This window comes from Microcaecilia unicolor, chromosome 2 (assembly GCF_901765095.1).
Source record: "Microcaecilia unicolor chromosome 2, aMicUni1.1, whole genome shotgun sequence".
NCBI classification, from domain to species: domain Eukaryota; kingdom Metazoa; phylum Chordata; class Amphibia; order Gymnophiona; family Siphonopidae; genus Microcaecilia; species Microcaecilia unicolor.
This window is the reverse complement of record NC_044032.1, coordinates 257,165,872-257,273,404: the sequence shown is the minus strand read 5'-3', so window position 1 is coordinate 257,273,404 and position 107,533 is coordinate 257,165,872. Positions and strand designations below refer to the sequence as shown.

At 45.2% G+C, this 107,533-nt stretch overlaps 1 protein-coding gene across 3 annotated transcripts; it reads right to left on the bottom strand.

Annotated features, from left to right (window-relative positions):
* Nucleotides 1–13,403: 13,403 nt before the first annotated feature.
* TFE3 (transcription factor binding to IGHM enhancer 3) lies at nucleotides 13,404–106,537 on the bottom strand. 3 transcript variants are annotated; one of them, XM_030194002.1, is made up of 11 exons: nucleotides 71,897–72,345; nucleotides 36,578–36,691; nucleotides 36,053–36,135; nucleotides 28,333–28,582; nucleotides 27,756–27,989; nucleotides 26,237–26,335; nucleotides 22,508–22,625; nucleotides 19,415–19,471; nucleotides 19,098–19,173; nucleotides 17,783–17,930; nucleotides 13,404–17,658 (listed from the first exon to the last, which is right to left on the bottom strand). In XM_030194002.1, exons 4-11 carry the CDS (start codon nucleotides 28,522–28,524, stop codon nucleotides 17,278–17,280), a joined length of 1,305 nt encoding a protein of 434 aa, XP_030049862.1. In that variant the 5' UTR covers nucleotides 28,525–28,582; nucleotides 36,053–36,135; nucleotides 36,578–36,691; nucleotides 71,897–72,345; the 3' UTR covers nucleotides 13,404–17,277. The 3 variants fall into 3 exon arrangements, with proteins under 3 accessions (XP_030049862.1, XP_030049860.1, XP_030049861.1); XM_030194000.1 differs by lacking the exons at nucleotides 36,053–36,135; nucleotides 71,897–72,345 and adding an exon at nucleotides 106,310–106,537; XM_030194001.1 differs by lacking the exon at nucleotides 36,053–36,135.
* Between the last annotated feature and the right edge of the window lie 996 nt (nucleotides 106,538–107,533).

Below are 107,533 nucleotides of genomic sequence, written 5' to 3'. Positions count from 1 at the left end.
AATCTCAAAGAATAAATCTAATACTTGTTGTTTGCCCCAGAAATACACAGTGGCAAAGTAAGGATGGGAGCAAGCAAGTGACTTTCCTTGCATAGCCTTCTCCGATTTCCGCATCCTAGTGCTGGCCCAACTACTTGACAACTGCCTAGGCAGCTCAATTTGGAGCACAACACTAGCGTGGCAGAACTGCACTAAGCAAGAGTTAAGGGAGCCAGCACAGGGCTTTGAGGACCCACATGGGTCATGCCCACCACATCCCACCAGTACAGGGCTTTGAGGATCCACATAGGTCATGCTCACCACGTCCCACTCCCTGGAAAACAAGAAGTTTTGAGAACATGGGACATTGGCATCTATGCTTGCTCAAGGCCCCATATCATTATCACAGTTGGAACCACAGGGCAGGTGATACAACAGCAGCAAGAGAATGCTAAGAAGGGTGAGGTGCTGGACACGGCCCAGAAAAATACTGATGGGTTGTACACTGTGCACTGCTTCCAGGAGGTGGAGACTGAGAATTCTGACTCCCATACCACAAAAGATGGTGGCGATGCCAGTATTTGGAGAATAAAACCAGTGCAGGGCGAACTTCTATGGTCTGTGCCATGAGAAAGGCAGGGACAAATCAAACTCGGATATACATATAAAGTATTACATACCATGTAAATGAGTTTATATTGTTGGGTAGACTGGATGGACCATTCAGGTCTTTATCTGCCGTCATTTACTAGTTACTATGTTACAAAAACTGAAATGGAAACCCCCAAGGTAGCCAGACTCTATAAGCAGTGCAATACTGGTAAAGGAGAGACAGAAATGCATAGAAAATATATACACTTACCAAAGCAGAACATCCCAATCCTTAAAAACTATTAAGTAATATTTTTCTTTTCTACCTTTGTTGTCTGGGCATTTTATTTTTCTAATTGGGTCTATTTTCTAAATTATTTTCTAGGTTGACCTTTCCATTTTTTCTCATCTTTTTTTTCTTTTCCTGCTCTACATCTGTCTGCCACTAGAAGTCTACTGACTTCTCATCTTCTCTCAGTACTCCTATTGCCCCGTCTCTCGGTCAACACTTTCCCAATCTCCTTGTCCCCTTCATATCTTTTACCCACTCCCTAGCCCCATTCCATTCTCTCTACTTACCCTCTCAGCCCTCACTTATCCTCTACTGCTTCTCATCCCCTCACCATCCCCATCACTGTCCCTCCTTCCTTCCTTTGCCTTCATGCCATTCTTCTATTTTTCACCCTCTACCCCATGTCCTATTGCCTCTCTTTCATCTTTTAACCCCATTTCCACCATCACAACCCCTTCAAAGACCAATCCTCTTCCTCTCATATCCATCCCCAATACCCCCATTCCTTTTCAGTTCCTCTCTCCAGTCTTTCAGGTCACTCACATTATATCACAACCTTTCTCTTACCCCCCTCCAATTTCACACCCTCATTCTCCCAAACCAAAACACCCCACGCATACCTACCAATTGACAGGTCTTCACTATTCCCTCAAAATTCCCTCTTCACCTCTCCCATTTATAATGTCCTGCTCTGCCCCCCCCCCCCCAACATGCTCTCACTCAAGTCACCAAAGTCCCAGTCATCTTCTGCTCTGTTCCCCCATTCCCCGAGTCCCATCCATCTTCTGCTTTTTTGTCCAGGGTCTCCAGTCCATTTGCCATTTCTTCTCTCTCCATGTCCACCATCATTCCACCTGTGTCCCTAAATGCCCTAACATCTCTCTGTGTATGTGGCTCTGTCCCTATCCCTTCCCTCATTGTCAGCACCTGGCCTCTTTGTCCCCGTAGCCCCACTCCCCTGTGTCCAGCATTACTCCTCTGTATTGTGGCCCTTCTCCCCTGAATCCCTATCCCAGGGCCAGCATCTGTCCCTCTCTCTCCTCTGCCCCCTCCCTGCAGTCTATCTCCCTCTGGTGATCTTTGCCCACCCCCCCAACATCTCTCTCCTTTCCTGAGCTCCACTACCTCTCCCTCTCTCTTCCCTCATCCAATATTTCTCTTCTTTCCTCTCCTCACTACTCTCAACTCCACTCCCCAGTCACGCACACCCTCAGCTAGCACCTCTTTCCCTCCTGGACCCCGCCTAATTAGGCATTTTTTTGCCTTCCTCCACTGGCAGATAAGTAATATTCCTCCCCCCCTGCCTGTCTGGTATCTCACGATTCCCTTCTTTCTCCCTCCCCCCACCTCTGCATCTCCCTCTAGTGATCTTTAGGCTCCCTGGGCCCTAGCATCTCTCTCTCTCCTTCCTTTGGTAGCTCCAATACCTCTTCCCTCATCCAATCTCTCTCTTCATCACTCACCCCCTGTTCACAGCTTCCTCCCTTCCCCACTCCCCCTGGCTAGCACCTCTCTCCCTCACAACTACCCGCCTAATTAGGCATTTCTGTTCCTGTTCCTCCACCAGTGGATAAGGAATCTTCTCCCATGGAGTCTGGTATCTTGCAATTCCCTTCCTCCCCTCTCCCCGCCCTTGGTTCTCCAACCTCCCAGTACATTGAAGGCAGTGCCAGTGATTGAGGAATAGCCCCACTGGCCAGCTTCAGAAGCTTACTCTGTAGTGCATCCCACCCACACGAGAACAGGAAATTACATCACAGAAAGCGGGACGCGTTAGAGAGAGAGCTTTTGAAGCCGACCAACAGTGATCTGCCTCAATCGCTGATACTGCCTCCAATGTACCGGAACATTGGAGGTGGGGGGGAGGGGGAGAGGAGATACCGGACCATGGTGCAGATGTGGGGTGGAGATACCAGAGCACAGTGTGGGGAGTAGGTGGTGATACCGAACCGCAGTGTGGGGGGGATTGGGAAGAGGTGCCAACCCTCTTCAACCTAATGATGATACCTTTAGCTAAACTTCTAGCTAATCAGAACCTCAACCCTTACATATATGCAGACGATGTCACGATCTATATCCCGTTTAAACACGATCTGAGTGAAATCACCGAGATCAACCAAAGCCTCCAAATCATGCACTCCTGGGCAGATGCCTTCCAGTTAAAACTTTATGCAGAAAAAACACAATGTCTTGTACTCACCTCACAATATAACACAAACAACTTCACCACCATAACCACACCATATTGTTCTCTTCCTGTCTCACAAAATCTGAAAATCCTTGGAGTTACCATTGACAGAAACCTCACACTTGATACCCACGTGAAGAATATGATGAAAAAAATGTTCTCCATGTGGAAACTCAAAAGAGTAAAAGCTTTCTTCCCGAGATACATCTTCCATACCCTAGTACAATCAATGGTAATAAGTCACTTGGACTACTGCAACGCACTATACGCTGGATGCAAAGAACAGACTATCAAAAAACTCCAAACAGCCCAGAATATCGCTGCCAGACTCATATTCGGAAAAACCAAATATGAAAGTGCAAGACCCCTAAGAGAGAAACTACACTGGTTCCCCCTTAAAGAACACATCACATTCAAGATATGCATGATTGTACACAAAATCATCCATGCAGAAGCCCCAGCCTACATGCTAAATCTTGTAGACTTACCTCCCAGAAATGCTAAAAGATCAGCCCGCAGATTCCTCAATCTGCACTTCCCCAGCTGTAAAGGACTAAAATACATGCTGTTACATGCCACTACCTTCTCCTACATGAGCACGCAACTGTGGAATGCGCTACCTAAGGATTTGAAAACAATTGATGAAATAACCAACTTTCGTAAATCTCTGAAGACATATCTCTTCAACAAGGCCTACAAAGAAAACCTATAATCCATTGAATACTTTGCTAACCCAACCAGTTAAGACAATTTACCTTCTATTCTCACCCACCTTACTCTCCTCTACACCCTCACATTTCTTTACCCTCACTTAATCTTAATGCATCACTAATGATATTTAATATTCTGTAATGTTAATGTCATAACAAGACTATGTAAGCCACATTGAGCCTGCAAATAGATGGGAAAATGTGGGATACAAATGCAATAAATAATAATAAGATATGTCAGATCTCTGGAGGAGGGCAGGTAAAAAAAAATGCTCAACTACATAGCTGGTAAAAACTGAGGTGGCTCTTCCCACCCTGTAGCAACACCTATGTACAAAGTGTGGTAAAACAGGGGACTTTCATGCTTGTGATTTGTAATGTTGCCTTATGACACTTTTTCCCTTTTATGGTATTTTCCCTGTTTGGCCAGCAGGTGCTGGCTGTCCTCTGCACTAAAGCTGTAACAAAGGTCTGTTAGCTTACCTTCCCCAAGGAAAAGAGGAAAACCTACAAGGGAAAGAGTAACCAGCAGTGCCATTGGTCAAATACCCTTAGGGCTAATGCTCTTACCCTAATTGGCCCTGAAGCCCAAGATCTAGCCCAGAAGGCACTGGAATTCTCCAGTCTCAGAGTGGAAGTGTGGAAGGGATAGACCTCTGCACTGAGACACTGTTCATATCCTATGAGCAGTTATTTTTCCTGATCTCCCCAGGTACTATTAAAAGTGTTTAGTTAGCTTTAATACTGAGTTCTTGTTATTTTACCTGTTTCTATTCGCTGTTTACTTCTTTTACAGTTCACTTAACCACTTTTTTTTAATAATAAACCTATTAGTTTATTAGCTCTGTTTTCCTGGATTAAGAATCCTGGCAGTTTGTGTTCTGGGTTTGTGAGTGTTTTCTAGGAACTGTGGTGCCCCAGGATTGTGGCTCCCAGTGTCCCTAGAAACCACCTGGAAATAACTTGAGGGTGGGAGATTCGCCCAGAAGCAAGCACAACCCAGCAGGCAGGTTGAGGGTATGCCAGTGTAGGTGCAGGTGCAAGCAGTGCTGGGAAGGTGGGCACAGGTAGGTATTAGGGGAACTAGAGACTTCTTGGACATAAGTATGGAGAGGGAGGGAGAGATGTTGCATAGAGAGGGGTGAGAGAGGGAGAAGTGTTGGTCACAGATGTGAGGGGAGGCCAAAGGCTGCAAAAGCAGCAAATTCTGGGCCCTGCTGATGCTGGAGGGTGAGGAACAGCCCAAGTGCAGGCAGAAGGCTACAAAAGCAGCGTCCTGGGCTTTGTGCTGCTGGAGGATGAGGAGCAGTCCCGAGTGCAGGCAGACAGCTGAAAAGCAGCGAATCCTGGGCCTTGCAGCTACTGGAACGTGAGGAGCAGCCCTAAGTGCATGGAAAGATTTTTGAACAAGAAATGTAGACCTGAAGAAAAGGAAGACAAACCACAGACCAGTGCACGATTCCAAGTAAATCACTTAGAGACCAAACATCCTGTGATTATTTTACAAGAAAGTTAAAAGAATTGAAAGAACAAAAGTGTACATTTTTTAAACAAGCATCAATACAAAGCAATGCTCTGGTAGCGTCATACTACTACTATTAATCATTTCTATAGTGCTACTAGATGTATGCAGCGCTGCTCACAATCTAAGGGTTAAGTGACTTGCCCAAGGTCACAAGGAGCTGCAGTGGCAATTGAACCCAGGTTGCTAGGATCAAAGCCTGCTGCACTAACCATTAGGCCACTCTTCCCACTGCTATGGGAAAAGGGAGGATAGAAAGATGGAGTTGGCTGGCCAGACCTGGAGGGAGGGAGGGAGTCAGCTGAGCTGCCTGACCCGGGGGGGGGGGAGTCTGAGGAAGCAAAACAAAACAAAAAACCCAGCTTTTGTCTGCCAGTTTTAAGAGTCAGCCAACAGCCTAGCTAGCCGCCATTGTGGTGGGGGAGGGGGGAATCTCAGGATACTAAAATAGCAGGATCCACACCCTGTTCCACAGCAGTAATGCAATGTAAAGCCCTCTTAGTGTTATCAAAGTCTGTCTGCCCTGAATAAATCCTGCTTCCATGGCGTCCCACAGATCAAGCCAGAGACTTGTGGGTTGTGTCACTCTACCAGCAGGTGGAGATAGAGAGAACCTCTGAGGTTTGCTATATGTGGACCTGTGCAGCCAGCTGAACCTCAGTATGTATTCTCTCTATCTAGCAGGTGGAGGGCCATCTCTGTGCAGCTCTGGTTTGATCTGGCTACTGGTGTCCTTTGGGCCTAGTTTAGCACAGACAGGGGTTGAGTGGCAGTTTGTAGCGTCTGGTGTACACATGGTGGTGCCAGGTCCCTCCCGGTCTCCCCCCTACCTTTCCTCCATCGCCCGGGGCTGTGGGCCTGATTGGGTGTTTCCTTTCTCTCCTGACTAAAAAAAAAAAAGATAAAAGACTTTTTTTGTTTAATCATATGGAGGAACTAAATGTTGTGCCGAGTCAGTTTTGGGGCAGGCGTGTGTGGAGCATGTCAGTGCCTTCTGAGGCAGCTAAGCGCTGCTCCCGGTGTGGGGGCCAGAGAGCAGCATCGGAGGAGAGTCCTGCCGCCGTCAGCCCGCAGCGGGTGTTCAGCGCGACGGGGGTTCCCCTCAGGCATCCAGTGAGTCGGAAGCACAGGGGATAGTTTCATCGGTTTCCTCAGGGCAGTTAGTGCAGCGCGCATTGGCGGGCGCCATTTTTTCCTCTCAGGCGCGACCCACTCCGCACATGGTGGTTGATAGACAAGAGGCGCAGCGCGCTTCTGTGGCACAGGCTCCGATTGAGGGAAGCAATGTACAAGGAGCAGGGGAGTCCCTTGCAGTTCCTTTTTCCCCGGATTTTGTTTTATTAATGCACAATGCCTTTCTTTTGAAGAAGTCAGGAGCTTCTCTTCAGGCAGCCCCGTCTCTTCGTCAGCAAACTTCGGTTGCTGCAGCCTCTCAGTCTTTCCTGCCAAAACGTCTCCGGGTGGAGATTTTGGATCCCAAGGAGCTATCTGACACAGATGGCACGGTTTTGTCTCCGGGCTCTCCCTTAGAATCGTTGGATTTGGCAGATGAGGAGGGGGATGATCCGACAGCTGCCCGCCTTTTTCACAAGGAAGAGCTTCCCTCCCTGATTGTTAGGGCTTTTGAGGTTTTGGCCATTTCCCTCCTGAATCGTCAGGGGGAACAGGTCCAGTGCCCTCTATTATGTCTGGCACCAAATACCCACCTCATTCTTTTCATGTGCATGAGGCCATGAAGATCCTTATTTCGGCACAGTGGGATGCACCGGACAGTGGGCTTAAAGTTGGAGTTGCTTAGAGCTATGTCACGTCTTTACGCGCTACCTGATCCTGACTTAGACTTGCTGAAGGTCCCTACAGTGGATTCCTTAATCACAGCGGTCACTAAGAAAACCACTCTCCCTGTGGAGGGTGGCACGGCGCTCAAGGACCCTCAGGATCGTAAGTTGGAGGCTTGCTTGATGCTGGCCTTTGAAGTAGCAGCCCTTTCCCTGCGGGACCTAGACCTAAGTTTAGGGATACACGGCGTTACCGTCCAGGTCGCGGGGCCTCTTTTCAGACAGCAAGGTCTTCTCAGAGGCCTCAGCCCTTTCAAGGTGACAGGCGGGCCCCAGCTAACTGGTCTAGCAACTCGTCCATCCTAGGTATCAGATAGGTGGCAGATACAGTACATTCATCAAGTCTTCTGTAATCCACCCTGAAGTGGGTTGTGCCATCTTGGGACTATGGTACTTCTTTAGAACACCTAGGGCATCTCATCAATCTCCTGCTTCATTTGCTTCTCCACCTCAGCAGATACTTGATAAGCACTCTGCTTCAGTGGTTTATGGTCACCAGTCAGGCTTATTTTCGAAAGAGAAAGATGCCCATTTTTCGCCAGAAACCAGAAGATGGACGTCTTTCTCTCAGGGTCGCCCAAATCTGCATAATCGAAAGCTGATTTCGGGCGTCCCCAAATGCTTTCCGTCGCAGGGATGACCAAAGTTCACGGGGGCGTAGCGAAGGAAGGACTTGGGCGTGCCTAACACATGGGCATCCTCGACCCATAATGGAAAAAAAAGGGCGTCCCTGATGAGCATTTGGACACGACCAAGGCACAAAAAGGTGCCCAAACTGACCAGATGATCACCAGAGAGAATCAGGAATCACCTCCCCTTACTCCCCCCAGTGGTCACTAACCCCCTCCCACCCTCAAAAAAACTTTAAAAATGTCGTGCCAGCCTCAAATGTCATACTCAGGTCCATCGCAGCAGTTTTAGTGGGTGCAGTGCACTTCAGGCAGGCAGACCCAGGCCCATCCTCCCCTACCTGTTACACTTATGGTGGTAAATGTGAGCCGTCCAAAACCCACCAGAAACCCACTGTACCCACATCTAGGTGTCCCCCTTCACCCATAAGGGCTATGGTAGTGGGTAGTGGGTTGGGGGGGGGTGTTGGGGGGCTCAGCACACACGGTAAGGGAGCTATGTACCTGGGAGCAATTTCTGAAGTCCACTGCAGTGCCCCCTAGGGTGCCCGGTTGCTGTCCTGGCATGTCAGGGGGACCAGTGCACTGCGAATGCTAGCTCCTCCCATGACCAAAGGGCTTGCATTTGGTCGTTTCTGAGATGGACATCCTTAGTTTCCATTATTGCCGAAAATCAGAAACGACCAAGTCTAGGGATGACCTAAATGTCAAGATTTGGGTGTCCCCGACCGTATTATCAAAACGAAAGATGGACGCCCATCTTGTTTCGATAATACGGGTTTCCCCGCCCCTTCTCCGGGACGTTTTGCGAGGATGTCCTCAGCAAAACTTGGGCATCCCTTTCGATTATGCCCCTCAGTATCTACATTATGAATAGCCAAATGAGTAATTCCTGGTTTAGTAGAATACATCGGCATACTTTTGCAGTACTGCTTCTAGCTGCTGTTTCTGGGTAGGGGTTAGCTCTCCCACAATAACTTATTGGGTAAATCTCTCTGGTAATGTTTCCACTAGGAGATCAGGTATGGATTCACTATCCTGACACTCCTCTGGTGGGCTACATATAGCTAGCACTATGGCTCTGCAATATGCATAGACATTTAACATATTTACATGAAAAGTACACTGCTTTCTATCTTGAGAGTCCATAGATATAACATAGTTTGTGTCATTTAGGCTTTGTATGACCTTGTAAGATCTCGCCTTGTTAGCTTGAAATTTATTCTGACACACTACGATTAAAACAAGAACCTACTGTGTGTTTCGAGCTTTACGATCATACTAGGTCTTTTACTTAGTCTGGCCTGCCTGCAAGTTATTTCTGACAAAGCCCATAAGGTCTTCTCATCTCTGCCGCATATTCAGTCACAAGGGTGTCAGAAGCGTCAACTTTCCCTTCCCAATTTTCTCTTATTAGGTCAAGGGGGCCTCTCACCCTCCAGCAATAAAGCAGCTCAAATGGGGAGAACATGGCAGACTCCTGGCATACTTCTCTGTACATAAACAGTAGGTAGGGCAAGTACTTTTCCCTGTCCTGGTCTCCCAACTCCACAAAAGTCTTTAGCATATGCTTTAATGTCCATTAAATTTCTCTACCAACCCATTATTTTGGGGGTGATATGGTGTGGTACAGACAGATTTTACTCCACAATGTGCTGTGGCTACGATGTAGGCTTCCTCCATGGGACTGGAACTGCACATGATAGCTGCCAGCTTCGGTTCAAGAACTGGAACACTTTAGTGCAAGCTTGGGGTTATCTCTCTGAGCAATCCGCTTTGAAATGTCCTCTACGCCCACACTGATAACAAGGACGTTCGTGCCTAAAGTCTTTAGGTTTGGGGGGAACACTGGAGGGTCTGCTGACTGTCTCTGAGGTTGCAGGAATATTCAACTTAGGGCCCTGGCTGCCCTTAGTTCCTGGCTGCTGCGGATACAGACAGCTTCTTCTCGACAACCAGGGACGGTTAGCCAGAATGATGTTAGCCAACTCAGCCACCTTCTTCGGAGTACGGGGCTGGTGATCTTGAACAGTTTCCTTCACCTCTAGACGACAATGTTGTAAAAACTGCTCCAGGACCATCAGGTTTTGGCAGTCCTCCAGGGTTTTAACCTCAGCTCCACTGAGCTACCGATAGTGCTGGAATCTTAGCTGGATTACAAACTCGCTGTATCAACTGCCCCTTTGTGCGAAGTCCGAAACTTTAGTCTGAAGGTCTCAGGGGCAATGGCATAATGATTCAACAAAGCTTTGTGCACCTCCTCAAACTTGGAGCACATCTCAATGGACAGTCTTGGAATGCCTCAAGTGTTCTACCAGTGAGCTTTCCTCCCAGATAACGCACCCAGTCTTTCTCAGGAATCTCATTGAGGCAGCAAATTTTCTCAAAGGCAGTTATATATCCATCGTTGTCATCTTAGGTATCATCAAACTGCATAAACAAGTTAGGACCGATCCGGGTTATGAGTCCTGCCACTGGCCTCAGCACAAAGGTTGTGCTGGAACTTTGGATACACGCCTTTCGATCTCCAACTTCATTTTCTGCAGCTGGAATTCACGTTCGTCACCGGTGGTCTTCTCGCTCCTCTTGCCTCTGTCGCTCTACCATGTACATCTGCCAGATTTCAGCTGGTAAGGTATCCAGCCCTGCCACAAGGAGTCTGGTCTCCCCCCCCCCCCCCCAGGAGAACTCCAAACCAGCAGGTCCTGCAGCTCCTCGCTGAGGTCAGTTGCTATCATGTCAGATCAGGCATATTCAGTGTCTGACAGCTGCTGTCAGTCGCCATCAGCACGCTGCTAATCTAACTACCAAAAAAAACTGACCAGGGAAGGGACCCTGTTACTGCTGTACTCATTCACTGTGCTTTGTGTCTGGAGGTTACAGATTAAAAAAAAAAAATCTGAACCACTAACCCCAAACACTGAGCCACCAAAAAAGAAAGAAAGGTCTGTCATGAAATGGCTGATTGCTACCCCTAGCACCCACCTACAAGTTAATTCTCCCAATGGTTTCTAAGGACACTGGGGCCACAATTCCAGGAGTCCCACATCACAGTTTCTAGAAAACACCCACAGACCGAGAACACAAACCACCAGGATTTCTTAGTCCAGTACAACTAGGTTTATTATTAGAAAAGCTAGAACAATGAACGGTAAAAAAGGTGTAAACATCAAACAGTAACAAGTCAAAATAATAGGAAACAGCATTAAAACTAACTAAATACTGTCTTACTACCTAAGTAGTACCTGGGGAGTTCAGGAAGAATAATTGCTCATAGGTTTAGAACAGGATCTCAGTGCAGAGGTCTTCACTCTCTACACTCCTACTCTGAGACTGGAGAAATTGCAGCACATTCTGGCTAGATCTTAGGCTTCAGGGCCACTCAGGGCCCAAAGCATTAGCACTAAGGGGTCTCTGGCCAATGGCACAGCAGGTTACTCTCCCCCAGGAGTTTTCCTAAAGGTCTGTTTTCTTTTCAGCCTGTTACAGCTATAAAGCAGGAGACAGACATCACCTGCTAGCCAAACAAGGGAAATGCATTGAAAGAAAAGTGTCATTAAAGCAACAATACAAAATCATAAGCATGAAGTTGGGTGACAGGAGAATTGAATCAGGGACGAGCTATGGACATAATCTACTTAGATTTCAGCAAAGCTTTTGACACGGTTCCCCACAGGAGGCTCTTAAATAAACTGGATGGGCTGAAGATAGGACCCGAAGTGGTGAACTGGATTAGGAACTGGTTGACGGACAGACGCCAGAGGGTGGTGGTGAATGGAATTCTCTCGGAGGAGCGAAAGGTGAGTAGTGGAGTGCCTCAAGGATCGGTGCTGGGGCCGATTCTGTTCAATATATTTGTGAGTGACATTGCCGAAGAGTTAGAAGGTAAAGTTTGTCTATTTGCGGATGATACTAAGATCTATAACAGAGTGGACACCCCGGAGGGAGTGAAAAATATGAAAAAGGACCTATGGAAGCTAGAAGAATGGTCTAAGGTTTGGCAATTAAAATTCAATGCGAAGAAATGCAAAGTGATGCACTTAGGGAGTAGAAATCCACGGGAGACGTATGTGTTAGGCGGGGAGAGTCTGATAGGTATGGATGGGGAGAGGGATCTTGGGGTGATAGTATCTGAGGATTTGAAGGTGACGAAACAGTGTGACAAGGCGGTGGCCATAGCTAGAAGGTTGTTAGGCTGTATAGAGAGAGGTGTGACCAGCAGAAGAAAGGGGGTGTTGATGCCCCTGTATAAGTTGTTGGTGAGGCCCCACCTGGAGTATTGTGTTCAGTTCTGGAGGCCTTATCTTGTTAAGGATGTAAAAAGAATTGAAGCGGTCAGGGGTGTGCTGGTAAATTTTTAACAACAGGCTCTTTCTCTGGACGTAGCCAGCTCTGCATTTGGAAGGGCCAGGGTTGGCTGGGGGTGGGGGGGAGCAACACTTGCCTCTCTCTCCTCCCTCCCTTTGTGCGGGCACGCTAGGCATACCTTTGCTGGCAGCCAGTAAATGGACTGCCACCACTCCCAACGTCTTGCTCTGAGCAGCATGCTGGAACTTCTCTCACATGCTCGAGAAGTCCCAGCCTGCTGCTCAGAGCTGGAAACAAGGAGCAGCAGCAGTCTATTTACTTGGCTGGCAGGGCTCAGCATCCCCACCAGCAAAGTAAAAGAGAATTCAGCAGGGGGCCCAAGCCCACATTTTGGGAGCCAGTTGTTAAAGTAGCCATGGAGGGCCCTACTTAACAACCGGCTCCCAAAATTCTCAAAAAATTAACAACTGGCTCTTGCGAGCCTGTGAGAGCCTGCTCCAGCACACCACTGGAAGCGGTGCAAAGAAAAGCTACGAGAATGGTATGGGATTTGCGTTACAAGACGTATGAGGAGAGACTTGCGGACCTGAACATGTATACTCTGGAGGAAAGGAGAAACAGGGGTGATATGATACAGACGTTCAAATATTTGAAAGGTATTAATCTGCAAACTAACCTTTTCCGGAGATGCGAAGGCAGTAGAACGAGAGGAGAGGACATGAAATGAGATTGAAGGGGGGCAGACACAAGAAAAACGTCAGGAAGTATTTTTTCACGGAGAGAGTAGTGGATGCTTGGAATGCCCTCCCGTGGGAGGTGGTGGAAACGAAAACGGTAACGGAATTCAAACATGCGTGGGATAAACATAAAGGAATCCTGCTCAGAAGGAATGGATCCTAAAGAGCTTAGACGAGATTGGGTGGCAAAGTCGGTGGCGGGAGACGGAGATGGTGCAGGGCAGACTTATACAGTCTGTGCCAGAGCCGGTGGTGGGAGGCGGGGATAGTGCTGGGCAGACTTATACGGTCTGTGCCAGAACCGGTGGTGGGAGGCGGGGCTGGTGGTTGGGAGGCGGGGATAGTGCTGGGCAGACTTATACGGTCTGTTCCCTGAAAAGGACAGGTACAAATCAAGGTAAGGTATACACAAAAAGTAGTACATGTGAGTTTATCTTGTTGGGCAGACTGGATGGACCGTGCAGGTCTTTTTCTGCCGTCATCTACTATGTTACTATGTTTTACTATGTCTCTCTACAGTTACGTGGGTGCTATTTTTTGTCTTCAGCTCTTGTAAATACGCACATTTCAAATGTGTCTCCTTTCATATATATGTCTTTTAAAATAAATGAGCCCTTATGTACCTCCGTATGCTTTTTTTTTTCTCCTTTTCCATTAGTTTTTTTTTTTTTTAACCTTAAATGAGTTCTGGTTTGTTCCAGATTTAGTTATGTTCTAGTTGCTTTATGCAACTTGTAATGACGGTACTTAAGAATGCTTAGTGTTTATTTGGGCAAATTATTCTGCAGTAGAGTGACATTTGTCCCTTGTGATATAATTTTGTTTTTGGTACCTTACATTTGACATTGCGTTTCTCTAGTGTTTGCGCTCTTGTTTTTTTTTTTTCTTTAGTTTCTAGTTCATTTTTGGGGGGAACACATCCATTTTTATTGTTACCACATGTGGGACCACTTTCAATATATCATTGTTTTAGCAGTAAAGCTACACATCACTGTGTCATTATATGTTTTGTATAATTATCAATGGGTGTTACCACTCGCCAAGTGTGTTCACAAGTATGATCACATGATATACCTTTGCACTCATGTGTGCTCATATAATTATTTTGAGTTCATTACTCCATTATTTCATTTCTTTTTTATTTTTCATTTTGCTATTCTTTTTCTAATTTTTACAGTGCTTGTAGTGGACAATTAGTTCATAGTCACCATGTTCTTACTGTTCACTGATACTTATCCTTGTCTTCAATAGCTGTTGTATTATTGCATTTACTATCTTGTGTATTTATATTTAGTTTTTTGTTATCAGCTGTTTACTGTCCAGTGACTTATCATTGTCTTTAATGGATGCTGTACTATTGGATTTTCTAGCCTATATGTTCACAATTACCATCAGTGGTTGGTATGTTTTATTTGTGACCACTCTGGTCTTATATTCCTTTGGGTTTTGATTATAATTCACTAATTGTGCTTTATTAGTGCTTATTTTTTGTCAGCCTTATATATTTTTTTATTTTAGAATTAAAGTTTTATGTTTGTATTTATATTTATATACTTTGTTTACTAGATGTATGTATTTGATAGATTTTTCATAACTTATTTTATCTTCTGCAGTCACTGTTTTTCATTATTTGAACTATTTTGTTTTATATATATATATTTTTTTTAATTTATTCTTGTATTTATGTAATTGTGCTACAATGTGTACATTTATGTTGTCTCTTGCAGAGATAATCTGTTTGACTCCAGAAGGAGACACTCCTGGCGCCGAAACGCAGGACTGTGTCGAGTCTGTTGTTAATAAACTTACTATTTTAGAAAAAACAAAGAAGAGAGTCTTTTTTTATAAACTCGCTGTTTTGGAAACATTGGTCTACCCCCTTTTATATTTTTATTGTTAGTGGTACACTTCTGCTTTTTGTGTTTTATAAAATAGGTGCCATATTGTATCACACGCCCATGTTGAAGAGCACTCCATATGGCCCAGCAGCTGCCACTCCTCCCTTCCTAGAACATTTCTGTCCAAGTACAATATCCTTTTGAAAACTGCTATCCCAATCATCAAAATTTTGCCACCATGATCTTTGTTGGTATTTTATATTTCTGGTGGGCAGGAAGAGCTATCAGACTACAGAATGGAACCCTGGACTATTTATCCATGGCAGAAATTCAGCCTGGTGTATCCTTACTCCCCTTCTGAAATAGAAAACCAACAGCTACAAAGATTTTCCAAAACACATATCTTTTTTATGTGGATTAACTGAAACTGCTGCCCCCATCTTAGCCTCTTTGTTTAAAAAAAGCACCCCTCACACAACAGTTAATACATGTTATTGCTCACTTTTCTAGAATGGCTTCAGAAACCCCCAAATGAAACAAGGCATCAAGCTGTTTTGTATTGTTCTTTTTATAAAGAAAGTTAGTGTACAAACAGTGACTGGTATAAAATCAGAGCTGAATGACAACAGAAGAAACAAATGTAGCAAAAACAAGATTAAGAGAGACCCAAACACACAAAATGTCTCCAATTTTGATCTCCCCCATTGACTCTATATGCAAGGTACAGATGGGACATGGCCAGCAGTTCATCTTCTCCATGGGAGCACCTAACCGACTGGGGGAGGCCAAAGCCAGAGAGAGTGAAAAAATAAACATTAAGTGTGAAATACTGACCTGTGGCCTTTCTGGGACCTTCTGAAGTCAACAATTTCAGAAGAGAAATTGGCCTAACAACCACATTTCCTCCTAAATGATTCTGAAATTGTCGGTCTGTGGATGGCAGGGACATGCGACAGCATATGGCACCTACACTGAGGACATCCTTTAAGCAAGGGAAATAAATAGTCTCGCACTGGGTCTGATGTACCAATAAAGTTTCACAATTTCACATCTTTGACAAAAATGGTCCAGTGCATCTCTCTCTCTCCGTCTCCCTTTTTGTCATCCAACTAAACCACACATTAAAAAAAAAAAATCATTAAAACCCACACAAACCTCTGTTTCTAATCATTTTTTACTTTACCAAAAAAAAAAAAAAGGTACAGAATTAAAAGAAGACCAGCTCTCAATAAAACAAATCCACAGTTGGACAGGTGGCAGAGATGGTGTACTTAGACCAGGAGAGGGAGGAAAGATGTCTGCCTCTGGCTCACAAGCTAGTCTGAATGGGCATCTTGAAGGAGGCGTCCTTTCAACTTTTGGGCAGCAGTACTGTTCTTTGGGACTCCTTGGGGTGGGGGGGGGGGGGGCTGAATATGCGGAGAAAAGTGAGGAAAACTTAGGACAAAATATTGCAGTGAAGAACCAGAGACCCACCTAGCACATAATTCTGCACAGTGCAGCATATGGAGGGGAAAAGATTAACAGGATCAGGACCAACCTGGAGGCAAGTACTGAAGAGAAGACCTGGATTTCATTCACAGATCTTATCTTGTGTTCTAAGTCAGCTGGGGCTGGAGGTGATACAGAAGAGCTTTGTACACAAACCTGAAGAGGGGGAGAACAAAGGAGTCCCAATTGTCACAACAACAAAAATGTTTTGTTACTGGATTTAGGGTAGCCGCAGGGAGCCAAGGATTGTGGCCTTGGCCTAGGACTGTCAAGATTTGGGGATGGATTTATAAAAATATGGGGAAACCCCCCAACTAATTGTGAATGGAGGCTCATTGTATTGTAACCCAACACAGGCCAGTTCCAGCTGAGCCAGAATCCAAAAGGAACACAAAACTGCTGGGCCAAAATACCTTCCTGACAAAAAAAAAACAACAAAAAAACTTTAGCATCAGAATAGGATGAGTTGCGGAACTACCCACCTTCACCACACTCTCAAACTCTCCAAATATCTCTCCTCGAGTACCTTGAATAACCCCACAAGACTCTGGGAGCAAAGGGCAAAGAGATCCTAGGTCCTGTAGCCCAGTGCTACCAAACTGTGCAACCAAATCAATGAACTGAGCACTTGCCCATCTGCATAGTCAAAACAGCCCCTAACACAAAGCTGCTAACAGTCGTAAGTTTCAGAGAAAGGGAGTTAAGGAGGAGACCAGCTTCTACCAGGGATATGGCTTAGACTTGGTTTCCAGCAGTAAATCAAATCACAGGCCACTGTGCACCTTCTTTCTACAGAGAGCTTCACTGCACTCACTCCAGTGGCTAACCACAATCACAACCGATCCAGCAATCAGTCTTTTGTTTAGCTACTAAGTTTCCAGTGGGCACTTCAGCTGGAGACTATAGGTGGGGGAGGGAGACTAGACTGACTAGCCTCCTGTCGCCGACTAATAGCCCAGTGGACCCAGAGAGCTTTCTGCTTCAGCTAGCTTGGGAGACCTGCAAGGGTAGAGGAAGCTGCTGGATTGCAGTGGCTGGGTATACACAGACAGCAATGCTTAAGAACAATCCATAGCTTTCAGTGTCTGCATTTTAGGGGGACTTTATAGTCCTTCTGCAGTCCCTTGTTGCCTGCCCTGGTAGAGAAGCCTTCATCACAAGTCCTCTTCCATGCTGAAGCTGCTGCGCCGGCTGCTACTTTTGGAGCGCCCATCAGGGGACAGGGAGCACAGAAGAGGGTCTGTAGCCCCAACTGGTGACAGGGCCTCATCCATCAGGATGTCTGCAATGGCTGAATCGCCGGTCAACCCTAGCTGGTAGGTCATTTCAGGATCCAGAAGGTCACCCAGGGCCTCAGCAAAGTTCAGGTCCAAGGCAGAGGAGGAGTCATTGACCTCACCAGTATGGGCCAGGGGGCGCAGGAAGGACATATCTGCCCCTTGTATGTCAGGTCCTGCAGAATCCTGCTTCATTAGATCAGCAGCAGGCAGGGATGGAACAGGGATGCCATGGATCTGGGCCTGCATCTCCAGCTCCTGAAGTCCAAAAGAGACAGACAGACTATAGTTAGTATATAGCAGCCTCCATCTATTCCTACACATGCAAGTGCAGCCTGTTGTCACAGCGAGTCCTTACTCCCATTCATCCCACACCATATACCTGCACACGTAGAAGCAGACTGCGGTTGGCCTGCTCCAGCTTTTTCTGCCTGGTCTCCATGTCCTTGGCCCGCTGCTGCTCCTTCTGCAGCTTCCGGATATAGTCTACTGATGCCTTAAGGATTGTACCCTTGTTCCACCGCATCTCCCTGCAAGACAACAGCTAAGCCATCAGCTGGATCCCACACAAAGTCCACCCTCCTCCCTACTTCTTAGGTTTTTCCTCTGCAAGTGCCTGAGAAAGCAACAAAGCAAACCTCCCATTTCCTTCACACCCAATCCGACAAATACAGAAATACTGCTGTTCGCCACTAGATGTTGCAAGAACACAATGAGCGGTGATGACCCGAGAGGGAAGTAGTGACGCTGGAGTCCGATGTAGTGTAAAAGTATTTTATTGATGTATCTGAAGATATATCACATCCAACAGCTCAAGCTGACAAACAAAGCAACCTGACACAGCCATGTTTCAACAAAATATGGCTGTGTCGGGGGTCCACAACCTGTGTAGATGCAGTATTTATATATACAGTGTCACTATACTACTGCCTGATAACAGTCCCACTGCTCAGGCATATGTCTCAGCTCCAAGCATCAGAGCTAACAAAAGTGTTAGTCACATTCACTGGATGGAGCCGAGACATATGCCTAAGCTGTTGAACAGTTATTAGGCAGTACAGTGACACTGTATATATAAGGACTGCATTTACATAGGATGTGGGCCCCCTGACGCAAGCATATTTTGCTGAAATGCAGCTGTGTCAGGTCACCGTGTCAACTTGAGCTACTGGATGCAATAGATCTTCGGATACTTCAATCAAGTACTTTTCTACCAGGCTGAACTCCAGATTCACTGCTTCTCCACTTGGGCCAACAGCGTTTGTTGTTTGGTCTATGAGTCCAATTCTTTATTTATTTGCTGGCTCCACTAGGTATCACCATTGCAGCAGTACTGAAAACGCCCCATCACTCCTCTCTGCCAAACCTTAAAACTTTATAACCTTTTAAGCTATAAAAAGACTAAAGAGGGAACACTAGTTAGCGTTCCCTGCATACAAGGTTCAATATTACTACAGTGCATCACTAACTCCATTCAAGATGGATGGTGAGAGCAGCTTCCCCTGCCCTGAGGACAGCAGTTAGGCCTAGCAGTGACCCTCAAGTATCCTGTCCTCTGCAACCCTCAGGACTGAGAATGGGGTAACTTGTTTTAGCCAAGGATGGAACAGTGCAGGTGAGGAGGCAAACCCCAATCAGAAGAAAGGGAGATCTAGGCCGCATCCTAAGCTCACTTTCTGTGCCTGCGTTTCACTTACGGGTCACTAGACTTGGGAATGAGGGTGCCCAATTCCTTAATACGATCGTTGATGTTAAACCGCCGACGCCTCTCAACTGCAGGAGAAAAAGACAAGAAAGAAAGAATTAACAAGGTGCCTACAGTATGCCAAGCAAAGAACTAAAGCCCTCTCGATCCAGGGCTGCAACTCCTCTGCTCTCCCTCTATAGCGTACAGGACCATGCCAGGACTGACTGGCGGGGGGGGGGGGGGGGGGGGGGGGGGGGGGGGGGGGGGGGGGAGGTGTGTGAAACATATGGCAAATGTGGCAGAGTCAAGGACCCCATGGCAACTCACTGAGATTGTGATTGTCTTTCTTCTGCCGCTCTTTCATCAGGGCCTTTGCTTCATGTTCTGTAAGAGACAGAGATGAGAAGGGTGAGAGATCAGGAGTAGAAGGAACAGAGCATGTTTCCTGGGGTAGTGAGGCCACCAGGTGCACCCTTCACACTCTCAACACTCTCCACCCTTACTCAGAGAATGTTTAACAAGACAAAGCCGGCTCAGGTGAATCCTCAGACTGGTGGCTACCCATGAATAACCAGTTCCTTCCATTTTACCCACTCTTCCTTGTAAAAGTTAAAATTAGAAAGGGAGGGAGAATCAGACACACCCTTAAACATTGTGACAACAAGCTGCAAAGTAGATGGAAATCCTCCAGTGTGAAGCGATGGCTGAGATCTTTAGGCCACGATCTTGAGGATAAGAAGAACAGAAGAATAAGGAACATGCTGGTACAAGATAAGACTCGGGGATGTGAACAGCAAGACTCCTCTGGTTAGAGTCACTGATGGCCAGATGCACTAAACTTAACGAGCAAGTAGTAAACCCTGGCATGCACTAAAGACTTTTTTCCCCGAGGACAGTAGCAGCTAACGAAAATGGAATGCAGATAAGCAAATTGTGTAGAAACCCTATTGTAATGAGATGCACTAACTTTTCCGATTGCCTTAACGCTGGAAAATCTAACGAGAGGTCTGTACCTCTCGTTGAGGCTGCGCAGGATTGAAGAACTGCAACAAAAGCAACAACAACAAAAAAAATAGCACTCAGCTTTAAAAAAAACATCCATTTTGGCCATCATTCCTCCCCCCCCCTCCGAAGACGCCGCGCTGCTCACCCCCTCCGATGCGGCTCGATCCAGAGGACAGTGCAGTTGAACACGCCCATCCAAAAAAAACATCCATTTTGGCCGTCATCCCCCCCCCCCCCCCCCAATAATAAAAACATCTTTTTTGGCAGTGCTTCACTCAGCTGAGAGACCTGGAAGTCTCTAAGCCAATCACAGCACGTTTAGCTTGGCTAAACGCATTCTGATTGGCTCAGGGACTTCCAGGTCTCTCCGCTGAGTGAAGCACTGCCAAAAAAGACGTTTTTATTATTGCGGGGGGAGGGGAAATGATGGCCAAAATGGACATTTTTTTTGGATGGGCGTCAACTGCACTGTCCTCTGGATCGAACCGCATCGGAGGGGGTGAGCAGCGTGGCGTCTTCGGGCAGCGTATTTGGCATGCGCAGAGCAGCCAGCATAACGCTTGGCTGCTCTGCGCATGCTCGACCGGCTGTTTGGCCGATTGTTTAACGATGGAATAGAGAATGCAAGTGAACTACAATGAGCAGCTCATTTGCATTCCCTTTCCTTAATGCATGCCTGTTCCTTACCGATTCGCTAAGGGAATCAGTAAGGGAAGGATTGTTGAGTGCATCTGGCCCTGAAAAAGGATAATGGAGAGAGGAAGCCTAGGCACTGAAGTCCATATTGCCCTGCAATGGTAGAAGGAAGTCCACATGCTCAAAATTAAGTTAAGTGCCTCTCTGTAATCTAGGAAGTATTTAACATCATAATAAATGCTGCTTCAAAGCCCCTTCAGGATCCACAATATTTCAGAGGTAAAAGGTTGTAAGTTTACTGCAGAGATACCAAGTAAAACACGTTTGGGGTTTTGTTTTTCCATTTTCCTACAAATCAGCCAAAATGGACTTACTTCCTTCTGCCACTGCAGGGCAGCATAGGTCTATTATGTCCTTAAGAGTGATTCACTATTTCAACATTCATGACTGCTCTAAAAGTTAAAAGAATTTCTTTATGCTTGTCTGCTACCACAGACTGAAAAACTGAAGAGTAGCCTAATGGTTAGAGCAGGGAGCTGAGAACCAGATAAGACAGGGTTCAAATCCTGCTGCTTCCCCTGGTCATCTTGGGCAAATCCAATGCCACTGTACCTCAATCTAACTTGCATTAGCCTGCTACTGTAAATCCAGATTACAACAATTATCAACTCAGTGCAGTGATGTCACAGGCTATAGGCACACCTACTTTGCTAACTTGTTACCATATATGGAAGCTTTACGATAGTGGGGTCAATAATTAATGCTATTTAAAAAAAAGCTCCTATACTGACCAGGTCTAATATGGATCATGTTACTGAAAATCCAGACAGACTACCTCAGCGCTATCCAGGCAGTGCAGAGATGGAGTCAGGGTAGAGTTGAGAGTCCTGTGCTTTGCCAACATTCAGCTGCAGCACCCGGATAGATAACTGGTTAATTTAGGACAAAAGGCTGTCCTAGCTATCTGGTTGCCATCATAGATTATTGGCTGTACTCTGGTAACTGCCAGCAACTACCTAATACCTGGATATTCAGCAGTGGTAGATGAATATGGCCCAGTGCTGAATGTCTGAGTACAGAAAAGCCCATGGCAGCCAGCATTTTAAAAAAGAAATGGTGACTGCCACAGGCTCAATATTGACTTGAATATGTGTTTACGATTTATCCCTATACAGAAGCACATAAAATGTGCCATGCTAGGCCAGATCAAAGGTCCATTGAGCCCAACATCCTGCCTCTGACAATGGGCAAATCTGTATCTGTAGAAAATGCCCAACAGATCCCACAACAGTTATGCTGATAATTTTTATTGTGAATGTTTTTATGTACTTTGTCTTGGTAAGGGCAGAATATAAATAAACAATAATGACAATAACCACCATTCCTTGTTGCTCTGCAGGGGATAAATAGTGGTGTTCTCAAGTCCACCTGGCTAAACTGCTTATGGACTTTTCCTCCAAGAACTTTCCCCAACCCCCAGACATCTTGGCCATAATGTGAAACATGGAAGAACACCATCTCTGCTTTAGTTCTCACTTTTCTTCCTGCAAATATTCGCTGTTAACTGACAAGTTCTTAATAAAAAGGGAACAATAATTTTCCAAGGAGACCATCTCCTCCTCATGATCTCAGAAAAGGAACCTTGCAAATAGAGCCACAGAGTCTGGGATTTACAACTCCCTCCCCCCAACCCCCAGTGTTCGGGGGGGGGGGGGGGGGGGAGTTACAGTCAGATCTCTCCTCCCCCACCTGCTGTTCCCGCTGCCCGTCCCCTCATACCTAAGTACTCTTTCTTGATCTTGGGCAGCTCAGCCGGACAGGAGTTGCTGACAGTGATGGCTGGTGTGCTCACACCCTGGGTGCTGTAGATGTCCAGAATGTTCCCCGAGACTGGTAACTAAGGACGAGGGACAGAGACATCACAGTTACACCCACAGTCTCTGTGACCTTGATGTTGCCACGTTCTCTATGCTTGTCTCTGCTATAATCCTCTGCTCTCTCACCATCAGTGTAATGCTGCAATATGGCCTACTTTTGAACAAAATGACAAACTACAATACACTGTGGCAGAAAAAAAAAACTGAAAAATAATCACCAGCTGATTTTACTGAACACCAGCTTCAGCCTAACGGTTAATGCAGTGGACTGAGAACCAAGGGAACTGGGTTTGATTTCCACTGCAGTTCCCTGTGACTCTGGGCAAGTAACTTAACCCTCCTCTGCCCCAGGTACAAAATAAGTACCTGTACATAATATGTAAACTGCATTGATTGTACCACAGAAAGGCAATATATCAAATCTCATCCCCTTTCCTAATACTATGTAGTACTCCCCTGCTCCCACCCGGCTACTCCTTCATACCACCCAGTTGACAAAAATTTCTAGGGAGAACACTGTAAACAGGGGCGTAGCCAGACCTTGGCGGGAGGGGGGGTCCAGAGCCCGAGGTGAGGGGGTACAGTTTAGCCCGTCTCCCACCAGCCGCTGCCGCCAAGTACCTTTGCTGGTAGGGGTCCCCAACCCCCACCAGCCAGTCTTCTTCAGCGCCGGTCTCCAGCGCCTTCACTGATCTGTTTCTGTGAGTCCCGACTCCTGACGTCCTGCATGCACATCCTGCACGTTAAAAGTCACTCAGAAACAGATCAGTGAAGGTGCTGGAGACCGGCACTGAAGAAGACTTCGGCTGGCAGGGGTTGGGGACCTCTGCCAGCAAAGGTACCTGGCGGCGGTGGGGGAGGGTCGGCGGTGGTGGGAGTGGGGATCGAAAGTGGCGGGGGAGGGTCGGCGGCGGGGGAGGGTCGAAAGTAGAGGGGACCAGGGCTAAATCTGTGGGGGCCCATGCCCCCGTGGCCCCACCTAGCTACACCCCTGACTGTAAATCATATTTAAAGACCTCAGTAAAAAAAAAAACCACACCTTGACAGACTACCATGAGGGAAAAATCACCACCACCGGTCTGAAAAAAACTCCATATTTAATTTATTTATTACATTTGTATCCCACATTTTCCCACCTATTTGCAGGCTCAATGTGGCTTACATAGTAACATAAAAGTGTTCGCCAATTCTGGTTATGAACAAATACAGTAATGTTGTGGTACTACTACTTATCATTTCTATAGTAGAATAAGGTTCGTGTGTACAAACACATTAGGGAATCGTAGAGGGGAAGAGTTATTATATGTCCATTACGAGCTTTGGTTTCATTGTGTTGCAGGGTACAGGCATTTAAGTTGGGTCGGTAGGGTATGCCTATTTGAACAGGTTAGTTTTTAATGATTTCCGGAAGTTTAGGTGATCATAAGTTTTTTTTTCAACAAAACAACATCCATAACAATTTTGAAACAAAAGAAATTCACTAACTATAAGTCAAAATATCCAGTGTATCATCTTATCACAAGAAATACAAGCCATTAACGCATTCCATGTCAAGGTAAGCTGGGTATGATTTCAGCCTCTTGACTTCACTGCTAGTGTCAAGGAGCACCTCCTTCTGGCATTCACAAGGTACAAACACATCAAAGCACACTGGAAGCTTTTTTTAAATCAGGCCGGTGGCACCCAATGCACAGACTGTTCCACTGTACCTTTCGCCCACATTTTCTTGATCCCCAACTGCACTTTCTGGTATTTGAGAGCCTTCTTTCTCCATTCGTTACTCAGGGCTGACACTTATTAGCAATTCAATATTTGTGTTTTACTGTCGTGTTTTCTTGCTTCAAGCTTTTTATCAGTAGGAATGGGAATACCCCAGGTCATAGCATTGTCAAGGTCTTGATCTGAGTGTTGTTCTGACACAATGACACAGAGTTTCATTACCCTTTCAGTACCCTTCTCCACCACCGCCAACTCTAGGCTTCGCCCTTTCTGCCTCGCTTCACCCCATGCTTGGAACAAACTCCCTGAGCCCATACGCCGGGCCCCCACCCTACCCATCTTCAAATCATTGCTCAAAGCCCACCTCTTCAATGTCGCCTTCGGCACCTAATCACTACACCTTTTCTCAGGAAATCTAAACTACCCCAACTTGACATTTCGTCCTGTAGATTGTAAGCTCTTTTTACAGCGCTGCGTAACCCTAGTAGCGCTCTAGAAATGTTAAGTAGTAGTAGTTTCCAGCGGATGAAACTCAAACACTGCCTTACTGGGCTTTCTGACATTGGCAGCGAGAGGTGTAACCAATTTCAACTCTGTACTACACAATCTGAAATTGCCGGTTCTATCACATTCTTTTTTTCTGGCAGCGGTACACTATTCTCTCTGTAGTACATTGTCTTGTGTTGCAATTGACTATCTTTATGGCTAAGTTCACCTCTCTCCAACTATTTCCGTATCAGAGTTTGATCTACTTGTGACTGCTGATATTTATTTCCTGCTGTATTTGTTCCTTAGCTACTTTATTTCTCTGTTTGCTGATTTAATTTTATACATTTACCCCAGTGAGGAATAGTTCCTTCTTTTCATGTGGCCTTTTGTTCTTGGTGAAAAGAAACTCCCTGTAATAACTTTTGTTGCACAATACAGTATCAGATTTATATTGTATTTATTACTGTCCCTGTTAGGACTTGGCTGACCTTATATTTTTGGTGGCATGTTTACTTAGGTAGCCTTTCTTTCCTTCTTCTTGACCTCAGCATATATATCCATCACCACACAGATAAGGAACGTATGGGCCGATGATCAGAAGCAAACGCAGGCGCTAGAGGCTGTTAGCACCATACTAGCACCTGCGTTTGCTACCACCCCCATATGGTGTGAAGCCCCACCCAGCACACCCCAAGATGCACTAGGCAGGGTTGGGCACCGCCATTTTCCAGACGGCACCGATGGAAAAGGAGGGAGGCCACCTCTTTCCTCCAACTGCAGGTAGGGGGGTGGGGAAGGGCCGCTAGACCACCGGGGGGGGGGGGGGATATCCCCACAGCCCACAGCCCACCATGGACATCAGTGGGATGCTTGGGGAGAGTTAGGGGGGCTGGAGACCCACTGGATCTCCAGCCCCCCCCCCCCCCAAACCTGTGTCGGAGGGGGCGTCAGGGGGACCGGAGGTCGGTCTGCTGGACCTCCAGCCCGTTTCGCTTGGCTCGGGTGGGGGTACTTGGTGTCTGGTGGTCCCATGGACCTCCAGTCCCTGTGTTTGACAGGTCTGGGCTTTTGGCAGCCCAGACCTGTCAAACAAGTGCGGGAGGATTGTCAAGTGCGCAGGCACAATCCTCCCACACTTCTACCCTACGATCAGAGAGAACTGCGTGCTTAAATTTGCATGCAATTATCTCTGATCGTAGGTGTGGTAAACCTGTTTGGAACAGTGCGGGGCTTTTGATCATGTGCCCATTAATTGCCAGCTACTGACCACTTGGGAGTTTCAGTTTATCTTACTGTGCCTCAGCTCTAACCTCCGGTTCCGTCATTGATATCACCTAAGGCACTCCCATTCCCTCTGTGTACTAGCGCTGCAATTTTCACCACCTGCAGCAGCAGATCCCCAGCACTTTCTGCTTCCTCTTACCGTGCTGGGCAGCTGCAGCCCTCCAGCATCCATGAAGCCTAGCATGTCATCGTTGATGCTCGACTCCAGACTAATGATCTCATCAATTACATCATCAATCTGTGCCAGCAAGGAAGAGAGGGGGAGAAAGAAAGAGTCAGACCAGGAAGTAGTTGCACCTGGAGACAAAGAAATCCTTGATCACAGTCTTATCCCCTATGGGAGAGACATGCCAGCATAGGCGTAGACTGGGGGGGTGAGGGGGGGCAATGCCCCCCCAAACAACGCGAGGCGCCGCCGCGCCATTAGTTAAAAAAAAAAAAAAAAACACATGCAGGCACGCGCTCCTCTCCATCCGCTTGGCTTCCCTGCCCTCTCTATCTGCGTCCCACCTTCCTCTGACGTCATTTCCTTTCGGGCGGGACGCAGACAGAGAGGGCAGGGAAGCCAAGCGGACGGAGAGGAGCGTGTCCGTCTACCTCTCTCTCTTCCTCCCTCCCTCCGGCGCAGGCAGCAGTCTTTTCCAGCGTTCCTGGCAGCGGTAGCGTTGTACACGCTGCCTTTGGCTCTGCCCCGAAGCCTTCTCTTCAAGTTCCTGTTCCCGCATAGGTGGGAACAGGAACTTGAAGAGAAAGCTTCCGGGGCAGACCGAAGGCAGCGTGTACATCGCTACCGCTGCCAGGAACGCTGGAAAAGACTGCTGCCTGCGCCGGAGGGAGGGAGGGAGGGAGGAAGAGAGGGGGGTAAACGGAGTCACCATCTTGGACCTCGCGGGGGGGTGGGGAGCAGAGGGAAGATGGATGGGACGGAGAGATGGTGAGCAGAGGGAAGGAACAGAAGATGGATGGGACTGGGAGGGGTGGTGAGCAGAGGGAAGGAGCAAGAGGTGGATGGGACTGGGAGGGGTGGGGAGCAGAGGGAAGGAGCAAGAGATGGATGGGACTGCGAGGGGTGGGGAGCAGAGGGAAGGAGCAAGAGATGGATGGGACTGCGAGGGGTGGGGAGCACAGGGAAGCCTACTGGAAAGAAGACACTGCATAAAACAGAAGACACTGGGATCAAAGCGAATAGAAAAACTAAATGATCAAACAACAAAGGTAAATAAAAGTATTTTATTCATAATTTATTAATTGAAATGTGTCAGCTTTTTGAAATGTGCATCTGTGATATTTTGCCTGTAAATTTCATTTCCTTCCTCCATATTAGCATATTCATTTGCATATGTATATATGCAAATGATATGCTAATATGCTCCACCCATTCTTTGCCCCCCCAAATGAAACAGTCAAACTACGCCTATGCATGCCAGTATTGGAAAGACACCAAAATAAGAAGGCTGCTCTCTTAGAAGTTATCTAGAGTATACTTGAAATTTGATGCGCAATGTTTGCTTATTGCTGTAAGTGGCATGTTTAAGTTTTTCCCACTTGTTTGAACTGACAATAAAGACTTCTGACAAATTTATTTGTTACTTAAAAAAAAAAAAAGAAGAAGAAGTTATCTAGAGTACAAGAAAAAACCTCACGCTCATGGGCCTTACCTCCTTCTCTGAGCTGGAGCCAATGTTCAGCATGGCCATAGGACTGTTGAGGCCACTGCCAGAACCCTGGGGCACAGCTGGTTCGGGAGCGGAGGCTGCCTGTGGCGAATGGGCCCCAGCCAGGGCCTGGGTGGCCCGTTTGTTACCCATGGTGGTAGACAGGTACTCTTTCACCTGCTGCCTCTGGGCCTGCTGGATGTGATACTTGGTTGGATTCTCCAGGTGCGTCTGGACCTACAAGAAAGTGTGAGGCAAGCCCAAGAATGAAAGAGCCGGTCTGGCGATTTATACACAGTTGAATAACACTATTATAATCCTACTACATTCATCCTTAGCATAAATGTAAAGTATGATTTCTTGCAGATAAGAGATGTTTTTATAACAGGAACCTCTCCCAGAAGATAGAATGCCTTTTCATTGGGGGTGATGCACTCAGGACTGTAAGGGCATTATCTGGTGCTGCACTAGCACAATCTCACTGGCAGACATCTTTTGTGATACTACTCCCATGCTATCAATGCCCCACAATACTCAATTCCCTTAAAACAGGAAAGGATTTGGCACACCCCTTCCTCACCTTCAGAACTTCTACCGGCACTTGCGCAGCAGCTGGACGAACGCCGGGAGTCACGCTAATGGCTGCTGTGGCGGGGCTTGCAGCTGCAGCCTTTTCAGCCAGAAATTGGGCGGCCTGCTGCTGCTCCCTTCGCTCCTGTTCCTGGGCCTGGGCGCGCATAAGCTGCTGGCGCAGCAACACCCGCGAAGACATGGCCGAGTGAGGCGCCTGCACTGCGGGGAGTGCCAGAGTAACCTTGTCTGAGGGCAGGCTGTGGAACAAGCACAGAACAAGAATATTAAGACACACAGCTGTCCCTTTAAGGGCACGGCATTCATAATTAGAATCTGTAGGGCCTTCAGGGTCCAGGATTTCACTATTAATATTTTTCCCCACCTCAACGCACCCTTCCAGCCCTATCTTTCTAGAATTCTAGATGATCTCCTGGGGTCCCACCTGGCCTTATCTTTATGTGTATTAATGTAATGCCTGCATGGAGCTCAGATACATATCTTCTCTAGAGCTGACCCTGCTGTGTTACTGTTTAATCATAAAACAGGGCTTTTTTGTGGTCTCCTGGTCCTCTCTAAGACTCTTAAAACATCCATGCCAATTTCCTTACAGAGAAACTTCAGAAATGTACAGGAGTTGGTAGAGGGTGCTCTCTGGAGAGAGAGCCACACTGGATTCTTATATAAGACATATATACACCTAAAATGGGTGCGGAGGACAAAAGGTGACTGAATCCAATTCCTGTGTAAAACATGAGATCAAAGCAGCATCATTTTTTCAAGATAAACTTTTTGAAAACAGAGGGAGAGCGCACATGTGAACAGAAATGCCTTCTACATATAGCAAGAGATGTATCCTTCAACGGTTCCAGCTCTGTAATTTATCCCCCCCCCCCTCATTCTATAATCAGCATCTAAATGTAAGCACCATTTGCGAGTTGATTATATAAGTTATACGCATGAATATAATGTTCACAGGCATAAGTGCAAAGCACACACACAGCATTATTCTATGAGCGCTCAAGTTGCAAATGCAAGACGGCATGAACAGGGGGAAGCACCCACAGCGTGGACGTGTCAAACATTTATATGTGTAGGTTATATAATACTTGCATTTATGCCTGCCATTGACATGGCATAAGTGGGTGTGCTTAAATGTTCTTGCATAAATGCTGCGTTATGTCAATATTCTATAATGGAATTTGAGTACCAGATTCTGTTATAGAATTTGCGTTCAGGGAACTGCATTTTGGCACATTTTACAGAATTGACCCAATTCTGGAAGGGGGGGGGGGGCATTCTTTTCAGCACCTCGATGCTGTCAAGTAAGAGATCTGGGCACTCGGATTCTGGTACCCAATGCTAGTGTAGCCCAATTATCAGGACGCCCGCAGTTCACCAGCAACAGACTTGGCATAACTGCGGTCATGTAAATGTGGCAAGGGTACACATAATTTACTGCATTCTGTAAGTTGCAACCATATGTGAAAGCCCTGCCTGTGCCCCTCCCATGCGTTGAACACCCCCCTTGCATTTCTGTGCTATGCGACTTACACTCGCCTTCACAGAATACTGCTTAGTCGCTCTGCTGTTGTGTGTGTAAATGTTCACTGCAGGGGTGTAGCTATGGGTGGGCCCAGGCCCGCCCAATCTCAGTTCAGGCCCACCCACTTTGTCCTAATCCTCCAATCAAGAGGATCTTCTAGGTGCTAGAAGTCATTGTCAGTTCTGCCGCTGCGCAGCTACATAAATTTAGGCAGCCGCCAGCCGGCACTGGCAGCAAAAACAGACAGCAGCTCTCCCACCTGCGGTAACTGCCTTAATTTTTTTTTTGTGAGAATCCGGGTCGGAATGGAAGTCGGCAGTTCTAGCGCCACTGCTGCAGTTCTGTGTTCTCACTCCGAGCTGGCCTGCAGTCTATTATACCTTCTAAAGCTAAGGATTGTGGACAGTTTATAAGTAACATTTGTGCATGCACACCGTCACCGCTTACATGTTGGTACACAGGCTGTTCCAACCATTGGTCTCAGGGCGCCTGGCTTGCTTCCCCCCTCCCCCGTACTCCCATGGTATGCTCAGAAAAAATCTGACGCCGCCAGTGCTGCAGCTTGGCTGGCCGGGTGTCCTCCACCATGCCAGCAGTGGCTGGAGAAGTTATTGGGTCCTCGCTGGCTCGCTCGATCAGCCTTGAGTTGAGCTCCCCACCTTCACCTATACTGGCGCTACAACGGATCCGATTTGAAATGCGTCCCCGATAAGGACTCAATAACGGCTTCCGGTTTCATGAAGGATTTCAGTGAGCATGGCTGCACTGTAGATTATAGACTGCAAAAAAAAGAAAAAGGTGCAACTCCAGGTAACTTATTTTGTGAAGACCTGTTTTCGGTGGTGAAATCGTCAATTCCTTTAATTTCGTCAGCAAAAGATCTATCTTGTATAGGTATTTTGATATTTAACTTAAATTTATCATGAACAACACGATCTCCATACCCCTCCCCCAATAAAAGTAATCAAATATTTAGGGGTCCTTAAACTCCATTAGGCGCTGAAGCCTCAAGCTTTAGTTCTGGCACCTGCACATAATAACCGCAAGTTATTTTCTGGGATTTTTTGAGGGAGGCAAGGGCAGGAATAGGCGTTCCTGCCAACTGGTTAGGACAGGAGACCTTAGGTGGCAAGTGCTCACATGGTAAATGTTTTAAATGGCAACCCACCAACAATAAAGTTTAATATTGTTGGGTTTCTGGGTCGGGGTGGGCTCAGTGCCCAGTTAAAAAAAAGGTTTTATAATTAATAAAGGTGAGTTTCTGGGTTGTGGTGGGCTCTACAGTGCCCAGGTTAAAGTTAAAAAAAAAGGTTTATATTTATTAATTTTTTTTTTTAATTTATGAATTTACATTTCACATTCATGTATATACATAAATTCGGAAATTTAAGAAAAACAATTTGTTGTGATTAATACATTACAAGAAAAATGATAAAGGTTTTATATTTAATGTAGCAGGCAAGTTTCTGGGTAGGGGTGCAATCGCCACCGCCCAGGACCTTAAAAAGCAAAATGTTTTTTTATTTAATGCTGTTGTGCTTCAGGATGGGGATGGGGATGGGGATGGGGGAGGGGAGACTGGGAAGGGCAGGGAATGGGTAGAGGTAGGACAGGGCTATAGGGAGGGGTGGGGGGTAGGATAGGGCTAATGCCTAGCTATGGGAAGGATGGTGGAGAAGAGAAGGGCTGATGCTGGGCAACGGGGATGGATGCGAGGGGGGTAGGGAAAGGAAGGACTACAGGACAAATTTTAATTTTTGGTCCTTTATTTTGTAATTGTTAAGGTTGGTCTGTGTTCTGCCTGTGACTGAGCAGGTCAGAGATTCTGCTGGCATGTGCTTTGTGTCAGGATCTATGAGTCTGACTTGTCTGCCTATTCCAATGGGATGTATATTGCTGTTGTGCATATTGACTGCTGCCTTTTTAAAGGTACTATTACTGGTATTCGTGTTCAGAACTGGTGTTAAGGTTTGCAGCATAGGCTCTAAGAAGCTTATTTGCAGGATATAGTGTTACTTCACAAGGTACCTGGCAGTAAAGGGATTCTGTGTTGCTATTATTGAGGTGCTACCAGAATTTGAATACATTTCCTATGGAAAGCTGTTAGAGGAAACATTCTAGCTGTGTTCTGTATGTGTCCCGAGACATGCTACTTATACGTATATACATAGTGCCCACCCATATTAGCTCTGGGCGCACCCAAAATGTCAGGTCTGGCTACACCACTGGTTCACTGACCCACAAAAGGGAAAGAGAAAGGGGATGGGATTGTGGTTACAATCAAAGCGGGTTACATCTCTGGGATTCTGTGCATTTATGCATACAAGTGGCATGTGAATGTGGGTTTCCAGTTAGAGACCCCCCCCCCCCCCCCCCGTACACAAATCATGCTTAGGAGCAGAGAACTGTCTATGAATTCAATGGCTAGAGAAAACCTTCTGTCTAGAGACTTGGAGGAAAGAAATGCACAAGCTCCTAAGAAAGAAACAGCTTTCACCCATTTGGGGGGGGGGGGGGGGGGAGTTTTACAAAGAGGAAAAAGATCTACAAATTCTTTCTGTCCTTGGCAAGCAGGCTACTTATTGTAAACCGCCCTGACCTGCTTGTTCAATTAGGGCTGTATATCAAATTGTAATAAACATAAGGAGTTACATGGAATGCTGAACTCCCCAAAGGTGCTGGCCTATTAGCCTGCTCATATTATGCCCTAAATAACATTTTCTACAATTTGGGAAGTAACTGAATAAGGGAAGATCAACGTGAACATGGACGCAGACATGTCAGGTTTTATTCGTGTGACAGGATTCAGTGAACATTTACAAGTACAACGGGACTTCTATGTTTCCTTCTCTGTTCATTTTAAATTTACTATGGGTTGCCTAGGCTTTATTTCCAGCAGATTCACTCTCTCCCCTTCCGTTCCTGGCTTCTCTCCAGCAGGCACCTCAAGGCCTGCCTGTCCCCTTCCAGTGCCCTATTTCTGAGGATAAGACAGCAGAATCTCGATGGGCAAGTGACAGGGAGGGGCAGAAATGGCCTCCCTACTTCTGTGCCTGTTCCCATTTACCCTCCCAAAAACTTCCTGACACTGTGGCCAAGCTGGGTCCCCCCCCCCCCCCCCCCACCACATCAAATTTCTGTTCTGTGCTTCTGCTTCTGGAATAAAAGCAAACCATTGTAGCCCCTTCCTGGGTATCTTCTACTTCCTTTCATACAAACTGTTCCTTCTCCCTCCATGAAACAAAAACAAAACAAAAACAAAAACAAAGAGAAATAAAGAATTAGCGCCAAGAAAGCAACAGCCTGGGGGCTTTTAAACAAGATGGGTATGCAGCTATAATAAAAAGGTGCTGTTTACCGCCTTTTCACAAAATAAGGCATAGTTCTTGTAAAAGTTTTTCACAGTTCTGTATTTTCGACATTCTGCTGTCTGAAAAATACAATTCAGAATGTATTGAAGACTTTGTTTCACTGATCTACACAACATACTCTACATGTCTAACGTGAAAACACAATTACAGAAATATTCAAAGAGTTAAATAATAACAAACCAAAAGATCTCAGTTGCATAAGTCCTCACACCCCTTGACTCAATACTTGGTGAAAGCCCCTTCTGCTGCAATAACAGCCATGAATCGTTTAGAATAAATATCTGCCACCTTTGCACAGTGGGATGGGGCAGGTTTTGCCCAGCTTTCTTGGCAGAATAGCTCAGGCTCCTTCAGGTTGGTTGGGGTTCGTCAGTTTTGCTATCAGACTCAGGTCTGAGTTTTAACTGGGCATAACACTATGCAGCACATCATGTGGCTTTTCTTTAGCAGTGGCTTTCTTGTAGTCAGCCTCCCACATAGGCCATGTCTGTGGAGTAACCCTGACATTGAGCAACACTCAGCATCTCCCCAGTCTGAGCTAGAGACAACTGCAGTTTAAAACAATGGACCTGACAGTGCCCCAAGGGATATTCAAGCACACTGAAATTTTCCCCCACTTTGAACTTTTGAATAACTTTTATCCTGGAATTCTGTTGGAAGCTGTGTTCAGCATGTGCATGTCGCACAACAGCTCAATTCTTGCTTCTGGAGTATTTGAATCAGCTCGGTTACTGTGATTGGACTTCAGAGCTCTATTTAACTAATTAGGGACCTTGTTCAGACAGTTTTTAGAAACAGAACTAATATGAGATTTATATGACAATGAGGCTTATTTTCAAAGCACTTAGCCTCCCAAAGTTCCATAGAAACCTATGGAACTTAGCCTCCCAAAGTGCTTTGAAAATATGCCTCAAAGGGTGTGAAGCCTTATGCAATCAAGACTTTTTGGTTCCTTCTTATTTTCTGAATATTTCTGTAATTGTTCTTTCATGTTGAAAGTGTAGACTCCCACTTTAAAGGTGCATTCTGAATATTTTCTAGACAGCAGAATGTGAAAAATATAAAAGGATGTGAAGACTTTTGCAAGACACTGCTAAGCAGGCCTTCTTGTTTTGATTAATCTGGCTGCAACTGCTGCTACCAGCTCTAAAAAGCAGTTCCACCTGTACCAAAGTGTTCAGGCAGGTGCTATTAGCTCAGCGCTCAAGAGTAATGTCACCCCATTGAGGATTCTTCCTACATCACACTAAGAATTATCAAGAGTTGGGTTAAGGAGGTACTGGTTTACAAGGGAGGCAAGTTATACAATTCACCCTTTCCCCCTCTCATTACTCCCCACACTCATGGTAGGATGGGTAAGCTAAGTTGTGCTGCTGCTGCTGGGGCAGTGGGACTAAGGAAGTATTCTTGTTGCAGCTTTGAGGAAGGCAAGTACCCAAAACAGTAAACTTCAAGGAAGAGAAGAGTTAAAAGTGACAATGCTTAACAACGCAATGAAACACAGAGGCCCTCATGATCAAAAGCAAACTCCGGCGCTAGAGGCTGCTAACGCCATACTAGCGCCGGAGTTTGCTGCCGACCCATGATCAGAGCCCTTGAGCGCCTGAAACAACGCACTGGAGGTCTACCCCCAACTCCTCCCCCCCCCCAGCGTTCTCCTTTCAATCCCTGGTGGTCCGTGGTGACAACCCCCCTCCCGGCCCTCCCTACCTTTCGTTGGAGGACGCAGCCTGCCTCCCCTCCTCTTACAGTCGACGCCACCGCAAAATGGCAGCGCCCAGCCCCGCCCATTGCATTCTGGGATAGCCCCGCCCAACGCATCCCAGGATGCAATGGGCGGGGCTGGGCACCGCCATTTTGCAGCGGCGTCGACTGGAAGAGGAGGGAGGCAGGCTGCGTCCCTCCTCCAACAAATGGTAGGGGATCCGAGAGGGGGGTTGTCACCATGGACAACCAGGGATTGAAAGAAGAACGCTGGGGGGGGGGGGAGGAGTTGGGGTGGGCTGGAGGTCCACCGGACATCCAAGCCCCCACCCCCGTCGTTGGGTGGGAGGGTGGCAGAGCGCTTGGCCGGAGGCGGCCTCTTCACAATTTCTGGGGGTTTGGGGGGGGGCTGGAGACCCACCGGATCTCCAGCCCTCCCTGAACATGGAGGGGGTGGGATCGTCGGGGGGACCGGAGGTCCTCTGGACCTCCGCCCCCCCCCCCCGGTTGCTGGGTGGGAGAGGCTTTGGCCGCTGCCGGCCACAATGTTTTCTGGGGGTTTGGGGGGGGGGGGGGCTGGAGACCCACCAGACCTCCAGCCCCCGTTGTTCGGGCCTCGGGGCAGGCTGTTTGACAGGCTTGGGCTTTTGACAGCCCAGACCTGTCAAACAAGTGCGGGAGGACGCTCAGCACAATTCGCCCCGCACTTCTTCATGATAATCAAAGATAACTGCGCTGCTTAGATTTGCATGCATTATCTTTCATCATCTATGCAGTAAAGCCTTGCGCTGTTCCAGCGCTATTTTTAGAGCGCTGTTCGGAACAGCGCAGGGCTTTGGATCATGAGGGCCAGAGGCTGGGCTGTCCCTAGAGAGCGGCACCTGCCACTCTCTTAGCCCAAGGGTACCAGATGGCATGCTGGAGGCAGTGCAGGGAGAGAGACTGGGTCTAGGACATCACAGGTTATACTACCAGTTACACTGCAGCCCTGCAAAATTTGGGAAGAGAGCTCAGAAAGAGGGATGGGTGACGAGTGAACAGTTAAGTGTATTGCTGCCCAAGTTAGTCAGATGGTGAGAGCTGGGTAAGTTTCAATGGCAGTTAATTACCTCTTTTTCTCTGACACTTTCAGCCTCCCAAATCAGCTGCTTCTTCCCTTCCCTTTCACACATTCCTTCTATCTCCCTTCTCCCTTTGGCCAAGAACAAAAAAAAAAAAAACCTAAACAAAGTTTCTAGGAACAAGTGCAACAATTTCAGCCTCTGGAAAATTACTTAAAAATATTCCAGTCTCCAACCAGGAACGGCCCACTACACTGGATCCCTAAAAATGTCCAGACTCACCAAAATTGTTCCTTCCTGGCCATGCCAAGAGGTTATGACTAATCCTTTTCCTCAGCTCTGGCCCCCAGGCTGCCACCAATCATTGACTAGCCAGGACTGCAGAGCGATGCTTACTTGGCACCGATTGGCCGGGACTGCAGAATGATGTTTACTTAGCATTGATTGGCCGGGACTGCAAAGTGATGGCATACCTGGCACTGACTGGCCATGACTGCAGAAAGATGGCTTACCTGGCACCAACTGGCCAGGACTGTGGCACTGATTGGCTGAAACTGTGTAACAGAAGCTTACCTGGCACTGATTGGTTGGCTCTTTAGCTCGTAGAATGTGTCACTCGTCTGTGCCAATATGTTTTCCACCTCAATGTCAGCAACAATGCCTGACTCAGGGAGAAGAGAGTTCAGACTGAGAGTGAGAGAAAGAGAGAGAGAATTCAACACTTGGACATTAATACCAGTGACAATAAGTATACAAAGCCTAATCCGAGATTCTACCATGGAGCTCCGCAGAATTATTTAAAAGAGCTGAGGAATACAAGCAGGAATCCCTTGGTTTTAATCTCTGGTTTTACCACTTAGTTGCTATGGGAGTTTCCATCTCCCTGTACCTCAGTTCTAATCCCTGCTCTGTCACTGATTCCATGTGTGACCTTGGGGGAGTCAATTTATCTCCTTACACATAGATAATATTATAATATTAACATTATTCGCACAGAAATTTGGAGGTTTCCATGTTCATGCTTTCAGGTAAATGCATACCAGGGGTGGCTGCATGCCTCTAACTACTAAGCTGTAAGCCACATAAGGTCTTTTAAAATCTATGGCCCTTTAAATCACAACGGAGATAATTGAACGAGGGGAATGGGTGACAAGCCTTAATGAATCAGACCAGGAATGATAAAAGGAAGGAATTACTGGTGCCCCTTCATCTTGTTTCTGGCCTGCTGATGGGATACTACAGATTTTACTGTTTCAGCTTCCCCCCCCCCCCCTTTCTTTCCTACACCAGGCTCTTTGCTCATTTCCTGGGAAGAACTGCTTGTATGTTTTTCATGATGCACTGTTGTGTTTTCACTGTGAACCCTCTGTGAAAGGGAGAAAGAAGAGCTGAGGGGGGTTTGCGCTATATGTTAAAGAGGGAATGGAGTCAAATAAAATAAACTTCTCACATGAACTCATTATGGATAGAAATTCCATGTGTGAAGAGAAGGAGTATTCCCGTAGGGCTATACTAGCATCCGCAAGGACAGAACGGACAGATGAAGAAAAGTTTACAGAAAATTAGGAAAGATGGCAAATTGGGCAACACTATTATAATGGGTGATTTCAATTACCCCAATATTGACTGGATAAATGTTATATCAGGGAGTGCCAGGAAGATAACATTTCTAGATGTAATAAATGACTGCTTCTTGGAGCAACTAATCCAGTAACCGACAAGAGAAGGAGCCATTTTGGATCTAGTCCTTGGTGGCATGCAGGGAATAGTGCGAGAAGTGGCGGTGTTGGGTCCCCTGGGAACAGTGATCATAACATGATCAAGTATGAACTACTATCTAGAATGAACCCACAAAGGAAATCTATTGTAGCTACATTTAATTTTCAACAGGGTGACTATAATAAAATGAGAAAAATGGTTAAAAAGAAGCTAAAAGGATCAGCTGCAAAGGTTAGGACACTAAATCAGGCGTGGATGTTATTCGAAAATACCATCTTGGAAGCCCAGACCAGATGTATTCCAATGCAAAGGTGGAAACAAGAGAAAAACGTCAGCCAACATGGTTAAAAAGTGAAGTGGAAGAGGCTATTACAGACAAAAGAATGTCCTTCAAAGAATGGAAAAAGGACCCAAATGAAGAAAATAAGAAGCACCAGAAGCACCGGCAAGTCAGATGCAAAGGATTAATAAAGAAGGCTAAAACTGAATATGAAGAGAAACTTGCCACACAGGCTAAAACTCACAGTAACAACCTTTTCAGGTACATCAGAAGCAGAAAGTCTGCGAGGGAATCCGTGAGACCGTTAGATCACGAAGGAGCAAAAGGGGCAGTCAGGGAGGACAAGGCCATAGCGGAGAAACTGAATTCTTTGCTTCGGTCTTTAAGGAAGAAGATGTAAGAGATCTGCCTGTCCCGGAAATGGTTTTCAAGAATGTTGATGCAGAGGAACTGAAAGAAATCTTTGTGAACCTGGAAGATATACTGAGCCAAATCAACAAAGAGTAGTAAATCACCTGGACTAGATGGTATACATCTAAGAATACTCAAAGAACTCAAGCATGAAATTGCTAACTGCTGTTAGTAATATATAACCTGTCGTTAAAATCGTCAGTAGTGCCTGAAGATTGGAGGGTGGCCAATGTGACGGTGGCCTATTTTTTAAAAAGGGTTCCAGGGTGATCTGGGAAATTACAGACCAGTAAAGCCTGACGTCAGTGCCGGGAAAAATAGTGGAAACTATTATGAAGAATAAAATTATGGAACACACAGACAAATATGGTTTAATGGGACAGAGAAAGCATGGATTCAGCAAAGGAAAGTCTTGCTTCACCAATTTGCTTCATTTCTTTGAAGGCATGAATAAACATGTGGATAAAGGTAAGCCGGATGATGCAGTGTATCTAGATTTTCAGAAAGCTTTTGATAAAAGATCCTCGTGAGAGACTCTTGAGGAAATTAAAGAGTCATGGGATAGGGGGCAATGTGCTGGTGTGGATTAGGAATTGATTATTCGACAGAAAACAGAGGGTAGGGTTAAATGGTCATTTCTCTCAATGGAGGAGGGTGAACAGCGGAGTGCCGCAGGGATCAGTACTGGGACCGGTACTATTTAACATATTTATATATGATATGGAAATCAGATTGACGAGGTGATTAAATTTGCAGACGACACAAAACTATTCAAGGTTGTTTAAACACATGCGGACTATGAAATATTGCAGGAAGACCTTAGGAAATTGGAAGACTGGGCATCCAAATGGCAGATGAAATTTCATGTGGACAAATGCAAGGTGATACACATTGGAAAAAATAATCCGGATCATAGTTACCTGATGCTAGGGTCCACCTTGGGGGTCAGCAACCAAGAAAAAGATCTAGGTATCGTTGTAGATAATACACTGAAATCTTCTGTTCAGTGTGCGGTGGCGGCCAAAAAAGCAAACAGGATGCTAGGAATTATTAGGAAAGGGATGGTGAATAAGACAAAAAATACTAGAATGCCTCTTTATTGCTTCATGGTGAGACCTCACCTTGAGTACTGCATTCAGTTCCGGTCGCCGTATCTCAAAAAAGATATAGCAGAATTAGAAAAGGTTCAAAGAAGAGCGACCAAATTGATAAAGGGGATAGAACTCCTCTCATATGAGGAAAGGCTAAAGAGGTTAGGGCTCTTCAGCTTGGAAAAGAGATAGATGAGAGGAGACATGGGAAGCAACTGCTTACCCTGGGATTTGTAGTATGGAGTGTTGCCACGATTTGGGTTTCTGCCAGGTACTTGTGACCTGGCTTGGCCACTGCTTGGAAAAGAGGATACTGGGCTAGATGGACCATTGGTCTGACCCAGTATGGCTACTCTTATGTTCTCTTATTTTAGCTCAGTCTGTAGCGGACTTTAATGGTTGGGTGGTGGAATTAGAAATCCGCATCACTAAAGTAGAGGATACTTTGAAAGAAACAATGGATGAATTAAAGTGCATACAGAAACTGGTTACCAGCTGTGAATCGAAACTAGATGACTTTAAAAACAGGTCACATAGACACCATCTTCATTTCGTAGGGCTCTGAAGGATGGAGAAATTTTCAGGTTCCTTGAGAAGTGGTTTACCATGGAACTTTAGAATCGAGCGTGTGCACTGCCTTGGCAGACAGAGTAGACAGCAAAAGGCCCAGGATGGTTATTGGAACATATACTAAACTTTACCAATAAGGAGTATATACTCAGACAATATAAACAAAAAAGGAACTTGCACATGCTTTTTCAAGACTATTCTATGGTAGTTGTGGAACAGAAGTAGAAATCAGAAACTCAAATAACTCAAGATTTAAATATACAAGCAGTGAAAAAAAATAAAAAACTTTTTATGATATGTGCTCAGTTTTAGGTGTATACACTTAAACTCAGGAACTGAGATATTATAGCACCTTTCCATACATCATAGCACACCCTGCCTCCTCCTGATAAGTTATGGCTCAATCAAATCTTCAAAGTAAACCAAAAAATTGCTAATGCAAATGGTGCTATTGTTTAGCGCTGTTACTTAGCTTAATCAGTGGGTTTTGATGCAGTCAGTGGTGTGTATAAGTCGTTTCATGCAGATTCCTGGTTAGTGTATAACTTTTTTTATATAGTGCAAAACCTCTTCATTCAAAACATCCAATAAAGACAACACAACTTCCCAAGTTCCCTACATGGGCCATGTTTCGCCAATCAAACGGCGTCTTCAGGGGAACTGTGAAAAAAACAAAAACGTTTCAAAATTCTAAAAACAAAAATGTTTTTGTTATTTTCACAGTTGAGTTCCCCTGAAGACGCCGTTTGATTGGCGAAACATGGCCCATGTAGGGAACTTGGGAAGTTGTGGAACAGAGACAGGCGTTTAATGCTCTTTGCAAACAGTTAGCGGACAACCAATTCATTTCACTTTTGAGTATCCAGTACCTTTCTCAAAAGATATGTTATATGGAACTCTGTCAAACTGCCTTGCTCCAGATATTCCCTTGGATGCTTTATTTAATTATTGTCACACAGTATTTTACTATGGAGTATGACCAGGAGTGGCTGTATGTGTTTAGATCTATGTTGGGAAACAATTGGAGCGGGTGGGTTTTGTTGCTGTATTACCATGTATTAGGTAATAGCAAGAAACAGAGCAGTGGTTTAGGTATGGTTATTGCTCTTAATAGATTTCTTATTCATTTTAACTTGGCTTTTCTAGGGGGATTGGTCTTGAGAGAAGTGTGAGTACAGACCAGTATATGATAGATGTGACCCAAGAAGATTGTGTATAGTGAGTGTGTTCAGTATGGGATTGAGGGTACTTATTGGACACAGGGATGAGGGTTGGGGGATTGACTACATCGGATGGTTGAGGAATGGGAATGTTGAATATTGTAATGCACCTCGTTGATTTTTTTGGTTGCAACATTTATGACTGTTCGAGTGAAGGCTGGGCTGTGATGAATTTTTGGTTTGGTTTGAAATGAGGCTCTTGTTTCTGCATGAGAATGGCCAAATTATCCCTAAACTTATACTCATGGAATGTTGCAGATATAAATTCTCCCGTGAAGAGAACTAAAATTTTGCAAACCTTGAAACACTATAAAGCAGATGTAGCATATTTGTAAGATACGATGCTCTCATCTACTGATCAGAAGTTGAGAGTTTCCTAGGTGATGCATTGCTTTTTTCGCTTCCTTTACCAAGAGGAAAATGGGTGCAGCCACACTCATTGGGAAATCTGTGGATTTTGAAGAGCTCTGACAGTGAAGGTAGATTTGTTATGGTACATGGCTTCTTTAATGGCACCTTGGCAACAACTGCTTCTATTTATGTCCCTAATTCTGCGCAGAAATTATTTTTTCAGTCACTGCTACCAGCCCTTGCACCTTTTGCCGGAGGCCCCTTGATTATGGCTGGGGACTTCAATGCTATGATAAGGCCTGATTTAGACACGAATGTAATGCCAGACTTACACCTAGGATGGATAATGGTTTGAGGGCATTAACTCAGTCTAAACATGGTAGATCCCTGGATGCTTCTTCGCCCCCAGAAGAAAGATTATACCCATATTTCTAAGGTACATAGATCTATGGTCCAAATCCTATATAATAATTCTCACCTCCAACGTTCTATGCTTGGGACCGTGGCTCCCTGGCTGCAAGTGGTCTGCGAGGCAGACACGCACGGACGTCACTGACGTCAACACAGCTGATTCCAAGGTAAGGGGAGGAGTAGGGAAACACGCACAGCGTGTTTCCCTACTCCTCCTACTGCCTCGGAATCAGCTGTCACCCCCCCCCCCCCCGCGCTATGGCCCCCTCGAAACCCACCCCCTCCCGCGAACCTGTCGATCCCCCCCCCCCCCCGGAACGCTGAAAACTGCACCCCCCCTCCCGCCGCTGTTGTGCGCTACCTTCGGGTGGGTTCCTCAGTCATCTTCTTAGAAAGTTTAACTCCGTGCGTCTGACGTCAGACGCACGGAGTTAAACTTTCTAAGAAGATGATTGAGGAACCTACGAGAAGGGAAGGTAGCACAACAACGGCAGCGGCGGCAGTTTTCGCTGGCACGGGGGGGGGGGGGGGGAACGACAGGTTCACGGAAGGGGGGGGTCGAGGGGGCCGTAGCACGGGGGGGGGGGGGGGGAAATTGCCTGCCTAAGGCCCGTTTCCTTGCCTACAGAAACGGGCCTTTTTTACTAGTATATTATATTTTCATCTCTAAACGACTGTTTCCTGTGATATTGGCTGCAGACATTGGCTCATTGATCATATAGGATCACATATTAATATCTATAGAGCTAGAGGGTCTGGGTCCTAGAAGGGGAGTTAACTCTATGTGGTAGTTTCCAGCTTTCTTGCTAAAGATTTGGATTTCTGTTTGTACTTAGAAAAGAGATGGCAAGAATTCAGAGACAATAAAGATCATACTGAGAACCCACTATTGTTCTGGGATACAGTGAAGGTGGTCCTTCGAGGAGATATAATAGCGTATGTCAGCAAACAAAAGCAACAAGTGGAGCAGCAGATTGTGCATTTGGAAAGTTTGTGTAGACATTTAAAGGATGCATATCTAAACACTCCCATTCCAGGCAATAAGAACTCTTGGCTTAGGGCTCAAACAGCATTAAACAATTTAATCCATGAGAAAACGATGAAGGATACTGCATTCCAGAAATACAAATTATATAAATTTGGCAATAAGCCAGGCAAATTGCTCATTAATTTAACTAAGGTTTGGGGTGGCCCCACAATTATAATAGGCAAAATCACTTCCTGTCAGAAGGAACTTGAAAATATGTTTAGATCATTTTACACTCGGATATATTCTTCAGAGGCTGACTGTGACAATTGGCTAAGTTCTATAACATTACCCACTGTCTCAGTATCAAATAGAAAGCAACTTAATGCCTCAATCTCTGGGATGGAAATCCAGCAGGCCATCCTACATCTCAAGCCTCGTAAGTCCCCAGGCCCGGATGGGTATAGTGGAGAATTCTTTAAAATATTGAAGGCTCACCTGATAGGTCCATAGGAGGCATATTTTACATGTGCAATACAGAAGGGACCATTTCTTTCTCAAGCAAATCATGTTCTAATTACAGTGGTGCCAAAGCCTGGTAAAGATCATATGCTGCCCAAGTTGTATAGACCTATCCTATACAATAAAAAGCACCTCCAATGTTCTGAAGCTGACTCCGTGGCACTGTGGCAGTGTAGGGTTCGTAAGTCTGTAGTTCACCGTTTCATTGGCTTTCACTGTCCCGCAACGTCACAGACAAAGGAGCCAATGAACGGTCTGAAACAAACCTCCAACCCGCCTGCCTAGACCGTCGTTGCCATACAATTCTCCTCTGTCCCCTGCCCCCCCCCCCCCGTAGCCACCCAGCGATTCTACTCTCTCCCCTGCCCCCCCCCCTCCAAGCACCCACCGATTCTCCGTTGCTCCTTTGAAAGCCCTGCCCGTCTGTAGCCTTCCCTTCCAGTTTGTTCCCTCAGAGTCCTGCCCTCGCGGAAAGAGGAAATGACGTCAGAAGGCGGCACTCACCGGGAACGAACTCGAAGGGAAGGCTACAGACGGCCAAGGCTTTCAAAGGAGCGACGGAGGATCGGTGGGTGCCTGGAGGGGGGTAGGGGAGAGAGGAAAATCGCTGGGTGGCTACGGGGGGCAGGGGACAGAGAAGAATTGCTGGGTGGGTGGCTGGAGAGGGGGGGCAGGGGAGAGAGGAGAATCGCTGGGAGGGTGGCTGGAGAGGGGGGGCAGGGGAGAGAGGAGAATCGCTGGGTGGCTACAGGGGGGGCAGGGGACAGAGAAGAATCGCTGGGTGGCTACAGGGGAGGCAGGGGAGAGAGGACAATCGCTGGGTGGGTGGCTGGAGAGGGGGGGCAGGGGAGAGAGGACAATCGCTGGGTGGGTGGCTGGAGAGGGGGGGCAGGGGAGAGAGGACAATCGCTGGGTGGCTACAGGGGAGGCAGGGGACAGAGAAGAATCGCTGAGTGCCTGGGGGGGGGCAGGGGAGATAGGTGAATCACTGGGTGGCTGGAGGGGGGCAGGGGAGAGGACAATCACAAAGTGGCTGGAGGGGGGCAGGAGAGAGAGGAGACTCGCTGGGTGGTTAGAGAGGGAGGCAGGGGAGAGAGGAGAATCGATGGGTGGGTGATTGGAGAGGGGGCAGGGGAGAGGAAAATCGCTGGGTGGCTATGGGGGGCAGGGGACAGAGAAGAATCGCTGGGTGGCTGGCTGGAGAGGGGGGGCAGGGGAGAGAGGAGAATCGCTGGGAGGGTGGCTGGAGAGGGGGGGCAGGGGAGAGAGGAGAATCGCTGGGTGGCTACAGGGGGGGCAGGGGACAGAGAAGAATCGCTGAGTGCCTGGAGGGGGGCAGGGGAGAGAGGAGACTCGCTGGGTGGTTAGAGAGGGAGGCAGGGGAGAGAGGAGAATCGGTGGGTGGGTGGTTGGAGAGGGGGCAGGGGAGAGAGGAGAATCGGTGGGTGGGTGGCTGGAGAGGGGGCAGGGGAGAGAGGAGAATCGGTGGGTGGCTGGAGGGGGGCAAGGGACAGAGGAGAATCGCTAGGTGCCTGGAGGGGGAGCAGGGGACAGAGAAGAATCGCTGAGTGGCTGGAGGGGGGGCAGGGGACAGAGAAGACAGTCTCACTCTCTGTCTCTCTCACACACACACTCGCACATTCACTCTCTCTCTCTCTCTCTCTCTCTCTCTCTCTCTCACACACACAGTCACTATCAAACACACTCTGTCAAACATACACACTCCGAGGAAAACCTTGCTAGCGCCCGTTTCATCTCTGTCAGAAATGGGCCTTTTTTTACTAGTTTCACTTATAAATGTAGATTTAAAAATCTTGGCCCATATTATAGCAGAAGGTTTGGCCAGAGTGATGCTTAGATTAATAGGGGAGGAACAGATTGGATTTGTGTTGGGTAGGCACAAATATAAATAATAGAAAGTTGATTTTGACTTTAGAGCAGCGTTGTGTGAAGAACATTCCAGCACTCGCTGTCAGCTTTGATTTAGAGCAAGCATTCAACCGGGTTGAATGGTCCTACCTGTTTTCTTTACTGTAAAGATGTTTTTTTGAGGATTCTTCATAGATGCTATCAAAACCTTATACACATATCCAACAGCAGTGGTCCTGGTTAATGGTTCTTCTTCTATCTTGTTTCCACTCTGTAGAGGGACTACTACTACTACTATTACTACTACTTATCATTTCTATAGCGCTACAAGGCATACGCAATGCTGTACACCATACACAAAAGACAGTCCCTGCTCAAAGAGCTTACAATCTAGATAGGATACCCCATGTCTCCCTTATTATTTTTATTGTTTTTGAACCGTTATTGGTTAAGGGTGATAGAGAAATTATGGGTCTGGCATTAAAGCAACATGGTGTGAAATGTTTAGTTTTCACAGACAACATCATGCTAGTGCTTACGCAACTTGTTAACAGTCTTTCCAAAGTCCCAGGAACCTTTGAGTCCTTTCGGGCTATATCTAGGCTCAAGAATGTGCCAAAGTCTGAAGCCTTACCATTGAAAGAGGCAGTAGGTTCAGTTCGATATCTAGCAGAGGCATAGTTGAGGGTGGGGGTGCAAGGGGAGCAGCAGCTCCCCCCAAAACAGATTTCAAATTTAAATGGCACCTACCTCTCTTGCTGCTGGGCCCACTCCCCTCACAGGTCTCTTTCCCCTCTTCTTCTGATCATCCTCTTACAGCATTTCTCAAGTTCGTTGGCAGGCAGCAGCACTTCCAGCTCTAAAAACAACTTGACGGCATGCGGGACCATTTTCCTACGTGCACCACTGCTGCTCTGCCAGTCACGCCCCCTCTGATAAAAACTTCCTGCGTTGGAGGGGGCGTGACCGGCAGAGCAGAAGTGGTGCGCACAGGAAAATGGTCCTGCATGATTTCAGTTTGTTTTTAGAGCCGATAGCGCTGCCACCTGCTGACAAACTTGAGAAATGCTGTAAGAGGATGAAGAGGAAGGAAGAAGAAGAAAGGGAGTGATGCTGGATGAGGGGGGAGGGATAAGAGAAATTGAGAGATGTGGTGATGCCAGATGGGGGAAAGAGGTAGTAAGACAGAGATGAGCTCATGCTTGATTGGGGGTGGGGGGGGGAAGAGAGGCAGAGATGGCATGATTCTGGATGGGTTACCATAGAGAGAGGGAGACGGGGTAATGCTGGATGGGAAGGACATATAGACTGATGCTGGTTTGGGGGGGAGAGAGATAAGAGAAACTGATAGGGTGATGCCAGATGGGGGAAGAGAGATAGCAAGAGAGAGATGGGGTCATGCTTGATTGGAGGGGAAGAGAGACAAAAACAGCAAGATGCTGGATGAGTTAACATAGAGAAAAAGGGAAAGAGTGATACTGAATGGGGAGAAAGAGATAAGAGTGATGCTGGATGGGGGGGAGAAAGAGTGATGATGGATGGGGGTGAGAGATGCTAGACGGGGGAGAGAAGAGATAGTGATGCTGGATGGGGGAGAGAGATATAGAGTGATGCTGGATAGGGGGCGAGATATAGAGTGATGCTGGATAGGGGGCGAGATATAGAGTGATGCTGGATAGGGGAAGAGGTATAGAGAGATGCTAGATGGGAGAAGAGGTATAGAGAGATGCTGGATGGGGGAGATAGAGATGCTGGATAGGGAGAAATATATAGAGTGATGTTGGATGGTGGAGATATAGAGTGAAGCTGGATGGGGGGAGAGAGACAGGGCGATACTGGGTAAGAAAAAAGATAAATGGGGTGATACTGGATTGGAGTGAAAAAGATAGGCAAGGTGATACTGGATGGGGGAAGAGAGAGGGGATGATGCTGGATTAGGTGGTAGAAGAGAGAGTACGATGCTGGATAGGGGAGAAAAAATGAGAGAAATGGTGGGAGATGGAAAAAGGGAAGTTAATAAAAGAATGGGGAATAAGAGAAAGGGGACTGGATGGGCCTGGGTGAAAGAAAGACATGGAATGCTGTAGATAGATTTGGTGAAAAAAAGGGAGCTTAAAGACTGGATAGTAAAAACGAATGAAATCTAAACATATAGAAAAACAGAAAAAAGCTGAACGAAAAAGATGAGTGTCAGAGATGGATGTAGTGGATGAAGTGAAGCAGACAGAAAAAAGAGAAACTGAGAGAAAACCCTGGCAAGACAGTTAAGAGAAGACAGAAGAAAGCAGAAACCAGAGACTAGGACCAACATGGTTAGAAAAATTAAATGGCCAGTCAAAAAAGGTAGAAAAAGAATTGTATTTTAAATTCAGGATAAAGTAGTGTGGTTAGCATTGTTAATCCAATCTAAAAGTTAATAAAAATAAAGCAAAAAATGGAAACTTAGGTGATACTTTTTTTATTGTACCAACTTAACACATTTTTTGACCAACCTTTACAGGCCAAAATCACCTTCCTCAGGTCAGGGCAGTATATCATGAAAGCATTGTACTACCCTGATCTGAGGAAAGAGGTTTTGGTCTTTGAAAGCTAATCAAAAAATGTATTAAGTTAGTCCAATCAAAAAATGTATTGTTAGTCCAATCAAAAAATATTACCTTATTTTCTGGCTTTTGTTTTTACTTGTATTTGTTAATTTATATTGTACTGACTGGAACATGTCAGTTTTTGAAATTTGCAGTTTTGCACAGTACAAGGGGGCATGCGTCATTGTTTCTACTTCTCTGGTGTGGCAATGTATACAGAGTCTGGCTTCTTGGGGGTTCAAATTAAGTTTTGTCTACATATTTCTATTTTTAGGTTATAGTTACTTATTTTGTATTTGGTGAGGTTCTGTGTGCATGAAAGAGGCCAGGTATTTTGTTAAGCACCAAATTTCTATGAAGGATCAATCTGTACTAATACAGCTTGTTTTTCCGATAGGTGTATTGATTTTTCTAGTGCCCACTACAATATTTATGGTGCTGCCTTTTCCTAGGTAAGCCCTTATTGTGTGGTTCCTGGGAGGTAGTGCTATTATGGTATGCTAGAGTTGCTCTGTATGTCCCGAGTGACTTTTGTAGGGTTTTGTATTACTTCACAGTATACCTGGTACTGAATTTTGGATTTGTATTTAGCTCATACCTCATAGTAGTAGCTGACGATGAATTAAATTCAGGTACCTACCGTGTTTCCCCGAATATAAAACACTGTCTTATATTAATTTTTGCTCCCAAAACGGCGCTAGGTCTTATTTTCAGGGGATGTCTTATTTCGGGGAAACACGGTTGGCCCGCCCACCCTCCCTCCATCACTCCTGCAACTAACCCCCCCACCCGAGATGGCTCCCCCACCCGAAGTCGCCGGGCCCCCCCTCTGTCGCTCCGGAACTAACCTGAAGCCTCCTTTCACTTGCCTTCCAGTTCGCATCGCAGCAAGCAGCAGGGCAGGCCTCTCCTTCCTTCCGTGCCCCGCCCTCGCCTGACGTTACGTTACGTCAGGCGAGGGCGGGACACGGAAGGAAGGAGTGGCCTGCCCTGCTGCTTGCTGCGATGCGAACTGGAAGGCATGTGAAAGGAGGCTTCAGGTTAGTTTCGGAGCGACGGAGGGGGGGGGGCCGCGATCTCGGGTGGGGGGGCCATCTCGGGTCGGGGGCAACCTCGGGTAGGGGGTTAGTTGCAGGAGCAACGGAGGTAGGGTGGGCGGACCAACCGTGTTTCCCCGAAATAAGACATCCCTGAAAATAAGACTTTGCTAGGTCTTACTTTCGGGGGAGGCCTTATATTTACTAAGGGCACCAAAACCTGGGTAGGTCTTATTTTCGGGGGATGTCCTATTTTCGGGGAAACACGGTAACAGGTATTTTCCTATCTTTGGAGGCTTACAGTCTAAGTTTGCACCGGATATAATGAGAAATTATGTCTTACCTGATAATTTTCTTTCCTTTAGACGCAGCAGATGAATCCAGAGACTAATGAGTTGTGACCATCTACCATCAGGTGGAGATAGAGAATGCTGAAGTGCCTTATGGGACAGAATGCTCCTTGGTCAATTAGTATTCAAGTAACAAAAAAAGAAAAGAAACAGAAGAATAAAACACACCAAAAAAACACATGGAAAGGAGGGGACGAGACCCTCCTCAGAGAGGGAATCACAACGAGGGCATTTGGGTGCAGGATCTAAAAGGGAGAGACCGGTTCTAGAGAGGAACTGGTTCCCTGCCCCACTGCTTTTAAGAGATAAGCCCTGTGCAGCAGCAAAAGAATAAACTCCGGGGAGTAAACGCCTCCCACTCCCTGCGAATGCAAGGAACCGGGATCAGAAGAAACCTCTGAGCTGGACCCTAGCAGTGCGGAATCAAGACTTGCGCTGTAAAATGGCCGCCAGCTGTTGAGGAAGAGAAGGGGAAGGTACGCTCGTGTCAGAGGCTTGAGAAACTCCCGCCGTTTCACTAACATCGGTTCCCTCCAACATCGGGGAGCTGACACAGTCGCCCAGACACTGGACGGATGCTGCTCTCTGTTTTCCACAGTGGGACCAGTGCTTAACTAACTCTGGGGCCATGCTGCAGTAAAAATAAAAGGAGAAAACGTCCCGACAAAGTAAATGGAACACACTCACCCTACCGCTGGAAACTGCGGGTCCTTCCCGTTGATCCTTGGAAGTGCTGCACTGCGCCCACACTACTCTCCTGCCTCCCCAAACAAAAACCTGTTAGCGCCAGCTGACAAAAGAGTGCTGCAGGTCTGCCTACACTGACGGAGAACCGGCACTCTGAAAAAATTAACTCGGCTCCTCTGGGTTGTTTTTTTTTTTCACAATGAAGAAGGAAAAAGGAGCTCGGGCAGGAGAGTGAGACAGGGTTGGGGAGAGACCTGGGGTGACCAAGTGTACCCCCCTAAAGGTGACACTGCTCAGCCGCACACCCCAAAGCTACACAGACCCAAATTAGGCCAGGAGCTAGCAGCAGAAGCCAAGAGCATGGGAGACCATCCATCCGCCTGCTGGAGACAGAGAATATTAACTGGCCAAGGAGCATTCTGTCCCATAAGGCACTTCAGAAGGAGCATTCCATCCCATAAGGCACTTCAGATTAGCGTTCTCTATCTCCACCTGCTGGTACATGGTCACTACTCATTAGTCTATGGATTCATCTGCTCCTGTCGCTAAGGAATGAAAGTTAAGTGACTTGCCCAAGCTGTCAAGGAACAGCAGTGGGATTTGAACCCTGGCTTCCCTGGTTCTCAGCCCACTACTCTAACCATTAGATACAGCTAATACCTATTCCAAACATGTTCTGTTACTCTACAGTAAAGACCAGAATATCTAAAGACTGGTGGCCATTTGGCAACTTACCAAAAAAATTTGATAGGCAAATAATTTTATGGTTGCCAGTAACCACGGGATTTCAATTACAGTGCTACTGAACATCACTGTTCACATGGCCAACAGCAAGATGCTGGACTGGGAAGCTAGGGCTGACAAAAAGCTAAGTGTTGAAGTACCTGCATATATTTCCAGAATACTGCAAATACTATTGTTTAATAATTTAGTTGGATGTTTTCAGTACATAATTCCCTGGAATTTATTCAGTGTGCATAATACCAACAGAAATAGATATTCTAGGGGGAAATTGCTGGTGCAGTTGCTTGCACCAGAGACACAGTGAAGGGGGGGTCCTTCACTGTTGTGTTCAAAGGTGCCCCCACTGTCACTTTACTGCTGACATGGGTATTGCCCTCACCCTAAGGATTTTAATTTGCCCCAAACCCACCCTAGGCCCACCTCAACCCTCTTAGCCTTCCCAAACAGCTGAGTCACTGACCGCATATGCCTATGCAGATTTTAACCCTCCCCTATCTCCTGTCCCTTCAGCTTCTCACTGGCACCTATTTTACAAAAGACTGCTCCCCTGATGTCAAAACCTGGGTATGCCTCCGATATCTAGGGGTTAATATTCAGGCAGATACTGAATTACTGTATGCTACTTTGGGAAACACTACCACTCTCTTTGGTAAGATCTTTTTGTATAATATGCTCATTATTCCACGTTAGCTTTACTTTCTACAGGCATTGCCTGTGTATGTGAGATACAGAGAATGCAAGCAGCTTCACAGAGCTTTTGCAAAGATTCGGGGGGGGGGGGGGGGAGAGCGCCCTAGGATCGTTTTACAGACCAATGCTGCCACAAGAAAAAGGAGGCTGGACCTAATATTATATGGCTTGTGGAATACATTCTATTAGGGACTGGCTCATGGATACAGTTGGTAACTTAGAGAATTTATTTTACTGTCGCTACTCTCTGGCTTTTAGATTGGAACTGAAAAGACCAAGTTTCTTTGGATAGGTCCCTTACATTTGTTCTAGGAGTAGAATTGTCAGCTTTCTCTAGCTACTCAGGTAAATAAGGTAGTTAGTAAATCCTTCTGTCTACTCAAAAAGCTTCAGGTCATTTGTAAATATTTTGAGTTATTGTTTTTTTGCTTAATAGTGCAGTCTTTAATATTATATTTATTGGATTATTACAACTCCATTTATATTGGTTGTTCAAAATCTGTAATTATGAATTTGCAAAAAGTACAGAATACTGCAGTTAGGGTCATTTTTTCAGCAAACAAATATGATGCTCTCTCCTTACATGTTACAGCTACATTGGTTGCCAGTGGAGGCCAGATTACAATTTAAGGTCTTGGTGCTGACTTTTAAGGCTTTTCATGGGAATTCTCCAGGTTATTTGATTAATCATTTTGTATCTTTAATAGAATCATGGCAGAGCTACTAAGAAACGTATTTCTGTTAGATTTTCCTTCTGTTTAAAAATTAAAGGCTTTGCGCCCTCACCAATCTTCGATAACATATCAGGCAGCTTCTACCTGGAACTCTCTTCCTTCTTTGTTGAGGTGACATTCTGGACAGAAACAGAATTAGCGCATCACGCACCTCCCTAAATCTCCACTACCAGAGCTGCAAAGGTCTCAGATACAAATTAACCTGTGCATCAAACTTCTCCTACATAAGCACACAATTATGGAATATACTCCCAAAATCAATTTACGACCATCTAGACTTCAGGAGATCATTAAAGACCTACCTATTCAGAAAAGCATTTCCCACCAATCTAACCTAGAAGCCTCCAATCTGCAACACAGCAAACCACAAGCTGTACTAGAAGAATGGTCTAAGGTTTGGCAATTAAAATTCAATGCGAAGAAATGCAAAGTGATGCACTTAGGGAGTAGAAATCCACAGGAGACGTATGTGTTAGGCAGGGAGAGTCTAATAGGTACGGATGGGGAGAGGGATCTTGGGGTGATAGTATCTGAGGATTTGAAGGCGACGAAAAGTGTGACAAGGCGGTGGCCGTAGCTAGAAGGTTGTTAGGCTGTATAGAGAGAGGTGTGACCAGCAGAAGAAAGGGGGTGTTGATGCCCCTGTATAAGTCGTTGGTGAGGCCCCACCTGGAGTATTGTGTTCAGTTCTGGAGGCCGTATCTTGTTAAGGATGTAAAAAGAATTGAAGTGGTGCAAAGAAAAGCTACGAGAATGGTATGGGATTTGCGTTACAAGACGTATGAGGAGAGACTTGCGGACCTGAACATGTACACTCTGGAGGAAAGGAGAAACAGGGGTGATATGATACAGACGTTCAAATATTTGAAAGGTATTAATCTGCAAACTAACCTTTTCCGGAGATGCGAAGGCAGTAGAACGAGAGGACATGAAATGAGATTGAAGGGGGGCGGACTCAAGAAAAATGTCAGGAAGTATTTTTTCACGGAGAGAGTAGTGGATGCTTGGAATGCCCTCCCGCGGGAGGTGGTGGAAACGAAAACGGTAACGGAATTCAAACATGCGTGGGATAAACATAAAGGAATCCTGCTCAGAAGGAATGGATCCTAAGGAGCTTAGACGAGATTGGGTGGCAAAGCCGGTGGCGGGAGACGGAGATGGTGGTTTGGAGGCGGGGATAGTGCTGGGCAGACTTATACGGTCTGTGCCCGGAAAAGGACAGGTACAAATCAAGGTAAGGTATACACAAAAAGTAGCACATGTGAGTTTATCTTGTTGGGCAGACTGGATGGACCGCGCAGGTCGTTTTCTGCCGTCATCTACTATGTTACTGGACACTACATATTACTTCCTATCCTGGATCCCTAGGCACCCGAATATACTAGTTTTCCCTGACCTTATCATCAAATTGTATTTGTTTCCATACCGGTCTAAGCGATCGCCTTGACCAGTAAGATGTAAGTCACATTGAGCCTGCAAATAGGTGGGAAAATATGGGATATAAATGCAACAAATAAATATAGAACATTATACTGAGTTCAAGAAACTGTTGAAAAATTTCCTTTGTAGAAAATATGTTTCTAATTCATAGACGTTTATTTCTAATTCAGATTGGGATTATTCTGGTGATTATCTGGAGCATGCTCTTTTTCTTCATGTTATCCGCTTAGAAGTTGTTGGTTGTAGTGGGTTATAAGACCTTACTGTAACATAATGTAATGAATGCTAAATCCATGTGTTTGGGAGAAGGTGTAGCTAGCCATCTGATTTAGTCTTATACAGGACTGTGAGACTGAACCGGGCCCAGGTCATCGCCACCGCCAGCGGGCCAGGTCTGCTGCCCCCCCCCAGATCTCTGCCATAACTGCAGTTAAAATACCCTGGCTGGCAGGGATACCGAGACCCTGCCAGCAGAAGAGGTCTTCCTCCAGCCCCTGTGGCTGCTTCTTCTTTCAGAGCATGCTCAGTTTGAAAACCAAGCAGGCACACCTGAGAGGAAAAGCAGCCGCTTAGCAAGCAATAGGCAGAGTGAAGAGCAGAACTGGAGGAAGACCTGCAGTGTCCGCTCCTCTGGGTCTTCCCCAGCCTTGAAGGAGGGCCCGGCGCTGAGGTTTTCTCTCTTCTGCTCCTATCTGAGACACGATCACCCAGGTCTCGTCAGGAGCAAGAGAGAAAGAGACCCCAGCACCGGGCCCCCCCTTGGAGGCCCGGGGAATTTTGCTCCCGCCCCCTCTTGGCGACCCTGGTCTTATATGAGGGGCAGCTGGAAAAGACTATGCTACACGCCTCACATCAACTCATTTGCCTTTCCTGGGAAACAAAGATTTTCCTACAGGACTGGTTGGTGGGACATTTAAAAGGTGGAAAGTCAGAGGTTTGAGATGGGTGGGGGACATGATGGATGGACAAAAAAAAAAAACTGTTCCACTTTTGAGCTCCCTTCTAAGGACCTTTTCTGCATATATACAAGCACATCATTATATATCGGGTCTTCAGGGGCAGCAGTAGAATCAGCAGAGATATTGAGTAAATGTTTAGATCTAGGGGAAGAAGGTAAAACATCTTTGACTTACACAGTCCTCTACTTGGTCTGAGGATTTGGAGAGCAAGGTAGAGGAAGCTCTTCTGAGACGCAGTCTACAAAATATTTCCTGTATATTTATCAATATGATCTTCCAAGAGGTTGAATATAAATTTATATTTCAGACCTATGTATCCCCTTGGAGGGCATGTCAAGCTTGGCATGGCAACAAATGGAAGTTGCCCTAAATGTGGGGCCCCAAAGCCACTTTTAAGTCATATGTTCTGGGCCTGTATTGCGGTTAAAAGATTCTTGACCTAGATATAGGGCCATCTTTGTCGCCTGCTCTCTGGAAATTTAGTTTTTCATATTGTGGCAGTGTTGTTTCGGGGGGGGGGGGGGGGCTGTATTGAATTTCTCACAGAGCGGCAATGTTTTTTCTTATGGGAGGCTTCGGGTTTGGGGAAGAAGGTTAGCTTGTTATACTGAAGGGATTCTTTGCCCCGAACTTTTGAGAAATGGCAACACTTGCTATACGTTATGTTAGAAAGAACATTTAGGGTGTTTTATAGTTCCACTTTAGTGTGTTGGATATTTATACAGTATTGGTTGAAGTTTTTCTCCATTTTGAAATTTACATTAATGGGAAGAAAGAATACGGGTCACGGGGATGGTTCTAGCTGGAAAAGATTCCAGGATATCTGGGAACCATACTAGAATGCTCTTTCACATAGAGAGCATATTTTGCTACTTAATAGATAAGATCCTTATTTGGTAACAGTTCTACTTTCGATATTTAGTTTATATGCCCTTTCTATCTTTAGTTAATTATTTCTATTTCCTTTGCCTATGAAATTCCACTTACTGTATAACATATATGCTGTTTCACTCCATCTAATGTAGGGAGGAAGGAAGGGTATCAATATTATTGCTGTTATAAGAAAACTCTAAGGGATGTACTCTTTATTTGGTGTTGCCTTTCATTCACATATTGGGGCCCTAATTTATTTATGACATTTTGATAAATTTTAGTTATTGGGGATGCATGCAAGTAAGAGTCCATCACATACTCCCCATTTTGGCAGTGTTAGCTGGAAGAAGAAAACAAAAGTTCAGATTTAGATGTGTATATATATATATATATATATATATATATATATATATATATATATACACACACACTAGCCGTTAAGCCCGTTAAAACGGGCGAGATTTGTGTTTTGCAAAATGTAATAATTCTCACCTCCATCCATCCATGTGCAGCAAACCTCCTCTCTCCCCTGCCCTCCCCTCCCCCGATCCATGTCAAGCAACCCTGCTCTCTCCCCATGTCCAGCAGCCATCCTGTATCCCCTGGCCTCCCCCCCCCCCGTCCAGCAACCATCCTCTCTCCCCAGCCCTCCCCCCATGTCTAGCAGCCCTCCTCTCTCCCCTGGCCTCACCCCGTCCACAGATCCTCCCCCCCCCCCATATCCAGCAACCCTCCTTTTTCCCTTGGCCTCCCCCCTCCCCCGTCCAGCAACCCTCCTCTCTGCCCTGCTCTCACCCCATGTCCAGCTACCCTCCCTCCCCTCTCCGTGCCGGGCCCCCTGCACTGACCTGACAGCGCCTCTCACCTCCGTGTGAAAGCGCTGCTGCTTCCACACAGAGGTGAGAGGTGCTGTCAGGTCAGTGCAGGGGGCCCGTTACGGAGGGGGGCGGGAGTGGCGGCGGGGATGGGGGGGAGGGTGGAGGTTGGTGCGCACGATGTTCGTTTCCAGGCTTCAACGTCAGCGTCCGACAGTCCGTCTCCGTTTCCGTCTCTGTTCCGTCCTCTGACATCATCACGTCTTGACGCGAAGGCGGGACAGAGAGGGAAGTCTCTACTGCGCATTTGCAGGTGAGTCGGTCACTTGAGATTTATATGTTTGATATATATGGCAGTGGAGGAGTGGCCTAGTGGTTAGGGTGGTGGACTTTGGTCCTGGGGAACTGAGGAACTGAGTTCGATTCCCAGCACAGGCAGCTCCTTGTGACTCTGGGCAAGTCACTTAACTACTACTATTTAACATTTCTAGAGTGCTACAAAGTGTACGCAGCGCTGTACAAACACAGAAGAAAGACACTTAACCCTCCATTGCCCGCCGCATTGAGCCTGCCATGAGTGGGAAAGCGCGGGTTACAAATGTAACAAAAATAAAATAAATAAATAAATATATATATATATATATATATTGTTCACGTGAATATTCTGTATGATTGCTACAGTGTTCAGACTTTGCTTTCAGGTTACCCTGTTTTGTACTTTGAGTATGCCTAATAAACAGATATTAAAAAAAACAAACAAACATACGGTACAAGCAGTGGCTCCCAGGAAATGAGCAAAGAGCCTGGTGTGGGAAAGGAAAGAAAGAGAGGTGGTGGGGGGAAAGCTAAAACAGCAAAATCTGCAGTATCCCAACAGCAGGGAACAGAAATAGGACTAAGCAGCACCAGTACCCAGACATTGTCCTCGGTAGTTCTCTTCTCGAACTCGTAATTACTTCCTTTTATCATTTCTGTTATGATTCTTTAAGGCTTGTCACCCGGTCCTGTGTCTGTAGTTCAAGCCTTTCACATAGCACTTCAGCATCACGTTTACAGATTCTCATTTCACTAGTTACTTGAGTCTCAGGGCCAGATAGACAAAGCTTACAATGCTATTAAAGTTTGCTCTAGACTGGTTCTAACCAGTATAAAGCAAGCAATTATGTAGCTAGTAATGCACAAAGATGTAGCTAGTAATGCACAAAGGCCCCCCCCCCCCCCCCCCCCCCGTGGCTCTAACGTGTGCCATCAGTGGCCACTGAGAACCCCATGCAAATGTATTACAATGAGTTCATTAGTATTCTAATGTGTATTCTGGGGTTTGCTCCAGAGCAGCCTTAATTTAACAAGCAAAATTTACGCTGCTCTGGAGCTGTCAGAGAGGAGGGAAGCACAAGGCAGCTGTAAAGTGTAAAGATTTCCTACATCTCACCTCCCATAACCACCGCCCCCCCCCCCCAAAAAAAAAAAAAAAAATTCCTTGGTGGTCCAATGGACCCTGACAAACCCCACCCCTACGAATCTTTTCTTTTTTTTTTCCCTGGTGGTCCAGTGGACCCTGACCTCCCTCCCTGAATCTTTTTTCAAAGCTTTTCCTGGTGGTCCAATGAACTTGGACCCCTTCCCCCCCAAGCATGCACACACACACCCCTCCTGATCTCGACCCCACCCACACCCCTCCCTGTACCTTTACAAGGTAGAGGCAGGAGGGCAAGAGCAACAGCTTCTCCCTCCTGCCTGCCTGCTCAGTACATTCTGGGATGTACTGAGCAGGCCTAAGAAACATATAAGGAAATATATGGTGTTTAGCCCCACCCAGTGCATTCCCAGAATGCACTGGGCAGGGTCTGGGTGCTGCCATTTTGTTCCGGGCAGGCCTGAGGCAGGAGGGAGGAACTATTGCTCCTGCCCTCCTGCCTCTATCACGCAAAGGTACAGAGAGGGATGCAGGTGTGACCGGGAGGGGGGGTGTGCACATGCGGGGGAAGGGGTTTGGTTCACTGGACCACCATGGAAAATTTAAAAAAAAGATTGGGGGGTGGGGTCAGGGACTCTAGACCACCAGGGAAATTAAAAAACAAAAACAGATTTGGGGAGGGAGAGGGGTCCACTGGACCACCAGAGAAAATTTTTTTTTTTTAAGTGTAGGGTCAGGGGGGGCCAGTGCATCAAAGCTGTCAAATGCATTTGACAGCTCGGACTTGCAATTAGCGAGCGATGCACAAAGGGGAATCCGTGCAGCTCATTTGCATGTAATCCCCTTTGTGCATCACTGATTGCGAGTTGCTAAATTTTACCAAGGCAGACATATTTTATGGCTGCCTTTGTGCAATGGGCCCTCAGTATTCACACTTAAGTGCATGAATATATTACATAGAGACAGTTTTATTTTAGTTAGAAAAACTTGTACACTGCCTCAATCAACCTGTGGAATGAGAAGGTGGTCTATAAACATAAAACAGCTGCATTCAAATGTAATTAACTTATAATTCAAAACAGATATGACCCATTCCTATCTTCACCAAAGGGAAAGAGGAAATTGTATATCCACCATCACTAACTCAATATCTGGAAACTGAAAGCTCAGCTTTTACTTCCTCTTGCCTCAACCATGTTACTCCATTCCTGTGACACTCCAGCTTCCTGTCTGATTTTGAATACAACTGAAAATATTAACATTTGCTCTATTTCACAATAAGCTCTCCTACCTTGTGCCCCTCATAATTTTAAACCCTTGCTATCCTTTCAGCTGTTAGGCCCAGACAAGAATCCACATGACAGCACGCTCTCTCTCTCATACTGCTGCATCACTCTGGAACACCCTTCTACTTTTTTTTTTTTAAGGTTCAACAATTTTTTATTAATGGTTCAGCATGTTACACTTGGACATACTTTGTGATATATAATTGTTTGAAGAACATAACATACTTATAAATATAGATCGTACTTTCTGCTATCCAAGTTTTTCCCCTCCCCCCTCCCCTCCCACCTTTGTTACTATGGACAAAATGTTTATATCTATACGGTTAAATGAACTTCCAAATAAAATACTAACTTCAAACAATACTCTGTTGTCGTTGCTTACTATTACACTGCTCTGCTTTACATTCGTTCCCCCCCCCCCCCCTTTTTACTTATGATTCAGCATTTCATTGGTGGCAGAACAATAGAAGCACATCTAATATTACTAAATTACACATTCTCTATCCCACCCCATTACTCCACCACCCCCCATGCATCTCTTAACCTCCCCTCCCCGACAGAGGTGCCTTTCAGAGTCTTTACCTACATGTAATCTACCCCATCCTACCCAAACTCAAAGGGAATTAAGTACCATACTTCTACCCTTTGTATGTAACGACTGAATATATGGGCCCCAAATGTCTAAAAGAAACCCTCCTCCTCTTAGGGGATCCTCATACCGCCCGTCGCTCAAAGAGCATCAGCTCGTGAAGTCTATATCTCCAGTGCCAGAAATCCAGGAGAGAGCTGCCCACCCACTAACTGAGAAGTAACCTTTTACCAACCAGACAAGCCTTGCGAACCAAAACTTTCTCTGATTTGCCCTGCAAGACAAAGGTCTCATATTTATCCAACAGTATCCCAATCGGGGAGCGTACAATTTTAGAGCCCAACAAAAAGGACAAATAGTGCAGGACAGCGGTCCAAAAGCGTTGTACCTGATAACACTCCCATAAACAATGAACCAAAGACCCCGGTAGCTTCCCACACTTCTCACACAGAGGACTTTGAACCCCGCCCATCTGAAAGATCTGAGTCTTTGTGAGGTATGCTCTATGTAGAATTCGGTATTGACATTCCCGAAGACCTGCATTCCCAGTCATCTCCGGAATCCGAGAAGTCAACAGATCAAAGTCCAAAGTCCTTTGATCTCTGGATGGGATTGTATCGCATGAACCAGGGGATCCAGAGACAACACAAACAATAAAGGAGAAAGCAGGCAACCCTGTCTTGTGCCTCTAAAGATATTAAATGAACAGGAACATACCCCATTTACCCAAACATACGCCAAAGGTTCCAAGTACAGCACCTGAAGTGCATCAAGAAAAAACCCTTGAAAACCATATTGCTGCAGAGTGTCAAACAAATAAGGCCATCGCACCAGGTCAAAAGCTTTCTCTGCATCAAAACTAATTAACAGAGAAGATAAACGCTTATATTTCACAGTCTCTAAGGATGTCAATATAGCACGCACATTCCGAACCGCTGTCCTCCCCCTCACAAAACCTACTTGAGCCTCTTCTACCAAGTCTGGGATCACCTGAGCCAGCCTATTTGCCAGAATTTTCGCATACAGCTTGACATCCATATTAAGAAGAGAGATGGGCCTATATGACCCGGGTCCACTATGTTCTTTCCCGCCTTAGGGATTACTACAATCTGAGCTACCTTCATTGTCTCTGGAATAGTCTGCTCCAACACCAAGGACAGAAGCAACCCTTTAAGATGTTCATAGAACTGTTTATAAAATTCTATACGATAGCCATCCGGACCTGCCGTTTTATGAGAAGCACTTTGCTGCAGTGCCAACATAAGATCCCCTTCTATAATTGGGCTATTTAGCATCTTCAATTGTCGAGGAGAGAGCCTAGGTAAATCTACAGAATCTACAAACAAGTCGGTACTCAACCCCTCATCTTCTGGTCTGGCATATTAGGCTTCATAAAACTGACCAAAACGATTCGCTATTTCCTGATCTGATCTCAACATCTTCCCATCCAAAGCCTTCAACTGTAAAACTTTAGAGGATCCTCCTCTTTTCCTCACCATATTTGCCAACAACTGTCTAGCCTTATTACCATACCGGAATAGTTTATACTTATAAGACTGAGTTTTGGCTGCTCGCTGGTGCAACAACTCATTTAGTTCTTTTTGCGCTACCAATAACATTGCCCTATTCTCAGAAGTAGCACTGCACCCATATTGCCTCCTATATCTCCGAATCTGCAACTCCAAACGTAAAATCTCCTTATCTCGAAGTTTCCGAGATCGAGCACAATAAGAAATAATACCACTTTCTCCGTTTCCCAAAAAAGGACCGGCTGCTTTCTGTCAATGCCATTATGAAATTCATAATCTGCCATTCTCTCCTCCAAGAATGCCTGAAATTTCTGGTCCCTCACCAATTCCAGAGGATATCTCCAAAAACGTGTTCTATCCCCCTTTATTTGACCTACCAACATCAGCCACACCAGGGCATGGTCCGAGACAGCGTAAGGGCCAATCTCAGCCTGAGCCACCTGAGAAAAGAGAGCTCGAAACAAACAAGTAGTCTATACGAGACTGGGACGCATGGGCTCTTGAAAGATGGGTACAGTCTCTTTCCGATGAGTGCAAGATACGCCACGCCACACATCCACTAAGTCTAACGCTTCACAAAGCAATTGACAGAGCCCAACTACTCCCCCCCCCCCCCCCCCCCCCCCCCCGAACTCCCAGCACCGGAGCCAGATCTATCAAGCAGAGGGTCAAACACCAAATTAAAATCTCCTCCCATAATGATGTTCCCCCCTTTGAACATAGCCAATTTAGAAATTAACCCCTGAAAGAACTCCCTATCAAACATATTTGGGGCATATACATTATAGATCACCAGACTCTGACCTTCAACTTCCATCGAGGCCAAAATATATCGGCCCTCCGGGCTCACTATTGTGGATATTGTCTTAATTTGTAAACCCTTCCTAAAAAGGATTAGCACCCCAGCCTTCCGCCCTACCGCTGAGGCCTCTAACAAAGATCCCACCCATCCCATCTTAAACTTAAGGTGTTCCCCCGATGAGAGATGTGTCTCCTGCAATAGAGCAATATCTACTTTTTGTCTCTTCAGAGACTGGATCACTTTTGTCCGTTTTATCGGAGAAGAAACTCCCCCTATATTCCAAGAAACAATTTTAAGTGACCCCAGAGCACCAGAAGTCCCATATTAACACAATAAAGCTTATGTATTTGAACAAGAAGAGAGGACACCCCCCAGCCCTTAGGTCTCCTCCCCATAATCCCCAAAGATTCTGCCCATTTAGACTCAACCCTTTCGGACACCTCCTTCCCACCCCTACCCTTTCGGACACCTCCTTCCCACCCCTACCCTCCCTCCCCCCCCATAGAAGCTCCCCACAGTAGTACCATGGTCTAAGATCAGACGAGCTCCCCCTCCCATCTCCACCCTCCTCCAATTATTTTGCACTCCCTCCTAAAGCCCAATATAACATAGAACATGGCCAACTGATGGCCCCCTTCATATGTTTAATCCAGCACTTATAGTGCAATATCCCACTAGAATAACTATCACAACAAACCTTCCCTTTTATTGTCCCCCACCCTTACCTATGAAACTAGCCCCATCATCCAGGCTACAAAAATATATAGTAAGGCCTAAACAATGGTAAATGAGGCTCATGTCCCCAAAACACAATTTAAACAGTGCAAACATTCAAGTCGTAACCCTCCCGCCAACTCCCCGGTTCCTTAGGAAGCTACACCTCTCCGAACAATTAATTGTACAAGTCCCTTTCTAAAACCTCCTGGGTAACTTGCTCCACTGCAGCATTCAGAAACCGCCATCATCAGCGCACCGTCATTAGCCCTTCATACACCAACTCACGCTGGTCCCTCAGCAACCAAGTCTCGATTCACAAATTGCATCGCCTCTGCAGCCGAGGAAAACATGGTCTGCTTCCCATTGTGCCAGATCTTTAAACGGGCCGGATATAACAAGGCAAACTGTATTTTCTTGGTAAATAACAGCTGACAAACTTCACGAAACGCTCGCCGCTGCATGGATACTCCAGCCGAAAAGTCCTGGAAGCAACGCACTGTAGCATTCTCGTATTGTACAGTCCCAGCCTTCCGAAAAGCTCGAAAAATGTCTTGCATGTGAGCAAAATTGAGGACTTTGAACATTACAACTCGGGGGCGCGGGTATTTCGGGTTCCCAGGCCCCAACCTATGAGCGAGCTCCACTCTTAAGGGCCCAGCCACTGATTACAATTTTAAAATTTTGGGTAGCCAGCTTTCCAAAAAATCCCTCAGTTCTGAATCTTTAATCTTTTCAGGCAGGCCTACCATTCTGATGTTACTTCTCCGGGCCCGGTTCTCCAGGTCTTCAAGCTTGCTCTCCAACTTTTCCACTTTGCTTTGCAAAGATTGTTGCATTTTCTCTTGTTGTTGAACCCGGTCCTCCACATCTGAAAGGCGCTGCTTATAAAGGGAAAACTCCGAGTGGATATTTTCCAGCTTTTCATCAATGCCCACTAATTGATCCACGATCTTTTGCAGCTTGGTGTCCACCGAAGCCTCCAAAATAGCAGAAACCTCCGCCGCCCACGCGGAACTCACTGATTTCGGGCTCTCTCCTTCTCCGTCCGCCACCTTGGCTTCAGTAGCGCAACCCCGGGTCCCATCTTTTTTTGCCGATTTAGCGGCCATCGCTCGCAACTCCAGCTCCGCAACTTTGCCCAGTGATTCACCAATCTGCCTGGTCTCTTGCGATGTGCTTTCCATTCCCCAAAGCGATGAAGGTAAAATATTTGGGCGAAAAAGGCGGGAGGCGGGAGCTCAGCACAACGACAACCGCTCTCTAGCCGTGCATCACGTGATCTCCCAACACCCTTCTACTTAATCTATGCTCTGAATGAGCCTGGCCCAAATTTAGGGTGGCTGTTCTTGCTTTGTACTAAGACCTTCAGTGAACAGACGGGTTGCGGCATGTACATGATCCCTGAGAACACAGCATTAACTGCACTGCCTACCCTCACTTTTCCCACACTCTTTTCTTTCCTATCAATTCTTTGGCATTCTTTTATTTTTCACTGAAATGCTATTATTGTAAACTGCTTTGAGTGTGAGTCTTGAAAGGTGGTATTTTAAGACTAATAAAAGACAAATAGGTAAAAATCGTCCCACACTGAAAATGCTTGTCTCTCCTTCCTTCTTCCTGAGTCACCTGCCTAGTGGGAACCATCAGCAGACAGCACTGACTGGATCATAAGGGCCAGATTCAGTAAATAATGGTCAAATTTGGGCAGCAGAACGAACCACGCTAAACTCGTATTCTATAAAGGGCATTCCACACCAAGCGCCCTTTACAGAACAGTGTTTAGTGCAGATTTCCACAACCAATTTTGGGTGCGAGGACTTAAGCCTGCTGAAACCTGGTATAACCTGGTACATAAGTTGGGTGTGCAACCTACGAATTCTAACACAATACGCCTAAATTTTTGGAATGCCCCTGACTCACCCAAGCCCCTCCCATGGCCACACCCCTTTTGGGGTTACTGTGAGACACTTTGAGCACACAGCATTTAGCATATAGGCAGATGCACATGTAAGTCCAAATTAGTGCCAAGGTGTCCTTTTACTAAGGCGTGCCTACAGATTTAGGGCATGCTAAATGAGAAGATGTCCATTAGCATGCCTTAGTAAAAAAAAAACCCTTATTTTTATATTTTAAAAAATTATAGCCCACCTAGGCGGGGTCCATACTGAGACATGTGTAACATTTAACATACAATTAACACCAATTGCCTGTTAATGGCTCTAATTTGTGCCCAAATTTGGGTGATCTATATAGAATCCTGGGGAAACGTATTATTATGGTAAAGCTGGGGAAAGCCACTGCTCATCTCTGGGATCGGCAGCATGGAATCCTGCTAATTTTTTGGACTCTGCCAGGTACTTGTGACCTGGACTGGCCACTGCTGGAAACGGGATACTTGGCTAGATGGATCTCTGATCTGACTCAGTGTGGTAATTCTTATGATCAATTTCTGAGCCAACTATGTTGGCCTATTATATTTAGGGCTTCTTTTCACAGATGTTTATACATTATGGGGTCAATATTCAAAGCGATTTAAGCGGGCAGGAAAGCAGGAGCGTAGCCAGACCTCAGCAGGAGGGGGGGGCCAGAGCCTGAGGTGGGAGGGCACTGTTTAGCTGCCTCCCCCCCCACACTGCATCAGGTACTTTGTTTGCTGGCAGGGGTCCCCAATCCCCACCAGTGGAAGAGTCTTCTTCAGCACTGGTTGACTGGGTGCCTTCGGTGCCTTCTTTGTGGGATCATCTGTTTCTGACACCTTATTGTCCTGCACTGGGCTACATGCAGGGAGGAGAGCCAGGGCAAGGCAAGTTTCAGTTGAATTTATGCAATTATTTGCTTAACTGCCTTTTGTAACAAAGAGGTATCCAGGTTCTATTGTACTACAACAGTGCTCAACAGAATTAGCATAATTAGCACCCACAAGCTTAGCTGACAGCAGGACAGAAACCCTGAGACAACCCGGCCCTAACATCAGAACATAACATAGAAACTACAGACAAGACTTATGAGATAGGTCCTTTCTTTCCATGCTACACACCTTGAAAATACTGGCAAGATCCACTGCCATACATATATGGGATCATTTTATAAAGGGTTTTCCACACAAAAAGCCCATCTGACACGTAGAAAAAGCCTTTTGTAAAACTGCATGGTGGTATGCACACATATAAGTACAAGCAGCTACAGGACGGTGTGTGTACTTACACACACACCTTATATAGGCATTCATGGGGACAGAGTTGTGTGTATATCCCACATGTACTCTATACATTCCTCTGAAGCTTGTATAAAAATCTGTGTCTCAACTATTGGGGTGCTTCTGGGAGTTATGCTGCCTTTTTAAAATAGGAGCCTTTTGGCCTTCTCGCATAGATAACTTATTAAATCACGAGATTCTTGTATGTATGCTCTCTGATCTACAAGAACAATCAAGTGGGAAGGCCTTCAATGTACTACACTATGTTTAAAAAACAAACTATACAAAACCTTTCTTCTGCATAACTCTGTTAAAACTTGGCCAATTTCAATACAATTTGGGATATGTCATCCTGAATAAATTTGCAATAAGTTTACACTCCTGCTGGCCACCTCAATTAAATGACATCGCCACCACTTAGCGATTATCATCATGATATGCAAAGACGCCATTTCTTTAACCATAATTAGTTACTGTGGTCTGCAAAATCATGAGTGGTGTAGAACGAGCAGAAGTGCATCGATTTTTTTACTCATTCCAAAAGTACAAAGACTATGGGTCACTGAAGGAAGTTACATGGAAATACTTTTAAAACAAATAGGAGGAAATATTTTTTCACTCAAAAAATAGTTAAGCTCTGGAATTCTTTGCTGGAGGATGTGGTAACAGCGGTTAGTGTATCTGGGTTTTAAAAGGTTTTGGACAAGTTCCTGGAGGAAATGTCCATAGACTTCTATTGAGACAGGCATGGGAAAGCCACAGTTTGCCCTGGGATTGGTAGTATGAAATGTTGCTATTTGGGTTTCTGCCAGGTACTTGTGATCTGACTTGGCCACTGTTGCAAACAGGATACTGGGCTAGATGGACCATTGGTCACACCCAGTATGGCTATTCTTATTTTCTTATGTGCTTTTCAATCAGGAGGATCTGATCCTTATTAAACATTTTTATCTGGAGAAAGGCTATGGTTCTCATAAATTGGTACAAGAGTTTTCAGAAAAGAGGTGGAAGAGGATAAATGTAGAATATATTTTGAAGAAATTGCGAGAAATGGGCTCAACTGATTGTCAGTCAGGAAGCAACAGGGCCCGATCAGTTCGCACTGAAGAAAACATTGCAACAGCTGAAGAACCAGGTAGTGAAGTGACTTCATTTATGTGAGCTGGCCAGCATGAGTGTAGGCTTATTCCAAATTTATTCAGGATGATATATCCCAAATTTTATTGAAATTTAACAAGTTATGCAGAAAACAAGCTTTGTATAGTTGGGGTTTTTGTAAAGTTGATCTTGAGTAATTTATAGGAAACCCAATGACACTATCATCATTTGAAGAAAATGTCTGGGCCTCTGGGGGAAAACCCCTTTACCAGTCAGTCATCCAGTTATGGAAAAATTAAGGCATTTAAGATGAAATTAAAGAGGTTCCTATTTGCAGAGGTAGATGGAATTAATTGAGGACTCCTGTTCTTCTATAAGGCAGGCAGCCTACAAAAGTAAGCTGTACTGGTAATAAATGATGTTAAGGTCTCTCAGAACTAATACCGACCCAAAATGTCTCAGTATCTTTGGAACTGAGAAATATCTGGAGTAGAAATCCTTTTTGATGACCAATTCTGGGACTTGGTCCATTGCTTTCTGTCAGAGATTCCTGCAGCTGAATGGAGAGTTGAATGGGAAGATCTGAAAATACAAACTCAGAAAAACAGACAACCCAATAGTTCACAGTTTAAGTCCTCATTCGTTTTTCATTATTGGCTGCCAAGACTTGGTAAAGACAGGATTCTGCTTCCTACTGGAATGGATGTCAGAATAAAAGGTGTGTTTGTGTTGGTTGTCTTCAGAAGCTCAGAGCAGATTTAGGCTATACTGTAGCCCAAGTCAGCCTGCCTCCCGAGTCCCAGCTCTCTTGCAATTAGTTTAGAAGCTGTTTTTGCTTTTGCCTCTGCCTGTGGTGTGAGCAGTGTCTTCTCCTTTGGTATAAAAAAAAAAGTCTTCTGCATGGACTGGATTGATCTGTTATGTCAGAGACAAGAACTTGAGAGGTGGAGCAGGGGTCCTTTATTAACCCATTTCCTTTACTTTGCTCCTGAACAATAAAACAGTAACAAACTCTAAATGACAGCAGATAAAGACCTGCACAGTCCATCCAATCTGCCCAACAAGGTGGCTATGCATGTTTTTGCTGCTATGTCAACAGCCTCATAGGCTGGGCTGATCAGTTATTTCCCATTCCTCAACATAAGTAAATTAATATTTTTTTAAAAAGTCACTTTCACACTGAGGAAGAGCTTCCAGAAAGGCTTTTATTTTTGTAGACACTTGTGCACATATGCATCATGCACGCCTTAGCATAGGACCCTGAAACACTTTCTTCCCGGTGAGATCCAAGGTTTTTCCTTCTTAGGCAGGGCGTTTGTTATGTGGAACTATTTGCTTTTTAATTTGAAGTAGATTCTACCACCAATGAATGAATGGTGTGATAGCTGGACCCCATCCTACTATCAGGACTGAACTGTGCTCTGTATTTCAGGTTCGGTTTCCTTGCTGCTTGCAAACAGGAGATGTGATTTTGCCACATTCTCAAAGGAGCTCTCTGAGAAGCCTGTGTATTGGTTCTGCATTTTGCAAATGAAAGGGGAGGTGGTTCTCAAAGAAAATTGCAGGAGGATTTTCAATTGTTTTATTAAATTTTAGATTCATGTAACTAGGTGTGTTAAATGGATTCTATCAAAACACTGGAGTTCATTTTCTTTGATTTTTTTTATTATAAGTCTGTAAACCGTCTAGACCTGTTTTCATGGGTGGCAATATAGCAAATTTTAATAAACTATAACCATATCTGCCTTTGGTTTTTCACCTTTCTAGAGAGTGAAGGGTATCACGCTTGACATTTTGTGTATGAATTTGGAACAATTAGATCTTCAAGTGATGATGCACTCCTGAGCAATCCCACACCCTATCCAACCACTGAGGGTCCTCCTCCCAGGAACTGCCATGTACTGCAAAGTCTTGAAGTGAAGGATGGATTCCAAGAATATCGCTGTGCGTTTTGAGTTGTCATTGGATGATTTAGGAAAGGTAGCTTTCCAACTACAAGACTGCACAACTGAAAATATATCCACAACTGACACAGATACATTGACTCCTGAGGCAGGCATACCATTTGCAGAAACACTGAACCGTGTCTTTTATGTTTGGTCATTGACAATAAAGATTTTATCTACTCAGCTTTTGGTGTCCCGCCTGGAATGGTTGCCCCACATCCCTTCCCTACTCCTTGAATAACATCAAGTAGACCCATCTTTTTGATGGGTAACAAGGAAGGACCAGGCAAGGAGTCATCAACTTCTACACCCAAGATGGGCACTACTTGCTCATATATTTTCAGTGATAATATTGCTTGAAAATGATGTCTGCGGTACCTGCAGTTCCACCATTAAGTGACTGAAGAGTATGTGTCAATGAGACGTTCATGATTTTCAGAATCAAGCATGGATGGAGGAATTTCTCTCATGCTGACAGTTCCTACATCACAGCTGTTATCACCCACGTTGAGCCTGTGGCAGAGTGGGATCTAGCCTTCTTTTCCTGGCAACACCTTTGTGATGCCTTCTTCTTTGAGTGGAGGAGTGGCCTAGTGGTTAGAGCACCAGTCTTGCAATCCAGAGGTGGCCAGTTCAAATCCCGCTGCTGCTCCTTGAGATCTTGGGCAAGTCACTTAACCCTCCACTGCCTCAGGTACAAACTTAGATTGTGAGCCCTCCTGGGACAGAGAAATATCCAGAGTACCTGAATGTAACTCACCTTGAGCTACTACTGAAAAAGGTGTGTGCAAAATCTAAATAAAATAATAAATAAAACACATCCTCCTTTGGAAGAGATTGACTCCTAGGAGTAGAAAGACCTCCGGCTCTTACTATCAATTGGAGAGGAACAGGCCTGCAAGCCCATTGGAACTGCTCCTCTCACCTCTCTCTGATTTCTGCTGCCTCACAATTAGAGGGGAGGTCCAACAAAGGCTTCGGGCTCTAGGTGATATCCAATCACAATGGGAGAAACTGAGGACTTCATGGTCTCATCCCATAACAAGTAGCATGTAGACATTTTTCAACCACAAGTGCATCTTTTGAAGCTGCTCACTGTCTGATTGCTAGTGCAAAATCTGTCAACCAAGCCAAGTTCAATTTTCAAGAAAAATAGTCTAAGGAAAAAAAATGGGAGAAAACATCAAGATTTTTTTTCTGGAGTTCTTTTATAAAGAACACTTAGGGAAAAAAACAGAAAGTTAAAATAAATAAGAATGAGAACACACACACACTTTCTCTCTGGCTGCAACTGAAAAAATATTGTGAAATCAGAAACGTGTCCATACTGCAGCTTAAGGAGAGTAGTTAAGTAACAGCTGTGCAGGAACTCCACAACAGCAGCAGCATTCATATCAGTGACATCAGTCAAAAACACCCTCTTCTATAATCAATTCATCCCCAATTGTCGACGGAGAACTTGGCAGACAGCTAAATGCCCTTTCACCTAAGGAAAACAGAGAGCATATTCCTGGGCAAGGAAGAAAAGGAACTTACTTTTCACAGGGTGATGCCATTTCTCCTGTCATAGAGGTTTTAGCAACCTATACTTTAAGCCAGTGGCATAGCCATGGAGGGCCTTGGGGATCTAGGCCGCCTCACTTTCGGCTCGGAACCCCTCTGCTTTCCTAGCTGATGGGAGATCCCAAGCCCTGCTGGCCTACAGAAATACCTATTCAGCAGACGCACTTCGCTGCTAATGCTGGGGTCTAACTGAGCATGCACAGGAGAGCCAGCATTAGCGACAAAGCATGCCTTCTGAATAAGTGCCGCTGCAGGCATGACTCAGGCTGGAAAGGTCTTTGGCTGGTGGGGCTTGGCATCCCTGCCAGCTCAGGTATTTACATTTTGAGGAAACAAGGACAAGAGACGGAGGGTGGGGGGGAGAGAATTGCATGCCCACCCACTTTGGGTAAGGCCCACCCAGAATTGGCCTTCTGGCTACGCCACTGCTTTAAGCAGAGCAGTGAGTATCAGTGGCATGGGCGGGATTAAGTAAGCAGGATCTCAGTCTTATATTACAAGTCACAAAAGCACCATCTTCCCCTCTCCTTGCAGCAAATGTTTCCTTTCTGGGGGGGGGGGGGATCTTACATTTCCAAAAATAAATATAGAGACCCCCCTCCCTCCCGAAAAACCCACCAAACGTTTGGGGCACAGCCATGATTTATGTGTACAGCTCATACTATTAATAAAAGAGTTCTCTCAAAAGGCAAATGTTACAGACATCAGGATAACCTATTGATTAGTGCTGCAGGCCAAGAACAAGAGAAGCCAGAGTTTAAAAAATCCTGTTTCTCCCACTAACACTCCTTAGGCCACTCACTTCATCTTCCTCAGGTACAAACGGTAGGTCCCTCCCCCAAAGGGTTTATGATCTAGCTATTATACCTGAATCTGCAGCTTGCCTTGAGATTAAGATCTAGAAAGGTGAAGAATTAAATCAAATACAAAGTAATTTTACCATTTAATAGCCATATGGGCTGCCCTGGAAGCAAGAATCCCAGTTCAGCCGTTCTCAAAAAAAAAAAAAAAAAAAAAATACACACATACAAAACCCTCTCTTAATCCTCACCAAACAGAAAAAAATAGGATTTTTTTTTTTTTTTTATTTCTCCCTACTCAAAACACTAACTGAAAAATACATCCTATATAATAATACCAGAGATACCAAGCACCACAAATCACATAAAGAATAACAAACAGCATTCAGGGAAGGTGGGCGACTAGGCAGGCTACAGGGTCCCAATTTACAGGCATCTATTACTACAGAGGTACAAAACCGCTGCAAGATGCTGTGTTACTGTTACAGGGCCACATCAAAACATACAATGACGAAACCCAAAACTCAGAGAAGGAAAAGCGCCAAAAATAATAACGTTAAGCTTAGTTTGGAGGGCAAGGAAAAAGCAACGCAAGTCCAAAAGGCTTATGTAATATTTACTTACACTGCAGGAAGAAGGAAGAGGCGAGACACAGACTCTCCCGTCACTCTATTTAGAAAGATTTCTCTTTAGTTTGGACTTTTACTGTTGCGTTTCACTGTCCCCGTTAGTGAGGAAGGGCTCTCACACCAGTTCCCTGGCCGTGATCATAGTAGCAGAACCAGCTGCCCTCATTTCCTGGTTGTAGATGTCTTTCCACTCCCCATATTGCCATTTTGAGGAAGCTGACAACACACAGGCAAGCAAGAAACACCTCCTAGGGAGGCACACAAACCAAAGCTGTACAAGCTCCCCTGAGCAGTGGAGAACAGATCAGTTCAAATCATCACCAGCCCTACTGCAAATCCTGGCCCTTCTCCATGTTAAAAATCCAGATTTTCGGGAAATACGACTGCCCCTTCTGTTTCAGGTCAGCGCAGTAAGTGCGTGCAAAGCACTCGCTGCTCTCCATGTCTGTGGCTAAGAATAGAAACGTAGACTCGAGAGGGGAAAATGACACCTGCAATATGAGTTGCGGCCACCAGGGGGTGCAGCTGAAACCCAAACGTCTTTAAAAGGCAAAGCTCGCGTTATTCTTATGGTTTGTGAAGTACATATACCAGAGGCAAGCAGGGAGGGTGGTAAGATTAGAAGCTTATAACCTAATCAAGACAAATAATAGCAAAAGGAATATTCAGAACCCCGTGCAGATTTTGTACGGGTCCGCCAGCATTGACACCTAAAAAGAAGGGATCATTATGTCCAGCACCCACCAGGGGCTAATGTTTACATTTGTGCATCTCTCCCCGGCTCCTACTCTTCCTCCAGGCAGCCCAATCCCAGCTGAGAGCAGAATGCAGATGCCAGTGCAGCAGGTCTAGTGCTTCTGTAACCTGCTCCTCTCCTGCCCATGGGTTCAAAGCTCACATCAGCTGTCTAACCTCCCCGGTGCTTTGCAAATTTCTGCTACCCACTGGTGTGATAAGAAGGATGGACTGGTAGTGTGACAGGGACCATAAACATGTGAATGGCTCAAAGACCCCTGTCTACTTGTGTTTTCACTGCCACCTGGTGCTCTCTAATGCCCCTCCTGATTCCCTCCTTTCTGGTAGCCACTGGCTCTAAACAGGCACCAGGCATTTGTACTGGAGGCTTCGGTACAGCATGCACAAAAAACGCTTTTACTCCTGGACAGCAGGGATACAGCTGCTGTGGACCTCTAAGAAAACTGGGACATGGGTTAATCCAAAAGTTCAGTGAGCAAAAGGAGGTCGAAGTGCTGATAAATCTTCATCTTTTAGGATGCAAGTCAGAATGAAGTTGGCATGCTTTTAGATTACAGAACAAGTGGAGACAGCGTGCCAATGTGAAGGGTGTAATATAGCTGTACGCATACAGAATGGAAGGGGATGAAAGAAATCCTGTTAGATGGCGCTCTGGGACTGATTGTTTGCAGAGCAAGACATCGTTTAGCAAGTAATGTATTTTTTTATTTATGTGTTTGGTATATTTTATAATGTGTGTTTTTATCCTGTAATCTACTTTGGTTTAAAGCAGAATAGAAATTAACAAATCTAAACCTAAAACCTGAGGTTACCTGCCAGACTAGGTGCTGGAGGCCATCAAGGGAATAGATTAGAGCATGCTGGGGAGGATATGGAGTGGTGGGAAACATATTTATTTCAAATATTTATCAACTGCAAATATCCACAGTTCTAGGCAGTGAACACTGAAAACATATATAATAAGATACTTACAACATTACGTAATGCAAAACATATTGTATTAGTACAATATTCAAATTATTCCTCAGCAAGGTACAACCCTCAGTCACCAAATGTCTGCCTAAAAAATAGTCTTGACTTGTTTCCTAAAGGTACAGTAGTCTTCTAACATTCTGATTTCATCTGGCAATTTGTTCCATTCCAAAGGCCCAGAGGGCAAAAGACTTTTTAAGTGCCTGCCAATTGAAATGACGTAGCACTGGGCGTAGCACTGGGTGCAGAAGCCTAGCACCTTCAGAACTTAGGGACTGATCCTCAAAGGCAGTCATAAAGTACGGCTGCCTTGGTAAAATTTAGCAACTCACAAAGAAAGAGGGATGCACAAAGGGGATCACATGCAAATGAGCTACACGGATCCCCCTTTGTGCATTGCTCGCTGTTTGGGAATCTGAACTATCAAATGCATTTGACAGCTCTGATGCACTGGATTCCTTCCCCCCCCCCCCCCCAACACAATTTTTTAAAAAGTATTTTTACTGGTGGTCCAGTGGATCCTGACACCCCCCCCCCCCCCCCGAATCTTTTTAAAAAAATTTCCCTGGTGGTCCAGTGAACCGGACTCCTTCCCCACAACACGTGCATACACACCCCCCTCCCTGTACCTTTACAAAGTGGAGGCAGGAGCAATAGCTCCACCCTTCTGCCTCAGGCCCACCCAGCTCAAAATGGTAATGCCCAGGCCCTGCCCAGTGCATTCTGGGATGCACTGGGTGGGGGCTAAGCACTTAATATTTAAATCATATTTATTAGCACAAATAAGCCACAAATAACAAGCTAGGAACATTGTTGGCAGAGACCAGGTAAACATATAATAACAATTTTGAATTACCTCCATTTATCTTCCCCCCCCCCCCCCCCCCAAGGCTAAGCACTTAATAGCACGGTAAGCTTTGTGCATCTGGCCCTTAGAGTTCTATTAGGCAAATGTGGCTTCACAGATGTTGTCATATAAGAGGATGCTTCTCCGGAGCATATTTTGAAAATCATACATAATTTAAATTTAACATACCAATGCACTGAAGAAAGAATCAGATTAATATGCTCAAACTGAGAGGCTCCAGTTAACAAAGGACGAAGGTCTAAGGACAAAGAATTACAATAATCCAAACAGGACAAGAAGTCAGGTAAGAGGTGTGGAGAGAAGAAACTGGGTTTGCCTTCATGGGGAAAATTCATGTGCACATGGGCCGGTTTGGCCTTTATGCACAAATTCAGAATAGACAGCATGAGAGAGGATCATCAGAGCATCCTGCAGGTATCTCATTCATACACATACAGCTGCCAAAGCAGAGGGAATCAAGGAAAGGTGATTTAAAAAACACATGGATAAATGGAATGACCTTTTTTATTTTTTTAAGAAGACAAAAAATCCATCTGGATGATCCAATATGAAAGGAAACCTAGAAGCAAGTCCGCAGAGAAAGAGTTAAATTGATGTTCTCAGTGTAAGTGGAAACACCCTGTTTTTCTCATCATCACTTCTTCCATGTTTCCTAATCGAAAAAATACCCAAAGCCCCACTTGTTTATAACAGAATGAAAAAGGAGTAAATGTTTTATAAGAGGGGGAGTCCATGGCAGAGCCGGGGATTAGAACTGAAGCCGAGGGGAGATAAAGGGACTCTGTGTGAGGGGTGTACAAATGTCAGCCTCCCTCCTGTGCCAAAAGCAGCACAAAGCCTCTCTCTCTCTCTGTCATGCACTGCAGACTCCGGGAAGCTGGCCGACCTACATAAACTGGGACTTCTTGTTCAGATTTCACAATTCCAGGACTTGTAGGGGAGGGAAAAGAGCTGAGATCAGCTGCAGAGGCCAAAGCAAAGAAAAAAATATATATAATCACAGCTGACTCACTTCCTGAGCATTTGCAAACTGGTGTAAAAACAAGAGAAATCTCGAATACCCCAAGAAATGTAGCATTAACATCACATCTTCCTGCAGCCAGGAAACAGTACAGGGACTGGGGGGAGGGGGGGGAGGAGGGGTTCTGTTTCCAATATCTATGTCAGACATTTCTAAACATATTTTTCTTAGAGAACGCTTTGGCTGGAGGCCAAAGTTTACTGCTTTCACGTTCACAGCAAGGCCACCAGCCCTGAGCCAAAGAGCAATCAGTAATGTGAATTACCCTGCAGTGGATGGAACTGGTCTCTATCTTCCTGACACCACCTCCCATCTACAGTATGCTGTCACTACTGACCCAGTGTACACAGAGCCACAACTGTACCCACCAAGCCAATCTACATGGAGCCACAAATGTACCCACCGAGCCAGTACACACACCAAGCCACACATAGAGCCAGAACTGTACACAGGAGCCAAACTGTACCCACAGAGCCAATACACAAACATCCACATCTGTACCCACACAGCCACAACTGTACCCACCGAGCCAGTACACACAGAGCCACAACTGTACCCACTGAGCCAATGCACACGGGAGCCACATCTGTCCCTACCAAGCAAGTGTACACGGAGCCAGAACTGTACCCACTGAGCCAGTACACACAAGAGCCACATCTGTACCTACTGAGTCAGTGCACATGAGAGCCACATCTGTACCTACTGAGCCTATGTACACGCAGCCACAACTGTACCCACCAAGCCAGTGCACACAGGAGCCATAATGGGAGTCACATCTGTACCACTGAGCCAGTGCACATGGGAGCCACAGCTGTACCCACCGAGCCAGTGAACATGGGAGCCAGTGTTCACAAAACCACAACTGCACCCACAGGAGCCATAACTGTACCCGAACCAGTACTCACAGCCACAACTGTACCCACCGAGCCTGTACACACACAGCCACAATTGTACTCACCAAACCAGAGTACACAGAGCCACAACTGTACCCACTGAGCCAGTGTACATGGGAGCCACATCTGTACCCGAGCCAGTGCACACAGAGCCACAACTGTGTTCACCAAGCCAGCGTACACAGAGCCACAACTGCACCCACTGAACCAGCAAATAGTTTTTGAATAACCCTAATTAAAAAAAAAAAAGGCATGCCCACTCACATCATGACTATAAATATTCACAAGAATCAATTGTTGCCCTTACCATTTCAGAACAAAACACATATCTGCCATTTAGCTGAGCTACCACTTTATTCATTATACATTGTAAGGCTTTGCCAATCAAACTAGCTACCCCAGCTTGCCTTTTGCCAGAGGAAGCAAAAATTACTTTCTATTTCCATTTCTATTTATTTAGTCTTATATCCCAAATTTTCCAAATCAAGTTTGGTTCTATGTAACTTACAGAATAACAGGATACATGAAACGTTGTTTACATTGTGCTGATGAGCTGTAAGCAAGCAGCAGGCTTACAGTGTAACGAAGGACTTGCTGTGGTAGCTAGTAAACAGAGAACAGCAAGACTTCATAATTACAGGGGTAACCGGGGGGCCTATTCTAATGGCGCATCTACCATGTAACAAGTAGATAGGGAGCTACAAACATCATGTTTAGAGGGTAACAGGGAAGCTAACTATAACATCGAGTCTGCAGTGTAGCAGCTTTGTGTTACAGCAAAATGAAGAATTTTTGTGTTAGAGAGTCAAGTAACAGTGTAGTGTTCCGGGGAGGGGGGAAGCAGGAATCTGGATCTGGTAAGCAGGGAGGTGTTCGTTTTAATTTAGTAGAGGAGTAGATAGGACCCTTGGTCAGAGATGAACACTCGAACTTCAGAGGCTTGTCCTTTGTCAGTAGAATTTTGAGAAGAGGTGTGATTTTAGCATTTTGCGACATATAAGGTACTCGGTTATGTTCCTGATATTTGAGGGTAGGGTGTTCCAGGATTGGGTTGCAAGGTAAGAGAACTTTGTGTCGTGGAGGGATTTGTAGATTACTCATTTGCAGTTCGGGAAATGGAGCTGGAGGTAGTTTTGTGGGTCCGCCATGGCATTTCTGAGTGGGAGGTTGATTAATGCGATCACGTAGTTAGTCCCTGGAGGACTGTGAAGGCAAGTGTAAGAATCCTGACGCTTATTCTAGCTTTTATGGGAAGCCAATGGAGTGCTTGTAGTAGGGGAGAGGCTCTTTGCAACCACACCTCGAATACTGTGTCCAGTTCTGGTCACCACATCTCAAAAAAGATATAGTGGAATTAGAAAAGGTACAGAGAAGGGCAATGAAAATGATAAAAGGGATGGGACGACTTCCCTATAAGAAAAAGCTAAAGCGGCTAGGGCTTTTCAGCTTGGAGACAAGATGGCTGAGGGGAGATATGATAGAGGTTTATAAATTACTGAGTGAGAGATCACGTGATGGCCACTTGAACGCAGATGTGCTTTTCCTGCTCTCTCTCGGAACTTTCAAATACTGCTAATAAACTGTTTATCCAGAGCTGCATTAGTATTTCTACAGATATGAGTGGGGGTTCCAGATGTGGAAAGATACCCAGAGATTCACAAGATCTACTCAACCACTGCCTAAATCTCAAAAATCAACCAGGCCACAGACCATGGACGGAGTGCATGCAGCCGCAAGATAGCAGCACATGCGGGCCTCCCTTCTCTATCCTGCTCAAATTGTTCCTCTCTGAGGACTCTGGAAAGTATTGAAGCACCACAACCCTCAGCTGGTATGGAGGTGATTTTAGCCACAATCAAAGAAGGTCTGCAGTTCTTAAGACAAGAATCAGGGGCACACGATCTTATTATTCAAAAGTTACTTAATAAAACTGATGATGTGGAGAACAGGTCCAGGCAGTCCAATTTGAGAATACTGGGAATCCCTGAAGGGCAGGAGGGTAATAATGCATTGGAATTCATCCATAAACTTCTGCAGGTCTTGCCTCCCCAGCCCTCCCGGGGGATATAGTAATGGAACATGCACACAGAGTACCCAGACAACCACCTCTGCCAGGAGCAAGGCCGAGATCTTTGTTGCCCAACTTGCTAAACTTCAGACACAAGGAGCTAATTCTGCAGCGGGCTCGGAGGGAAGGTCCACTAAAATATAAAGACACTCCTATTTCAGGATTATAGTGTGGAGTTGGACAAAAAAAAACCATATGATGTTTCAAGAATTGAAGCACCAACTACAATCACATGCTATTCAAATGGCAATGCTGTACCCAAGTTCCTCAAGATCTGGTGGAAGGAAGAACAAATTACTTTTTCTGATGTAAAGGAAGTACAGCGATTTTTGAGGATACATTTTCCAGATGATCCACCCTTTGACTATAACAATCTTAAAAGACCAGACCATCATTGGGAGAGACTGTGCGCTCGAAGGGCTTTGGCAAAAAGCAGGACTCTTGAACCCAAATTCCGAGACCCTATAACATCTACCGAAGGTGATAATGGCCCCTCCGCTACTGGATGAAACTACTGAGGTTACTGTTGGCAGATGACTAATTGAAGTGGGGTGGAGGAGTGGCCTAGTGGTTAGGGTGGTGGACTTTGGTCCTGGGGAACTGAGGAACTGAGTTCAATTCCCGGCACAGGCAGCTCCTTGTGACTCTGGGCAAGTCACTTAACCCTCCATTGCCTACCGCATTGAGCCTGCCATGAGTGGGAAAGCGCGGGGTACAAATGTAACAAAAAAAAAAAAAGAACTTGGAATTGGGTGCAGCTTTAGCAGCACCTTTATACTGTAATATTTTTCTTTTTCACTTATCTTCAGATTACTGTTTTACACTCCGCAGAAGGTGGCATAGCAGAAATGGGGACGTGACTACTTGTTCCCTAGCTGCTGTGCTGTTTGGTGGACTTCAGATTTTTTTGAGGGCTCTGACCTCACACACGGAGATAGCCTCATCAGAGAGAGCAGACGTGAGAGCCTTTTACATCTTCAGTGCCAACTATTTTATAAGCACTCCCTCTGGGGCCCTAAATGAGGAATCTCATTTGTGTGGTGAGGCTGAGATGCAGGGTCCTCTTTTTGGCATGCTTAGGTGTATCTTCTTCAAGAAACTCACCTAGGTAGAGGTGATATCCGGAAACTTAAAGCACCATGGGTTGGGGAGGTTTTTCAATCTGGGGGAGTTATCCAATAGTGCAGGGGTGGTGAATTTACTCCGGAAGGATAAGGTGGGAGGGGTTCAACAGAAGTGGAGGGATCGGGACAGGAAGGCAGTAGCAATAGAATTATTCCTAAGTAATGCCTTGATCTGTTTGGTTAACCTTTATGCCCCAAATAAAGGACAACTGCAATTTATACAGAACACACTTACAGTTTTGAGAAGTTGCACCAGTCTACCTATCCTTCTAGGTGGAGGCCTGAACTGGGTTATCAATGACTGTCTTGACTGGTCTGTGCCTCCAGTGGTATCTAGACCCTCCTCACCATCCCTGCAGGATATCAATCAGGCATTTGACCTCCTTGACATTTGGAGGGACTAGTTACATCCATATGATCAGGATTACACCTGCTATTCAGCGAGTCATAATCCTTACTCTCGCATAGACCTGTTTTTAGTGGCGGATCAGGTGCGCTCTTTGTGCGATCATGCGCCATATGTTAGTTCTGTTCATACTCCTCTCCAGCTGGCCCTGTCTAGACGAGATAAGGGAGGGAGGGATGAAACTGTATGAAGGATGGATACCTCTCTTCTAAGTAATTCAGGAGTAAGTTAAGGACTTAGAAGGATGTTTACAGGATTACTTTTCCTTGAATGATAATGGGGAAGTTCCTCTTGGCATCCTATGGGATGCGATGAAGGCGGTGTTTAGAGGAAAATATATTGAACTAGGAACAAGAACGAAAAGGGAGAAGATTAGGAGGCAAGAGGATGCATTACGGGAGTTGAGGGAGGTGTAGCCTAAGCACAAATCTGATCCCTCTGCGTTCTGGACGAATACAGTAGCTGAATTGAGGCAGGAACTTAATTTCATAGCCAGGAGGAAGTAGATCTAATATAATATAATTACGGGAGGTAGAATAAATAAACTGCTGGCTTCACAACTTAAGAAACGTACTGCACAAAGTACTATTTAGAAGATGAGCAAGGTACATCTCATAGAAAGAGGGGAGGATCGCCAGCTACTTTATTGATTACTACGCTGTGTATACTTCTGAGGTGTCAGGCACAGGGCAGCATCTAGAGTTCTTTCTGTCCTTAGAACATAAAAAGCTTGGGGAAGATCTTAAGGCGGAGCTTGATGCTCCCATTCAAGGGAAAGAGCTGTGGGCGGCAATTAAATCCTCACCTCCTGGTAAGGGAGTGGGACCAGATGGTTTGCCCATAGAATTTTATAAAATATTTTGGCATATCATTGGGGGACCGCTGTTGAAGGTATTCAATCTTGATTTGGAAGATGGGGTGATCTCGGATTTGTTTTCTGATGCCAACATCACGATACTGTACAAACCAGGGAAAGACAAAACACTTTGTAGCTCATACCAGCCCATATCCTTATTGAATGTAGATGCCAAGCTTCTCACAAAAGTGATGGCCACCCATCTAAACAGGGTGATAGGCCGGATTGTACATAAGGATCAGATGGGCTTTATAACAGGGAAGAATGCCTCGAATAATGTTTGCTGTGTTTTTAATGTGATACAATGGGTGGAAGAGGACCCTCGCTTACCAACGATGCTATTAGCGCTAGATGCAGAAAATGCCTTTGACAGGGTGGAGTGACCTTTTCTTTTTGCCTGTTGGAGGCCTTAAATTTTGGACCCGGCTATTTGGGCGCTGTCGTTATCGTCTACAGGGTCCCCAGAGCCAAATTAAAGATTAATTGGCACCTAATTCTTTTTCTCTGCGCTGGGGGACAAGACAGGGATGTCCGTTATTCCCTCTATTATTTGCTCTGTCTCTTCAGCCCTTAGCAGAAGCTATTCGTCGAGATTCAAATATTCTAAAAGGTTTCAGTGGATGTTTGAGGTGGGTTTAATGCAAGTATATGATTTTATTAGACAGGGGGCATTTCGCCCACAAGAGGGGATAGGGGAGGGCATGGAAGAGAAGCCACGGGTGTTTTCTGTCCTGCTGGTTTATCGTTATCTACATGTACATCAATGGGATTTCCTCAGACAACTTACCCCATTAGAAGAATTATTATATCAAGGGCATAAGGGCAGAGGCCTGGTGGCAGCTTTGTATAAGATTCCTACGGGAAAATATTTAAGGGAGTGATTCTGTACAAATCACAATGGGAACAAGCAGACCCTGAGTGGTGGGAAAAGGTTTGGGAGGAGTTATGGTCTGCTCTTCCTTGAATGTCTCAGTGTTTGACACATCTAGACACGCAATATAACATTTTTAGAATGTACCTCACCCCAGTAAAATTGCATAAGATACAGGGGGAGAACTCTGATACATGTTGGCAGGGATGCTTGGAGCGAGGGGGACTTTGACCATATGTGGTGAGGATGCCCAAAGTTACAGATATTTTGGTCTCAGGTCAGACTTGAGATTTCTCGAGTGACTGGAGAGCTCCTTCCCTTTGAGACACACATCTCTTTTCACCTACTCCCTACTGCCCGGTTGGTTGTTGCAGCAAGGTGGAAGAAGGTAGAGCTCCCAACTATACAACACTGGTGGGTGAAAGTCTGGCAGATTGTAGATTTGGAGAGAGTGTCTGCAATTTTTCACAATAAGCAGTAAGCCTTTAATCATAAATGGCAACCTCTTCTGACACTCATACAGCCAACCTTGCAATAGTTGGGTAGACGGGTAGAGATCCTGGTAGTTACATCAGTCAAGGGGCGGACAGTTTTTGCTTTGTGCAAGTTATCCTCGCCTGATACATGGGGTTTACTTTTTTTTTCTTTCCTTTCCTATTCTCCATGGTATTGTAGCCCATAATTAAGAAAAATGTTATTCCACTCTTGCACGATTATAGTTGTTTCACTTAAGTTAGAATGGTTTATGTATTAGGTAGTTGTTATGTAACGAGAAGCTCAAATCGGTTATTACTGTACAGCTTCTCTAAAACTCTCAATAAATATAAAGATACAAAATAAAATACTGAGTGGGGTGGAACAAGTAGATGTGAATTGCTTGTTTACTCTTTCCAAAAATAATAAGACTAGGGGGCACGCAAAGAAGCTACTAGGTAGTAAATTTAAAACAAATTGGAGAAAATCTCTCTTCACTCAATGAGTAATTAAACTCTGGAATTCATTGCCAGAGAATATGGTAAAAGCAGTTCAATTAGCAGGGTTTAAAAAAGGCTTGGATAATTTCCTAAAAGTCCACAAGCCATTATTAAGATGGACTTGGGAAAATCCACTGCATATTCTAGGATAAGCAGCATAAAATCTGATTTGTTGTCCTAGGATCTTGCTAGGTACTTATGACCTGCTTCTGCTAAAGTCTCAGGCCCCATGCTAAAAAACGTGGGCGCTAGAGGCCAATAGCACTGGACTAGCACCCGCATTGGTGAGCGCAGAATGCTCAGAGGCTCTAGCACAGGAAACAAGTGTGCCAAAGATTAGTGCAAATAGCATGCTAATGTAGTCAAATGGATGTTAATGAGGTCATGTCCTGTTCCCTCTCAATGCTCAGAGAACAGCACACCAAACAAAGCTGCCTTACTGCTGAAAAAATAACACCAGCTCAGAGAAGACATTAGGGTGTTTGAAGAGAGAATTTCTCAAGATTCTCTCTTTAAAATCTGCCGTTTTTTCTTTAACTTTGAAGCAGAAGGAAGCCCATGCAAGTCCCTAAGCACCAGTAGTGACAAACAAATGTGCACAAGTCTGAGCAAACCCAAAAATGAAAGCACACATTAGTGCCTGTTTCCTGCGTTTAAATATAAGCCTTTAAAGTAAAAAAAAAAAATTTGTTTTGAACAGCTTATATTTAAAGGTGCAGAAAACAGACGCCAATGTGTGCTTGACGTTTGGGTTTGCCTGATGCATGCGCACAGGAGCTGGGCTCTTCTGCACATACCCCCTCCTTGCTTTTGCTTTAACAGCATGCAAATAGTTTGCACACCATTTCCTTTGAGCGATGGCAGGCTAATTTTCTCTGCTGGTCCAGCGGTATAGTTTCAGCGCTGTTGGCTTATCGTCGGACTTCTAAGCATCAGGAAGCCCTATTAGTATTGCTGTGTCTGGAGCAATTCTCCAGATCATCAATCTTCAGCACATATTGCTCCATATTTTCTTATGGGGCCTTCACTCCACCTCAGCAACTCGGTGTTCAGTTTCCCCTGTGCGTGCCACATAGTCATTCATTGTCTGCAATATTATTAGCATTTGGCCTGAAAGCTGTTCAAACTTATTAACTAAGGCCTGGACCACCATCACAGTAAGTTGACCTTTGTGAGCTTGGTTCAGAGCAGCTAGTGCCAGCATGATCTTTGCTATCTAGCCAACACCAGGCCTAGCTCTGTTCTTATCTTTTCTCTGAGACTTAGTGGGCATATCAGACTGTTGCTTGCTCAAATGTTTGTCCGTGATAATCTATTCCTCCAAATCAACTGTCAGGAATAAAAATTCCTATTAAAAGGGGAGGGGGGCATTTTGGAATTGTTTGAAAGTCCAGCTTTTCTTGAGAGCCATTTTACGTTATATGGAAACTTTGTTCAGACACTCCCTTCCCTTTCCTCTGGCAGGGTTGCTTCTGGATAAGTATGAGGCCTTTTGTACTGCTAATCATTCACATACTCTTTTGCTCTGAAAGGCAGGAGTGCTGGGTAAGCAAGTTATTTTAGGAGTTTGGATCAAGGATGAAACCCCTTCTTTCTGGCTTTCATACTTTGAAGCTACATAAATAGCAGCATGCAAGATATTGTCTTAAACAAAAAAAGTTGTTTCTGGCCACGTGGGAGGCATATCTTCAATCTTTCTCATAGTTGCTTCTTAATTCCTTTTAATATCTTTACCTATTTTGCTTGCTTTCAGTCTAGTATTTGTTGTTGTCGTCTCCTGGGAGGAGGCTCCTGTATGGAACAACCATGGTTTCATCTGGCGGGGGGGGGGGGGGGGGGGGGGGGGAGGGTCTTTCACAGATGGGAATGGACTTCTGGAACTTGGTCTTGCTTAAAAATGTTCAGGGGTGCTATAAGAACACAGGCACTCCAGACATTACTAATACTCCCCTTTTATTTTTTCCTTTGTTCAACTGCAGTTGTCTTTATTTTCACTGAGGGAGGAAGGGTGGGTGATGGCTGGGGGACGTTAACATTGTTTATCATTTTGATGACTTTGCTATTTTGTCTTTATTATGTATATTTTGCTGTATGCCATCTGTCACCAATAAAAAAAATGTTGAATCATAAAAAGGGGGGGATTTTTGGGTGGCTTCAGGAGAATCAGGACTACACATCTTCCCATGCCCAATGCATCACGCGATCTAGTATTTTGTAATTTACACACATACTTGTGCCCTGTCCCACCCATACACACACTCATCAGCAAAGTACACACCAGCAAATCAAGGCGCAAATGCTTCTGCTAGTTGGTATTCTAGAACATGTCATTTACACACCTTTTTGCCACCTACAATTAAGCAGCTCCTAATAGATTTACCCTCTAAATTGTGTGGATTTAAAATGGGCCACAGTTAAGTGGTCGCCTTAACCCAAGCCTTCAAAATCACAAACCCCTTACTGTATTCTAAAGGATCCATCTGGCCCAGAGTCCCCTCACCCTGCTACCTGGGCAGCCACTTACAGCATGATTCAGCAGCGTTCTCCAAAGTGGCTCCCACCTTTGGCCTTCCTTCCCAACACATCCTCCTACCTGCCTTTCCTTCTAAAGACCACACCTCACTTCCAATGCAAATTCTTTAACATCAACCTTGTAACATGATCAAGTTACAGAGAAAGACTATTTTCTTATGCAGATGACATATGAATGCTGGTTCCAGTATGTGCTACATTTGAGGATACGTTTGATAAAATTTCTTGTATGGATAAAATTCAGAGTTGGGAAAATACTAATTTACTCAAATTAAATGCTAATAAAGCCAAAGTTATTTGGTTTCAGAATCCTTCCATTCCAATCCCATCCCTTCTGAAATTACACTGACCCAGGGTAAAATATGACATGTTGATGACAGCCCAAATGTTCTTGATGTCTTGGATTCTTTTCTCACTTTGAAGCACAAGTTGCTAACTTATGGAAGAAAACTACTTTTCGATTAAGACAATTACATCTAATAAGATCTTATTTCCATGAGCATCACTTCACTTCACCCTATTGATCCAAATGTTGGTTTGGCCCATTTGGATTACTGCAATTCACTGTATATGAGATTAAATTCTATGCTCTTAAGAAAACTCCAGCTGATACAAAATACAGCATTTGACTAATTTTGTGACTTAGGCATAATTGAAATAGGTCTGGACCAAAACGTCTAACTTTTAGCCCTGGATGTTTTTGCTTTGTTCCATTATGGCAGAAAAAACATCCACATTTTGGGAACTCCCCCAAATCCCACCCCCGTGACTTGCCACTTTATGCTGTTTTCGAGACGTCTTTCTTTTTTGAAAATGAGCCCCTAAATAATTTGTTATAATTTTAAGTATCTTTGCAGGCTTCATTGGCTTCTTTTAAAATCTCAAATTATTTTCAAAATTGCACATACTGTTTTTCATATTACATACTAATTTACCGGATCTCTTAATCCAACTTTTGACTCATTCATTTCTTTCTTCATCTTAGGTATTTAATACATTTTTAGTAACCCCCTATTTACTCCCTTACCCTTCATTGTTCTGTCTGCCTGTCTTATCTAGATTGTAAGCTCTTTGAGCAAGGACTGTCTTTTTGTGTATGGTGTACAGCGCTGCGTATGCCTTGCAGCGCTATAGAAATGATAAATAGTAGTAGTAGTAGTTAAAGGTTTACAATATAAACGTCAATTAGATCTGTTTTCTTTCCATGCTATCTCTATATGTATCACAGTGTATCAGAACTGAATCTAATTATCTTCAGCTTCAAAGGAAAACATAGTAAACAACGAAAAAAAACCTTTATTTCATAAGGCCTTTGTTAATTGATGCAATTCTATTAATTTTTATTCTTCAGCTAATGTATTGTGATTGATGTAATTTCCCACACATTATTTTTTTGGGTCTCTTATGTTGCTGACTTTACTCATACTACCCCTCTCCTCAAGTCGCTTCACTGGCTCCCTATCCGTTTTCGCATCCTGTTCAAACTTCTTCTACTAACCTATAAATGTACTCACTGTGCTGCTCCCCAGTATCTCTCCACACTCGTCCTTCCCTACACCCCTTCCCGTGCACTCCGCTCCATAGATAAATCTTTCTTATCTGTTCCCTTCTCCACTACTGCCAACTCCAGACTTCGCGCCTTCTGTCTCGCTGCACCCTACGCCTGGAATAAACTTCCTGAGCCCCTACGTCTTGCCCCTTCCTTGGCCACCTTTAAATCTAGACTGAAAGCCCACCTCTTTAACATTGCTTTTGACTCGTAACCACTTGTAACCACCTGCCTCCACCTACCCTCCTCCTTCCTTTACACAATAATTGATTTGATTTGCTTACTTTATTTTTGTCTATTAGATTGTAAGCTCTTTGAGCAGGGACTGTCTTTCTTCTATGTTTGTGCAGCGCTGCGTATGCCTTGTAGCGCTATAGAAATGCGAAATAGTAGTAGTAGTAGTAGTAGTAGTTGCTGACTTTGTGCGGTGAACAAGTTCCGATTTGGTTAGATTAGATAAGATTAGATCACTCTTCCAGTTTGTTCAACCCTTTCTATTTACTCCCCCCCCCCTTGTGTGTGTGCTTTCCCATTGTCCCCTACCTCAACGCAAGCGGCGTCCTCGGGCTGCGCGGGGTCCCGTCGACATGCACACTTGACTGGCACTGCCTGAGCCATTTGTGTGTAGTCCTCTCTGGGTTTGTTCAAAGAGCGGTGGTTGCAGGCTCCTTGATTGCTTTGCTTCCATGCACCTGGCTCTGCTCTCTCTCTGCCTGGCTTCCAGGCTCCTTGATTGCTTTGCTTCCACCCACCTGGGTCTGCTCTTCCTCTGCCTGGCTTCCCTTGCTTCTCTCCTATTGGTCTTCCGGTTCCTCCTTCCCCTGCTCTTGTCCTATGGCTGTGCCCCTTCTCCCTGCTGATGTCAGACGCCAGCACTTTATCAGCTGAGCTCTCCCTAGGCTCCTTGCTTCGGCTTCTACTTTGGTAGGTGTTTCTAACTCTGTAGTGTGCTTCTTATCTATTGGTCCCTCGTTGCTGACTTTGCCTGTACCTGGATTACCCTTCTGCCTGCCGCCTGTCTACTGACTTTCATCTGTACCTGGATTACTCTCTTGCCTGCCGCCTGCCTACTGACTTGCCTGTACCTAGATTATTCTCTTGCCTGCCTACTGACTTTCGCCTGCATCTGGATTACTCTCTTGCCTGCAACCTGCCTACTGACTTGCCTGTACCTGGATTACTCTCTTGCCTGCCGCCTGCCTACTGACTGCCGCTTGTACCTGAATTACTCTCTTGACCTGCTGCCTGCCTGGCCGATACATTCATCACCCCGCTTCCAGCTCCGTCCCGTAAGTCCTGCAGGCCGCCCACACCTAGGGGCTCAACCTCTGGGGAACGGCGGTCAGCGCAGGTGAAACCCGGGGTTGTCCAGCCCCAAGCAGAACCTGGTCCGAGTACCAGGCTCAGCAGCGCTCTACTTGGTACAAGGACTCACAAGTCTGACACCCGTGATACCTATTTTTCACTCTTGCTTCTCAGTAATGTTTTTAGAGTTTATTTGGCTTCAAAGCTCCTCCTCTCTCTTCCTTCCAGTTCAAATCAGCACCAGTGCTGGGATCCTAGCACTCGGATAAGTCTACTTTGTAACCATCTTGGGGGGGGGGGGGGCAGAGGCAGCCCTACCATTTGGCCACCTGAAGCACTGGCCTCAGGCAGCACTCTTCTGAGGTGGCATCGCCTGCCACCCTTACTTCCCCAACCCCTTTCCACTAATTTACCTTTTTTCTTCTCATTTTTCAAAGGCGACGGGCCTTTCTGTCTACTGCAGCAGCCCCGCCTCTGAGGAAACAGAAGCTACATCAGAGGTGGGCCGCAGTAGAGAGAAGGGGCCGGGACCGGCAGCAGGGCAGCCTCTGGGAATACCTGCTGCCACCTTTGAAAAATCAAGAAAGAAAAGGTAAATTGGTGGAACGGGACAGGGGAAGGAAGGGGGGAGATGGCAGATCGTGGCAGTGGGGGTGGCGTCGGCAGCTTATTCCACACGTCAGAGGCAGTGGCGGGGTGGCAGCTTATTCCTCATCTCAGGGGGGTGGCGGCAGACTGTCTTGGGCCGCCCCTGTCGGAGAGGGGCATTCCCTTATTTTAACAGACCCTAGCATCAAAGCAACAGTCCTGAGGTTAGCAGCCATGCACCAGGATTACTTCAATACCCAGTATTATGGGTGCTAAATCCAGCCATCAAATGTCACTCCTTAACAATGATTGACTTCTTCCCCAGTCCTGGCCAACTTCGGCTTCAGAAAACCCAATCTAGAATTGAAGCCGGACGTTTCCATCAACCCTAGCACGTCATCAATAAAGATTAACAGTACTGGTCCAAGCATCCTGCCCTGGGGTACCCCACCAGTCAGTTTCCCTTTACCCAGGCAGTTCTTCACCTGGTTAACTTACTGCCCTTGCCCCCACTGCAAGCTTGTGAGCCAGAAACTGTTTTTTAACCTCTCGTTCATTGCTTGCTGAGAAGCACAGGCGGCCTGCTCCCAGCTAACATAATCCTCTTGCCTTTATCAGCCCAGCAAGTGCTTCTTTCAGGGTAGGGGATTTTTCAAATGCTGATTCAGCTTTAGTTTAGATTAGTTAAGGTTCTTGTTTTGCCTGTCTAGGAGTATTTTGTAGAGTTTTAGTAAAGGATTGATAGAAGAAAAAATTCTAAATGTTAATAAGTGATAGGCACTGCCAATACTCTCAGTCCTGCTTCACAGTTTCTCCATCCTATAATCTTTAAAAAGCAAATCCGGATTATACACATACATACCAAGCAAACAATTGCATGAAATGTATAAGCAGATTTTATGCTGTGAAGCCTCCACTATATCCTGACAAGCAGTTCTTTACTCTTTATCACTACACATTTTCTTTCATTCTTTACAGGTCACGTGTATTACGAATACTGTAGTCCTAGTCAAGTCTCATTCACTTTCTGAATGTTTTTAGCACTTCCAGTCCAGAGATCAGGTTTCATTTTATATAATATACTGCCAAGGGTGAATACTATCATAGTGGTTTACAACTCAGTAACTACAACAAAAATTAATAGAAAATAACTATAAATCAGATAGGACAGTAGAAAGAGAGATAATAGGAACTGAGGGGGGGGGGGGGGAGTGAAGGGGACAGAGGACAACAGGCCAATCTGCAGGATTTGCTATCAATTTATCAATGTGATTTATAGCTAACCTTTCCCAAATAAGTCCAAAGCAAATTACAGGGAAAGCACACACTATACAGTAGCAGTTAAAACCATAAATTCACTGACACACTACAATCTAAAAATACCAAATCTACATACCAATAAGATGTGTAATAGATGTGAATAGTTAAATACATAAGGCAAACACTTCCTGAGTTATTAAAAAAATACTTTAAAATAGCTAAAAAGAAGAAAAGGCAGAAGGGGAAGGAAGGAAGTTTACACAAATCAAGTGCAAGGGGAGGACTGAGGAAGCCTAGACAACCATTAAGACACAGACTGACTCAACTAGAAAGGACTTGCTTAAGAGCCACATATTAAGGCTTTACTAAATGCTAACAGGTTTTGCTCTAGTCTAACATTTGTCGGTAAACAGTTTTGCAGCTTTGGGGCAAAACATCTCTGGTTCTAGGACAATGCAAACATGAATACAGGAGGTGTGCACCAAGGGATCTCACTGGCATGTACCTTAAACATGTCTTCACAATATGCAACTGCCTCTCTTCTCAACCTTTTTAATATTAAAACCTGCAATTTTAAATGGAGCTCAGCAATAAATAGAAGTCCAGTACATTCTTATTTTAGAGCAATGTGCTCTTGTGTATTTTTGTGGAATTCCCAGGGCACAACAGCATAGCAGATGACGGCAAAGACCTGTACGGTGCATCCAGTCAGTCTGCCCAACAAGATAAACTCATAACATATGGTATGATGTGATACTACAAATGCATACTTGATCTTGATTTGTCCTTGCCATTTTCAAGGCACAGACTGTAGAAGTCTGCCCAGCACTGACCATGTTCTGAAGGGCTGTCATCGAAACCCACTCCAGTCCATCCAGATCTGTCTAGTCACAATCAGAGTACAGACCACATAAGTCTGCCCGGCACTGACTTTGCTTCCCAATTACTGGAGTTGCCATCTAAGCACCACGCATTTTTAAATTCTGTTCTGTTTTCTTCTTCACCACCTCACGCAAGAGGGCAAACCAGGCATCTACCACCCTCTCTGTCACAAAGTACTTCCTGATGTTATTCCTGAGCCTCCCTGCAATCTAAATTCATGTCCTCTAGTTCTACCACCCTTCTGTCTCTGGAAAAGGTTTGTTTGTATATTAATACATTTCAAATATTTGAATGTCTGTATCATATCACCCGTCTCTCCTTTCCTCCAGGGTGTACAGCCCTATTCTGAATAAATCTGTAATTGGTGAACATTCCTTCAGGGCATATAGAAGGCCTCACAACAGGAACGACCATTTTCAAAATCTTAAGGATATAAAACACAATGGATCTGGCAGACCAGGCTTAATTTCATACAATCATTATGAACACATTTGTGCGCTCCAAATCCAAAATGAAATCTAACGTTTTTTCTGGAGCATCTCACCCTGGTGTCTCGGATTGATCTCTTGAAGTTGTGTTTTCCACTTCCTTTTGCTGTTGAATTTTTGTGGAAACTGCGAACCCCATTTGTTTCTGCAAAATGAAATCTAAAACATTTAGGCCACAATCCTGGGTTTTGAAAGAGATAATGGTCCATAAAGGATGACTCTAATATTAACAGGTAAACAGGTATGCCTCTGATTGGCAGAGTTTAGAAGAAACATAGAACATGAAGGCAGATATGGGCCAAAAGGTCCATCCAGTCTGCCCTTCCTCAGCAACCAACTCCTCCTTTTCCTAAGGGATCCCACATGCCCGTCTTACACTTTCTTAAATTCTGACACAGTCCTCATCTCCACGACATCCACCAGGAGGCCATTCCACGCTTCCACCACTCTTTCCGACGAGTATTTCCATAGTTTCCTTCTGAGCCTATTTCCTCTTATCTTCATCCTATGCCCTCTCATTCCAGAGTTTTCCTTCATTTGAAAAAGGCTCACCTCCTGTACATCAACGCCACTAAGGTATTTAAACGTCTCTATCATATCCCCTCTCTCCTGCTTCTCTTCCAGCATATACATGTTGAGATTTATAAGCCTGTCCCTATACGATTTATGGCAGAGACCTCTTACCAATTTTGTAGTCACCCTCTAGACCGACTCCATCCTGTTTATATCTTTCCATAGGTATGGTCTCCAGAATTGCACGCAGTACTCCAAATGGGGTCTCACCAGAGACTTATACAAGGGCACTATTACCTCTTTTTTTTCCTGCTGATCATTCCTCTCCTTATGCACCCAAGCATCCTTCTGGCTTTGACCGTCGCCTTTTCTACCACCTTAAGATCATCGGACACAATCGCCCCCAAGCCCTGTTCTTCTTTCTTACATAGGAGCACTTCACCCCTACACTGTACCGTTCCCTTGAATTCTTGTAACCCAAGTGCATGACCCTACACTTCTTAGCATTAAATCTTAGTTGTCAATTTTCGGACCATTCTTCAAACTTCGCTAGATCCTTCCTCATGCCATCCACACCTTCAGGGGTGTCCACCCTATTACAGAGCTTGGTTTCATCTGCAAATAGACAAACCTTACCAGACAGTCCTTCCACAATATCACTCAGAAAGATGTTAAAAAGAGCCGGCTCAAGGACCGACCCCTGCAGTACACCACTGATAACATCCTTTTCCTCAGAGCAAGCTCCATTTACCACTACCCTCTGTCTCCTCCCATTTAACCAGTTTTTAACCCAGTCAGTTTCCTGGCTTTCATTCCATCCACTGCCATTTCTGTTGAAGACACCTGCTTCTGGCGTTCCTCACAGTTCTGCACTGTTTTAAAACCTTTTAAAGTTCGCTATGAGCTTTATACTGTCGACAGTACCTACATTTTTCTTTTTCTAAGTTGAGAAAGTCTCTACAACAAAGGTCATTCTAACACCTCAAGCTTTTCCACCTACTGTCCAGGCCCTGGTCCTGCCTCCATCAGTTATTTTTGTTGTATCTTGGCCTTCCCAAAACTTTATGGTAGTCACTACAACTAATACAGGACAATGTGGCCTGTATGATCATCTGCGTTCGTTACTAAGAAAATATTACGCCTAGTTTTCCTTCATTTTCATTGGTAGCCCACTAGTTTATGTTACTATTTTAGAGCCCTGTTTACCAAAATACGCTAGCGTTTTTAGCACATGTGCCTAAAATTAGAAAGCGCTACACACTAGAGACACCCATATATTCCTATATGGGCCCTTAATATTTAAAATGCTGAGGGGGTATTGTGTCAAAATATTGGAGTCTGTTCTGTTCTTTGTGTGAAATATATGCATTTCCTAGAAACACTGGTTGGAGTCTTTTCTATACAGGATCCATACTCTGGAACTCATTGTGCTCCTGCAGAAAAGGTTAGAAGAAAGATACCTTACATTTAAAAAAAAAATGTAAGGCCTTTATCTTCAATCAAGCCTTTGAACAATACTGATTAAAAAAAAAAAAAGAGAAGAACTTTATTAAAAGTAACAAGTGCCGTTATGAAAGATACTATCACAAGAACAATAGAACATTATAACTACTTTTGTACCAATAAAAGGACTAAATTAAGTTCCATATTTAAAGTATTTTGTCTTTTATCTCTCTGCAATCCAAACCCAATCCTCCTCCCCCACTTCAAACTCCTCATCTACACAGTGAAAACAGAGTTTCTGCATGAGAACAAGTTACACATAATCAACAGGTGACTGCAATTGAATTATGGGTTGCCAAATCTTTGACCACTTTGGGACAGTATGCCTCTTCTCAGCTGAGAACTGTGCAATCTAGCAGGAGGGGCTTAAAGCAGACAGTAGAATGGCAGGAAAGTCAGATATTGTCCTCAGAAGAGAAACTATAGGATCCCTGGATCTGCAGTACAACAAAAATGTGTCCCTCAGTTGCAGAATGCCAGAGACAAGAACCACAGCTGCCAACAAAAGGACAGAAAAGCAGCAGCAAAATGCCTGATAGCTCGGAAGTGGCGAGTTACTGGCCCTCCTTCCTTGGGGGATTGGAAAGCAAAATTAGAACAACTCATAGCTATGGAGCGCTTAACGGCATACCGTAGAGATGGGGAGCTACGGCGCAAGAGAGGATGGTCTCAACTGCAAGAATGGGTGGGGACAATCAAACTTTGATAGGAACGGGTGATAGTTGGGGAGGGGGGGAGGGAGGGGGGTGGTAGGGAAGGGAGGAACGGAAGAGGAGGGCTAGAGGGGGAAGTGAGGCAATTATAGGCTTGAATAAATTTAAGGGGGTAGGACAGAGCTGAGGGTGTAGACCCTTGTTTATAGTGATTGGGGGTTGATAGTTCAATTTTCACCATAAGGGTGATTGGGTGGTTGTTTTATTCTTTTATGTTATATTATATGGATGTCCAATATTTTAGGTCAACTTGGCATTATCTGTACTGTCTTGAATGTTGCAAGTTGCTTCATTAATAAAAATATTTAAAGTGAATAAAAAAAAAAGGCCAGAAAAGCTGTAGTCATGGCATGTGCTTCTGCAGCTGACAGGGGCCCAGACCCCAGCCAAAGAAGAGAAGGACCACACCCAATACTTCCATAATCCTTCACCTCCAAAACCCTCAAAACACATACCCTGACGGACAAAAATATATACAGCACCACTCACTGCTCCATATAGATCCCAAATAACCACATAGTCCCCGACACACTTAAACATGCCTCTTCCCACAAAGCCCCACAGACAGATATGAGTCTGCAAACGACAGAAGAGGAAATGCATCATTACGTCATACTTTAAGGGATAAGTTCTATGTATGGCGCCTAGCCGTCTTGGGTGAATCTCTTCACAAAGGCAGTTAATAAATCCCAATAAATAAATAATTGGTGCCAAAAAAAAATGCTTAAGCGTTATTCTACAAACCACAGTAGAAATGTAACACTTCCGTGTAAAATTAGGCATCACTATTTGCACTAATGAAAAAGTGATGCAAATGCCTGCGCCTAAATTTACACGCAGAGGTCCTTTATTCTGTAATTACGCACATAACTGAAAACTCCACCCCCAAACGCCCATGACCTTCCCCTTTCCGCAACCCCTTTTTTGGGCTGTGCCTAATGTTAGGTGCATCTCAATTAAGGGGTATGAATGGAGGAGTAGCCTACTGGTTACTGCAGTGGACTTTGATCCTGGGGAACTGAGTTCGATTCCCACTGCAGCTCCTTGTGACTCTGGGGAAGTCACTTAACCCTCCGTTACAAAATAAGTACCTGAATATATGTAAACCGCTTTGAATGTAGTTGCAAAAAACCTCAGGAAGGCGGTATATCAAGTCCCATTCCCTTTGCCTTTACTATGGCACATTAGTGTTTTTAACACGCCTTTAAATTAAGGCACATTAAACACTAATGCGCCAATACACTCCTATAGGCACGTTAGCGTTTGACACGTGTTAGCATTTAACGAGCATTAAAAACGCTAACGCGCCTATAGCACGCCTTTGTAAACACAGATCTAAATCTAATTAGTGCCTAAAACTGCTTGTTATAAAGTCAATTACTGGCACTAATTGGCTCATTATTCAATTAAATTGCATACCTAAATCAGGATGGCACCTAAATTTGTGCGCACAATTTTTGGTGGCCGTTACAGAATCAGGGGATAAGTGTGCACTTTTCAGTTTTCAGTTATATTTTAGTTTTTATGAAGCACTGCACTATTGCTTTTTGTATGTTAATTGTTTTTTTAGTGTTGATGTATCATGGTTTTATGTTTATTTTGTAAACTACCAAGAACAAACTGTTTGGACTGATGGGCTAAAAGATGCTTCAAAATAAATACAACATATGGGGAGACTTAGGTGCTCATTTCCAAAGCACACAGACTTACAAAGTTATATGGAGGGGCATTTTCAACAGTGCATCTAAGTCAGACTTTGGACGTTTAGCGCCAAATGTATCAAATCAGAAAAGGAAATATACCCATTTTCGAAAAAAAATAAAAATGTCTTTTTTTTCACAAATACTGAACAAGGTTTTGTGCTTTGTGAATTTATCTTTTTAGGCCATTACCAAAAAAAAACACACACACACAAAATCAACTCATCGGGATTTAGGCGGGGCCAGCCATCCCAGGAGAGCAATGGGGCACCCTAGGGGGCACTGCTGTGAACTTCATATAAATGCTCCCAGGAACACATCTCACCGTTGCTCCGTTATCTTGTCTGCTGAGCCCTCCAAAACCCAATACCCCTAACTGTACACCACTACAATAGCCCTTATAGATGAGGTGAGCACCTATATGTGGTTACAGTGGATTTCTGATAAGTTTTGGCAGGCTCACAGTTTCCACCACAGGTGTAACAGGTAGGGGGAGGTATGGGTCTGGGTCCACCTGTCTACAGTGCAAAGTACCCACCACTACACTACTCTGGGGACCTGCATGCTGCTCTAATGGACTTGGCTATAACATAAGTACATAAGTACATAAGTAGTGCCATACTGGGAAAGACCAAAGGTCCATCTAGCCCAGCATCCTGTCACTGACAGTGGCCAATCCAGGTCAAGGGCACCTGGCACGCTCCCCAAACGTAAAAACATTCCAGACAAGTTATACCTAAAAATGCGGAATTTTTCCAAGTCCATTTAATAGCGGTCTAGGGACTTGTCCTTTAGGAATCTAGCTAACCCCTTTTTAAACTCCGTCAAGCTAACCGCCCGTACCACGTTCTCCGGCAACGAATTCCAGAGTCTAATACACGTTGGGTGAAGAAAAATTTTCTCCGATTCGTTTTAAATTTACCACACTGTAGCTTCAACTCATGCCCTCTAGTCCTAGTATTTTTGGATAGCGTGAACAGTCGCTTCACATCCACCCGATCCATTCCACTCATTATTTTATACACTTCTATCATATCTCCCCTCAGCCGTCTCTTCTCCAAGCTGAAAAGCCCTAGCCTTCTCAGCCTCTCTTCATAGGAAAGTCGTCCCATCCCCACTATCATTTCGTCGCCCTTCGCTGTACCTTTCCAATTCTACTATATCTTTTTTGAGATATGGAGACCAGTACTGACACAATACTCCAGGTGCGGTCGCACCATGGAGCGATACAACGGCATTATAACATCCGCACACCTGGACTCCATACCCTTCCTAATAACACCCACATTCTATTCGCTTTCCTAGCCACAGCAGCACACTGAGCAGAAGGTTTCAGCGTATCATCGACGACGACACCCAGATCCCTTTCTTGATCCGTAACTCCTAACGCGGAACCTTGCAAGACGTAGCTATAATTCGGTTCCTCTTACCCACATGCATCACTTTGCACTTGTCAACATTGAACTTCATCTGCCACTTGCACGCCCATTCTCCCAGTCTCGCAAGGTCCTCCTGTAATCGTTCACATTCCTCCTGCGACTTGACGACCCTGAATAATTTTGTGTCATCGGCGAATTTATTACCTCACTAGTTATTCCCATCTCTAGGTCATTTATAAATACATTAAAAAGCAACGGACCCAGCACAGACCCCTGCGGGACCCCACTAACTACCCTCCTCCACTGAGAATACTGGCCACGCAATCCTACTCTCTGCTTCCTATCTTTCAACCAGTTCTTAATCCATAATAATACCCTACCTCCGATTCCATGACTCTGCAATTTCTTCAGGAGTCTTTCGTGCGGCACTTTGTCAAACGCCTTCTGAAAATCCAGATATACAATATCAACCGGCTCCCCATTGTCCACATGTTTGCTTACCCCCTCAAAAAAATGCATTAGATTGGTGAGGCAGACTTCCCTTCACTAAATCCGTGCTGACTTTGTCTCATCAGTCCATGTTTTGTATATGCTCTGCAATTTTATTCTTAATAATAGCCTCCACCATCTTGCCCGGCACCGACGTCAGACTCACCGGTCTATAATTTCCCGGATCTCCTCTGGAACCCTTCTTAAAAATCGGAGTAACATTGGCTACCCTCCAGTCTTCCGGTACTACACTCGATTTTAGGGACAGATTGCATATTTCTAACAGTAGCTCCGCAAGTTCATTTTTTAGTTCTAGTAATACTCTGGGATGAATACCATCAGGTCCCGGTGATTTACTACTCTTCAGCTTGCTGAACTGACCCATTACATCCTCCAAGGTTACAGAGAATTTGTTTAGTTTCTCCGACTCCCCCGCTTCAAATATTCTTTCCGGCACCGGTGTCCCCCCCAAATCCTCCTCGGTGAAGACCGAAGCAAAGAATTCATTTAATTTCTCCGCTACGGCTTTCTCCTCCTTGATCGCCCCTTTAACACCATTTTCGTCCAGCGGCCCAACCGACTCTTTGGCCGTTTCCTGCTTTTAATGTATCTAAAAAAAATTTTACTATGTATTTTTGCTTCCAACGCTAATTTCTTCTCAAAGTCCTTTTTTGCCCTCCTTATCTCCGCTTTGCATTTGGCTTGGCATTCCTTATGATCTATCCTGTTACTTTCAGTTGGTTCTCTTCTAACGCTGTCATAGAGGCTGGTGAGTGCTATTTTTTTATTCACATTTTTTGGGGGTGGAAGGGGGGTCATCCCTGAATCCTTCCAGTGCTCATCTGGTCATTTAGGGCACCTTTTTGTGTCTTATTTATTAGAAAAAAACAGATCTAGACTAGAGAATGACATGGGGACAAAGTTTGGCCCTGTCCCCTTGGGTTCTGTCTCCGTCCCCGCCCCATCCCCACAGGTTGTCTCCATGCCTGCCCCGTCCCTGCAGGTTCTGTCCCCATCTGCACCCCGTCCCAATGGTATCTATCCTCATCTGCAGAAGCCTCAAACAATTATGATTTTATATTTATCTTTTTATTAAAGTATAAAAAGGAACAATATGCTGTGCAACTGTGTATAAATTACAAATAGAAAGCAATAATAACAGCGAGCAGCTATAATAACCTTGTTCACCACCACCCTCTACCCTTCCAACCCCAACAATAGCTGATTTCTACTACCCCAAGGAATCCTAATCCACCCTGTTAAAATGTCCAGGGGTACAAAATACAACCCGTTTTGTATGCCCTAGAGCAGGGGTAGGCAGCTCCGGTCCTCGAGAGCTGCAGGCAGGTCAGGTTTTCAGGATACCCACAATGAATATGCAGGAGATAGATTTGCAAGTACTGCCTCCATGGTATGCAAATCTATCTCCTGCATATTCATTGTGGATATCCTGAAAACCTGACCTGCTGTGGAGGAGTGGCCTAGTGGTTAGGGTGGTGAAAACAGGAAAATAAGAGATCTGACAGAATACCTCCAAAGAATAAACACAGGAGGCAGGCAAGTTTGACAAAAAAAAAAAAAAACAGATTAAAAAATGAGGGTGAATGGGGAGGACTCGGTGATCTGAAAAACTGTTTTCTTCATGGAAATAGTGGTGAATCTATGGCAAAGTCTCCCAGTGGTGGTGGTGGTATGGGACAGGAAATGGGCAAAGACCTGAAATACCCAGCACAGAAGAGTCAGTGGGTAAAAGGGACAGGAGAGGGAGATGAGAAAACTGGATGGGCATGTGATCTTTACCTGCCTATACGTTCCATTTCTAACTGATATAAAGTCAGTTGCCTCCTCACTCCTAGCACACTGGAGCCTAAAAGCATTTCGTCTTTAAAGAGAGGTTCATGATGGAGGCAGGTTACAGTGAGCAGAATTTTCACAAAAACTCTGCTCCATTTCTGACAGTTGCTTGCTCCCAGAGGTACAAGAAGAGTTTCATCTGTTCCTCCTAGCTCAGGGGAGGATGCATGAAAGAAACGTTAAAGAACTGAAAACGTAGAAGTCCATGTTACAAATTACTGATTTTGAAAAAAAAAAAAACGACCAATGCTCAAAAACAAAATCGCATGCAAATGAGTCGCGTGGTAATAGTTTGCTTCTGTTCAGTCTTCTCTCCATCCTTTATTTTTCTACATTACATTGAAGCTTATTACCCGCATATACCAAAAGTTCAATGTGAGAAACAAACAAAAAAAAAAGAAACCAGAACATATTCTGGGAAATATATTAAATAGGACAACAATAATAAATAAAGGCTTAGAAATCTAGGCATGGAATGGAAAACAAAAATGAGGATGTTATAATGCCTTTGTATCACTCCATGGTGCGACCGCACCTCGAATACTGTGTTCAATTCTGGTCGCCACATCTCAAAAAAGATATAGTGGAATTAGAAAAGGTGCAGAGAAGGGCGACGAAAATGACAAAGGGGATGGGAGAACTTCCCTATGAGGAAAGGCTAAAGCAGCTAGGGCTCTTCAGCTTGGAGAAAAGGCGGCTGAGGGGAGATATGATAGAGGTCTATAAAATAATGAGTGGAGCTGAACGAGTAGATGTGAAGCTTCTATTTACGCTTTCCAAAAATACTAGGACTAGGGGGCATGCGATGAAGCTACAATGTAGTAAATTTAAAACGAATTGGAGAAAATGTTTCTTCACTCAACTCTGGAATTCGTTGCCATAGAATGTGGTAAAGGCGGTGAGCTTAGCGGAGTTTAAAAAAGGCTTGGATGGCTTCCTAAAGGAAAAGTCCATAGACCATTATTAAATGGACTTGGGGAAAATCCACTATTTCTGGGATAAGCAGTATAAAATGTTTGTACTTTTTGGGATCTTGCCAGGTATTTGTGACCTGAATTGGCCACTGTTGGAAACAGGATTCTGGGCTTCATGGACCTTTGGTCCTTCCCAGTATGGCAATACTTATGTACTTATCAACATAATTACGAGAAAGTTTTCAATAATCTCCTGAAGAGGAGACAACCATTTGTTAACCTCATTGGTGCACGACACTTTCCGCCTTTCCCTTTTCCTCTTCTGCTCAACAAATTTCTGTTTCATTATCTAAAGGTCATGTTCCTCTTTTTTTCTAAGCTTCCTACCCCACCCCCAACATCATTTACCTCAAAATTCTTTCACTCTCACTTTGATCAACCTTCTTCAAATTCAAAACCCTTGTAAACACTTCTTCAGTTGTTGGGCCCTTGGATTCAGTGCATCCCTGGCCTAAATTCTGCCTCTCTCCTCTCCTACCTAGCTCTGCAGAGGTCCTCTAATTGCAGTACTGAGACACACATGCATCTCTGCCACCAACATACCTCACTCCTGTAGACATACCGTCTCCCACCTTAAACATGGGATGCACGACTGGAGAGGATCTCACATAACACAGACAGAAAGATCTCTCACATACTGCCTGCAGCTGGTGGGATTTTCCAGACCGCTCCAGCAAAGCAGCAATGCAGATGGCACTGGAAGACATTAGCAGTAAGCCTGGCAGGTTCCCCAAGTCCTGTTACCCCCAAAAAGCAAGGTGGAACCAGCAGCAAGACTGACATGCTTCCTAATCCCTACTGGCCCAATAAGCAAGGCACGCCTGGATTGCAACAGTGAGGCCAGCAGAAGTTTCCCAGGCCCCACTGGCCTAAGAAGAGAGCAACACTGGAGTAGCATAGCTGGTGGGATTTTCTAGTCCCTATCACTGAAAATCTGTTAGAGGCAGCCCAGCGTGTGCCACTGCTCCCCACCACTATGCTTCTCTTTTGGCACACCAAGTTTAGAACACGCCTGCGGTGTCCTGATAGAGGAGGGGGCAGCAGAACAGGCCCTCCATCTCTGAACTCAGGCAACCTAATGGAGGGAGTAAGGCAGAAAGTGGATTCTCGGGACTGGAGCAACAGAACTAGTACAGTTCTCAGCCAGCTCCAAAAAACAAAAGTGGAGCCCAGACTGGAGCAACAACAGAGCAGGAGTTAATTCAAGCCAGGACCTGAAGCTGAGCAGGAGCAACAGCAAGGATGGGATTTCATCAACATCTAAAGATGTAAATATCATTTGATGTTGCTCCTTTAATTTATATAGCATGCCACCTGAAAGCTTTCACTCTTTAGCCTTCAATTTCACTCACTAGGATAGTGAATTGCTTCGGAGAAAATACAAATATACCATAAAACAGACAAAAAGACTACATTACAAAACAATAATAGGACCAAACTACAAAGACACACATAAACTCTTCAACCTTGTGACAAACTGTTAGAACCACACACCAGTCACAAACAACGGCAAAGACATACCAGATGTAGACAACCTTGCAAAATACTTCGAGGAAAAAATTATACAATTACGACTCAAAATACCCCTAGCCCTATTGAATACGCCACAATTCTAGATTGTCTAGATCCAGAAGAAGGAACATACCCAGCAGACAGAACCTGGACCGAATTCGAACTACTATCAGAAGACCTCATCTCTGAAACACTTAAAAGATTTGCCAAATCCCACTGCAAACTAGACATTTGCCCAAATAACCTCATGAAATCTGCTCCTCAACAATTCATAATAGACCTAACGAGACACGTAAACTTCATGCTACAAAACGGACTTTTCCCAAAAGAAAAAGGAAAAATCTTACTCACCCCAATTCCTAAAGACACAAAGAAAAGCACGAGCGAAATAACCAATTACAGACCAGTAGCATCCATACCACTAATAACCAAAATAACTGAAGGAATGGTAACAAAACAACTCACAAACTACCTAAAGAAACACTCAATACTGCATGATGCCCAATCAGGATTCCGATCAAATCATAGCACAGAAACGGTCCTAGTCACTCTCATGACCAAATTTAAACAAACAATAGCAACCGGAAACAATATACTCCTCCTACAATTTGACATGTCAAGTGCCTTCGATATGGTTGACCACGGAATCCTATTACACATACTTGAATATTTTGGCATTGGAGGAAATGTCCTGAACTGGTTCAAGGGGTTCCTAACACAGCGTTTGTATCAAGTTACATCAAATTCAACCACATCTAATGCATGGACACCTGAATGTGGAATACCACAAGGATCACCCCTCTCACCAACCATTTTCAACCTAATGATGATCCCTTTGGCAAAACTCCTATCAAACCATAACCTCAACCCATATATATACGCCGATGATGTAACAATATACATCCCTTTCAAACAGGACATCAAAGAAATCCTATAACAAAATCAATCAAAAGTCTACACATCATGAACACATGGGCAAATGCATTTCGTCGAAATTAAATGCAGAAAAAACTCAATCCCTGATACTCACCTCCCAATACAACACGAATGAATTTACCCGCCATAAACACACCAAAAATTAAACCTTCAATCTCAGAAACGCTAAAAATCCTTGGAGTCACTATCGACCCGCCACTTAACACTCGAAACTCATGCAAACAATACAACCAAAAAGATGTTCTACTGCATGTGGAAACTGAAAAGAATAAGACCATTCTTCCCAGATTCGTCTTTCGCTGCGTAGTGCATCCCTCGTATTAAGCCATCTGGATTACTGCAACTCACTATACGCAGGTTGCAAAGAGCAAATACTGAGGAAACTTCAAACAGCCCAGAATACAGCAGCCAGACTCATCTTCGGAAAACCAAAATATGAAAGTGCAAAACCCTTACGAGAGAAGCTACACTGGCTTCCACTCAAGGAACGCATTACTTTTAAGTATGCACATTAATCCACAAAATCATTCACGGCGAAGTTCCAGCCTACTGTCTGAGTTAATAGACCTACCACCCAGAAACGCCAAAGATCATCCCGAACCGTCCTCAACCTCCACTTCCCTAATTGCAAGGGCGTAAATACAAGACGCTACACGCGTCAACCTTTTCTCACGGGGGCACGCAGTACTGGAATGCACTGCCGCGCAACCTGAGAACGATCCACGAGCAAACCTCCTTCTGCAAACTATTGAAGACCCATCTTTTTGAAAAAATCTACGGAAAGAAGCAAAACACATAAAGCCTCACTCACTGTTCACTAATGCATCAATACATCCACTTCTGAACTCTCATCCCCCGTAGTCTCACCTCACTCATACCCTTACTTACAGAAATATGTATACCATACATAATGCCCTTTAAACCTCCCGCTGTCTCCTTCCAATGTTTCAAGGTTTGGTTCCAGTGTTTATATCCTTAACAACACTTTGATTGTCTTTGTATAACTCTTCACAATGTAATCCATAACCAAGTTGTAACAAATTGTATTTCCATCATTCATATCGTATTGTAAGCCACACTGAGCCTGCAAAGAGGTGGGAAAATGTGGGATACAAATGCAATAAATAAAAATAAATAAATAAAATTCTTTGGGACTGGCAACCCTGAGCGTCTCTACTCCTGCTATTCCAGTGCACACACAGCTCTACTGATGCACTTCACCCCCATCCTACAGCACCCCGTATTAGTGCCCTTAAGTCCTACACACAGTTCTTATTCCCTGCCATTCCAGTAGATGTTATATGGTTTTACCTCCATCTGCAGGGCTTTGCCCAGACCCTGGAGCACAAACTTCATTGGAGAATAAGCTATGTAGCCAAACGGTCCCAAATGTCCGGCCTACAAAGAAGCAAACACAATTCTCCCTATCCTCCACTCCATGGTGCGGATCATTGCTTAGCTTGGGTACATACTGCCCAAGTAACTGGCCTCTATCAACTTTCTGAAATAATTTCAGCTTCATATTTTCCTGGAACCAAAAACCCAGCACAGTTTACAAGAATCCACTTGCTTCTCTTGGGTTAGTTTTAGGATATGCTCAAGTGAAGCTAGGTCCAGTGGACATGCTTATAACTGTGCTGCATTTGGTTCAAGGAAAATCTGAAGACTGTGTAGCTACACGGCTTATTCTCCAATGAAGTTTGTTTATTGGGGACTGGCTGAAGCCCTGCAGATGACGATAAAGCAATGTAACAACAGAGATGCCAAGTTACCCAGTTCCAGGCTGGAGATTTCGGGACAGTTCTGGATTTCTGACCACTTGCATCTAGTGATTCATGGGACTTGCTGCACTGATTTCAATGGACAGGATCAGGCACTACAAGTCCCATACTGCTTTGGGATGCGAGTTCAAAACTAGGACTGGGCAAAACGCCTCCAGCCTGGAACTGATTAACTTGATTCTCTATAACAGTAAAGAGCCCCCACCAGTCCGTGTAGGCCAATCTGGTATTATACAGTCACTGATCCCAGGACAGCTATTAGAGAAGCCAAGGCCTTGACCACTCTGACCCCAAACAGCTGATAAGAATATTAAAGCTCTTATCTATAGCCAAAACCAGATGCTGCTGCTTCCTCCTCCTCTGGGCCACCACACACAAACACATTCTTCCTACACAGAGTGCAGAGGCCAAACTATCAGGAACGTGTACAAAAACACCTCTTACTGCATAAGTGTCACCTGGTATGCAGGTTCAGGCAGTGAGGTGTCGCCCTCACCTCTGCCTCCAACTGAGGAGAGGCAGCCCTCCCCAGGATTACATCATTGTTTTTCTGTGCCGGCTTGGGCCACGTGTTCTTCTACACTGAACAACAAACACAGCAATGGAAAGTTTGTCAGAAGTAATCTGTTAAACCTGAGGCTTGAAAAATATTTAATCCTCAAATGTTGAGACATTAGGGTTTATAACCTTATCACTGCCTATTCCCCTCTCTTCAAAAGTTCCTGTATCTCTATTGCTCCTGGTTTTCAACTCATGCTCCTCATTCTTCTCCTTAAGGAGCTCATGTATCTCTGTTTATTGTCCCTGCTTTCTCCATCCCGCTCCTCTCTCTCTCTCTCTCCAGCAGTTCCTATACATTTATAGCCCTTGTTATTGCCATCCAGCCCTCTCGGCAGTTCCAGTTCATTGACATTTTCTTTCTAATCAGTGGCTCTTGTATCTCTGGTTTACTGCCTCTAACACCCCCCCCCTCCTCCTCCTCCCTTCCCTTCCCTCAGCAGTTCCTGTATCCTTTTCCCTTCCTGCCCCTCCCCCTCAAAAATGCTAGTTGTACCTGCTTTTGCCCTTATTGTCCTACCTCTCCCATAACAGTTCCTATATATTTATTGCCCTACCTGCTCTAGATGTTGTTTACTGCCCCTGCTTTCTTCTCTCCCCCTTCCCGTAGCAGTTTGTGGATGTTGTTTACTGCCCCTGTTTTCCCCTCTTGCTCTTGTCTCCCACTCCCCGTAGCAGTTTGTGGATGTTGTTTACTACCCCTGCTTTCCCCTCTTGCTCGTCTCCCCCTTCCGTAGCAGTTTTGTGGATGTTGTTTACTACCCCTACTTTCCCTCTTACTAGTCTCCCCCTTCCCGTAGCAGTTTGTGGATGTAGATTACTGCCCCTGCTTTCCCCTCTTGCTCGTCTCCCCCTTCCCGTAGCAGTTTGTGGATGTTGTTTACTGCCCCTGCTTTCCCCTCTTGCTCGTCTCCCCCTTCCCGTAGCAGTTTGTGGATGTTGTTTACTGCCCCTGCTTTCCCCTCTTGCTCTTCTGGCCCCCCTCCCCCCAGCGGTTTCCGGATGATGTAGTTTACTGCCCCTCTTGTCGCTCGGCGCCGGTTGCCGGGTTTAGCTAGCGGCACATAGGGCGGTACCTCGTACCTGACTAGCTGGATTGTGTCCGATCCGGAGCCCACGATCACGTAGACGGTCTGCTGCTGCTGCGCCTCTTTGTGAGTCCCCTCCGCGCCCAGGGCGGCCTCAGCATGAGACATTTCTGTGTCCCCCGCCGCACCTTTACCGGGCTCGCCCCGTTACTGCCGGACTGCTGCGGCTCTGCTGCAGACTGGAGCCTCCCTGGCCAACGACGGTACATGGGCTGATCCGCCGGCCCGGAGAGGAGGAGGAGTGGGGTGGAGAAGGAGGCGGTGGCACTGCAGCAGGAGGACTCTTTCGCAAGAAAAGCAAAGCTTGGAAATCCCCCTACCGGCTTCTCCCTCGCTCACAAAAGTCTTTCAGCTCGTTAAGGTTTTGTATGGCGGCCCGCCTTTGTAGGCTGCTGAATTTTAAGACATGTTAAACAAAGGATTTCAACATATTTTCTTTTACAAGGAATTGGAGCCTTGAGTGGGGGTGGGTTGTTACCTGTGACTGCGCCATTTCCCCACTTGGTTTACATTATGGAAGAAACAATTATCATGTAACCTATTTTTTTTAGGGTTGCCAGAACCTTTAAGAAAACATTTCAAGACAAGGCCAAACAGACAAGACATGGGGAATTAGAGGGCCCTGTCTTTTAACATGAAAACAACTCACATACATATCTGAAGACATCAATTGCAAGGGCTAGGACATATCCTCAGCTTTACAATCTATTTCCACAGCATAGTGAATGGGAACAGAACATTTGAATGGGGGAGGAGAAATAAAATAAGCTGTGCCAGAGATGTCACATTTGGGGTGGTCTGAGAATTCCATTAAGGCCAGGTTTGGGAAAGTCATTCAGGTCAGTCCCTGTGACCAAAGTTACCTGGGACCAGAAGGGAGTTTGTTCAACTAGTCCTGGATTTCTAACATGGCCTCCATGATGCATTATGAGGACCTACAGCATTGGTTATAAGGAGTAGAATCAGGCAATACAAATAACACAGATTTAAGATGAAAATTCAAGGGACATCCAGCAGGGCTGGTGGCCAAGATGACCGCATGGTGAATTAGCTATGCAGAGCTCCATTCTCCACCTCTCCCCTGGTAGCTCCCTCCACAGCGGAACACCCCCTGAGCATTTTCCATCTTGCCCAAGAGCTAGGCGGCAGATTCAGGGCTCTGAGACCTTAATTGAGGACCGATGTGAGTCGGTGCGGAAGACTGGGAGTCCATATCAGT

Excerpts from the sequence above, each read along its gene's own strand:
- TFE3 (XM_030194000.1), bottom strand. The coding sequence starts at position 106,422 with ATGTCTCATGCTGAGGCCGCCCTGGGCGCGGAGGGGACTCACAAAGAG. Across the intron at positions 28,583-36,577 it reads AGCCAACCAATCAGTGCCAG|CCTGCCCTCAGACAAGGTTA; the intron begins GTAAGCTTCTGT and ends CTTGTTCCACAG. Across the intron at positions 17,659-17,782 it reads GTCTGCTTCTACGTGTGCAG|GAGCTGGAGATGCAGGCCCA; the intron begins GTATATGGTGTG and ends TTTGGACTTCAG.